Source organism: Carcharodon carcharias, chromosome 11 (assembly GCF_017639515.1).
Source record: "Carcharodon carcharias isolate sCarCar2 chromosome 11, sCarCar2.pri, whole genome shotgun sequence".
In the NCBI taxonomy this organism is placed as follows: domain Eukaryota; kingdom Metazoa; phylum Chordata; class Chondrichthyes; order Lamniformes; family Lamnidae; genus Carcharodon; species Carcharodon carcharias.
In genome coordinates, this window is record NC_054477.1 from 60,279,201 (window position 1) to 60,423,379 (window position 144,179).

General features: G+C 42.7%; 1 protein-coding gene across 3 annotated transcripts; it reads right to left on the bottom strand.

Moving 5' to 3' along the window:
• Nucleotides 1–1,173: 1,173 nt before the first annotated feature.
• On the bottom strand, nt 1,174–76,400 carry LOC121284417 (probable ribonuclease ZC3H12C). 3 transcript variants are annotated; one of them, XM_041199865.1, is made up of 7 exons: nt 75,869–76,400; nt 47,445–47,569; nt 31,966–32,720; nt 19,107–19,246; nt 8,112–8,346; nt 7,822–7,928; nt 1,174–6,207 (listed from the first exon to the last, which is right to left on the bottom strand). In XM_041199865.1, exons 2-7 carry the CDS (start codon nt 47,484–47,486, stop codon nt 4,829–4,831), a joined length of 2,658 nt encoding a protein of 885 aa, XP_041055799.1. In that variant the 5' UTR covers nt 47,487–47,569; nt 75,869–76,400; the 3' UTR covers nt 1,174–4,828. The 3 variants fall into 3 exon arrangements, with proteins under 3 accessions (XP_041055799.1, XP_041055798.1, XP_041055800.1); XM_041199864.1 differs by lacking the exon at nt 47,445–47,569; XM_041199866.1 differs by lacking the exon at nt 47,445–47,569 and having other exon boundaries at nt 75,843–75,946.
• Nucleotides 76,401–144,179: the final 67,779 nt, after the last annotated feature.

The window sequence follows — 144,179 nt, forward strand, 5'->3', positions numbered from 1 at the left end:
CAAATACTATGGAAGGAAAGGATAAGTGAATAGCAAAATTCCCTTGGAAGCAAACACCTGTAAGACTTCAGAAGTTGCAGAAATCAAGGCACTAATAAATTGGGCATTATTTTTACTTCCCAGAAACTTGCTTGTAACTTTCTAATATAGAAGTAAACTGTTTCTTCAAACAAAGTTTCTCTTTATGCCAAGCTCAGAAGTTCACCCATTAAAATAAATGAAAATACTATATATGCAGACATCTAAAACTGATGCAGTACTATATATACAAAGCTGGATCAGAATATCACAATAACTTAAGACAGACAAAGGAAATTTCCATCAGGTGATAGCTCGAGCTAAAGTTTTGACAGTGCCCATAAAATGACAATTTACATGCTTTTAGCCCAATCCTACACAATTAGGTCTGATGATAAATATTTAAAAGCAGATGCTTGAGAAGCAAGATCAATAAATACGTGAACAATGGAGTGTACATCACACTTAAACATTCCTTAGAAAACCACAATCATTTAGCAATAGTTAAACAGTTAAGATAAAAAAGGGTTTACAAATGTAGACTGGTTTCATTATTGCATAAATCACCTTAGATCTTTAATATAACCCCTTTTAAAGTTACACTATCAATTTACTACAAAATCATCAGCTGCGGCTGATAAAGATTTACCTGACTATTTTAATCTAACCCCATTTTACATACATTGTGCAATGATCTACCATGCCATTTAAAATGTATACACATATAATTATTAGAAGTTATAAATATGCTTGTACGATACCACCAGTGCAAGTGCCAAGGAAAATGTCAATTTGTATTAGGAATTTTAATATGCATACCTCCCTCCCCCTTAAAAAGTGTTGACACAGTGACTCATCATAAAGTAACAAAGTGAACAAGATGTTAGTTTTGGTAGATTTAAGTACAATAAATTGTCACATGAATTTTATCAATTGCCAGCAAGCATGCTTCATGTTTCATATGGATTTCCTGTTTCTGCTTACAAGCAATAACAAAGATTTTAATAATTGGAGCAAGAAATTCTTATTATCTTTGAAACCCAATGTCAAGCAATTATGGATAATATTTTGAAATGCAAGAGAAATGCTGACTAAAGGTTAAACATTTCATAGAATAACTAACCTCAATGCTGTCTTATATTAAAATATTGAGGTAATCATAAAAGTAGTTTGAGGCTGGATATTCACACAAACAGTTCAAAACTATAATTTACCATGAGCAGATCTATTATTGTAGAGTTAAAGCTGAAGTACAATATACTGGCTGTGCATGAAAATAATATTCTAGCTGCTTGTACCAAAAGTCATGTGCATTAATGTCAGCTGCATTATATTGAAGCTCTTCACAACCCCAATATGCTTAATTCTAAAAAGCAGATATCACAAACGTTTGAAAATATTTGTTCATATTTTACTGTTGAATTTATAATAAAAACAAATCATTAAGTTTCAAAATATTGATTAATTACTTTGAAATTGTAGAATATAAAATGATACAATTAAAGTACTGTTGCATCTGAAAACAACTTGATAAATTAACCATTTGGCACCAGAAGACATGGCACCTGAGTGGGGGGAAAGGGGAAAAGGAGTTAATTATTCATGAATATCATTTCAAAATTCCAATCTTGACTTAAATGTATGAAAACTATCTGTAACTTTTCAGCAGACTTACTAGATTTTATAGTACCAATACAAACAGAGCTTTATAATGGTACTGTAGAATGTGTGCAATTCAAAAATCAATAACATTGTACTGTAAATGAAGGAAACACTAATGATTACTATTATTGTATACAACAATTTGTTATGGATATGTGCTGAACATGGTTCAGAGTATCAGTTATGGCTATAAGCACAATGCCCTGTTAAAAAAGCATTCATACCCAAAGTCTACTTAGTGTGACACATAGTGTCACGCAAGTAGTGAAAAGGTTATTCTATTAGGTGTGTTTGGACATGGTTTTAGGAACCATTTTACCATGTTCCTTGAAATTTGTTATTTTTTTCCTGCTTGATTTAGTTATGATATACACACAGTACATGGAAACATCCATTCAAATATGCAAGATTCATTGGCTTTTTCTCAGGCTGCAAGATGGAATGCTGCATGGAATCCACACATTCCACCTTAAGGGGAATTGAAGAAAAAAAATGGCCAGCTGTCCAATAACGGAATAGCATTGACAAGTCTAAAAAGTATTGATTGAAATCTGGAGTTTGTAATTGTATGGCTTAAAGGAGGAAAAAAAATGTTGGATATGCTGTAACTATCCAACCTGTAACAATACTGACTAGCTTTTTCAAGTGTGCTGACGATACAAAGTTAGGTGAGAATGTAAGCTGTGAGGAAGATACAGAGGTTGCAAAAGTTAACAGTGGATAAGAACATGGCAGATGAAATATGTGCGGATGTCTGAAGTTATGCATGTTAAAGGAGAAATGGCAAGAGACTGGGACATATTGGTATAAAAACAGGAAACACCAGAAGTACCCAGTTGGTCAGGTTGCATCTGTGGAAAGAGAAACAGGGTTAATGTTTCAGGTTCTTTTTTTTTCAAATTTCCAGCATTTGCAGTATCTTGCTTCCTTATTGGGAAATGTTTGGTGTTTAGAGGGACCCGGATGTCTACATACATAAATTATAAAAACTTAATATGCAAGTATTGCAAGCAATTAGGAAAGCAAATGATATGTTCACTTTTATTACAAAGAGATTGGAATATAATAGCGAAGATGACTTATGCAATTGTATAAGGCCTTGGTGAGATCACACCTGGAGTACTGCACAGGAGTACTGCCTTAGAGGAAGCACAAAGGTTCACTGCTAATTCTTGGGATGAGGGGATTGCCCTATTAGAGGAAATTGAGTGGTCTAGGCCCATATTCCTTGGAGAATGAGAGGTGATCTCATTGAACCATTTAAAATTCATAAGGGACTTGAACAGGGTAAACGCAGGGAGAATGTTTTCCCCAGCTGGAAAGTCCAGAACTAGGGGCCACAGTCTCAAAATGAGGAGATGGGCATTTAGGACTGAGATGAGGAAAACTTCTTCACTCAATGTTGACTTCTGGAATCCTCTACCCCAGAGAGCTGTGGATGCTGTTACCATTGAGTATATTCAAGATGGAGAGCGACTAATTTTTGGTTAAGGAAATTAAAAAAATATGGGAATGATGCAGCAAGATGGAATTGAGATAGAACATCAGCTATGATTTTAATGAATGTTCGAATAGATTCTTGGGGATGAATGGCCTGCTCCAGTTTCTTACATTTCATTTTCAAATGCATGTGTATATTATTAAAGGAGCACCAATATCATGGTAGAGTTTTGTTAGGTTTTCAATTTTATTTTTTTCAATATTTTTGTTTACGATTCATTTTCTTCAAATCAAGCTCACCCTATCACCTTAAGTTGAAATCAGGGTTCAATTTCTCCACAGTTTACAACCATACCTTTAGCCAACAGCTAATCCACTTGTTGCAGAGGGTAAAAACAACAACAGCTATACAGACATTTCAAAATTCAGTTAACAATCCTCTGCAGGATGGCATCCCACCTTGCAGCCAAGCCATGAAGAGAAGAGAGAAATTACAAGATCAACTGGTGGATTGGTCAGTCAGTGCTAAAACTCAAAGTTGTAACTTACACAGAACCAGTGAAAAGTAAAAATGAACTGCTTTTACAATTGTTTGTTATACTTGAGAGAGAGAGAGAGAGAGAGAGAGAAAGACAGGCATTTTGCTGCCCAGGAGGCAGTGTGTCCAAACTTGATGTTTTCCAGCAAATGAAAAACAAAAATGCAAAAATTCTGCAAACTGATGCTTAATTTCAAGGATCTGGTAAAATGTTGCCCAAATGGTCCCTAATCACATTTACACAAGTTTGTGTATTTACAGTATTACTAAATATAAATTTAAAACTGTATTGTAGATTTTATTTTAAAGATACAATTTGTATCAACAATGAAAGGTCATTTCTGGCCATTTAGAACTTTGCTTAAGGCTGCAATGCACTCAACAGCTAAACAGAATGAATAGCTAAAAAGATTCCTTGTAGGATGAATATGACACTGCAGCTGGCAAAGTCTATTAAAAATACCAGAAACAACTCATTGAAACTAAACAATCTGTTTGTTTCTACTTTTTAAAAAAAATGTGGCAAGATAAATCAGGCCTGCTCATAATAGCATAGCCCGAGTGCATTATTAAAAATCAGTATACAATATATTTTAAAATGCTTAAACTAAATTAATTTAAAGGTTGTTTTTTTATTGCAACCTCAAAACTTAGCACAGTACCATATATATTCTCAAATAATAACTGTCACTTCTGCTCAGCTAGTAATGGCCATTAGTTAAAGGTCAGCTGCATTTTGGATCATACTATTCAATTAGTGGTAGGCTGAAATCTGTATTTACATACCTTTACCACCAATATGTTCTCAAATGTAAAGGAAAAGTGCCATAAGCCACTAAATGTATTGTTTTGAGAAAAACGTCAGACTTCCTGCTTATAATCTTCAGGTTAAAGCTGCAATATATCATGGAGACAGTAGATCATATCACCAGTATTTAAATTTTAAAAAGGTGCTTTAGCATATACATTTTATGTTTCCTATAGCAAACTGCAGCCTTAAATAACACAATTCTAAAAGTTATTGATAGAAACACACAAAAAATCCCTTTTGCAGAGGGTACTTCTTTACACTGTATACTCTATTTTATCTCCTTGTCTGAAGAATCTCAAATGCAAGCTACCTCAGCATTTGGGCTGAGAAATAAGAACACCAAGATGATGCATTTCAAGTCAATAACCCAGTTTTGACTTTTCTGCTAGAATAGCTGCAGCAAGTTGCTGGGCATCAATTATATGAGGATTCCTTTTCATCACCATCTGCACAAGGTCAGCAGGAAATATGTTGCACAGATTTATGAAGATCTTGTCACGGGCATCCTGTAATCTTTGTGAATTTGGAGGCTCAGGAGGTAGCCCGCTCCATGGCATCCTCCAGGTCTGCTCCCTTTTTTCAGGTAGGCTTTGGAATGTAAACTGATCATAACATGGCTGAGTTGGATTGTTCGGTAACGAATACCCTTGTGCGTAACCATAACTATCCATACCATAGCCAAGCCTGTTCCAATTGGCAAATGTTTCTTGACCTATATAAGGTTTTCTTTGCCTCACTGGTAGGTTTTCATATAAACGCGAGTCTGAAAAGCTTTCTATCCTTGTAGTTCCTAGTGCTCTTCCCATGTGCATGCTCTGTGGATGCTGGGCATTGTGAGGTACAGGGCGATATTCACCAGGACAACTAGAGCGGGCTCCAATTACTGGGTGCTGCAAATGTGATGCCATACAAGATACTGAAGTTTTATGCAATGGCTTTTGCTCTTCTTGACCATAACTTTGTACTCTTGTTAGAGTATCATGATAACCATGAAGAAAGGGCTGATGTCGATTGTGATACTGGTGACATTTAAGGTTTTCCTCAAGCACAGTAACTGGGGAACTTAGATAGGCTCGTTCATTATACCCAATATATGAATCACTGCTACCACAGCTAATACTACCTTCGCTGCTACAATCAGATCCTACATGGTTTAGTCCATATTCTTTATCTACAGAAAACTGGTCAGGGCTGTGTGTACCAGATACACCAAGGTTATGATATGGATTCATCATGGAATAATATCCTCCATCAACAGGAGAATCACATTTTGGATGCTGGTTATAGGATTTGTGTGTTCCACGGCTATTATTCACCAGAATCGGGGAGTACTGTGCTGGCACCCCTTGTTCTTGTGTCAAAAGGTGCATTCCAGAACCTGATACTGCACTACCTTGGACTTTTGCAGCTGAAGGATTTGATGCACCAATAAGTGAGGGCACAGACCTAGTTTCCAATCTGGTTTTGTTGCTGAGTTTCTCTTCAACCTCATTATAAAGAGGTGTTTGTATACTTGGGTCAGACTGCCTTTTAGGACCTGTACATTTGACATCAAACATACCCTCAGTTTTGGTATTAGTTGGAACACTGTTGCTCTTCACCAAGGCTCCTTCATTAGTGGTTTTCATTATTGAATTCTTTGCACTAGCACGGAGTTCATCAGCCACAGAACGTTGAGGTTGTGTGCCTCGTTCTGGATGGTAGTACTTACATTTGTGTCCATAAGTGCACTTTTTTCCTGTTGAAAACATAAGTGAGTTTTAAATGAATACTGTTGAACAAATGTGCCATATAGTTATTCAAATCCAAATATTAAAAAAAATGCTATTCAATAAACATATTACAAAATACCATACTTGTATAAAAGGAACTTACTACAGGTGCAACCAAAGAAAAATTGGATGTACTTGGTGGTTAATCAATTACAAATAAGTCAGGTCAACTAAAACTTAATTATGTGACAACATGACAGTGAAGCATCAGTTTGTGCCAGTTATTTGATTGAGGATTAAATTAACATCTGGTTAATTGCTCCTCCACAGGGTTCAATTTATTGCCTATTTTGGTTTTATCAAATCTTTTTGACAGCATTCATCAGGGCAGACCCTAATTAGCAAAGCAATCCATGTCATGAGTGTAGAAGGACACATTACCAAAATTGAAACAGGCATCATTGCTACAGGTATTAATTATTCTACAGTTCAGTACTGGAAAATTTGGTGTCCGGTGTACATTCAAGTCATTTCTCTACAGTGATAAATATACTGTGTTTCAGCAAAAAACAAACATGAGTGCTGAGTCAGCTGATCACTTTCTGGAAGTGGTAGGGCTGCTGTAAATGGCATCAGTATCCCTCACCAAAGGAGGAAACATCATTGGAAATGCTGGCCTGGATTTTCATTCCCGATCACCATACAGTGACCCTCCTGAAAAGACAGGCAGGTTTGTACTTACATAGCAATTAATAGCTACTTAAGGACCTCATCCCGCTGCCACTGGTATTTATGGGAGGGGGAAGTTGCCATGTGGGTAACCCAAAAGGCAAATCTGGGCCTCCAGGGGGAAGGGTCTCCTTCAAAGGTGCTCAGTCTGATCAATGGGCTTGACATTGGGAATGCGGTGGGGGGGGGGGGGTGTTGGGCAGCACTGACAGCCACCCACTTTGCCCTTTTTTTCCAACTGGCCCTCAAGCCAGGGACCCCCTCCCGTGACATTTGTTCTGAGCTCACTCACCTGTGGCCTAGTCCTTCAGTGATCCTAGGCCTCCGATGGGTACACAGCCAGCAGCTGCCACTGCTGGCAACCAACAGAGAGCTGCTGGCTTGTGGTGGCTGGCAGTTCTCAGCAGGACTTCCGCTCCTGAGGTCCTAAATCCTGGGGAAGGCCCGCTGTTGGTCAGTTAACTGCCTAATGGGCAATTAACCCCGTGGACCTTCCCCAAAGGTGACATGGGATTCTAACCTGCTCTCTAGCCAGTGGGTGAGATCCCCATCACCTGAGTTAAATTCCACCTCATGTGGGATACATATAGAGAAGTCTAAACTGCAATTTGGCTGCAATTTATTTTTTTCACTTGTGAGCTATGTGAAATGTTATGACAGCATGCACGTATACTGTATGTTGTATTTCAGATGAGCATAAAGGCAAGATTGAACTGATAAATATCCCGTGCTTCAGTGATTGGTGGTAGTGCTTACACCTTACGTAAAAAGATTTAGTTTTCCTTACAGCCAAGGCTCTTCACATGAAAGTGGTGGTGTCGCCTCGACTTTGGAGAATACTACTCAAATGTCTTAGTGCAACTGAAATTCAAAAGTAGCATAAAAAGTTATCATATTTGAATATCAGTTACCATATGGACACGGCTGCTTCTTATGTTCTGGTACGACAGGCCGTTTCCTCAGAAAGTTATCCAAGCTAGGCCCATGGCGACCCAGAGGATCATCAGGTGGCATGAATCTGAAATTAAACAAAATACATGAGTATGATATACACAACACAATCAAGTGATATTACTTTATTACCAGGCACTTAGTAATGATTTGGATGACCACTAATATAATAACTTCTAGATTGAATTTGACTGTAAAACAAAGTCTGATTACTCACTTATCGTTAACAAAAGAAAGTCTGATTACTCACTTGTCGTTAACAAAAGAATACATAAGTAATCTTTCATCTATGAATTTTTTCCATTCCGGCTTTTCATTCTGCAAATCTCTGTAGTTATCATTTGACACAATGATGCCATCTGATTCATAAGCCAATTTCACGATGAAGCGATCATCATAGCAAACCACTCTTCGCCCTTGCACGCGCCGGGATGGTGTGAACACTAGGATTTTATCCTTTTCCAACTTGCGCAGGATTTCTTGATCTGTGAAAATAAATTTGTTTTGCATTTAGTAAATTGCTACATTGCTACTTGGATTTCTGAAGTACAATTTCTAGCTTCAAGGCATAATTTACGATTTTGATAGCCATGAACTTTTGACATCCTTTAGTTTCCCAGGTTTATAGTAGAAAACTTAAACCAATATTCATTTGAGTTATTAAAATCACTTTGACGTCTGCTCAGGTATAAGTATGAACCAGTAATTATTTTGCAGGGGAAAGGAAAAGAGACAGGAAATTAAGTCAAAATTACTTACCCTTAAAAGAATAAAAACTCTTTTGGGAAAAGTGTTTCAATCATGGCAAAAAAGGAAGTTACAGACAATATTGAATGGAGAGGCGACAGAGATAATGGATGCATTGGTTTTGATCTTCCAGAATTCCTTGGATTAGTTGCCAGGGATTGGGAAGGTAGCAAACATATTTTATTATTAGGTTTTCACAGGACGTGAGTGTCGCTGACTAGGCCAGCATTTTTGTTGCCCATCCCTAGTTGCCCTTGAGAAGGTAGTAATAATCCTGCTATTCAAGAAAGGAGGGAGAAAACAAAACTATAAGCCAACTTAGCCTGACATCAGTAGTAGGAAAAGTGTTAGAATCTATTGTTGGGGACATGGCAACTGGGCACTTGAAATATATGGTTAGGTGGAGTCAACATTTATTTATGAACGAGAAGGTGCTTGCAAATCTATTAGAGGTCTTTATGGCTGAAACTAGTAGGGTAGATGGGGGGAAAAGAGGTGGATGCAGTATATTTGGATTTTTGAAAAAAAATTGATTAGATACCACACAAAAGGTTATTGTACAAAATTAGAGCTCATGAAATTGGGGATACTATATTAGCATGGATTGAGGATTGGTTAAGTACCAGAAAACAGAAGGAATAAAAGGTGTCATTTTTGTGGTTGGCTGATTGTAACTAATGCAGTACTGCAAGGATCAGCCTTTGGGCCTCAGCTACAATCTATATCAATAACTTAGATGAAGGAACTGAGTGATAAGTGTTCAAGTTCATGGATAATAGAAAGCTAGATGGGAAAATGAGCTGAGGAGATTCAAAGAGGCAGTAAAAGGATTTCGACAAGTGAGTGGAAAAAACATGGCAGATGAAATATAATGTAGGGAAGTGTAAAGTTATCCACATAGGAGGAAAAATAGAAAAGCATAACTTTTTAAAACAGAGACTGGAAAATATTGGTATTCCGATGAACTTGGACGTCATTGTACATGAATCACAGTAAGTTAACAGGTAGATATGGCAAGAAATTAGGGAAGCAAATATTAGATTAGCCTTTACTATTACACTCCAATCCCTTTGTCATAAAGAGCTCTTACTGCAAGAGTTGGAAGTGTGCCGGCAATTACAGGTGGGCGCACAGCTTTGTGAATCCTGTGGAACATGGTCTCAGGAGGAGACTAAACCATCAGGAGGTGAGCCATCATTGAGGCAGTTTGAGTCGGATCGGCTCTTAAGGGAATTCAGAGTCTAGATTTTCGAAAGTAAGAAGTTGAAATCCCTCGTGAAAGAGACAGAATTATAATGAGAATTTGAGACTCTCAGTGGTCACTGATGTCTAAGGAGGTTGCTGAGAAATCTGTGGGATTGGACTTGGTTGCTCCTGCCATTTAATATGCACTGTGGTGCGTTTGACCGCATTTTGCCTGTTAATTCATATTTAGCTCATGTTAATTCTGAATGTTAGAATATGATAGATATTGTAAATTGTTTTACTTTACTGACTTTGAATAGAAAAGTTTATTTTGTATGTTTAAAACCATGTAAGTTTGTGGCTTTATTCTCCTTGTGGGTAACTGGGATTTCAAACTTTGTCTATTTTAAACAAAAGGTTATTGGTCCCGAAATGGATCGTAACAATACAGAAAGAAAACTTGCATTTACATAGTGCTTTTCATGACCACGAGATGTCTCAAAGCACTTTACAGTCAATGAAGTGTTTTCCTGAAGAGTAGTCACTATTGTAATGTAGAAGCGGCAGCCAATTTGCGCACAGCAAACTGCCACAAAAATCAACGTGCTAATCACCAGATAATCTGCTTTGTGACACCGATTGAGGGATAAATATTGGCCAGGACACCAAGGTACACCCAGCAAATGGGGCCTCTGCTTGAAGTCTCATCCAAAAGACAGCCCCTCCAACAGTGCATCACAACTGGACCAGGGTCAAATAAGGTGGTGAGATCATCCCCACCTTGTTCACCTGACCGTCATCGTCCACCTCATCTAAGATGACCTACCACCTGGTGTCAGCATTCAGTATTGTCTGGATGGGAAGCTCTTCAACCTTGGTCACTTCTGGGCAAAAACAAAACTCATCACCATGGACATCCACGACCTTCAGTTTGCAGATGGCTGCTGCATAATGGCTCACTCTGTACAGGACATGCAAAGGATGCTTGACCTCTTTCAATACCTCATATAAGAGGCTTGGCCTGTCCTTAAATATCGCCAAGATGAAGGTCCTTCACCAGCCTTCCCCAGACCAGACGAGCATCCCCCGTGCCATTCAGGTAGATAGGGTGGCTCTGGAGTATGTGCAGCACTTCCCTTATCTCGGCAGCCACCTGTCCCAAGGGACTACCATCGATGAGCAAGTCCAACACTGAGTCAACTGTGCCAACGTTGCCTTCTTCAACCTGCATCAATGTGTTTTTGACAACAGGGACCTTTGCAAGTCAACAAAGGTTCTGGTTTATAAGGCCATGGTGTTGACCCCCTCCTCTATTGCAGCCAAATGTGGATTGTCTACCGATGCCATATTAAAATCCTTGAGAACTTCCATCAGCCTGAGGATCAAATGGGAGGACCGCCAGATTAATGCGAGCATCCTCCATGAAGCTGCATTTAGCAACATTGAAGCCCTGCTCCTGCAGAACCAACTCCAATGGAGAGGCCATTGCGTCAGATGTGGCCAAATGAAAAAGGTATAAGAATACGCTCAAGGTTGCCCTAAAGCACAGAGGCATTAACACCACTGGCTGGGAGGAAATTACTTGGCATGGCACCACGTAGTCCATCAAGGCGCAAGCCATTTCGAGGCTCAGCAACTCGACAGTGAGAAGAACAGCGGGGCCAGAAGGAGAAGGAAGCTAATCCAGGGCTGCGATTTCCACTCGCCTGCGCAACGATATGCCCTGACTTGGAGGAACACATGGATCCAGAATTGGGCCCCACAGTCATCTGAAGTCTCACCAAGCCTGACGCACGTCATCCTTAATTCCGAGGGACCGCTGCCGACAACTCCCTCAAGTACCATATAGGTATTCAGCCTTGATTTTTGTGCTCAAGCCCTGAACTGAGTCTTGAACCTGGAACCTTTTGATATAAAGGCGAGAGAGCTACCAACTGGACCATGGTCAACATCAAGACAGAGATTAATGGATTTTTTGATACCAAGGGAATTAAGGGATATGGGGACATTTTGGGAAAGTGGAGTCATAAAAAGATCAGCATACTCCTGCTCTCATTTCCTAGGTTCGTAAAGAAAAGATTTATAAGCCACATTTCATTTTGAAAAGAGGAAATGCTGGAAAAACTCAGAAGCTCTGGTAGCATCTGTGGAGAGAGAAACAGACTTTGAGTCTAATATGACTTCTTCAGAACTCTGGGTGCAGGCAAATTTACAGGCCCTGAATCCAAGGAATTGCTCTGAATGGGACAACAGCCTGACATGACAATAGGATGTACATACCTGTTTTGTTAGGAACAAAGGCATGGAAAGAAAATTGGGCTGCAGGCAGTTATAGTCGTGCGCTCTGAACAGGCTCATCCAACCAGCGGACTGAGGGCCAGGTTGTGGCCCCCAAAGCCGGTTTACATGTGTGTGAGAGAGAGTCATGGAATCTTTACAGTTCGGGAGACCATTCGGCCATTCTTGAAAGAGCATTCTACCTAGTCCCACTCCCCTGCCTTATCCCTGTAACCTTGGACAGTATTTTTCAGATGGCAATCCAATTTCCTTTTGAATACCTCAATCGAACCTGCCTCCAACACCCTCTAAAGATGCTCATTCCGGACTCTAACCACCAAGGTGAAAACATTTTCCTCAAATCATTACTACTCCTTTTGCAAAATTATTTTGAATCTGTGCCCTCTAGTTCGATGCTCTTGAATGGGAACAGTTTCTCACTGGGTGACCGCTTTGCAGAACACCTGTGGTCTGTCCGCAAGAATGACCCAAACCTCCCTGTCACTTGCCATTTTAACACTCCACCCTGCTCTCTTGCCCACATTGTCTGTCCTTGGCTTGCTGCATTGTTCCATTGAAGCCCAACGCAAACTGGAGGAACAGCACCTCATCTTCCGACTAGGCACTTTACAGCCTTCCGGACTGAATATTGAATTCAACAACTTTAGATCTTGAACTCTCCACCCCCTTTCCGTTTCTTTCCCCTTCCTTTTGTTTTTTCCAATAATTTATATAGATTTTTCTTTTCCCACCTATTTCCATTATTTTTAAATCTTTTATGCCCTGCTAGCCTTTCCATTCCACCCCCACTAGAGCTGTACCTTGAGTGCCCTACCATCCATTCTTAATTAGAACATTCGTTTAGATAATATCACTACCTTCAACACCTCTGTGTTCTTTTGTTTGTGACACCTTTTGATTATCTGCGCCTATCACTGCTTGCTTGTCCCTACAACCACACCACCCCCCTCCACTTCTCTCCCTCCACCCAACACCCCCACCTCAAACCAGCTTATATTTCACCCCTCTCCTTGGATTCACCTAGTTCTGTTGAAGGGTCATGAGGACTCAAAACGTCGACTCTTTTCTTCTCCGCCAATGCCGCCAGACCTGCTGAGTTTTTCCAGGTAATTCTGTTTTTGTTTTGGATTTCCAGCATCCGCAGTTTTTGTTTTTATCTCTTTGTTTAATTGACTGCCACTCCTCTTCAAGAAATGCCTTCCTTGAAGAAGTTTTGTTCCTCTCTGCGACAAGATTTCCGTATCTCTCTGTTGCCTTGTTCACCTTCATTGCTTTCCATTTCTCTCCTGGTGTTTGACAAGGTGTTTACTAAAACCCGCTTTCACAGCCATATCTCCTTTCTCAGTGACTGTCTCCGTCTGCGACTTACCCCACATGGATTTCAACTGAAATTTCATCCCTCTTGTTTCGAACCCACCCAGGATTACAGGTATCTCCGGGACATAAAACGTTTCTCGGACTGCTGTTCCTGTCACGTTCTGAGATCCACACTCAGTGCCATGCGCCGCCATATGAACACACCTGACCTCTCCCTCCAGCAACACCGCCGCACCCTTTTTCAAAGCTGCGCGTGCCCCCAGTTTCATTTCATTCTTCGTCTCATCCAACGCCTCAAAGAGAAACTTTTTCTCTTTCTCTCAAGTGCTAAGGAACGCAAGCTCCAACAACTCATCGACACCAACACCCATCCAGGACCCTCCACCCCATCTTCCAATCCCAGCCCCAGCTGTGTATTCACTATACCCCCTGACCTTCCCCTCTCCGACGCTGAACGTTCAGTGCTCAGCAAAGGACTTAGTTTCATACCTTTACGCCCTCATCTCAATGAACTTCGGGCTCGGCACGATGCTGAACTCTTCTTCTGACGTCTTCGTCTCCGGGCTCACTTCTTTGGGCAGGAGTCCTCTCCCCATTCAACGGATCCTTTTACCCACCTCCAATATTCTCCCTCCACCTGGACCCCTCCATCTGGATTCTTACCTTCTCTTGATCTTTTCATTGAGAACTGTCGGCACGACATTAATCGTCTCAATTTTTCTGCTCCTCTCACCCATTCTCATCTGTCTCTCTCTGAACTTACTGCACTCCGTTCTCTCAGGTCCAACCATAAGATTGTCATCAAACCCGCTGGCAAGGGTGGTGCTGTTGTTGTCTGGCGCACTGACCTCTACCTCGCGGAGGCTGAGCGTCAACTCGCAGACACTTCCTCCTACCTCTCCCTGGACCATGACCCCACCACTGAACATCAAGCCATTGTTTACAGTACTGTCATTGACCTCATCTCCTCTGGAGATCTTCCTCCCACAGCTTCCAACCGGATAGTCGCCCAACCTCGGACGGTCCGCTTCTACCTCCTACCCAAAATCCACAAACAGAACTGGCCCGGTAGACCGATCGTGTCAACTTTCTCCTGCCCCACGGAACTCATTTCTTGTTATCTTGACTCCCTTCTCTCTCCCCTTGTCCAGTCCCTTCCCACCTACATCCGTGATTCCTCTGACACCTTACGTCACATCAACAATTTCCAGTTCCCTGGCCGCAACCGCTTCCTCTTCACCATGGACGTCCAATCCCTCTACACCTCCATCCCCCACCAGGATGGTCTGAGGGCCCTTAGCTTCTTCCTCGAACAGAGGCCCGAACAATCCCCATCCACCACTACTCTCCTCCGTCTGGCTGAACTTGTTCTCACACTGAACAATTTCTCCTTCTACTCCTCTCACTTCCTCCAAATAAAAGGTGTGGCTATGGGTACCCGCATGGGCCCCGGCTATGCCTGTCTCTTTATGGGGTATGTGGAACATCCCTTGTTCCAGTCCTACTCTGGCCCCCTTCCACAACTCTTTCTCCGATACATCGATGATTACTTCGGTGCTGCTTCATGCTCTCGTCGGGACTTGAAAAAATTTATTAATTTTGCTTCCAATCTCCACCCCTCCATCATTTTCACGTGGTCCATCTCTGACACTTCCCTTCCCTTCCTTGACCTCTCTGTCTCAATCTCTGGTGATAGACTGTCCACCAACATCCATTACAAGCCTATCGACTCCCACAGCTACCTCGACTACAGCTCCTCACACCCCGCTTCCTGTAAGGACTCCATCCCATTCTCTCAGCTCCTTCGCCTCCATCACATCTGTTCTGATGATGCTACCATCAAAAACAGTTCCTCTGACATGTCCTCCTTCTTCCTTAACTGAGGTTTTCCACCCATGGTCGTTGACAGGGCCCTCAACCGTGTCCGGCCCATCTCCCGCGCATCCGCCCTCACGCCTTCTCCTCCCTCCCAGAAACATGATAGGGTCCCCCTTGTCCTCACTTAGCACCCCACCAGCCTCCTCATTCAAAGGATCATCCTCCGCCATTTCCGCCAACTCCAGCATGATGCCACCAACAAACACATCTTCCCTTCACCCAGCCGGCGGCATTCCGTAGGGATCGTTCGCTCCGGGACACCCTGGTCCAGTCCTCCATCACTCCCTACTCCTCAACCCCCACCTATGGCACCTCCCCATGCCTACGCAAAAGATGCAACACCTGCCCCTTCACTTCCTCTCTCCTCATCGTCCAAGGGCCCAAACACTCCTTTCAAGTGAAGCAGCATTTCACTTGCATTTCCCCCAACTTAGTCTACTGCATTGTTGCTCCCAATGAAGTCTCCTCTACATTGGAGAGACCAAATGTAAACTGGGTTTACATTTCTGCTTTGCAGAACACCTGTGGTCTGTCCGCAAGAATGACCCAAACCTCCCTGTCGCTTGCCATTTTAACACTCCACCCTGCTCTCTTGCCCACATTGTCTGTCCTTGGCTTGCTGCCTTGTTCCAGTGAAGCCCAACGCAAACTGGAGGAATAGCACCTCATCTTCTGACTAGGCACTTTACAGCCTTCTGGACTGAATATTGAATTCACCAACTTTAGATCTTGAACTCTCCACCCCCTTGCCGTTTCTTCCCCCTTACTTTTGTTTTTTCCAATAATTTATACAGATTTTTCTTTTCCCACCTATTTCCATTATTTTTAAATCTTTTATGCCCTGCTAGCCTTTCCACCCCAACCCCACTAGAGCTGTACCTTGAGTGCCCTACCATCCATTCTTAATTAGCACATTCGTTTAGATAATATCACCAACTTCAACACCTCTGTGTTCTTTTGTCTGTGACATCTTTTGATTATCTGCTATCACTGCTTGCTTGTCCCTACAACCACACCACCCCCCTCCACTTCTCTCCCTCCACCCAACACCCCCACCTCCCCCCACCTTAAACCAGCTTATATTTCACCCCTCTCCTTGGATTCACCTAGTTCTGTTGAAGGGTCATGAGGACTCGAAACATCAACTCTTTTCTTCTCCGCCGATGCTGCCAGACCTGCTGAGTTTTTCCAGGTAATTCTGTTTTTGTTTACACTTTCTCACTATTTACCCTGTCCGGTCCCCTCAAGATCTTGAATATCTCTATCAATTTTCCTCTCAGCCTTACTTCCTTCAATCTATCCACATGGTTACAGTTCTCCATCCTTAGAATCATTCTTGTGAATCTCCTCTGTACTCTCTCCAATTCCTTCACATCCTTCCTCAAGTATGATGCCCAGGAGTTGGATGCAGTACTCCAGATGAGGTTTAACGAGTGTCTTATACAAATTTAATATGACCTCCTTACTCTTGTACTCAATGCCCCTATTAATAAGGTGCTATATGCTTTATTAACTGCTCTCTCAACATGCCCTGCCATCTTCAATGACTTATGTAGATATACACTTATACAGGCTTTTTTTTAAAACTTTCCCCCTTACTCTGATCCTATTTAATGACTATTCCCTACTCTAATACTATCAAACTCTCCAAGTATTTTATTTACCTTGATACTACCCTCTGATATATAATCCTTATCAGCTAATACTTCCCTACTTCCCACTGCCAGCTTTTCTCCTCTCCACTCCGAATTTCAGTCAGGTTCACATCTCCCTGCCAATCTAGTTTAAATCCTCCCCAACAGCACTAGCAAACCTCCACTCGAGGACATTCGTCCCAGTCTTGTTAAGGTGCAATCTTTCCTTCTTGTACAGGTCCCATCTGCCTCAAAACCAGTCCCATCCCTCAGAAATCTCAAGCCCTCTCTTCTACTCCATATCGCCAGCCATGTGTTGAACAGCTCAATCTTCCTATTCTTATGCTCGCTAGCACAAGGCACTGGGAGCAATCCTGAGATTACTGTTCTTGAGGTGCTGCTTTTTACTTCCCTTCCTAACACCCTAAAATCGACCTTCAGGACCAACTTATACCATTAGTCCCAACGTGGACTATGACCTCTGGCTGCTCACTTTTCCCTCAAAAGAATGTCTTGAGCTGCTCTGTGACATCCTTGACCCTGGCACCAGGGAGGCAATATACCATCCTAGAGTCAAGTCTTCAGCCATAGAAACGCGTGTCCACTCCCCTAACTATGGAATCCCCTACTACTATAGCTCTACTACTCTTCCTACTCCACTCCGGTGCAACAGCCACCCATGGTGCCACAAACCTGGCTCTTGCTGTAGTCCTCTGAGGAACCATCTCATTCACCAGTATCCAAAATGAAAAAGCAGTTAAGAGAATGAGGTAGCCTGATGGGATTCCTGTTGCTCTTAGATACTCCAGCGGTCACCCATTCCCTCTCTGCCTGTGTACCTCTTGGCTGCGATTTGACCACCTCTCAAATGTGCTATACCCAAAATCCTCAGCCTTGCAGATGCACAACAGTAACTCCAGCTACCACTTGAGTTCCACAAACTGGAGCTCAAGTTTCTGAAGCTGGTGACATCTCCTGCAGATGTAGTCATCGAGGGCATTTTGTGCCTGCACGACTTCCCACATCCTGCAGGATGCACATTTCACATGGCTGAGCTGCATTGACATACCTTAATCTTGGTATAATATAATAACTCACCTATCATCTCCTGTGTCAAGTAGGGAAAGGCCTATACTTACCAACCAATTATCTTACGGGACTCCTGTAACATAAAACCTTTACATTTTTTCTCTCCTTTCACGCTGTTTTCAATCTGGGGAGGGAGTGAGGGGGAGAGAGAGAGAAAGAGAAAGAAAGAAAGAAAGAAAGAAAGAAAGAAAGGAAGAAAGGAAGAAAGGAAGAAAGGAGAGAGAGAGACTGCCTTACTCCCAGTCTTAGGTTTCTCACTTGCTCTCACCACCACACACCAACCCTTACTAACCCTCACCCATTGTGAGTGAGCCTCTTGAGACTGGGAGTGAGCCTGGCACACACACATTACCCCTCTCTCACTCTGGTCATTTTTATTAATTACTTTTTATTAATTTAATTTATTTCTATGACACTGCCTTATTTTTGCTCAGCAATTGTTTTTTTTCTTAATACCTCAACTTTTTTTTTCAAAATTCAGTTTAATGTTGTGCCAAGCCTTATCTTTCCAAAATTTGCTCAGTGGCCTCTCAAGTGAGAAAAAAAAAATTGGAAACACGGCCCCACTCTCCCAAGCAAGAAGGTTGGACAGGCCCGATTTAGAAGATGAATGAAAAACAATTTGCAGCCCAACTAACCCAATTTATAGCAGGGTAGAAGAGTTACTTTATGGGTAGAGTTTTAATAGATAAGGCTCCTAGTCTACCAATAGCACCTTGAGGAGCACAAACTATTTTGCAATCTTCTGGAAAGCTGCACATGTGTAGATTGCATCAACAGTGTTATTTATTCTGTGCAATAGTCAAAGGAAAAAGATTCACAATTCATTTAACAAATTGAGTGCATTACTTTTTATAGCAAGATCACTAATGTGCTTATAACAGTGCAAAAACATTAATCTGAATTTTTTTTTTTAAAAGGACTCTGTCCCACCACAAAATACTAAAGCCCAAAAAATTTCAATTCATATAAGAGAATTATTTAGACTTCAAGTCTAAAATAAATGAAACTGGGGTCTATGCCAGTCTATCAACAGCAACATTACTGGCAATATTTATTTACCAATTCAAACCCAGTGAGTAATTGCTACAGGTTACCCGTGATGAGGGCATCAGGCCTTGACTGTTCCTTCCTCCAGGCGGGCACAAACACAGTAATATCTTTATGGCTCCTTTCCAAAAACCAGTCCACTGCTAACTTAATTCCTCGACAGGAGAACACTTCCTTATTGCCATGACTGCAAAAAATAAAAATGCATCTTAAACCCATATATTCAATAAAATTATTTTTTCCAGTTAACACTATCATCAGCAAATAGGGGCAATACCAGAAAAATTGAATTATTAAAATATAGTCATAAAGCATCCTTGTATCCTGCTCAGGACAAAAGTGAAAATAAATTACAGCATAGAGAGTTGCCATTTGATTCACGGCTTGCTCTTCAAATCAACAAGCCTAATCCCATCTCTCTACCTTTTTATTCTTATATACCAATTTTCTTAATATCTGTCTCAGTAGCTATAGCAAAACATGTTCCAATAACACTAAAAATATTTCTAACATTGCCCATTATTTTTCTAGTGATAATTCAGTCCACATCCTTAGTTACTGATTCAACAAACAGCCAAACAATCATTCACTATTTATCCTCTCAAGACTTTTCATAATCTTTGCTATTCAATCTTTCAGTTCGTGGGAAAAAAACTCAATTTCTCTGAATATCCCTTTGAATATTAAAGGCTGTAACACAGTTTGATAAGGCTGTAAAGGCGTTAAGTGAATTCTAGGTTTTATCATAAGTGGTATTGAACATAAAGGTCAAGAGGTAATGATGAACTTATTGGACTTAAATTAAGGCTGTGTGCAATATTGAGGCATGTAATGGTGGTGCAACACAGATTACACCAAAATGCTGGCTGCAATGAAGTAAAAATATAAAAGCTTCAAAAAGAATAATGTAGATTATGGGCCAATATAGTAGAAGTGCTTACAATTATGAAAGGATGGGACAGGGTTAATAGAAGGGGACAATTCAGTAATTAATGGAGATTTAAGACAGAGCACAGAAAACATCTTTATGCAAAACTGTAAGGCTGTGCAATTCACTTCCAGGGTTTGTGGGTTAGACAGACTGTTGTCAACATTCAATATTAGATTTGATGGATGAATGATGGATGAAGAGACATAGTAAGAGGTGGGCAAATGTGATAAGGACAATGTGCGTGCAGAGAGTAAACACCATGCAGAATTGTTTCTATGTACTGAATACTCCTCTATCATTTGATTCTTTTTAAATCAAATTTTATTCATGAATCATATTCTTTTCCTCCTAGTAGAATATATTTAACCTCTACTTTATTCATCTCATATTTAAATATCCACCACAGGTAATCAGCTGCTTCAACTGCTAACCAATTAAATTACAACTAATAGGACTGAAGACTTTGGCTCCGGGACTAGCTCCGTCCTTAGCTAAGCTGTTCCAGTACAGGTACAACACTGGCACCTACTGGCAATGTGGAAAATTGCCCAGGTATGTCCTGTCCACAAAAAACAGGACAAATCTAACCCAGACAACTACCACTGCATCAGTTTACTCTTGATCATCAGCAAAGTGATGGAAAGTGTTGTCAACACTGCTATCAAGCGGCACTTACACAGCAATAACCTGCTCAATGATGCTCAGTTTGGGTTGTCAGGGTCACTCAGCTCCTGACTCATTACAGCTTTGGTCCAAATATGGACAAAAGAGCTGAAGACAAGAGGTGAGGTGAGAGTGACTGCCCTTGACTCCAAGGCCGCATTTGACCGAGTGTGACATCAAAGGCTAATAAAGCTGAAGTCAACGGGAGTCGGGGGAAATCTCTCCACTGGTGCAGTCATATCTAGCACAAAGGGAGACGGTTGTGATTGTTGGAGGTCAGTCATCTCAGTCCCAGGACATCACTGCAAGAGTTCCTTCAGGTAGTGTTCTAGGCCCAATCATCTTCAGCTGTTTCATCAATGATCTTCCCTCCATCATAAGGTCAGAAGTGGGGATGTTTGCTGATGATCAGCACCATTTGTGACTCCTTAGATACTGAAGCAGTTTGTGTCCATGTGTAGCAAGTCCTGGACAATATTCAGGCTTTGGGTTGTTAAGTGGCAAGAAACATTCACACCATCCAAGTGCCAGGCAATGACTGTCTCCAACAGGAGAGATTTAACCATCTTCCCTTGACATTCAATGGCATTACTATCGCCGAATCCCCCACTATCAATATCCTTGGGGCGGGGGGCGGGGGGGGTTAACCATTGACCAGAAACTGAACTGGACCAGCCATATAAATACTGTGGCAACAACAGTAGGCAGTAGGTCAGAGGCTGGGAATTCTGCAGTGAATAACTCACCTCCTGACTCCCATAGCCTGTCCACCAGCTACAAGGCACAAGTCAGGAGTGTGTTGGCAAGTCACCACTTGCCTAGGTGAGTGCAGTTCCAACAACAATCGAGAAGCTTGACATTATCCAGAACAAAGCAGCCTGCTTGATTGGCACCCCATCCACCACTTTCAACACTCACTCCCTCCACCAACGATGCACAGCAGCAGCAGTGCGTACCATCTACAAGATGTGCCGCAGCAACTCACCAAGGCTCCTTTGACAGCACCTTCCAAACACGCAACCTCTACTACCTGGAAGGACAAGGGCGGCAGATGCATGGGAACACCACCAACTGCAAGTTCCCCTCCAAGTCACACACCAGCCAGACTTGGAAATATATCACCATTATTTAACTGTCACAGGGTCAAAATCTTGCAACATCCTCCCTAACACAACTGTGGGCGTTCCTACAACACATGGACTGCAGCTGTTCAAAGCGGCAGCTCACCACCACCTTCTCAAGGCCAATTAGTGATGGGCAATAAATGCTGGTCCAGCCAGCAATGCCCACATCCCATGAACAAATAATAAAAGATAAAATCCCCCTTTCATCTTACTGAAACTACCTGACTTGCAAGTCCAACACACTTACCTTGCATTCCTCTTTGTCTCCATTTTCAAGGTGAACCTAATTAGGCTATAGCCAGTATTTCTCAACCGTTCTCACACATGAAGCAGGGCTGCTCAGCAACTTTCATTATCCAAATTCTATTTAGTGCTTCTTCGTTGCACATGCAACAAACTGCATTCTATTGATGATTCTCAGGTAGAGTACAGAATTAATAGTCTTGGATGTATTTGAATCTCAAACTCTCTTCTTATTCCGGTCTACCTCAAGGTAGTTAACTTACAACTGTTTCTACTGTCAATCGCTCTAAATTAATGACAAATCTCATACTCTATTTCTTTGTCACTGTTAAGTAGCTAATAACCATCATAAAAATGGTTGTAACCATACAGAATTAGTAAGAGCACTCCTCCTCCTTTAGTATTTTCCACCTTTCCTAAAAATTTTATAGTCGGCATATTTATTTTCCAATCTCACCCCAGCTAAAGCCTAATTTCCAAAGTTACATCATACGTTTCCAAATCTGTACCTTTACCTCCTTGTCTATTTATAATACTTCCACAATCATAAAACATTGCAACCCTGATTCCTTTTTATTCCTAATATATGCCCTTCACTATTCATAATCTTTCCTATCTGCCCTATAATTGTAGGCATTTCCCACCACCCTCACCCTTTTCATACCTATTCTTCATCTCATTTTCCCCAAACACTCAATCCTTTATTCCTGCTCTATTTAACCCCTGTGATCACATTGTTTCATTGGTTCAGAAGCCCAAACTGTATGTAGAAAGTCCCTGCCCCCAAAATAAAAACAAAAATGCTGAGAATACTCAACAGGTCAGACAATATTTATGGAGAGAAAAACAGAGTTAACATTTCAGGTCTGTGTCCTTTCATCAGAACTGAGGAAAGTTAGAAATATAATAGATGAGCAAGTGAAGGGGAAGAGGGGGTAGAGAAGAACAAAAGGGAAGGTCTGTGATAGGGTGGAAGGCAGGAGAAATTACATGTCAAAAAGTTACATGGTTCAAAAGCCAAAGGGATTGGTAATGGGTAAAGAAAAGAAACAAAAGATGTGTATGAAATATTCCCTTCACAGGTAGGCCTTGGTCTGGAGCAGGTGTATGATCCTTATCTCAAATGCCCTACTCCCAACTCGTGGCATGTCCCATTCACCTATGACCCCCATGCTCACGACTTACATTGCTGAACCTGGAGTCAACAATTCAATTTAAAAAACATTCTCATCCTAGTTTTCAAATTTCCACCCCTACCCCTCCATGCCTCTCCAGTTCTATGTCCCTCTGCATTTCTGCATTCTAATTTTGCATCTTGCGCATCTCAATTTTCATCACTCCAGCATTAGCAGCTGTGTCTTCAACTGTTTTGGCCCAAGCTCTGAAATTCCTTCAATAACCATCTCCACCTTTCTCCTCCTTTGGGGATGCTCCTTAAAACCTACCGCTTGAACCCAAATTTTGGTCACCTGTATTAATATCTTTGTGGGTCAGTGTGAAATTGTGATTGATTAAATTTCTGCGAAGCACCTTGGGGCATTTCACTACATCAAGAAGCAAGTTGTCATTGTTTAACTACCAAGGTGGTGCCATGTTAAAACTGGTCAGTCCTTTGTGAGGAAGGATTCTACTTGGGGCTCTGCCTTTTCTCCCCCAATGTCTCTATAATGAGGATCAAATTCTGTTGTCCATTTTTCTGAAAACCACAAATGAATGATTCTTATTTCAATGTTACTTTATTAGGTATTTAATTTTTCTCCCAGAATACTTAGGAAGATAGACAACATGTTATGAAGCAGTATATATGGGCTTTAGGTTTATTGGTCTTGAGTAACATTGAGACAGGGAATACAAGTAAACATGAAGACAGCGGCTTATTACTGAGTGCAGCTAGCCAGAGTGAACTTGGGAATTTGGTGCAGTGAGCGGAGAGGGAAGCAGGTAAGTGATTGGCTGGTGAGTATTTTGCTCATTTATCTTTCAAAATCAGGTGATTTATTGTAATTAAGGTTTTATCAGTATTGGTAAGGTTTATTAGCAGTAGAGCTCATTAGGAGTAGCAGGGTTTATCATAAATTAAGAAAATAACAATAAATTAATTAAAGCATAATAAAGTTGGCAGGGCAGGTGATGTGTTCAGGCTGCAAAATGTGGGAATTCCTGGCCACCAGTGTGATTCAGGGCAACCATGTCTGTAGTAAATCTCAGCAGCTTGAGGAGTCATTGAGCTGGAGGCTGAGTTGCAGACAATGCGATGCATCAGGAAGGAGGAAAGTTACCTGGACACTTTGTTCCAAGAGGCAATCACACCCCTTAGTTTGGGGTCTTCTGGTTTGGTCAGCGGTCAGGGTATCACTGCAAGTGAGGCAGGTAAGAGGATTCGGAAGGAAAGTGTGGAAGAGCCTCAGCCCTTGCAATTGTCCAACAGGTTCGAGGTTCCTACAGCTTGTGGGAATGAAAGTTAGGGCTGCAGGGTGGATGAGCAAAAGGACCATCAGACCATGGCATAGGAAGCCCTCAAGTGGCAGGAGTTAAAAAGAATGTTGTTGTTGTAGTAGTAGACATAGTAGACGATAGTATAGACGGGGGGGTTGACACAGTTGTCTGCAGTCGAGAGCGTGAGTCCAGACGCTGTGTTGCTAGGGTTTGGGACATCTGCTTGGGGCTGAAGAGGAACTTGTAGTGGGAGGGGGAGATCCAGTTGTTGTTGTCCAAGCTGATACCAATGACATGGATAGAACTAGGAAAGAGGTTCTGCTTGGGGATCATGAGCAGCTTTGGGCCAAAAAAAAAAAGCAAAACCTCAAAGATAGTTTCTCTGGAGTATTACCGGAGCCACGAGCAAATTTGCATAAGGTGAATATGATAGAGATACGAATGCGTGGCTCAAAGACTGGTGTGGGAAAATGGGTTTCAATTCATGGGGGCACTTGCACCAGTAAAGTGGGAGCAGTACCGCTGGGATGGACTTCACCTGAACCATGCAGGGCCCAGTGTTCCAGTCAGTCACATAATTAGGGCGGTAGAGAGGGTGGAGGTGGGATCATGTGAGAGGAGGTGTAATGAATCAAAGGCTAATAAAGAGGTACTACAGCAGGGTAGCAATTTGGGTAAAGATAAGCAGAGTGTGGCAGGAAGGGACAGAGAGTACAAACCTACATGTGCACCAGCAACAAAGGCCAAGGATTCCAAAAATGATAAAAAGACAAAGTTAAAAGCTCTGTATCTAAATGTGCGCAGCATTCTAACAAAACAAATGAATTGTTAGCACAGACAGAAATAACTTGTATGACCTGATAGCTATGTCAGGGAGATATAATAATTCTCAATGTTATCGGAATTTATTGTAAAGTACAGTAATTGTTTGTGTGTGTGTGTGTGAGAGAGAGTGTGAGAGAGAGAGAGAGAGAGAGAGAGAGAGAGAGAGAGAGAGAGAGAGAGTGAGCGTCTTAATTGAAATAAAGGCAGCTGGTCTGAAGGCTTTGATGTATTAGAAGATAAGCTAGGTTTGAAATGTTAAGTAGGTAGACATAGGTGTAAAGGGAACATTTGCATTTTTAAATAAGCCAGACTAGCTTGAATTCAAAAGACGGTGTGACATGTTTCACCTAGCCAAGAGAAGTTCAGAAACAATGTGTTTATTTCTCCCCCAAAGATTATTGGTAAAATTGGTACTGAGAGAAATTTTTATTATCAGAGAGGTAAAGTCCAAAGACAGTGAAACAACAGGAATTGGCATTCAAAGGGGAAAATATGTATAAAGGAGCGAAGGTTGTGTATAAGGGAAGGAATTCTAAGGTCTAACAAGTGTGAAAACCTCCAACATCTAAGCCTCAAGCTGCTGTCTACAAAGAACTGAAGTTAAGAAAACTCACTTTGAATTGGATTGTTCAGGGTGTCATGTTTCTTTGCCTGGGTCAATGTGTGTGTCTTACTGTTACCTTAACAAAAGTGTAAATGGGGGTTTAGATTAATTAGGATATTTAAACGTTATCATAGTAATTTGTAGATTTATGTATGTACTTGACATCATTTCTTCCATTAATAAAGGTTGAATTCAGTTTTGTAAGAAACCTATAAGACTTGGTGGTCTTATTACTACTGAATTCAAGGCATGCATCTCAAATTTATACAAATTGCAAAACAGTTGTGGCAGTTGTTTCAAGTTTCCCCCTGGGATTTGAACAGCTCAGCATTTACCATCAGCTGTGGCATAACAAAGGTGGGGTATCTTTGCAGGATATATTTGAAATTCCTTGATTGGTTTGGAGTTGGTGAATCTTAACATTACAAGTACGACCATAAAACGTAGGAGCAGAATTAGGCCATTCGGCCCATCGAGTCTGCTCTGCCATTCAATGAGATCATGGCTGATCTGATTATCCTCAACTCCATTTTCTTGCCTTTTCCCCAAAGCCCTCGATTCCCTTACTGATTAAAAATCTATCTCAACCTTCAATATACTTAACAACCCAGCCTCTACAGCCCTCTGAGGTAAAGAATTCCACAGATTGACTATCCTCAGAAAAGAAATTCCTCCTCATCTGTCTTAAATGGGTGACCCCTTACTCTGAGATTTTGCCCTCTGGCCCTAGACTCTCCCACAATGGGAAACAACCTCTCAGCATCTATCCTGTCAAGCCCCCTAAGAATCTTATATGTTTCAATAAGGTCGCCTCTCATTCTTCTAAGCTCCAATGTGTATAGACCGAACCTACTCAACCTCTCCTCATAAGAAAATCCCTCCATACCTGGGATCAACCTAGTGAACCTTCTCTGGACTGCCTCCAATGCCAGTTATATCTTTCCTTATATAAGGGGAATAAAACTGTTCACAATATTCTAGGTGTGATCTAACTAGCGTTTTCTATAGTTTTAGCAAACTTCTCTATTTTTATACTCCATTCCCTTTGAAATAAAGGCCAACATTCTATTTGCCTTCCCTATTACCTGCTGAACTTGTATGCTAGCTTTTTGTGATTCATGCATGAGGACCCCCAAATCCCTCTGTGCAGAAGCTTTCTGCAGTCTTTCTCCATTTAAATAATATTCACCTCCTCTATTCTTTCTGCCAAAGTGCATAACCTCACATTTTCCCACATTATATTCCATTTGCCAAGTTTAACCTGTCTATATCCCTCTGTAGACTCTGTGTCATCCTCACCACTTGCCTTCCTACCTATTTTTGTGTCATCCGCAAAGTTTGTGATAGTACATTTACTTCCTTCATCCAAGTCATTAATATATATTGTAAATAATTGTGGCCCCAGTACTGATCCCTGTGGCACTCCACTTATTACAGGCTGCCATTGTGAAAATGCCCCCCCCCCCCACCTTATCTCAACTCTCTGTCTTCTATTAGTTAGCTAATCCTCTATCCCTGCTAATATACTACTCCCAGCACCATGGGCTCTTATCTTTTTAAGTAGCCTTATGTATGGTACCTTATCAAATGCCTTTTGGAAATCCAAATATATTACATTTACTTGTTTCCCTTTATCTATCCTGCTTGTTACCTCAGAAGAATTCTAGTACATTTGTCAGGCATGATTTCCCCTTCTTGAAGCCATGCTGACTCTGCTTGATTATATCATGCAATTCTAAATGCTCTGCTATTACATCCTTTATAATAGACTCCAACATTTTCCCAATGACAGATGTTAAGCTAACTGGCCTGTAGTTAACCTGTTTTTTGTCTCCCTCCCTTTTTGAATATGGGCGTTACATTGGCAGTTTTCCAATCCTCTGGGACTTTTCCAGAATCTAAGGATTCTTGGAAGATTACCACCTGTGCATCCACTAGCTACTTCCTTTAATATCCTAGGATGCAACTCATCAGGTCCAGGAGACTTATTGGCCTTTAGCTCCATCAGTTTCCCTAATGCTTTTTCTCTAGTGATAGTTATTGTATTTATTTCCTCCCTGCCTTTTGTCCCTTAGTTATTTAGTATTTTTGGAATGCTATTAGTGTCCTCTACTGTGATGACTGATGCAAAATATTTATTAAACTTCTCTGCCATTTCCTGGTTCCCCATTATTACTTCCACAGCCTCATTCTCTAAGGGTCCTTTGCCTTCAAGAAGCACTTTGAATTCAGGAGTTGATAAGAAGTGTTTTTTTCAAAGTGGTGAGACTGCAATGTGGCTTGGGCGGTTGCTAAGCCTTGTCTGGGGGGTTGAAGTTATAACTTTGGCTGGTTTACAAAAGGTAAATAAAGTTGTTAAGGGAATTGATGGATCAATTACAACTGGGATTACCTGTAGGGGCAAATGAGTCAGACACAATTGAAGGCATTGCACACCATTTGAAATTAGAAGGAATGTCCGAGAGACCGAGGTCTCCAAGGGGTGGGTCTTTGGAATGGGCTGAAATTCAGTTGCAAATGAAAAAATTAGAACTAGATGTAGCATAAAAAGAAAAAGAGCATTTCAAAGGGATCAGACAAAGGCAGGAGAGAGAAAGAAAACAAGGAAAGGAATTAGAAATTCTGAGGTTAGAAAAGGAGGAAAGAGAAAAAGAGAGGGGCAGAGAATTCCAGCTTAAAATGCAGGCAGTTAAAAAAAGATACACCAGTAGGTGAGGAAGGACTTATTTCCAGATCAGACCCTATTGGGGAGATGTTTTGATTTGTACAAGCTCTTCCAAAGTTTGAAGAAAGAGATGTTGAAGCATTCTTTATTTATTTTTGAATATGCATTCAAAGGGGAAAATATGTAGAAAGGAGTGAAGGTTTTGTGTCAGGGCAAGCATTCTAAGTGTGAAAACTCCAGCATCTAAGCCTCACATTGCTGTCTATAAAGAGGTAAAAGGAAGGGAGGAAATCAAAACAATCACAATCACTAGGGAAAAGGTGCTGGGAAGACTATTAGACTCAAGGCTGATAAGTCCCCAGGACCAGATGGCCTGCATCCTAGGGTCTTAAAATAAGTGGCTGCAAAGATAGTAGGTACATTGGTTATAATATTCCAAAATTCCTTAGATTCTATAACGGTCTCAGTGGATTGGAAAATAGCTAACATAACACCTTTATTCAAATAAGGAGGGAGACAAAACAGGAAATTATAGATCAGTCAGCCTTACATCTGCCATTGGGAAATTGCTAGAATACATTATTAAAAAGGTTACAGCAGGACACTTAGAAAATAATCATGATAATAATGATCAGGCAGAGTCAGCACGGCTTTGTGAAAAGGAAATAGTATTTAACTAATTTAGAGGTTTTTTTGAGAATGTAACAAGCAAGGTGGGTAAAGGGGAACCTGTAGATGTGGTATATTTGGATTTCCAAAAGCCATTTGATAAGGTGCCACATTAAAGGTGACTGCGCAAAATAAGAGCTCACGGTGTAGGGAGTAATATATCAACATGGATAGACAATTGGTTAGCTGACAGGAAGCAAAGAGTAGGGATAAATGGGTCTTTTTTGGGTTGGCGACGTAACTAATGGAGTGCCACAGTGATCAGTGTTTGGGCCTCAACTATTTACAATCTACATCAATGATTTGGATGAAGGGACTGAATATGTGCAGCTAAATATGCCAATGACATCAAGATGGGTAGGAAAGTAAGTTTTCAAAGAGGAGATAGAATGTCTATAAAGGGATATAGATAGGTTAAGTGAGTGGGCAAAAAAATTGGCAGATGGAGTATAATGTGGGAAAATATGAACTTATCCACTTTGGCAGGAAGAGTGGGAAAGTAGTATACTATTTAAATGGAGAGAGATTGCAGAACTCAGTGGTACAGAGGGATCTGGGTGACCTGTGACACAAGTGACAAAAAGTTAATATGCAGGTGCAGCAAGTGATTAGGAAGGTAAATGGAATATTGATGGTTTATTGCAAGGGGAATGGGATATAAAAGTAGGGAAGCTTTACTGCAGCCAAACAAGGCATTGATAAGACCTCATCCGAAATACTGTGTACAGTTTTGGTCATCTTATTTAAAAAAAATATATAATTGCATTAGAAGCAGTACAGAGAAGGCTCAGTCTAGTCATTCCTGGGGTGAAGAGCTTATCATATGAAGAAAGGGTGAATAGGTTGGGCCTTATACCCAGTGTAATTTAGAAAAATGAGAGGTAATCATTTTGAAACACAAGATCCTGAGGGGACTTGACAGGGTAGCTACCAGGGGGATGTTTCCACTTACGAGGAAGATTAGAACTAGGGACACATTTAAGAATAACAGGTTTCCCTATTAAGACCAAGATGAGGAGATTTTTATTTCTCTCTGAGGGTTGTTAGTATGTGGAATTCTCTTCCCCAGAGAGGAGTGAAGGCTGGATCATTGAATTTATTCAAGACAGAGTTAGACAAATTTTTGACAGATGGGGAGTCAAGGATTATGGTGGGGGCAGGCAGGAAAGTGGATCTGAAACCATAATCAGAGGAATAAATGAAAAAAAGTGCTTGAAATTAACCTGAAAACATAATTTTAAAAATAAAAATTTGAATTTTTCCAGGTGATACTGCCCCCAGACTTCCCCAAGAAATACATCAATAATTTTATGATTTCAGCATTCATACTTCTCCCTTTGTGTTATCGTGTACTTGCTTTTATTCCTGAAAACAAAACAATTTTATAGTATATCTAGAGTTTGATATTAAGCTCATGTAACTAGTTATTTTCTCATGTCATAACCTTAAATACACTCTGTAGTCTATTTTTTAAGTCTGACTGTTGACAGCAGGGTCAGACTTTTTTTTGGAAGCTACTGGTCAGGTGTAGGTAGTTATATAGATTTGCATGCATGTAAAATGCTAAATTAATTGTTGTTGCTTCAAGGTTTTTGCATTTAAACAGGATCACTGCTGTGCATCAATTGCAGAATGAAGCTTGTTTGATGAATTTCAGTTTTCATTGCTGCAGTCAATCACTATTTTTCACTACCAAGTCAATAAAACGTTTAAACTTTTATTGAAATGTTTTCCTCCCTTCAAAATCTAAAATAGAAAAATCAATCCTTGGAGACCTGTAAAAACATTTACAACACATAGAAAATTCAGTAATACAGCCTAAATACTAATTTAGAAATAAAACCACAAAGTCAAGCAACTCATTACTGAGATAAGGAGAACACCAATTTTAAAATATTAATTTTACTAACATGGTTAACTCTGTGGTCTTTAAAAAAAATTGCCAACCTAAATCTTTTCTTGTCCATACCATGTATCCATATCATAATTAATTTAAAATTATTGAATTATCTTCTTTCCCTAGCTCCTCCTTTCCTTGGCTCCCACTGTCCATTTGGTAAGTAACTGTGGGAAGAGTTGGAAGAGCTTTGATAAATAGAAACATCCTTGAAGCTAAAATTTAAAAGAGTGCCAGTCAAACATCCTGGTCACCTCACAAATGCAACCCATTCAATCTACAATGATTTTTTAAAAAACATGAAGGGCTGCTAATGAATACATATAATTTACTGGCAGCCCACACAGAAAAAAAAAAGCATGTCTGAACAAAGTGTGCCCTCAGTGACATTAAGAGCAAAACTCAGATGACCGCAAGGCACTGTAAAAAATTTTGTTAAAGCTAAACGTGAGCTGATTCAAAAATCATCCATTTGTAAAACTAATAACAGGTTCCATATGTGGCAGATGGAGATAATAATACAGGTGTAATTAGTCAGTGCCAGGAGTCCAATAATAATTTGCCTATATCTTCTAAGCTTTAATTTAACAATTAGAAGCCTATCTTGGTTAAAGGAACTTCAGTTACCATTATTCATATCAGCCACTTGTGGAATGACTTCAAACAGGCTTTTGTTGGTAGCTGAACGCTCTTTTTCCCTCTTCCACCTCACCATCACCCCTCACAAAAAAACACATTTAGTATTAAACCAATGTGGGTAGGAAAACTCAAGGTTCTGGTTGGCAGCCCAATGTCCTATAGCTATCAAAGTAGAGAGGGATAAGGGAAGCATGCAAATTTCCCACTTACCTCATTGCCACATTACTACCATCAATGACCACAGGCTTTAGATTATCACCATCATCCACCAATTCTTCTACAGGCGAATCAGATCTTTGAGAATCTGTTGAAGTTGTATCGCGCGGAGTCATAGTTCCAGGGTTACTTGTGCCACAGGAAGCATCAGAATCAAGTTTATTCCCCAGCTTAACAAGCTCACCTAGTATATCATTAGGGAGGGCATCTGTTCCTAATTTTGTCAGGACAAGCTGTACTTGTTCTTCTGAATATCCTAACTTCAGTGCAAACTCCATTTTGGTTTGGTAGTCTTTGTCTTCATCAGTGAGTTTTAAATCTTCCTTTGGTTTTGTTTCAGCATCTATTTTAAAATCCTGTAGAACCTCATTGCATTTTAGTAGATTTGATTCCAAACCAGGTGACCTACAAAGCTGTCGATGAGCTTTACTTAAAGGACCAGTCTCTAACATGGCAATTCCCAAATGCTCCAATTCACTGTCTGAATCCGAGTTGTCTGTGTCTTGCACTAACCACTCCCCAACATTCTCTGTACTAGAGTACCCTTTCTCCATTGCTGGTTTTTCCACCATTGACCAAGATGTTATCACGTTTAGCGGTTTGTCAGTGCTTTCCACATTGAGATGTAGTAGTCCCAGAACAATGCTGTTCTCATGCACAGAGTGATTATTCAAGCCCATGAATTTGTTGCATGTATGTGGAGTCAATCCTGGAGTTTTGCGTGTTTGGATACACAACAGGCTGTGTTTCTAGATGGTGGAAAGCAAAAAGAATTTCAAAATGGTTGTTCATTACCTCAAAAAAGTAGAGCTAACCAAATAATTCAAGTAAAACAAATTAAGAAAGTTTTCTGGAACAGCTATTTGATTTTTTCCATTGCACTTCCTGCATCAGGGTAGGGAGTGAAATGCCACTCATATGGACCAGCAGTGCAGAATAGAAAATCAGGATCTTTGCTTTTGCACCTGCCCTGGGCTTTTCAATGGAGATGCACTTAATAATCAGGAGGCTTGCGCTGCACCATAGTGCACACCCAATTTTAGGGACATTACCTTGCCACCCAGGAATTCAGATGCATTTCCCCATTGGAAACCAATGTTGTGCATCTTTAAAGGCTGGAGTGAATCAGATGCTTAAAGGAGCACAGCAACTAGACATAGCTTTAAAACTTGATGAATTGGCCTTTTGTTGCGATTAATCAGTTTTTTGTTGCTGTTTTTGGTGTCATCATCACACCACTGTTCATTTTGATTGCACCCACTATTCCTTGCCTGCAAAGCAGTCTCTTACTTCATCTCAGCACTACGTAAAAGAACAAGTCTAATTTCAATTTGATAAAAGCAAAATACTGCGGATGCTGGAAATCTGAAACAAAAACAAAAATAGCTGGAAAAACTCAGCAGGTCTCACAGCATCTGCAGAGAGGAATACAGTTAACGTTGAGTCCATATGACTCTTCATCAGTCTAATTTCAAACTTGCCACCAATTGGACATTCAGATACTGTTTTGCATTAAGAAGCACTTGTTTATTCTTGGCCCTGCCATTACTTTCGAATTTCACTCCTGCATTTTCTATACTCCTCTACAGCATTGAGTTTTTGGTACTTGAATTTTTTTTTTGCCATCTTACTCTGTCAGCCCTTTGACATCTGGTTGGAAGGTTGGGGTGGGGGCAGAAAAAAATTTAGCAGTCCCAACTTTTTTATGACAGCATATCTGTTCTGAACCCTCTGTTCTCCTTGAGTGCCTCCCCCTGCTCTGACACCGACTTACCTTCAAGCAGATGTTTCCAGTCCATTTTTGCTAAATCACATCACAGCTTAGCATGACCTTTCCCCCATTTAAAATTTTTACCCTTGGTATATCTTTATCCTTTTCCATAGCCACGCTAATCTGAATTATAATTACCACCATTGAAATAGTCTCCCACTGATCCGTTCCAACTGCTCAGATTCATTCTCCAAAACTAAGTCTTGAACTGTCCTTTTTTTCTGTTGGTACGGGCTATAAAGGTTCTTCCGAATGCATTTTAAGCATTCAGCACCCTCTATTATTTTGATACTAAATTTATCCCAAATTATATTAGGATAACATTAGAGAAATCTCATATTAACTGCCATATTACTTCTGCACTTCCCAGCAATTTGCCTACATATTTGCTCTTCCAGCTCCCTCTGACTGTTTGGAAGTCTCTATCTACCACTGCGATTGTTCCTTTTTTGGCTTCTCACTTCAAGCCACATGGCCTCATTTGATGATCCTCCTAGCACATCATCCCTTCCCTCTCAGGTATGATTGTTTCTTTAAGCAATATTGCAACTCTGTTCTTTTTTAAATTTCCCTCTAGCCCATTTGAAAATTCTGTAATCAGTCTGAACTGCCTTCCTTTAAGCCACTTTTCTGTTATAGTTATCATACGTCTATCAGTTCACACTCAAACTTGACATAATCATGACCTTAAAATTTTCAAGAATCATACAAACATATCTGGAATTTGAAGCAGACGTAGGCCACTCGGCCCCTTGAGCCTGCTCTGCCATTTAATAAGATCATGGCTAATTTGATTGTAACCTCAAGTCCACATTCGCACCTAACCCCATAACTTTCAACCCCTTGCTTATCAAGAATCTATCTACCTCTGTCTTATAAATATTCAAAGACTCTACTTCCAGCACACTTTGAGGAAGAGAGTTCCAAAGACACACAACCCTCAGAAAAAAATTCTCATCATTTCTTAAATGGGTGACCCTTATTTTTAAAGTGACACCTAGTTCTAGATTCTCCCACAAGAGGAAAACATCATCTTCATATCCACCTTATCAAGGCCCCTCAGGATCTTATATGTTTCAATCAAGTCACCTCTTACTCTTCTAAACTCCAACGGATACAAATCTAGCCTGTCTAACCTTTCTCCATAAGACAACTTGCCCTTTCCAAGTATTAGTCTAGTAAACCTTCAATGAACTTCCAACGGATTGACATCCTTCATTAAATAAGGAGACCAATACTGTAGACAGTACTGGGATGTAATCTCATCAATGCCCTATATAACTGAAGCATAACCTGCCTACTTTTGTATTCAATTCCCCTTGCAATAAACTATATGCACTATTAGCTTTCATAATTACTTGCCATAACTGCATACTAGCCTTTTGTGATTCATGCATGAGGGCACCTAGATCCCCCTGCATTTCAGAGCTCTGAAAAATCTCACCACTTAGATAATATGCTTTTTTATTTTTCCTGCCAATACAGACAATTTCACTTTTCCCACATTATACTCCATTTTGCCAGATATTTGCCCACTCATTTAACCTACCTATATCCCTTTATAACCTCATGTCCCCTTCACATCTTACTTTCCTACCTATCTTTGTGTCATCAGCAAATTTAGCAACCATACCTTTGGTCCCTTCATCCAAGTCATTTATATCAATTGTAAAAAGTTGAGGCTCCAGCACTGATCCCTGTGGCACATAACTCATTACATCTTGCCAACCAGAAAAAGGGCCTTTTATGCTTACCCTCTGTTTCCAGTTGGCTATTCTGCGTATCCTGAAATATCACTTTAAATATTTGCCACTGGACCTATCCCTTAACCAGTTTACCAGTTCACTTTAGCATGCTCTGCTTTCATGCCCTCATAATTGCCCTATTTTAGCTTAAAATACTAGTCTTAGACTCACTGTTCTCTCCTTCAAACTGAATGTAAAAGTCAATCATATTATGATCGCTACTACCTAAGGGCGCCTTCACTATGAGGTCATTAATTAATCCCTTCTCATTGCACAATACCAGGTCTAGTAAAGTATACTCTCTGGTTGGCACCAGAATGTATTGTTCTAAGAAACTACCCTGAAAACATTCTATGAATTCCACATCTAGGCTACCTTTGCCCATCTGATTTTTCCAGTCTATACATAAATTAAAATCCCCCATAATTAATACCGTATCTTTCTGACAAGTTCCCATTACTTCCTCCTTTATACCCTGTCCTACCACATGGTTACTGTTAGGGGGACTGTACAGTACTCCCACAACTGATTTCTTATCTTTATCATTTTTTATCTCTACCCAAACTGCTTCTACATCCTAGTTTCCTGAACTTACATCATCCCACTCTATTGGGCTAATAGCATCCTTAATTAAGACAACCACCCCTCCACATTTTCCCAGCTTCCTGTCCTTCCTAAATGTCATGCGCCCCTGAATATTCAAGTCTATGTCATCCTGTAGCCATGCCTCTGTAATGATTATCAGATTGTACTAATTCATTTCTATTAGTGCCATCAGTTCACCTGTTTTGTTTCAAATGCTACGTGCAGTCCGATACAGAGCCTTTACAGTTGTCCTCTCATTACTTTTGTAACCTCTAGCCTTACCTGCTGATTTACTCTTAGATTTGTACTCTCTTCCCTTCGTCACGGACTCTATCATTTCCCACGTTAATAACTTTCTCCTTTGACTTGTCTCTACTCTTTGATTTAACACATCTTCCCAAATTTGATCAGTCAGCTCATCCACCTACCAGTGCTCTCTCTCATGCAAACAAGCTGAGAGAACCTCAAACCTATTGGATAATTGCATAGGCTGAGGTACCTGCACTCCTTCCCCCTGGGTCCCTTTACCTGCCTCACTTGCAGTCACACCCTCCTGTCCCTGATCAAATCAGAAGACCCTATCTTAAGGGGCATGGCTGCCTCCTGGTGCAAAGCATCCAGGTAACCTTCCCCCCTCCCTGATGTGTCTCAGTATCTGCAGCTCATCCTCCAGCTCAATGACTCTATGCCAAAGCTCCTTGAACCGCAAAGACATACTGGTGTGTTTACTCTGGATCACACTGGCATCCAGGAGCTCCCAGATGCTGCAGCCATGACACATCACCTGTCCTGCCATCCTTAATACGCTTTAATTAACTATTTAATTGTATTATTCAATTATTTTTATTTTTTTAATATATTTTATTAAACTTACCACCAGCTCCTGTACTATTTTAAATTTTAGGAATAGAATAGACCTTAACCACTTAGCAGATACTCACCCAACAGGTAGCTTCTTTACATCCGAACATTCGAATTAGGAGCAGTAGGTCACTCGGCCCCTCGAGCCTGCTCCACCATTCAATAAGACCATGGCTGATCTGAAAGTAACCTCAACTCCACATTCCTGTCTATCCTGATAACCTTTCACCCCCTGTTAATTAAGAACCTACCTAGCTCTGCCTTAAAAATATTCAAAGACTCTGCTTCCACTGCCATTTGAGGAAGAGTGTTCTAAAAACTCTCAACCCTCAAGAGAAAAAATTTCTCCTCATCTCTGTCTTAAATGAGCGACCCCTTATTTTTAAAGTGACCCCTAGTCCTAGATTCTCCCACAAGATAAATCTCCACATCCACCCTGTCAAGATCCTTCAAGATCTTAAAAGTTTCAATTAAGTTGCCTCTTACTCTTCTAAATTCCAGCGGATACAAGTCTAACCTGTCCAGTCTTTCCTCATAAGACAACCCACCCATTCCTGGTATTAGTCTAGTTAACCTTCTCTGAACTGCTTCTCTTTCCTTGTAGTAGAGAGTAAGAACCAATTCGTACAGGGTGAAAAAGTTAGAAAAACCAAAAGCAAAAGGAAAGGAACACCACCAAACTGCCAAGGATACACTCAGTTGCAAACTGCATTTGTTTGCAAGGCTACACTAAAGACCTGAATTTATACTAAATTGAACTGCAGTTACAGAAACCAGATTAAACCAGTAAGCTAATTAACTACTCAGTACAGTGTGCTTTCTCCGCCTAAGACTGGCAAAAACTTACTCTACTTACTTACAAAGTACTTTCCAGTTACTGCAATTACAGACAAGACTAGATTTTCGAGAACAAGATTAACAATTTAGACTCCCCATTTGCCAAACTCCCAAGTACACACTCAATTCCAAACAGCACAATTGGGAGGTGGCATATGACCTGTTATTGACCTGTTTATTTTATTGAACCTTGCATTAAAAATTAATATATTTAAGAGTAGTAACCTAATTCAATTTTTTTAATAGTTGAAAATTAGTTTATCAGAAAAGGAGCATTGTTAATAGGAGTACTCGATTTTAAAATAACTGGAATTGACTTTAAAGAAGTGCTTTGTACGCTCATATAAAAGTTCAGTTCTTGAGACCAATTTTTTAGTCAAAAGGAGGTTGACTTATACAAGAGTAATATTGGAGGTGCTGAAATCTTCTCGCACTGGATTGGCACAGCTGCTCTGCTGCTCGTGCATAGTGAGAGTGTGGGGGAGAAAGTGGGAAGTGACAGAGCATAAGAGAGAGCACGTGCAAGAGGATGCTAAGTAAAAAGAGTTTGGATCTTCTGGTCAAAATTCTGGAATCAACTTTTACACAAGGTTGACTTTTCCTTGAATATATATGATAAACTGAACCACTTATTAGTTCCATTGGTGTACAATAGTCAGTGGAAAATTAAATAAATATTTGGAAACTTTTAAATAAGTACCTACTACTGGATTTGTCTCTTAGAAAAAAAAACTTAATTTTAAGAGCAATTGTAATTGCATGTAAATTCTAGACCATGGTTTTAAAGGAGTGTTTAATAGAGGAAAGGGAGGTGGGCGACTGAGGAATTTAGCAAGGTCATTCCAAAGCATTAGGACTAAACAATGGAAACCATGGCTCCCATGGTGAAGCAAGGTGATTTCAGGATGCAGGGTTGGCAAAACAGAGTTCTCCCCCAATGGTTGCATGGCAGAGTTGTTGGCATCCTTCCATCTATGTAAGATGGTGGCTTAATAGATTATGGATATTAAAGAGTAAGGCCATATACGGACTTAAACACAAGGCTAAAAATCCATCACAAACTTCATATTTCTATCTGGCTCTTTAAATTTTTTTTTCAAACTTAGGCCTGAAAGCAGGCTCAAGATTCTGTTTATTGTTCTTTTCCTTTCCTCTTCAAAGGCAATGGACACTGGATTTTGGCTGTGGGTGCTGGTGCTTCACCCACTCTGTGTCTGAACCTGGACAGCGGGCATTGGGGAACAGGAGAAGTCACAGCCCAAAATATTCTTCACATACATCCATGTGTGCAATTTCCAGGGTTATTGATATATAATCACCAAAATCAATCAAGCAATAATTTATATCTCCAGCTATCAAAGTCAATTAAATATGTAAATAAGACATCCTAAAGAACATAGATAAATTCATATTTACATTTTATGAAGCGCTAATTAATCTTGCATAAACTTCACCCAAGTCATAGATAATGCAGATCTAGCATTGAGATTACTCTTTAAATTAAACCTGCAAAAAGGAAAACTACAGTAATGCATTTCACTTTTGCTGCAATTACTCATCTTAATTAACATATCATTAGCACCAGTTTGCGAACTAAAATGTGGTGTTTGCCATTTCATCTCTTGAAGTGATGTGCCTTTCAGGACTCTTCTGGAAAACTTTACTTCCCTTTTTGTTGAGCATGGAGGAGCAGGAGCACTCCTCCCAACTCTACACTGCTTGCTTGACCCTACAACCTTCCCCCCCCCCTTAAACCAGCTTATATTTCACCCCTCTCCTATTTTTACTTAGTTCTGCTGAAGGGTCATGAGGACTCGAAACATCAACTTTGTTCTTCTCTTTGGATTTCCAGCATCCGCAGTTTTTTTTGTTTTTAAAAGCTTCTTAAAGCTTGTAAGCACAGAGAACAAGTGAATTATTTCTACATAAATGAAGTCTACTATCTACTGTCTGTGCCTGCCAGAGACCTCAACATTCTACAGCCTGTCCTAGTGATTTGCTGGAATTAATGATGACATTGTAAATTGACTACAGGAATCTTTAATGAGCCTATCAACTTATAATTCATACCAATTTTTAAATAATTAGACATGAACTTCATGGGAGCATCTCCAGTTGTAACCTAAAGTTAGCTGAGGAGTTGACAATGAACTGAAAGTGGACTTGTGTAAGTTAGTAGAATCATCCACTCTAGATGGTATTGAAGTGTACTGGATCAATTGTAATTTTTTTTTTTAAATGAGTATTCTTCAGGGATTTTCCACTGGGAGCTGACAAGAATATTGTGCGTGTTCCATTACAGGAAGGATATTAAAAGGGAAAAAAAAGCTTGCATTTCTAGAATGCGGGGGCCATGGTTTAGAAATAAGGGGTCATTCAGTTAAGGCAGAGATGAGGAGAAATTTTTTCTCTGAGGTCGAGAATCTTTGGAACGCTTTTCCTCAAAGGTAGTGAAAGCAGTGTCTTTGAATATTTTTAAGGCAGAGCTAGATAGATTCTTGATCAACAAGGAGGTGAAAGGTTATCAGGGGTAGGCAGGAGGTTACAATCAGATCAGCCACAATCTTACTGAATGGCAGAGTAGGCTTGAAGGGCCAAGTGGCCTACTCCTGCTCCTAGTTCGATGTTTGTACTATCACTGGACAGATAAAAGCACTGCTAATGAATTACTCTTTGAAGTGTAGTCACTGTTGCAATGAAGGCAACATGGCAGCCAATTTGCACACAGCAACTCCCACAAACAGCAATTTGATAATGACCAGATAATGTGTTTTTGTGATGTTGATTGAGGGATAAATATTAGCCAGGACACCAGGGAAAACTCCCCTACTGTTCTTCAAAATTGGGCAATGGAATCTATTACATCAATCTGACAGGGCAGATAGGGCCCTGGTTTAACATCCCATTCGAAAGACAGCAGCTCTGACAGCGCAACACTTCCTCAGTACTGCACTGGCAGTCAGCCTAGATTGTTGTCCTCAGGTCCAGGAGTGGGACTTGAATCCATAAACTTCTGAGTCATTGACAAGACTGCTACAAAAGGTCAGTCATGGCTCAGTTGATATTATATGGCTGACAGCCAAAGGATTGAAGCAAGGCTCATTAGAATGTTACTAAGAACCAGCAGTTAAAGCTATGAAGATTGGGGTTTACTGTGGTTTAAGTGACTGGAACAAGAGAAGGTTAAGGGCATGAATCTGATACAAGTTATAAAGTTATCAATGCTGTTTCCACCAGTAACAGGTGGTCAAACTCTGGATTACAGGAGGAATGAGGATATCAGTTGAAGACATTTTTTCTGAGAATTACAACATGCGACAGTTTATCACAAGTATCTACTGAAGAAGTGATTGTAACAATTTAAAGGGAATTTGATACTGTCACAATCCCTGTGGGAGAATCACAAACCAAAATAACCATATTTAATGAATGACCCCCAAAATGAAGAAATTACCAACAAGGTTCTATTTTTTGCAGCTTTTACTTTAATGCAAATCAGAACCCATGCAAATTACACTTTAACAGGCAAATAACACTTCAAATAACAAGTTAAATTTCACTTTAAATAATCGATACAAAGATATGTTTTACTCAACCACAAGCACCCTGCGCAAATGTGGCACCACATGCAATTTCACAGTCTTTCCAACACGCCCTCTGGTAAGTTGAATCTCTCATTTTCCCATTCAATTGATTTGGCCCTCGAGTTGTGTTCGCTGGCAGCTGTATTCCAAACTGAGGTCCTCAAGTACCGTTAACACTGACAAGCCACACATCTACAAAGTCAGTCTCACTCGGGTCATGTCAGTCCTGATGGTGTAGCTTTTCTACGACCAACCAACAATATCCAGTTCACAATCTGGTCCTCTGATACAAACTCTTGAGCTCTTTGCACTGCTTTTAAGATTCAGTCCTTTTTAGTTTGGTTGAACATCGCTTTCCCAAGAGCTTCTGGAATTCTAATTGTCTTTTTACTGCCAAACAAAAAACTGGCCTTTTTTTTGTAGAGAGTTCAGCTTGTTCCTAAACACCCCAGGAGTTTGATAACTTGTGTGTTGCTGCTGCACTTGTGTCTACATGTGATTGCCTTCTGCCTCCACCTCTCCCTTGTGTTTGCTAGCCACATGGCTTCTAGTCTTAACTTCCTTCCTGTTGGCACTGCTTCCAGGTCAAGGGTTGCCAGCCAGTGTCCAAGAAAATTACACCAGATCCCTTTACAACTGATGCAAACCAAAGTCCCTTTCAAACATTCTAAAAAACAATTATAGATTCCACAGACATTTTAAAGAAATTGCAAATTTTCTTTACTGTACTGCTTCTGGGTCAAAGGTCATGACAACATTAATTTAAAAAGGAAGACGACAAGAAGAGGAAAGAACAGAGTAATGGAATTAGAGTTTTTAAAAAATGACAATTCTGACAGTTGTTGATTTTGATAGAGCAATGAAAATAATCTCAAATAGCCTGTTCTCTCCACATAAACAAGAAAATGCTTGGTTCAAATATTTTTCTACTTTTTCCCTCCATAAAAGATGCAATGGTCTCCGCCACTCCCTGCTGCAAAGCAATCCAAAATATTCCAAAATGAATTCAATTAATTCATCTCTTCTAACCTCGCTCTTCTTCACTGTCAGTTTTAAATTGATGGCCCATTTACCACCTTCACAGTCAGAATTAGACTTTATCAAAATCTTCAAAATTAAAAACGTCACTGAAAACACCTAAGATTTCTCAAGTCAAATGGAAATAGCTCCAGTTTCTCAAAACTCTTCTCATAATTATGGATTCCCACTCCTGGCGTCATCCTAAGGAAACTATGCTGTAGATTCTCAATGACTTAAATATCCTCCTATAATGGGTGCCTAAATTACAGAAAGTACACTTAGGAGGCTAAATTTATTATTTATTTATTACTGCATTCTATGCCCTTAAATTGTTTGCATTTTTGAAAAGGGTCTTATCTACCTAGTTATAGTTTTACCCTCTTATTCTGGGTTCCTCCATCAAAGAGAAAGTTTTCCTGTATCCACCCAAATGAATCTCTCTATTTCACCTTATGTAAATATTTCTATACAGCATTACAGCACTTCAAAAAAAAGTATAATGGCTGTAATAAGATAAAAGCAAAATACTGCGGATGCTGAAAATCTGAATCAAAATTAGAAAATGCTGGAAAAACTCAGCAGTCTGACAGCATCTGTGGAGAGAGAAAAACAAAGTTAATATTTCGAGCCCATATGACCTTTGAAGAAGGGTCATATGGACTTGAAATGTTAACTTTGTTTTTCTCTCTCCACAGGTGCTGTCAGACCTGCTGAGTTTTTCCAGCATTTTCTGTTTTTGGTACAATGGCTGTGAAGTGTTTTGGGACATCACAAGTTCATGAAAAGTATTATATAATTGCAAGTCTGTCTTCCTTAAAAAAAAATCCAATTTGTTTTTTTCAGATCCAAAGCATGACCACAATTTTCCAGTGTACTTTATCTGCCTTTGTTTACCCACTCACCTTGCCTTTGTCCCTTTGTAACTTTCTGCTCCCCTTAATTTATGTGCCTAACCTAGTTTTATTTGCAAATTTGGATGTACAACTCTATTTCTTTATCCAAATCACTTTTTTTTTCTAATTTGTTCACGGGACGTGGCCATCACTGACAAGGCCAGCATTTAATTCCCATCATTAATTGTCCTCGAGGTGGTGGCGGTGAGCTGGCTTCTTGAACCGCTGCAGTCCTTATGGTATAGGTATACTCATTATGCTGTTAGGGAGGGAGTTCCAGGACTTTGACCCAATAACAGCGAAGGAATGGCAATATATTTCCAAGTCAAGATGGTATGTGACTTGGAGGGGAATTTGCAGGTGGTGGTGATGCCATGCACCTGTTTCTCTTGTTTTTCTAGCTAGAGGTCACAGCTTTGGAAAGTGTTGTCAAAGAAGCTTTGGCAGGTTGCTGCAGTACACTGTGCCGCAGTGGAGGGAGCAAATAGCAGTGGAAGGAATGAATATTTAAGGTGGTGGACAGAGTAGCAATCAAGTAGGCAGCTTTGTCTCAGTTGGTGTTGAAGCTCGATTTGGAACGGCACCCATCCTTGCAAGTGAAGATTATTCCATCACGCTCTTGACTTGTAACACCACTTATCACATCTCTACTCTCTCTCCTCTCTCTCACTTCCCGGCCAATTACTGTCTAATGCCCCAAAGTTACCACCAATTCAGCATTCATTTTATCTCTGTTTTGATTGCATTAGTCAAGGGATAAAATGTTTACCAGGCCACCAGCATAGTAAGTGCCATAGGATTGTTTATGGCCATCTTGGTTAACTTCCCATTCAAAAAAATCCTTTATGGAAATGATTCGTATTTACATTCAATATCAATAATAAATTAAACCTTACATCTGTACAAACTTCCCACTCAGTCAATGGAATAATGGAAACTGCCAATGTAATCTTATCACACTAATTGCATCCTCCCATCAGTGGGGCTGCTGAAAATATTTAAAACACAATGTGTTACTTCTACTCCCTCATATTCTAGCCCTCTAGATATACAGGCCAGAATTCGAATAGCCTTTTTGGTTATTTTCTGTACCTGCTCATGACATTTTAATCATTTATGTACCAGGACCCAAAGTATCTTTCAATCTTCACTGTTTCTAGTACTTCGCCAATTAGAAAATACTCAGTTCTATCCATTTTAGGTCCAAACTGAATGACCTCATATTTGGCTACATTAAAGTCTATTTGCTACAGTTTTGCCCATTCATTTAACATTACAAAAAGAGATATTAATATGTTATGCTTCCATCCACACTGCTTACATTTCCCTCTCCCACCTTTCTTAAAAAAACAGAGACATGCATAATTTTCCCAATCTAAAGTATTTGAGCGACACCTTTGAAAAATTATATCTAGGGCAATGGCAATGGTTTCACCTATTTCCTTCAAAACCCTGAATGATAGAATCAGAGTCACTACAGCACAGAAGCAGGCCATCAGGATTTAATGCCATTGCTTTTTTTTTTATTATTGTTGTTTTACTTATATTAACTTTGATGTGTCCTTATCTCGGATTCAATATAGGTTTACTTGGGATGTCCAACATTTTGGCCTCTTCTTCATTGTAAACACTAAAACTGCAAAGTAATTATTCAACATGTCCACCATTCTCTTATTTTCAATGATAATCCAAATTATTTTTCTTTTGTATACGAATAAAAACTTAAATAGCTGCTAACATAATTGCACAGAACAGTAGAATGCTTGAACTGCTAGGGCAAGATAAATAATTTTCTGATTTTCAACTCCATGCTATTAATATGATACTACAGATCATGCAACCAATTTAACTTGCAACCTCACTAGCAAAATGTTAACACAAGCCTCTGAAAAACTCTCAAAGTGAGAAAATCTTGCCATAAAAAGAGGAGTTCTGCATGGAAATCCTCCCAGATAACAAAAAAAAACTGTTGTACATATGGCATATATATTATTCCTAAAAATACAAGTTGATAATCATTTAAAATATTACTATAAAGATTTACATTCATTGACCCATTTAGAGCAATTTAAAGAATACCACAAATGGCTTAGTGCTTCCTGTTTACTACCAGGCAAACTTTCAGTTCAGCATCTAGTTCACACCTACCAGCAATGAATTATCATTTTTGTCAAAGGTTGCAAAACTTACTATTCAACGTAGAACATTTTCTGCTAAAGTTGAAGAACTAAATTAGCTCTTTCAAACAATATATAAAAACCTCAAGATGACTGTACTGCACATCTGAAATGCTCATCATTTGGTCTGATCCCACACGTCAATGTCACTGTAACAAATCATGTAACCACTACACTACTGTAGCTGCTACCAGCAACACTTACCAAGCTGCCTAATATTAAGACATTAGTTTCAACTGATCTTCCAATAACAAACCTTTAGGTAAGTTTGAAGCATTAAAACCCTTGCTTAGCATTGGTATGCATACTATACAGCAACATTTTAGCAAACCGCTGAAGTTCTCATTTAAGTTTAATCAAACTCATTTTACACTAAATTTAAAGCTGGAATATTAGGACACTTTTATGTCCTTCTATGTCACCTATGTGTGCCAAGATATAAACCTACAAATATGATTCCCCATGTGACAAACTTAAAATCTCGATCTGCTAGCAATTTTCTCTCTCTCAAATAAGTTGACTTGATAATTTACTCATGGCTTGTAGTTAACAGTATAAAAAGGATTCAAGTCGGAAACAATATATAAAGACTCCTGCTATATCATATTGGAAACAAATGAGTTCGGATTGAGCTATTCACCAAGAGGCAATTCATATGCTATATTCAGGGAAGTGACAGTCTAGAACAAGGGTTACCAAATTGTAGGCTGCGACTCTGGAATGAGCAACCGAGGTCACTGGATCAGCTCCAAATTGCATGTGCGTGCCTGATTCTTTTTTTTCTGGCCGCGATTCAGTGGGAAGGGAGAGGAGTATACCTTCAAGTGACCCCACGCAATCAACGGAACTCCAATTGGAAGGCTGGTGAGTGGAGGAGGAGGTCACACTGTAATTGGAGGATTAGGGTGAGGGTGCAGCTAGGAAGGAGCCCCTGTTCAGAAAGTTCCAGAACTCTTGATCCGCCTGGTGCTTCTTTGATTTGCAGCTCAACAGCTTGAGCTATAATTACGAGCAACTTGATTCTAGTACCATGTACAAATTTTTATGCAGATTTTCTACCTCTAGCAGTAAACCTCCTAACTCTGTTGCAAATGAAAAACATGTTCATAAAATGATGGAGTTTTTCTTGAATTTAAGTTCACAAGTGTTTTTGCAGTCTAAAGAAAAGTCAAAAAACTTTTGTCTCCAGGTGCTGTCTAGCAAAAGCATGAAACCAAATAAGCTTAAGTGACACCTGGAGGCTGTTCACAATGAATATTTTGGGAAACCATGATAGCTTTTTCAACATCAAAAAGAGGAGCTTTTGCAGCAACATGTTCAGTTTAAGAGGGCATTAACTGTCTCCAAGCAAGCTCAAAGAGCATCTTTTGAGGTGAACTATCTAATTACACAGGAAAAGAAGCCTCACATGATTGCAGAAATTTTGAATTCACCTGATGCAATCAATATGGCTAAAATAATGTTTGGGGAGGCATAGGCAAATAGACTTGTAGCTGTGTCCCTCTCAAAAAAACCATGAACTGAAGGATTGAGGTAATTGCAGCTGATCAGGAAACCATGCTGGTGGAGTACCTGAAAAGCACACCTGCTTTTGCTCTTCAAACTGATGTGAGCATGGAGGAGTGTGGTGCACACATATTGGCTTTTGTGCACTACATGTGGGAGAATAGTATTTTTGAAGACATTCTGTTGTTTCCCACTTCCTGACCAAAAAATGGTCTAGGGAATATTCAGTGTATTACAGGGGTACATGGAGGACAACTATATTCTCTGGGATCACATGGTTGGATTCTGTACTGATGATGCTTCAGCTATGGCAGGCCACAAGATAGGCCTGCATGCCTTGATGAAGAGAGTTGCTGTCTGCTGTTTGGCCTCACTGTATGATTTAGAGGGAACAACTAGCAACTAAAGAACTGAGCACAGAGCTAGGTGAAGTATTGCAGTGGGTCACATCAATTGTGAACTACATTAAACCTCAGCCACTTCTATTTGCCAACCTGAGAGAAGTCATGGGGTCTGATCATGATGCGTTGTTTCATACTGAGGTCCGTGGCTGTCAAGAAGAAAGGTACTGCAAATGTTTTTTTGAACTGATGGATCAGCTGCTTGCATTTGCAATGCACTGCAAAAGAAAACAGATTTTATTGGTTTTCTGTAACCTAAACCAAATTTTCCTCCTTATGTCACAGATTATTTGGGAAACTAAATGAAGTAAATGCAAACACGCAAGAAAAGAACACAAACAAACATTCTTCAACTGGTTGATTTCACAAACGCTGTGATTCAGAAAATTGCATTTTGGAAGAATAAAATGGTGTCGAACAATGACTTGCCGCCCACCCTCCCCCCAACTTCCCAAGTTTCCGCCTGACAATGAAATTGAACAGAGTCCCACTCATGTGATGATCGACCAACTCAGCAGCCCAGAGGAACACTTTGCATCCTTTTTCCCAAATATGGATGTGACAAAGTTTGATTGGGTCCAAACCCTTTTCAATGTCAGCCTGAAGGCCTGGATTTCCCACAGATGAAATTGAACAGCTTACTGAAATTTAATATGATTGATTTTTACAAAAATCAATTTCCAGAGTTTCTCTGACAGAATTCTGGTTCAGTGTGAAGATAAATTATTCTGACATCACAGTAAACGCACTGAAAATGGTGATTCTTTTTGCCAGCATGTATTTGTGTGAAGCTGGATTTAGTGCACTTGGTTGCATCAAATCTCAATATCGATCAATCCTGGAATTCACATCGGAAATTAATGTGCCAGATTTTGACAGACTGTGTTGCAACATGTATCTCATTAGGCCCAGTGAATACGTAAAATAACATCTTCACAAAATAATTTAAAAACAGATTTTCATATATGATGTATTTTATTTATCTTTAATGCACAAACTTTAATAATTAAATATGGCATATGTCACTATATTGCTGATTTGTTTTTGGTGGTGTCTGGGGTGATGCCAATTTTCAAGCATTAAAATGGGGTCACACTGAAAAAGAGTTTGGGAAGGGTTGGTGTAGAACAAAGGAATGCTTATACTCGAGTTGGGAAGGAACACCCCCACTCCTTCCCTCCTGTTGCACTAGAGTCAAAAATAGCATCAGAAATAAGACCAGTGCCCCAGCGTTAAGTACGCCAAAGTTACTGACAAATCAGAGAGAGAGCGCATGCAAGAAAGAGAGAGGAATTCGGACCCTCTTCTAACCAATGAATAATATGCCAGGCTTTACACTCAAGGGGAGAACTAGGGCAACAATAAAATACATCAATAGCACAGGTCATCAGGATGGATTCCAGACTCTGAATGTGGATTTTAAAAACTAGAGATCAACTCCGTCCCAAGGTAAACAGATTGAAACGAAAGCAACAGAGGTGCGCTTAAGCCGATACTTAGGATAGCAACAATCAGCCAGATCCAAAATTCCAATGGGCTAACAAAAACTTCCCTGCTCCTGAACCTGATAAACTCAGTTACCACAATTTCTGAAAGCACTAAATATATTAAACTGAATAAAGAGAATCAACACCAAGGGCAAACACAAGCTTCTTGCAACATAGGAAACAGAATAAAAATAAATGGCAATAAAAAGACTAAAAGGAAGTGTGTGTGGCTTCACACAAAATGGTACGAATGTCTTTTGGTCAAAATGGATCCATATTGTACATGACATAAGAAATAGGAAGTGGACCATATGGCCAGTTGATCATTTACGATCATGGCTGGCCTTGTGCCTCAACCCCACTTTCCTGCCCACTCTCCATATCTCGATCCGTGAGAGATCAAAAATCAGTGTATCCCAGCCTTGAACGTACTTGGCAATGAGAGCATCTACAATCCCCTGGGGTACAGAATTCCAAAGATTCAAAAGCTTTAAGTGAAGAAATTTCTCTTCATCTCAGTTCTAAACGATCAGCCCCTTATCCTGAGGCTTTGCCTGCTTCCGATTTCCCTACGGGAAACCACCTCTCCGTGTCTACACTGTTAAGTCCCTTCGGAATCTTATACATTTTCCATGATATTACTTCTCGTTCTGCTCAATTCCAAAAAAAGAGTATCAGCCTAATTTACTCAGCCTCTCATCCCAGGAACCAATCTAGTGGACATTCGCTGTACCATGGCAAATATATCCTGATGAAAAAACACAGACCTGAAATGTTAACTGTTTCTCTCTCCACAGGTGCTGTCAGACTCGCTGAGTATTTCAAGCATTTTGCTTTTACTTCAAGTATAACTCTCTTTAAGCAATGGGACTAAAACTGCACAAAGTACTCCAGGGTGGTGTGGTCTCAGCAAGGCCCTATTCAATTACGAACATACAAACAAGGAGCAGAAGTAGGACATTCAGCCCCTCGAGCCTGCTCCACCATTTAATAAGATCATGGCTGATCTGATAATAACCTCAAATCTGCAAGCCCACCTACCCCCGATGACCTATCACCCCAGCAAGGCTTCCTTGTTCTTGTAGTACTCCTGCAATAAAGGCCAAGATGCCATTTGCCATCCTAATTGCTGTAATTGCATGCTAACTCGTATTCACCCAGGTCTCTCCGAACAACATGTAAAACTTTCATGCCTTTTAAAAAAATATTTTGCTCATCTATTTTTACTACCAAAGTGAATAACCGCACACTTCCCCATATTATACTCCATCTGTCACGTTGTTGCCCATTTACTTAATCTCCGTCTCCTCCTTACAATCCCACCTGACTTTGTATCAGCACCAAACTCAGGCACACAGCTTTCAGTCTCTTTGCCTAAGTCATTAATATAGATTGTAAATAACTGAGGCCCCAGCACTGATCGTTGTGGCACTCCACTAGTTACAGTCTTAAAAATGCCTCCTTTATCCTACTCTCTATTTCCTGTCTGTTAATCAATCCACCAGCCATGCTATTACCCCAACTCCTTATCTTGTGTACTAACCTTTTAAGTGGGCACCTTATCGAATCCCTTTTGGGCATCTAAGTATACTACATCTATGGACTCCCCTTTATTTACCCTACTAGATAGATTCTCAATAAATTTGCCAATAAATCGCATAAAATACGATTCCCTTTTTATAAAACCATGTTGCCTCTGTCTGATCATACTATGATTTTCTAAGTGCATTATTAAGGCAGGCTCTTATAAAACTGAAAGTGCCCACAAGGTGTGTTTTTGCTTCCACAGAAGACAGGAAACCTTATTCATACATGGAGATTGAATGAATGAGGACTAATCTGGATACTCTTTTTTTTTACAACAGCAAAGCAAAGAACTTGATATAGGTGCACAAGATTGTCTAATTAATGATTAGTGCATACTTCTTTAAATTTAACATTTAAACAGAGAGAAATCATCCAACTGGAAAAAAAACAATTCTATTCCCTATGCACCCAGTACAAAACTGCAGCAAAAGGATGAATCTATTTCAAAAACGTGATGCTAAGCAACTACTCTTAGTTGCTAGGATGCGATGCTTCAGCATACCATCATGAATGCACCAATACTGAATGAACAATTTTGAATGAACAAAGGCCAAAGAGTGCAGGGGCTTGAGTGTGTCTGGCTTGCCCTTTTAGAACAATACAACTGCCAAACAAATCATGGAACACCGACATCATTGTCTTATAGAATGCATTCTATCACAAATAGAGAAGTTATTCAATAGGTAATATTCATCTCTTTATTGGTGATGTTATATACACTGTACCAACTCATGACTAGAAAGTCGTCTGAGGTCTATTTTTGTTAGAGTTTGTCTTCCAAGGTTGATCATAAAGAAAAATATGAATATCAATAAGAAACACAAAGTAGAACTATAAAGGTTTTCAATATTCTGCACCTCCCCCAACTACCGACCCAAAAACTTACTTGATGATCACATTTAAGCAATATGTTCAATCCCACAGTTGCAATGTAATTTTAAGGGGTACATTCCAATTGGAAATTTTTTTTAAAAAACAAATCAATTTTTAGAGCCTGGCTCATTTATCCCATAATGACCAGCTGCTGAACCTTTTGGAGTACTCCAACACTTCACAATGGAACAAGTTGCTGTTAGCTAGATTATATAGAAGTTAAAGGTCTTGGAAATCAACCAAGAAACATACACACCAATTATTTAAATAACAGTGATGAGAATCAATATATGGCACATATGCTCGACTTGCACAAATCACATGTACCATAGTTACACAAGAAATGAGTGGGCCTAATAGATGTTGTGAAAAGAAAAATCATCACAATTTCTCTTGATCACATCTTGTGCACCTTCAAATATGTTGTAATTCTGCAACATTTACTCAATTTGTAATGTGCATGTTCAAAAGATACTACAGATGTACAATCCATGACATGAGTGAATCCTTTTTACCAAGTGGATATTGCTGTTTAGATCAAAGCAATATATGTGTTAAATAACTAGATGCCATGAATGCTACTGGAGGCTAACATAGTACAAGCAAATGAACAAAAACTGCACATCAATACTAAATGTATCTTTAAAAAGATATCCAGTGTTAACTCATTCACCAGTGAAAAAAGTGGAAGTATACATACCAGTTTAAGGGTTATTACTCAAATGCCGAACTGTTCAATACTACACCGTGAGTTTCTTTGGTTAATATTTTCCTATCCTGCTCAGAATAGCACAAAAAAGTTGGAAAGGCACAAAAAAGTTATTAAAACAAGTTTCGGCTTGTCTATTGCAACAAGAATGCTATACCATTTTCCACAGCCTTTTGTAGCCTTATGCCAAAAATATTTTGTCATCCCATGGTTGCAATGTAATTTTAAGGGGTACATTCCAATTGGAAATTTTAAAAAAAAAAAATCGATTTTTAGAGCCTGGCTCATTTTTAACAGGATAGCTGGAAAAGTGACTAACCATACCTACTAAATGGGTGAACATAGGAATTAATGCAAATGTCAGTAACAATTAAGAAATTATTTGCTACATAAATTAGTGATGCTACCACGATGGCTGCTCAGTTCCAAGTTTTCTAATGCACTTCTTTGTCTACTGAAGCTGAAAGGCTTCATAGAACAGAAGTGGCACACTCCAAATAGTAGCACATATCATACTCAGTGTTGTAGCTGCCATCAAATTACTATATTAAGTTGATGACACTACAAATCCCTTGCTAGGTTTAAAAGCGAACAAATTAATGTTAGTTTTGAAATAAGAATCTGAAAAAGGATAAGGTTTTTGCATAAAACTAACTGGTTAATGCAAAAGGACCACCAGATGTCCACGAAGGGTGCTGAAGGCAAGCAACTGGTGGTCTTCTCACTGAAAAGTTTGCATTAATTGCTGCATGTATGGATACAATAGCAATGTATTTTAACCCCTGCCTAGTCACAAGCTATACTGTATGTCCAAAGTATACTGCATTATGGAAAATCAAGTTTTGCATCTTAAATTTTACAAATGAACATAGATAACAAACGAAAACATATTGCTGCAACAAAGCTTCCAAATACAGACCGATATACACAAGAAAAATCCTGTAGGTAACTTAGCATCCCTTTGTTTTATACAAATGAAACAGTACAAAAACTGGGAAAAAAAAAGCAGCAAATGCTGGAAATATAGACCAGATTGGTTAGTATATGTAGAAAAAAAAACACATTTTTAAAGGGTATCCACAAAAAACTAAACGTTCCTTTCTCTTTCCAGAAGCTGACTGACCAGCCTCTCTTGTTTTTGTTTACTTTTGAAATATAAAGCAGTTATTTCTCAATTTAACTTCCTGGACAAAAACATTAAGCCTTCAAATATTTTTGGCTAAATCTTTCACTAAGGTTGCTGAACTGTAGATTTTCGGTAGCATGTTTTATTGACACAAATGCCAGAGACAATGAAAATGCTTTCTAATTGTTTCTTCTCAACAATTTTGTTCCATCAAAATAATTTACAGCTTTTATAAAAATCTGAGTTTAACTAAAATGGTGGATTATATTGCAACTATAAAACTATGCACTATTCTGACACCAAATTTTCCAAATACAAGATAGGCTGCAATTCAAAATGACTAAGAGGAAGTCATCTACGTCATCATGATACACTTAAATTCTGGACTTATTTAGCTACATAATCTCTACTTGCTATATTCACAAGAAAGTGCAACTATCATTTTTTAAAAGTTATTTCTAGCACTTACATTAGCTGAAAAGCAGACAGACATTTGATTCTATGTTGCAGTTAACAAAAAAATCCGAATACACTTTAAGCTGCAGACATCCAGGCAGTCAGTGAGAACAATGAATAGCTGAACAGATGGACCAACAATGTCTATGCCTTCCCTTATTACCAAAGCATGTTTCTAGCCAATAAGAGATCATCCAGTTCACAATTAGTTTCTGAGGCAGATGCAAACCAACTTCTATCCCACGTCAGGTCTTGGGGCCTCTTAAGACAAGTACACTGATGTCAACCGAGGTCTGCCCTGGGCATCATGTGTATTAACAAGGGGTGTGCAGCAACAATGCCAACAACAAAGGGAACTAGCAGGCAGCTGCTGAATGAGGGCATGAGTCATTAGGCAGCAGGCTGTCAGCAAAAACACCTGGCTAGTTGTGGACCTCACCAAAACCCTGTTACTATTGTAGTGAGACAAGACACATTGAAAGGCAATATCTGCTTTATATTTAAATATGCAGGTTTTACTTTATTACTGTCATTATGCAAGTTCAACAAAAAGTTACAGTATTAAACTATACTGCCACATTAAAAATAAATGCCCTTCTGTACTCAGCTTCTGAAGCTTGAATTCACAGGACTAGAGGTAGGAACAGATTCTATTTTTAAAGTAATCATATCCAATGTGAAAACATGCTGCATTCAGAGACAACATTGATGAAAGGGTTAAAAGGTGCTTAATTTAAAAAAACTGATTTTACTATTCCCAGAATTCAAGCAACAAAGGTATTCAGATATCAAGGGTATAGTCCATTTCCCAAAGGATTACACTATAACTAGAATTTATATCAATCAACGAGGAAGAAAAGCAACTGCTTCTGATCATTCAATGCATCAGACAAGAAATGAACTTAATGGTTACTAACATTCACTAGTATGAAATTGGACTAAACAAGCAAAAAGGTTATAACCCTTAACCAAATGCAGATAATTTGGAAAGCACCCAAAGACAAAATATAACTATTGGATGGCCTACCAGAGTTATTACAAATATTACCCCAAGTGAGGGGGGAACAGTTAGGTATTTCAGGACTCTGGATTCATGGTAAAATAAAGGGGAACAAAGACTGCTAATAATCAAACAATCTTGCCCTTTTTTTGGTTGATTTTACCCCACCTTCTCTACCTTACTGTGGTGAACTGGTGGTCAAAAGTCTGCAAGTCTAAATTTAAGTTTGCACAGTTTTATTAAATCCAATGGAAAACTGCACAAACCACCTCAAAGAATTTTAACATTTCCCGCTAAATGGGGTGAACATTCTTGTAATTTTTCATTCTTGTCTGCTTTATCCATTTAGATTATTGGGTAGATTTTACCCCTTAATTAATCCTGATGACTTGTGTAAATTTTCAGCTACTCAAAAATGAGGAAAAATTACATTGTAAACCTTGATTTTTAAAAAACCAAATGTAAAATTTCTTAATCACACATTGTCATATTTGTCCTCAATATTTTACACCCTTTCAAAAAAGTTACTATTTCCCCCTCTGAACTTATCCATTTTTCATTCTTTTTTTCAACTTTAATAACAAGTTTAATATCCATTGCTTACCCTCTTCTTCCATCCGACCCTCATTATCTATTACATGATAGCTAGAGCAGCTTTCAAAATACTGGATTTTTAGTAGTAGAAACAAAGTGTCTTTAAAAATCTTTTCCAACTAGTCAAAAACATATTCATACAAGAGGCTGTGGGCATGAGTATAGTTGTCAGTGTCTCCTGCCCTGTCAAACATTTAAACAAAATAAACTCATCCTTAGCACTAAAACGGCTTAAACAAATCAAGGTATGAGCTAAAAAGTACAAAATTAGTTTACAGAAAAAATGTATATTTTTAAATGTTGAACTTTGTCAACGATCTGAAAATAAAGAGTTGTAAAGAATTTAGTTATCACCAACATTCATTTATATTTTGAGTTTAAAATAAAAAATGAAGGAGAATTCATTAGCTGGGTGTTAGGAATTTCACAGGATAAAGGAACTGAATTAACATTAATAATCATCTGTCAAATGTTTTAATAAACCCAATAGATTCCTCACCCTATAGGAATCTTGCCTGAGAGACAACATTCAAGATGTCTACAGAAGTTAAGAGAGGGGGAAGAAAATTTAAAAAAAAACTTAAATAATGCTTGCACTGAAAGCTTTACACTTCAGGCTGTCTGGTCTAGCTACTTATAACTTTCAGCTCAGATATGCACTTGAAACCAATGGTATTACTTAGATCAGAAATATTGATGTTTGGTGGCGTAGTATGAAACCAACACCAAGGCTGTTGGGCCCATTCTCCAACATGCTCCATTCTCTATCTTAGGACTTTAAATTTCATTTTTATCCCATTTCTAATTTATAGCACCTAGCTACTTTTTTCTGAAAGTTAATACTTCTTGTTGCACATTCAAGTATCCATTTGGGAAATACAGCATCAATTGAAAAATCTTGACTTCAAGGACCCATTTTTCAACCAGACAAAGCAATGTCATACTTGTTTTGACATGTCAAGCATTCCATCTGATCTTGTTCCTGGCACCTACAATCTAGTTGTGCCAGGTAAATAATTGTGTCAACAGTTCCTTGATGATAGAATTCCTTGTAGTGATTCTACCATCAGTACTACTCAAAATTAGTGGCAGTGGCTCCCCCTGGATGAGAGGACGTTGTCTACTCAGGGTCGTGAGTTTGTCATGGGTCTTCATGTGATGGAGCAGGGAGATTCTAGAACCACAGATCTTTGGGCACGAGACAGGATGTCCTCTGAGGTAGTGGAATCCCGAGTGCAGCATTTTCTTCCTTCTCTACCACTGCTCTGCCTCATTATTAAAGGTGTTGTGGCTCAAAGCAAGTTGCAGCTTGACGGACAAATTGTTGCCACTCCGAACAACTGGTGACATGCCCCTCCCAGTCAGTCCTTAATGTCAATGTCACTGCACTTCAAGGACAGCTTTAGAATGTCTTTGAAGCATTTTCTTTGTCCTTCCCTGGAATGTTGGCCTCAAGAGTTGAGAAAACAGGACCTGGTGGGGCAGGTGATTCTTGGCATCCAGGCACAATAGTCAGTTCATCGAACTTGATTTTGCTGGATAAATCATACTGTGGAAACTATCATGGTATTTCCTTTTTGTCCATAGTAGGGACAATGCTGACACGCATTCTCCTGAATCGCCCAATTGTTGTGGCTGAGGACGTGCCCGAAGCGACAGGATTTAGACCTTCCATAGGAACCTCTGACATGGTCTCTGTTGTCAGACAAACCCAAGAAAAATGTTGAGAATATCAGGAACTCTTCACTGCATTCGACTTTAACCAAAGCATTTGATTCAATTAATTAAAATACTTTACTGTAAAATCTCTTGGAGATTAAGCAGCAAATATGTAGTTACAGCAAACAGTTATCCTGTAGTTTGGGAGTCTTGTGTCAGGCATAGGGCCTATGTGGCTTGCCCAATGTAGTTGATTAGCCATAACCAGTACCTCTATACTGGAAATATTGGCCTGAGAGAGGACACTGATATTGGAGTGCTTATCCTGCCATTGAATTTGCAGAGGCATCGCTGGTGATATTTCTCCAGGGATCTACAATACCTGCTGTGTGTTGTCCATGTCCCTGACACATAAAGAAGGGCAGGTAGCATTGCAGCCCTGTAAATCATGAGCTTGGTGCCAGGTTTCAGGTCTTTGTCATCAAACATTCAGTCGGCCAACAGCACATGGGAGACCATAAGACATAGGAGCAGAAATTAGGCCATTCGGCCCATCGAGTCTGCTCTGCCATTCAATCATGGCTGATAAGTTTCTCAAACCCATTCTCCCTGTAACCTTTGATCCCCTTAGCAATCAAGAACCTATCTATCTCGGTCTTAAATACACTCAAGGCCTCCACAGCCTTCTATGGCAATGAATTCCATAGATTCACCACTCTCTGGCTAAAGATGTTTCTCCTCATCTCTGTTCTAAAAGGTCTTCCCTTTACTCTGAGGCTGTGCCCTCGGATCCTAGTCTCTCCTACTAATGGAAACATCTTCCCCAAGTGCACTCTATCCAGGCCTTTCAGTATTCTGTAAGTTTCAATCAGATCCCCCCTCATCCTTCTAAACTCCATCGAGTATAGACCCAGAGTCCTCAAACGTTCCTCATATGTTAAGCCTTTCATTCCTGGGATCATTCTCGTGAACCTCCTCTGGACCCTCTCCAGGGCCAGCACATCCTTCCTGAGATACAAGGCCCAAAATTGCTCACAATATTCTAAATATGCCTTATAAAGCCTCAGCAGCACATCCCTGCTTTTATATTCTAGTCCTCTCGAAATAAATGCCAACATTGCATTTACCTTCCTAACTACCGACTCAACCTGCAAGTTAACCTTAAGAGAATCCTGGACTAGGATTCCCAAGTCCCTTTGCACCCCAGATTTCTGAATTCTCTCCCCATTTAGAAAATAGTCCATGCCTCTATTCTTCCTACCAAATTGCATGACCTCACACTTCCCCACATCGTATTCCATCTGCCACTTCTTTGCCCATTCTCCTAACTTGTCCAAATCCTTCTGCAGCCTACCCGCCTCCTCAATACTACCTGTCCCTCCACCTATCTTTGTATCATCTGCAAACTTAGCCAGGATGCCCTCAGTTCCTTCACCTAGATCATTAACGAATAAAGTGAAACGCTGTGGTCCCAACACTGACCCCTGCGGAACTCCACTAGTCACTGGCCGCTATCCTGAGAAGGACCCCCTTATCCCCACTTTCTGCCTCCTGCCAGACAGCTAATCTTCTATCCATGCTAATACCTTGCTTCTAACACCATGGGCTCTGATCTTACTGAGCAGCCTCCTGTGCGGCACCTTGTCAAAGACCTTCTGGAAGTCCAAGTAGATAACATCTATTGGCTCTCCTTTGTCTAACCTACTCATTACCTCCTCAAAGAATTCTAACAGATTTGTCAGGTATGACCTCCCCTTGATGAAACCATGCTGACTTTGTCCTATTTTACCATGCACTTCCAAGTATCCTGAAATTTCATCCTTAATAATGGACTCTAAAATCTTACCAACGACCGAGGTCAGGCTAATCGGCCTGTAATTTCCCGTCTTTTGCCTCACTCCCTTCTTAAACACGGGGGTTACATTAGTGATTTTCCAGTCCTCTGGGACCCTCCCTGACTCCAGTGATTCCTGAAAGATCACCACTAACGCCTCCACTATCTCTTCAGCTACCTCCTTCAGAACTCTGGGGTGTAATCCATCTAGTCCAGGTGATTTATCCACCTTCAGACCTTTCAGTTTTCCTAGCACCTTCTCCTTGGTAATGGCCACCATACTCACCTCTGCCACCCGACTCTCTTGAACTTTGGGGATGTCACTCGTGTCTTCCACTGTGAAGACTGACATAAGTACCTATTCAGTTCCTCCGCCATTTCTTTGTTCCCCACTACTACTTCTCCAGCGTCATTTTCCAGCGGCCCAATGTCCACTTTTGCCTCTCTCTTACCCTTTATATATCTAAAAAACTCTTGCAATCTTCTTTTATATTACTGGCTAGTTTACCCTCATATTTAATCTTCTCCCTCCTTATTTCTTTTTTAGTTGTCCTCTGTTGGTCTTTGTAGGCTTCCCAATCCCCTGGTTTCCCACTGTTCTTCACCGATGTTGAGTTTCATCATTGATTTCTGTCCTCGCTGAGTGGAAGCTCCCACAGTATGAAAATGATCCATGTTGCCCAATGGTTTGCTGTGGATCTTGATAGTCAGGGGCAAAATTGCACAGCAGGAGCAGGCTGGTACAGGGCCTTCACCTTCCAGATGTTTTGCCTAAGACCCATTCTTTCATATGCCTCTGTGAACATGTGGGCAGTAGTTTGGAACGCAGCCTGTGTGTGCATACACAAGCACCATCAGCATACTGCAGCTCGATGGCAGGGGTTGGGGTGATCTTGGTTCTGGACTGGAGGCAGCATAGGTCGAATAGTTTTCCACTCACCCTGTAGAGCAGTTCCACTATAGCAGGGAGCTTCCTGAAGATGGGGGGCGGGGGGGGGGGTGTCGCAGTTATGAAGATGGAAAAGAGCATTGCTTGACCCTAGTTTGCACTCGAATTGGGTCTGTAGCAGATCTGTTGGTAAGGATTGTGCATGCCCGACACAAGTCTCCCAAAACAAGCTCTCTATTCCAAGCTTCATTATGGCAAGCAGTTACCAGGAGGGCAGAAGAAACATTTCAGGTGTGCCCTCAAAGCCTCCCTGAAAAAATGCAACATCCTCACAGATATGTGGGACTCCCTTGCTGCAGATCGCCCAACTGGAGCAGCAATGTACACGAAGGTGCTAACCATTTTGAATGCCTCCAATAGGCCCAGGTGGAGGCCAAGCGCAAATCAAAGAAGGAGCATACCAAAATCTGAGCATCCCACTCACTTGCTTCATCAAACACTACCTGCCCCACCTGTGGCAGAGTATGCAGATCCAGCATTGGGCTTTTTAGTCACCTCAGGACCCACAACCCCAGAATAAAAGAAAGTCATCGTCGGTCCTGAGAGACTGCCCAAGAAGGAAGATCCTTTGGCGCCAAATACCTCTGCTTAACCTGCCCCCATATCCCTCTATTCCCACCTCCCTAGCATTTACATCCCCTTAAAAACATTAAGGCTATCTGCTTCAGCCATTCCACATGGCATTAGAGTTCCATATTCACAACATTCACTGTGCGAAGGAGAGTCTAATTATCGTTCAGTTGTTCCAAGATGATGGTGGGAGCTCCTTCAGATCTGCCATGAAAATATCTGATTTGTGAAATGTAGGCCTACGTCATAGATCATACTTTCCCTTCCTTCCTCTCCCTATACACTTTTCGCACATTCAAATCTTAAGGACTGAAATCTGCATCTTAATCCTTAGCATTTCCTTAGCAAAAGTGTGAGGTGATACACTTTGGAAGGATTAATCTGACAAGGAAGTATTCAATGAACAGCATGACACTAGGAAGTTCTGAGGAACAAAGGGACCTTGGCGTGTGTGTCCATAGATCTCTGAAGGCAGAGGGGCATGTTAGTGCTGTGGTGAAAAAGGCATATTTATCAATCGAGGCATAGATTACAAAAATAGGGAGGTCATGTTGGAGTTGTACAGAACCTTGGTGAGGCCACATCTGGAGTACTGTGTTCAGTTCTGGTCATCACATTATAGGAAGGATGTGATTGCACTGGAGGGGGTGCAGAGGAGATTCACCAGGATGTTGCCTGGGATGAAACATTTAAGTTATGAACAGAGGTTGGATAGACTTGGGTTGTTTTTGTTGAAGCAGAGAAGACTGAGGGGTGACCTGATCGAGGTGTACAAGATTATGAGGGACATGGACAGGGTGGATAGGGAGCAGCTGTTCCCCGTAGTTGAAGGGTCAGTCACGAGGGGACATAAGTTCAAGGTGAGGGGCAGGGGGTTTGTGGGGGGGGTGGAATTTGAGGAAAAACTTTTTTACCCAGAGGTGGTGACGGTCTGGAATGCGCTGTCTGGGAGGGTGGTGGAGGCGGGTTGCCTCACATCCTTTAAAAAGTGCCTGGATGAGCACTTGGCACGTCATAACATTCAAGGCTATCAGCCAAGTGCTGGTAAATGGGATTAGGTAGGTAGATCAAGTGTTTCTCACATGTTGGTGCAGACTTGATGGGCCGAAGGGCCTCTTCTGCGATTTCCAAGGCTTACCAATTAAACCAAAATCATAGCAGTTAACTTAAAATTATTGTAGAATGTCCACCATCCTCGCTCATGCAGGCTAGATCTACTTGCTTATCCAGATTTATAGTGAAAGATGAGCACAGAATAACCAAAAGAATGGGCATCTGAGAAGTGGACAGAGCAGGTCATGTTTCTAGAAGTGGGGGTGGAGCAAGTGGACCAAGTCATTCAGAAGGAAGCCATATCTGCAGAGGGTCTTCAGGAAACAATTCTCTTTCTTCAATTTCAGCAGTGACAAGTGCACGGTCAGTGCACTTCAGTTCACAGGAGGTTGAGAGTGAAATCTGTCAATTGCTACAGCCACAACCACAGCCCAAAAGCAGGGTAAGGACAATGTTGTGGCTCTTAATTTTTATGCCCCGTTCCTTTCAAGCTGCTGATGGACACATATGCACATCTCGCAGTTTGCAGTGTGCTACTGCATTAGGGAGATCATTGAGACTCTCTATACATTTAGAAACACATTCATCTCATTTACTTTTGCCAAAGACAAGGAGGAGGAGCGAGCAAGCACAAGGATTTGAAATCAGAACAAGGTATAAAAACCTGTGCACGCACGTGGGGGGTGTTGATGAAAGGAATCACACCACAACAAGCCATACCTTACATATATGGTGAACAAAAAAGCACCAATTTTAAAAAAAATTACAATTCCAAGCCTCATTGTTGTGCATTTATTTAATCTGGGTCAGACCAGATCGCATACTGATGTTTCTGTGGCAAAAAACAGAAACACAGTGGGCCTAGCTACATAGCTACAGCCTCATTTCTAATGTCAAGTTGCTGTCTATTCTCTTTGACGATGCCATCACTCCTGCCTCCTCACCCAAGTGCTGAATTCTCCGATAAATTCCTCCAGTAAAACATAGAAACATAGAAAATAGGAGTAGGTAATTGTCAGAAGAATAAAAAGGCGACTTATTTTTAAATCTCTTATGCCCTGCTAGCCTTTCCACCCCACCCCCACTAGAGCTGCACCTTGAGTGCCCTACCATCCATTCTTAATTAGCACATTCGTTTAGATAATATCACCCCCTTCAACGCTTCTGTGTTCTTTTGTCTGTGACATCTTTTGATTATCTGCTCCTACCACTGTTTGCTTGTCTCTACAACCACACCACTCCCCACCCCACTTCTCTCCCCCCCTCACCTTAAACCAGCTTATATTTCACCCCTTTCCTAAGATTCACTCAGTTCTGTTGAAGGGTCATGAGGACTCGAAACGTCAACTCTTTTCTTCTCCACCGATGCTGCCAGACCTGCCGAGTTTTTCAGGTAATTCTGTTTTTGTTTCGGATTTTCAGCATCCACAGTTTTTTGTTTTTATCGACTTATTATTTAAATGGAGAGAAACTTCAGAATGCTTTAGTGCGGAGGGATCTGGGTGTCCTCGTGTATGAATCGCTGAAAGCTAGTATGCAGGTACAGCAGGTAATAAGGAAAGCAAATGGAATTTTGGCATTTATTGCGAAAGGAATAGGGTGTAAAAATAGGGAAATGTTGCAACTGTACAAGGCATTGGTGAGACTGCACCTGAATTACTGTGCAGTTTTGGTCCCCTTACTTGAGGAACGATGTAGTTGCATTGGAGGTGGTTCAGAGGACGTTCACTAGATTGATTCCAGAGATGCAGGGCTTGTCTTATAAGGAGAGATTGAGTAGTTTAGGCCTATGCTCGCTAGAGTTTAGAAGGATGAGAAGAAATCTAATTAAGGTATACAAGACGTTAAAGGGGATAGACAAAGTAGGCGTAGAGCGGATGTTTCTCCTTGTGGGGTATTCTAGAATGAGGTGCCATAGTTTTAGGCTAAGTAGATTTAAATCAGCGATGAGGAGGAATTACTTTTCTCAAAGGGTTGTGAATTCACTACCTCAGAGTGCAGTGGACGCCGGGACGCTGAATAAATTTAAGGAGGAGATAGACAGATTTTTAATTAGTAACAGGTTGAAAGGTTATGGGGAGAGGGCAGGAAACTGGAGTTGAGGCCAAAATGAGATCAGCTATGATTGTATTGAATGGTGGGGCAGGCTCGAGGGGCTGAATTGTCTACTGCTGCTCCTAGTCCTTACGTTTTTATTCAGCCCTTTGAGCCTGCTCCACCATTCAATATGATCATGACTGAGCCTTTATCTCAACGCCACACTCCCGCTCTCTCCCCATACCCCTTGACACCTTTAGGAGTCTAGAAATCTATTTCCTTCTTAAATAAATTCAGTGACTTGGCCTCCACAGCCTTCTGTGGTAGAGAATTCCATAGGTTCACCACCCTCTGAGTGAAGAACTTTCTCCTCATCTCAGTCCTAAGTGGCCTACCCTGTATCCTGAGATTCCGATCCCTTGTTTTAGACTCCCCAGCCAGAGAAAACATCATCCCTGCATCCTTCTGTCCAGCCCAATCAGGGTTTCATACCTTTCAATGAGATCCCCTCTCATTCTTCTAAACTCCAGTGAATACAGGCCTAGTCGACCTAATCTCTCCTCATACGACAATCCTGCAGACAGGAATCAGTCTGGTAAACCTTTGCTGCACTCCATCTATGGCAAATATATCCTTTCTTAAGGAGATCAAAACTGCACAGAATACTCCAGGTGTAGTCTCACCAAGGCCCTGTATAGCTGCAGTAGGACATCTGTGCTCCTGTACTCAAGTTCTCTCGCAATGAAGGCCAACATACCATTTGCCTTCTTAACTGCTTGCTGCACCTGCATGCTTGCTTTCAGTGATTGGTGTACAATGACACCCAGGTCTCTTTGTACATCAACATTTCCCAATCTATCACCATTTAAATAATACTCTGCCATTCTGTTTTTCCCACCAAAGTGGATAACTTCACACTTATCCACACTTCCACTTTCCTTGAAATCTCCAACGACATTGTCACCACAATGTCCATTCTCAATCTCTGTGAAGTATTCACGAAGGTTGATCACACTACCCCCCTCCAATGCCTCTCTTCTGCTATTCAACTAAATGGGAATGCCTTTGCATCATTCCATTTCTATATAGCTCTGCACAGTCAATGCATTTTGTTACAAATATGAAGTTTATAAGATTATGTTTTGGGACTGGCTCTTTAATTTCAGGTAAAATGGGGTTGTGAAGGGGATAATGTGACATCTCTGAATAGTACCCGACAAAAAGCTGGGTGGCTTGGGTGCTATGGGGACAAGGGGGGGCCAAAGTTGACAAGGAAGATGGTGCAGGATGTGCACACCGGTAAACAATAGCAAGGGCAGTTATGCTGACTGTGAGTTGCCTGTTAGTCGCAAAGTCTCACAGGACGGTATTAGGAATGTCAGGCTTTATAAATGGCTATACTTTTAACTGTTTGTTTAATTCCAAGATAAAATGAAATGGAGGGCGGGGGAGGAGGGGGTGGTGATGTCTAGAGGACAGCTAATTAGCATTTTTACCTGGATACAAGGCCCATGTGATTTACACTACCATGTGGATGGGCTTTGGAAAAGGAAAAGTCAGTAGTAAGCCACTGTGATATCAGGTTGCGGTTTTTCTAGTTGTATCATAAGCTCTCAGACACAAGTCAGTATGTGTGTGTGTGAGAGAGAGAGAAAATAGTGAGTGAACTGAATAGTGTTTAGACAATCGAAATGCAGAAAATCTGAAATTAAAAAAATGTTGGAAATAGGTTATGGCACCATCTGTGGAGGGAAACAGAGTAACATTTCAAGTCTGTGTCACCTTTTATCGATTCTGCAACACTTCGCCAATCACAACCTGGCAACTTGAAAATACTTAATTTATCCCTACCTCCTCCTTGCTGTCCTTAATCAATCATCCATCCATGTTAATACATTACCCCCAACTCCATGAGCCCTTGTGTTGCATGGCGCCTTATCAAATGCCTTTTGGACATCCAAGTATACTGCATTTACTAGCTCCACTTTACCTCCACTAAAATAATTACATCCTAAGAAACCCCTCAAATAAAATTTTCAAACAGGATTTCCCTTTTATTAAACTATGTTGACTTGATCTAATTGTAATAGGCTTCTCTAGGTGCATTGTTAAGACTTCATAAATAAATTCCAGCACTTTCCTGATGACTGATGTCAGGCTAACTGGCCTGCAAGTTCCCCGTTTTCTCTCTTCCTCCTTTCTTGAATAGCGGTGTTACATTTGCTAACTTCCAAACTGGCTGAGACCATTCCAGAATCTAGGGAATTTTGGAAAATCAAAACCAGCACACCCATTATCTCTGCAGCTCTCTTTGGAATTTTAAGATGTAGGCCATCAGGTCCTGGGAATTTGTTGAGGTTTTAGTCCCGAGTTTCTCCAGTACTTTTTCTTCTCCTGATAATCTTAAGTTCCTCCTTCTTATTAGCGACAAGGTTACCCTCTATTCTCGGTATGTAATTTGTGTTTTCTATTGTGAAGACAAAGTATTTGTTCAATGTCTCTGCCATTTCCTCATTCTGCATGATAATTCCTCCCGTCTCTGCCTCTTAAGGAACCAACATTTATTTTAGCTACGCGCTTCCTTTTTAGATACTTATAAAAGCTCTTGCAATCTATTTTTATTTTGCTGGATATTTTACTCTCTCATTATATTTTTTTCCCCTTCTAAATCAACTTTTTGATGGCCCTCTGGTTTATAAAACACTCCCTATCTTCAGACTTGTTGCTATTCTTTGCAATATTATAAGCCTCTTCTTTCAATCCACTACTATCCTTAACCTCCATTGTAAGCATGGAATTACCTTTCTCAGAGTTCTTATTTTTCAATGGAATGTATTTTGGTTGAACATTTTGAATTGTTTCTTCAAATGTATATTTACTACCATAAATTTTAGTCCATTTACTCAATCAATCAATCTTAGACAGTTCACCCCTCAAACTTAAAGCCAATTATGTAGGTATAAGATTGTTTGTGATTGGATTGGATATGCTGTTTTCAAAGTTAATGTGGAATTCAGTTATATTAATGATCACTATTTCCCTAGTGAATTTTTTACTATGACATTACTAATTAACCTTGCCTCATTGTACAAGATTATGAGGGTCATGGACAGGGTGGATAGGGAGCAGCTGTTCCCCTTAGTTGAAGGGTCAGTCACAAGGGGACAGAAAGTTTAGGGGGGAATGCGAGGAAAGATCTTTTTACCCAGAGGGTGGTGACGGTCTGGAATGCGCTCCCTGGGAGGGTGGTGGAGACCGGTTGCCTCACATCCTTTAAAAAGTACCTGGATGAGCATTTGGCATGTCATAACATTCAAGTGCTGGTAAATGGAATTAGGTAGGGATGTCAGGTGTTTCTCATGTGTTGGTGCAGACTCGATGGGCTGAAGGGCCTCTTCTGCACTGTGCGATTCTGTGATTGCACAATATTAGATTTAAAAAAGCTTTATTTCTAATTGGTACTGCAACATATTGTAAACTCTCATTACAAGCATTTACAAATTCCTCTTCCAGATCACCTTTGCCCATTTGATTAATACAATCTACATGAAGGTTAAAGCCTCCCACACTCTTCCATTGCCTTTGGAGCTTGTATGAATAACTTATTTAATGCTCTGTTCAATGGTATAACCAAAGTTAAGAGGCCTATAAACTATTCCCACCAGCATTTTCTGACCCTTGCTATTCCTAATCTCCATTCATACTGTCTATATCCTCTCTCACAATTGTCCTTTTATTTAAAATCTTTCACAGGATGTAAGCATCATTGGCTAGGCTAGCCTATGTTGCCTATCCCTAACTGCTCTCGAGAAGATGGTGCTGAGCTGCCTACTTCAACCATTGTATTTCATCTGTTGTAGGGTGACCCACAGCACTGTAGGGGAGGAAGTTCCAGGCTTTGACACAGCGACAGCGAAGGAATGGAGACATATAATAGCTCCAAGTCAGGACGGTGTGCGGCTTGGGGGTAAACTTGAAGGTTGTGGTGTTCCCATGTATTTGTCCTTCTAGGTGGTAGAGGTCGCATGTTTGGAAGGTGCTGTCGAGGGAGGCTTGGTGAGTTGTTGCAGTGTATCTCGTAGGTGGTGCACACTGCAGCCACTGTCCATTGGTGGGGGGAGTGAATGTATAAGGTGGTGGATGGGATGCCAATGAAGAGGGCTGCTTTGTCCCAGATGGTGTTGAGCTTCAAGTATTGTTGAAGTTGCACTCATTCAGGCAAGTGAATACACTCCTGACTTGTGCCTTAAAAGATGGTGGACAGGCCTTATGAGGTCAGGAGGTGAGTTACTCCCTCAGAATTCCCAACCTTTGACCTGCTGTTGTAGCCACAGTATTTATAGGGCTGGTCCAGCTCAGTTTCTGGGCAATCATAACTCCCAGGATGTTGATAGTGGGGATTCAGCATTGATAATGCCATTGAATGTCAAGGGGACACGGTTAGATTCTCTCTAGTTGGAGATGGTCAGTGCCTGGCACTTGTGTGGCACAAATGTTACTTGCCATTTATCAGCTCAAGTCTGGACGTTGTCCAGCCTTCTGTATATGTACATGGCCTGCTTCAGTATGCAAGGAGTCACAAATGGTACAGAATACTGTGCAATCATCAGCGAATATCCCCACGTCTGACCTATCGATGAACGAAAGAACATTGTTGAAGCAGTTGAAGATGGTGGAGCCTAGGACACCACCCTGAGGAGCTCTTGCAGTGATGTCCTGGGGCTGAGATGATTAACCTCGGACAACCACAACCAGCTTCCTTTATGCTAGGTATGACTCCAATCTATGGAGAATTTTCCACGATTCCTACTGACTCCAGTTTTGCTAGGCTCCTTGATACCGTACTCAGCCAAATGCTGCCTTGATGTCAAGGGCAGTCACTCTCACCTCACCTCTTGAGTTCAGCTCATTTGTCCTTGCTTGGACCAGGGTTGCAATGGGGCCAGGAGCTACATGGCGCTGGCAGAACCCAAAACGAGCATCAGTGAGCAGCTTATTGCTGTATAACTGCTGCTTGACAGCAGTATCAAGCACACCTTCCATCACTCTGCTGATGATCGAGGGGAGACTCTTGAGGCAGTAACTGACTGGGTTCAACCAGGTCCTCATGCCATCCTTTATCATCAGTTTTATTACCTATCCTTTTCCTATTTTGCCTGTCTTTTTGAAATGTTGTGTACCCTGCAATATCTATTTCCCAACTTTGCCCTCCTTGTACTATGAGCTGGATTTTATGGGGTGCCGTATTTCCTGCCTTCTAACTAAAAGGTTGATAGGGAACCCGACCACCAAAAAGCTGGATGCCCCATAGCCATTCTTACGCTGGAAGCAGCATTAAATTGCCTAAGGTCAAGACTTCCGCCCCTATTTGGAGAGGGAGTCCAGCCTTAAGAGAACTGCCAGCAAAACCAATTAGCCAGCAGCTCTGTAATCCCAGCAGCACAGGTTCAATTGGTGGCCACAGGCAGTCTCTGAACAAGAGGTTATGGAGCTGGACTTCAAGGTAAGTCTGGGGTATTGGTGGAGCTTGGCTAGCAGACCACAGTGAGGGGGATAAGGAACCAAGGCTGGGGCGGGCGGGGGCTTTTATCAGACACGGACCCATGAAGAAGGTCCCCTAACTTGCCTAACACTAGCCCCTGCCGTAAAAACTGCTAGACTACAAATCTGGTGTGGGCCTTCCTCTGCCATGGGTAAAATAGGGCAGAGGCAGAATGAGGAACTTACTGGACCTCAACTGGCCCAATGGTAGACTGACTGTCTGATACCTCCCCCACCCACTGTAAAATGGGAGACAGGTCAGAGGTGGGCGAGAAGGTAGTAGGAGGGCGGCACGCTGTATTTTATGAGTTCCCCCCGCACCCCCCAACCCCACCAACCCACCTTCAAACAAACTGGTGTCATGGTGTGAAGTCTAGCCGTGTCTCAGTAATGACAATTAAATCTAAACCATTTCTCTCTATTTGTGCCACTAGTTCATCTACCTTATTGCCAATCCCACATGCTACAGCTGCAACACATCAGTTACCCTGCCATCTTTATTGTATTTAACTAATTAGGTTCCAAGTTCAGAAATACCACTCAACTGTTATCTGTATTATATAGTGCTGTCTCTCAAATCTGGCGGTCCAAAAACTGGAGTTGTCCGAAAACTAGACATTTTTAGAAGGTGCCATGCATCATTTTTAACTGAGTAAAATAAAAAAAACTTACCTGGACAATTCGATTAGATGCTGTATTGGCACAGTGTGGCGCCTGACTAGTTAACCCCTTCGCTGATTAAGCGCTGGTCTATTCCCAAGCTCCGAACAACCCTTGACATCACCTGACCCAGCTTGACATGAACCACTCATGGTCTGAGCCGTCTGATCCGAAACATGGCAGGATCTGAAATCTGGCATGGCCTTGGTCCCGAGGTTGCCGGTTTTGAGATACTATACCTGTACTAAGTAGTTTGGCTTGTGTCCCATTTAACGGGATAGAATCTTAAATTCACCAATCACTTATCTGCTCACCTAATTAATGCCATTGAACCCTCACCCTACTGAAGGCTGGAAAAAAGGTATAAAAAGTACCACCCCTTTCCCCCTTTGCTCTGAATTCCCAAATTAGCACTCATTCCTCATCATCTCCACTCTGTGCTCCCATCACCTGGCTTGGTCTGCTCCACTTGCAAGTGGGGTCCATGTACTGGCAGTTTAACATTTGCTGCTAGAGTATGAGCAATTCTGGACTCATTTCATCGATCCAACGGTGAAAGACAAAAAGCTAATATTGGTCTCTTCTGTCAGAAATATACAAGGTGGCCGACAGAGAGGCCTGAATTGGGGCAAAAACAGAAACAGAAATACCTGGAAAAACTCAGCAGGTCTGGCAGCATCGGCGGAGAAGAGCATGGTTGATGTTTCGAGTCCTCATGACCCTTCAACAGAACTAAGTAAAAATAGGAAAGGGGTGAAATATAAGATTGGTTTAAAGTGGGGGGTTTGTTGGGACAAGCAGCCAGTGATAGGAGGAGATAACCCCCTGAAACTAAGTCCTTTGCTGAGCACTGAACGTTCAGCGTAGGAGAGGGGAAGGTCAGGGATATAGTGAATAAATGGCCGGAGCTGGGATTGGAAGATGGGGTGGGGACATCCACCACTACTCTCCTCCGTCTGGCTGAACTTGTTCTCACACTGAACAATTTCTCCTTCAACTCCTCTCACTTCCTCCAAATAAAAGGTGTGGCTATGGGTACCTGCATGGGCCCCAGCTATGCCTGTCTCTTTATGGGGTATGTGGAACATTCCTTGTTCCAGTCCTACTCTGGCCCCCTTCCACAACTCTTTCTCCGGTACATCGATGATTACTTCGGTGCTGCTTCATGCTCTCGTCGGGACTTGAAAAAATTTATTAATTTTGCTTCCAATCTCCACCCCTCCATCATTTTCACATGGTCCATCTCTGACACTTCCCTTCCTTGACCTCTCTGTCTCAATTTCTGGTGATAGACTGTCCTCCAATATCCATTAAAAGCCTACCAACTCCCACAGCTACCTCGACTACAGCTCCTCACACCCCGCTTCCTGTAAGGACTCCATCCCATTCTCTCAGTTCCTTCGCCTCTGTCGCACCTGTTCTGGTGATGCTACCTTCAAAAACATCCTCTGTCATGTCTTCCTTCTTCCTTAACCAAGGTTTTCCACCCATGGTAGTAGACAGGGCCCTCAACCGAGTCCAGTCCATCTCCCGCGTATCCGCCCTCACGCCTTTTCCTCCCTCCCAGAAACATGATAGGGTCGCCCTTGTCCTCACTTAGCACCCCACCAGCCTCCGCATTCTAAGGATCATCCTGCGCCATTTCTGCCAACTCCAGCATGATGCCACCACCAAACACATCTTCCCTTCACCCCCCGGCGGCATTCCATAGGGATCATTCCCTCTGGGACACCCCGGTCCACTCCTCCATCACCCCCTACTCCTCAACCCCCTCCTACGGCACGTCCCATGCAAATGCAGAATAGGCAACACCTGCCCCTTCACTTCCTCTCTCCTCACTGTCCAAGGGCCCAAACACTCCTTTCAAATGAAGCAGCATTTCACTTGCACTTCCCTCAATTTAGTCTACTGCATTCGTTGCTCCCAATGCGGTTTCCTCTACATCGGAGAGACCAAATGCAGACTGGGTGACCGCTTTGCAGAACATCTTCGGTCTGTCCGCAAGCATTACCCAGACCTCCCTGTTGCTTGCCATTTTAACACTCCACCCTGCTCCCTTGCCCACATGTCTGTCCTTGGCTTGCTGCATTGTTCCAGTGAAGCTCAACGCAAACTGGAGGAACAACAGCTCATCTGCCGACTAGGCACTTTACAGCCTTTCGGACTGAATATTGAGTTCGACAACTTTAGATCTTGAACTCCCTCCCCCATCCCCACCCCCTTTCCATTTCTTCCCCCTCCTTTTTGTTTTTTCCAATAATTTATATAGATTTTTCTTTTGCCACCTATTTCCATTATTTTTAAAAGTATTTCCACCCATCGTTTATATATACCTTTTATGCCCTTTTAGTCTTATTTCACCCCAACCCCACTAGAGCTATCTGTACCTTGCTTGTCTTGCTCTCCACTCTTAATTAGCACATTCCTTTAGATAATATCACCACCTTCAACACCTCTTTGTTCTGTTGTCTGTGACATCATCTGGTTATCTCCACCTGTCACTGGCTGCTTGTCCCAACAACACCCCCCCTCTCTCCCCCCAAACCAGCTTATATTTCACCCCTTTTCTATTTTTACTTAGCTCTGTTGAAGGGTCATAAGTACTCGAAACGTCAACTGTGCTCTTCTCCGCCGTTGCTGCCAGACCTGCTGAGTTTTTCCAGGTATTTCTGTTTCTGTTTTTGTTTTGGATTTCCAGCGTCTGCAGCTTTTGTTTTTATCCCTGAATTGGGTCAGTTGGAGAAAGGAGGTGCTCGACCCGAGTCCTGCCTTAGTCAAGTTCTCCAGAATCTGGGCCTGCAGAAGATGCACAAATGAAGGGACTGCTGGAGGACCTACAGCTCGTCAGGTCCCTGGACACAAATGCAAGGGCATGGACCCAGCTCCTCTGGTAACGAGACCACAACTCCCCCTTCTACTTGCTAGAAAAAAAAGATAGAGGACCCATAAACAGCTCTTGGGACTGCTGGCTGCTGAAGGATCCCTGGTCTTGGATCTATAGGGCAACAGTGCCAAAACCCATGCCTAATACTAGGTTCTGTTCTCGCCTGATCCAATGACACAGGCAGAGATTTGTGGGAGGACCTGCTGACAAAGGTTTGCCCAGAGTGCACCGAGCTGATCAACGCTCCACTTAGCTTTGCGCAACTGATAACATAATGCTTGAGGGGCAAGTCTCCATGGCTGGATGGGGATGGCCCTGGAACTCACAGAATATCTGGGGCTCAACAGGGTGGGCGTGGGGATGCCCCTTTCAGCACACGCCAGTCACTGCCAAAGAGGGGCAATTTTCATCTGCTTATGAAGTGTTATCCAGTCTCCCTCCTTATAATCTGAGCTAAGATCTTTGCCAGGGCAATGTCAGCTTTCCCATGTTGTCAGCAAGGAACAACTGGGAGAAATGTTCTGGACTCCAAATGGGTATGTTGTAGGCAGACTCTCTGCTGGAGGAACTCAAACCTGCTCTACCTTGGGGTCTATGTTGGCCCTACCAAGGAAGTTTCAACAGCATTCTGGCAAGAGCTGGAGGCCAAAGTCACTGTTTGCCTAGGGTGCTGGACAAAACTGCTCTGAATGCTGTCCTAAAGGGTTGAAACGCTGATCATAAATCTGTATGCTGTGATAACAGTTGGTCACTCTTGGGAAAAACATGACTCCCTGCAGGACCTGCCCGTTCTTTGCAAAGAACTGAACAGGCTCTAAAACACGATCATCTCTAGCCAAGTTTTCTCCCTAACTGGAGCAGTAGCTAACCTGTGAAAGCCAATAAGGAATTCACTGATCACAAACAGTTTCAGGTGGCTGGTGGAGGAGAGGGCCCTGCTAGCAAGGTGACCAGGGTCAGGGATGTGCTAGATGGTAGTGGAGTGACTGGATGTCACCAGAGGAACTGGCACAGTGCACATCTTGGTGCAGTATCTCACAGCCAAAGCCACCATGATGCCAAAAGAAATATTTGGTCCTAATTCCACTAGGCATATCGAGGAGGCTGAAATATGTGGAGCAATTCTCTCTGAACTGACCTTCATTTGGTTGGAATTTCTCATGTGCCAGACCATGAAGCCTCTCTTGCACAGAAGAGTTTCCTATATGGGGGTTGCTCCTGCACACACTCCACTTCATCAGCTTCTGCCTTCTGGATCCAGTGGAATATTTTTTAAAAGGCGTAAAACTTTTAAATGTTGATTTTCAGAGACACTCGTGTTTATTCATGCAAAATGAACATGCAGGTACATAGTGAATAGCTTCACACTTCCACACAAAACACTCCATCTGCAAATCTACTTGTTGCCCATTCATATTACTTTGTCTACTTCACTTTGCGTTCTCACCTAGTTTTGCATCATCAGCAAACTTGGGATACATTATTCTCACTCTCTTCACTGAAATCATTAACATAGATAGTAAATAGTTGAGCGCCAGCATTGACCTTTACGGCACTTCAATTACAGCCAGTCGACGTGCAAGTACCTCATTTAACCCTACTCTCCGCTGCCTATTCATTAATCAATCATCCATCCATGCTTTATATTACCCCTAAATCTATGAGCTCTTGTCTTCTTGACGCCTTATCAAATGCCCTTTGGAAATGCAAGTATACATCTATTAGCTCTGCTTTATCTACCCTACTAGTTACATGCTCAAAAAATTCTAATAAATTTGTCAAATGCAATTTCCCTTTCATAGGACCATGCTGAGTTTGTCAGATCATACCATGGCCTGTAAGTTTCCCGTTTTTTTCCTCCCTTCTTTCTTGAATAGAGATGTTACACTTGCCAATTTTCAATCTATCTAGAACCTAGGGAATTTTGGAAATCATAACCAGGACATTAACTATCTCTGCCGTTACCTTTTTTAGAACACTAAATGTAAACCATCAGGTCTTCAGGAATTGTTGGCTTTTAGTCCCTCAACTTTCTCCATTCTTATTCTGGGTAAACGAATGATGGCTATAACAATAGGCATAATGAATACCAAGGGCATTGCAGAGGAAGCCCATAAGCTCACTTAAGAGGCCTTCGAGCTTGGGGATACCACTAATGAAATAGTTGAGTGGAAAAGGAGTGAGGGAGGCATGATGCTGCAGAAGGGAGAGAAAAAAAATGCAGTTTGGGAAGTAGAGGGAAGAACAGAACAGGACCCAGAAATGAATGGAAAGACAAAAGGAGCACCCAAAATGGAGTACATGAATGAGGATAGAAGATCTTTACTGAGGAGCGGTCTTAAACTAGGGGTTGATACCAAAAAGGAAAAGCATCCATCTTTGCCTTTTTTGAGGGCAGAAGCCTTTGGCAGGAGGCAGTGGTAGAATGTGGACTAGTTCAGGGTTTACCAGCAGTACAAAGGCTCATTGTGGAGTCAGTGCCAGAAGAGTTAGAGTGGCAGACAATGAGTCAAGGTTCAGTTCAGCAGCCAGCAAGGAATAATCAAAAAGCAGAGCATGAACCAGGAGCCAGTAGAGTAGCAGATGTGGAAAATCAGAGAAGCTGTGGAGTTTGATTGGGAAAAGACTGAGTTAAGTAGACAGCGCAAGATGGTAGAGGGCAAGATTCAAATTGGCAACCATACTTATGCTGTTATGGTTGTGCTGTACTTGGAGTAGATTCACACTATTTTAGGTATTGAGAAAAGTACAAGATCCTCTTGGAGCAGTAGCAAAAGGGAGTCATACATGCCCTACTGTGGGTAACATAAAAGGAAGATCTTAATGGGTGGATCAGACAGAATACAAACATCTCTGGCTCAATCAGGAGCAAAGGAAGAGAAATGGAGATGCTAGGGCTTGGCGGATTCATACGTTAATAAATGCATATTCCACCTCACTGTTAGTAATAAAGATGGTATTTTCAAATCCGATAAGAAAGAACTCTTTTAAAAAGTGTAACATATATCACATAGCTTTGTTAAGATCAGGGTGCAGATACAGCCTTACCAAAGCACACCTGCTACACAAACATTCGCCAAAACACGAAAACTTTTAAAGCAAGAGCAATATTCTCTGTGGCTAAACATCCGAAAAGGTGAACCTTCATTAAAAGTGGTCTGGCCCAAAACGCCAACTGATTCGAGTCAAAACTTACCAGTATGTGGAAATACTAAAATATAAACTCATGATGAGTAGATGGGGTTTATGACTATAATTCTTACAAAGAAGTAAAGCGCTGGCCAACCGCCTCGAGATAGATGAAGCTTGGTTTGTTTCCTACATGAATGTCCACAAATAGCTTGGGAGCGAAGGGCCAGCGAGCCCCCTGCTCCTACCAGAGGCCTAGTGTTAGAGTGAGCGGAATTTCAGCCCCATTTCTCACAGTAACGCCCTGGGACGGAGAAACACACGGCGGACACACCATACTCACAGGACCGGCTGAGAGCACACACCAACCTCACTCTCCGTCCAATCCCTGCCGGGCCTGGCCCGGCCCGGATTACTTCTCCGCTCCGGTCGCTGACTCACGCTGATGGCCCCGAACCAGAGGCCGAGTGCGGACATTGACGTTGGGGCTTCCAACGGACGGACCCTGAAGCAGCTTCCTCTTCCTCCATCTCTTCCCCGCAGCCGTCCCCGGTGTGTAATGCACCTGCCACCGCCGCTCTGGCCCAGTCTGGTCCGGTCCGGTCCGGTCCGCTCCTGCCTGATCCCGAGCTCGCGCTTAAACGGTTCTTTATTTGAAGAATCCTCTGCTGGTCCCGCGCTGTTCCGCGGCTGCTGCCATCTGCAGCCGCAATAGGAGCAGTGTTCAGCCCCTCTTTTCAGTTACTCAGTATAGCTTGTCATTTATTTGTGCTAAATTCATGTCTTTATTTTTTTTGCCATTTTTAGCAAAACAATCTCCTGTGGAACTAATTGTTAACCTTCAAGCTCAATCGTGGCAGTAGTCCATGAAGGACCGTAAGCTGTCCATTTAGAAAGAGACACACACAATTGGTTATATAGCCTGAGGGGTACCACCCCACATCAAGCATGGAGCAAGGCAAGAAGGCAGGTCTCAATGAACTACCACACAGCAGGTATGGGGATTGAACCTGTGTTGTTGGCCTTTTCTGCACGACGCTAGCCATTTATCCCTAAGCTAATGATCCCCACCGTATTAATATTACTGTTGCCCACTCCTACCCTCCCTCAATTTTTCGTGTTGTTCAATTCTAACCAAAATTAGAAAAGAACGAAGTTCAATTTTTGTTAATAACTAGTGAAAACATACAAAATTCAATTTATTTCAGTGGCTGTAATGCAACAATCATTCCCAACATTTCTACCTCATATCTAATTGTTAGACAATTTAAACAAAAATGCTGGAAATGCACAGCAGCTACTAAGATTTGGGTGAGTTTTCAGTTCGGGTGAGTTTTCAGTTCTGATGAAGGTTACATCCCAAACATTAACTTGCCCTTTGCCTTAATACCTGACAAATCTGTTTATTTTCAGTATATTCTGTTTCAGTATGAAAGTAAACTGCTAACAGTGAACCAGAAATAGTTCAGATGGGATGAAGCAAAAGATTTGGGATGATATGTTAAATTTAATGTGATATAGTACATGGAACCAGTATAGGTCAATGTAGAATAGGATGCAGGCAGGAGTTTTGGAAGAATTGAAACCTATGAAGTGTGGAGAATCCAGGTTGATTTTCCTCTCCTCCCCCCACATGTGTGCAATTCAACAGGAAATGCCCAAAATACATACTGCCAGACCTATCCAAAAACAATAGCAGTAGGCCTCTAGATCTGATGCCATCCTGGCAACACTGTTAGAAGGAACTTATCTTTTTGCTGTATTCATGGTTTGCTTCTTAGAGCCTCCAATCCATTGAGGCTGGGCACAAGCATTAAGGTCCATTTACTGTGACTACCTTTATATTGGGCTTCTGCCCAGGGTAGGCCAAAGACAATGAGGCAGGAGGCATGGTGATTCACAGCCACCTCATTATCTTGCACCCCAGAGGTAATGTTGCATCGCCAAGGAATGAAGACTACTCATCACAGGTCGCCACCCCTTTTTGTTCTGTTTTGCTCCCGAGAAATAAGTGTAACTTGGGTATAAAGCCAAAAAAACTCTATTCAATCAAGCTCAGAGGTGACAACATCATCGATAAAGGTTTCAGCAATTGTAGGATGAAGTATGGGTGGAGGTGAGTGCAAGCATAGAAGTAAGCGGTCTTTACGATGGATTTTTTTTTAACCTCACCCACCTCTGAATTTCTCTAAAATATATTGTATACTGTATATATGAGTCACTGAAATATTGAAAAATGGGCTTCCCCCTTGCAACCAAATTGCCAATTAATTTTTTTGTAGTCCATTCTTTCTAGATCTAAATTCTATGATTTTTAAATGGATTGGTGCTGGTACTGACTTATGTTTCTAGGGGCCATTTTAACTATTCCATTCAATCCAGTGGTAGATTTTGCTGCAAAATAAGTATTGGTTTCACATACCGGAAGATTGCATTGAGAAGGAAAAATCCAGATAATGGCATATTTATAGACAGAAGTTTAGTCGCTCGCTACTTTCTACAATACAGTTTACATTATCGGAAACTTAATTTCTATACGCAATATATACACCATGCCCTATTGAACTGAAATATTTGCCTCCTCCTCGGACTGCTGTTCTCATCTCATTCTGAGATCCACACACAGTGCCATGCGCCGCCATATGAACACACTTGACATCTCCCTTCAGCAGCACCGCCGCACCATATTTCTAAGCTGCACGTGCCCCCAGTTTCATTTCATTCTTCATCTCATCCGACGCCTCAACAAGAAACTTTGTCTCTTTCTTTCAGGAGCAAAGGAACGCAAACTCCCACAACTCATCGACACCAACACCCATCCAGGACCCTCCGCCCCTGCCTGTCCCTCTGTCCCCATCCCGTCTTCCAATCCCAGCCCCGGCCGTGTATTCACCATACCCCCTGACCTTCCCCTCTCCAATGCTGAATGTTCAGTGCTCAGCAAAGGACTTAGTTTCATACCCTTGCGCCCTCATTTCAATGAATTTCGGGCTCGGCACAATGCTGAACTCTTCTTCCGCCCCCTTTGTCTCCGTGCTCACTTCTTTGGGCAGAAGTCCTCTCCCCATTCAACGGATCCTTTTACCCGACTCCAATATTCTCCCTCCACCTGGACCCCTCCCTCTGGATTCTTACCTTCTCTTGATCTTTTCATTGAGAACTGTTGGTATGACATTATTCGTCTCAATTTCTCTGCTCTTCTCACCCACTCTAACCTGTCTCTCTCTGAACATGCTGCATTCCGTTCTCTTAGGTCCAACCCTGACATTGTCATCAAACCTGCTGACAAGGGTGGTGCTGTTGTTGTCTGGCGCACTGACCTCTACCTCGCAGAGGCTGCGAATCAACTCGCAGACACTTCCTCCTACCTCCCCCTGGACCTTGACCCCACCACTGAACATCAAGCCATTGTTTCCAGGACTGTTACTGACCTCATCTCCTCTGGAGATCTTCCTTCCACAGCTTCCAACCTCATAGTCTCCCAACTCGGACGGCCCGCTTCTACCTCCTAACCAAAATCCATAAACAGGACTGTCCCGGCAGACCAATCATGTCAGCCTATTCCTGCCCCACGGAACTCATTTCTTGCTATCTTGACTCCATTGTCTCTCCCCTTGTCCAGTCCCTTCCTACCTACATCCATGATTCCTCTGACACCCTACATCATATCAACAATTTCCAGTTCCCTGGCCCCAACTGCCTCCTCTTCACAATGGTCATCCAATCCCTCTACACCGGGATGGTCTGATGGCTCTCCGCTTCTTCCTCGAACAGAGGCCCGAACAATCCCCATCCACCACTACTCTCCTCCGTCTGGCTGAACTTGTTCTCACACTGAACAATTTCTCCTTCAACTCCTCTTGCTTCCTCCAAATAAAAGGTGTGGCTATGGGTACCCACATGGGCCCCAGTTATGCCTGTCTCTTTATGGGGTATGTGGAACATTCCTTGTTGCAGTCCTACTCTGGCCCCCTCCCACAACTCTTTCTCCGATACATCGATGATTGCTTCGATGCTGCTTCATGCTCTCATCTAGACCTGGAAAAATTTATTAATTTTGCTTCCATTTTCCACCCCTCCATCATTTTCACATGCTCCATCTCTGACACTTCCCTTCTCTACCTTGACCTCTCTGTCTCAATTTCTGGTGATAGACTGTCCACCAATATTCATTACAAGCCTACCGACTCCCACAGCTACCTTGACTACAATTCCTCACACCACGCTTCCTGTAAGGACTCCATCCCATTCTCTCAGTTCCTTCACCTCTGTTGCATCTGTTCTGATGATGCCACTTTCAAAAGCTGTTCCTCCGACATGTCTTCCTTCTTCCTTAACCGAGGTTTTCCACCCACGGTGGTTGACAGGGCCCTCAACCGTGTTTGGCCCATCTCTCGCGCATCTGCCCTCACACCTTCCTCTCCCTCCCAGAACTATGATAGGGTCCCTTTTGTCCTCACTTATCACCCCACCAGCCTCTGCATTCAAAGGATCATCCTCCGCCATTTCCTCCAACTCCAGCATGATGCCACCACCAAACACATCTTCCCTTCACCCCCACAGCTGCATTCCACAGGGATCATTCCCTCCAGGACACCCTGGTCCACTCCTCCATCACCCCCTACACCTCAACCTCCTCCCATGCAACTGCAGAAGGTGCAACACCTGCTCCTTTACTTCTCCTCTCCTCACCGTCCAAGGGCCCAAACACTCCTTTCAAGTGAAGCAACATTTCACTTGCACTTCCCTCAATTTAGTCTACTGCATTTGTTGCTCCCAATGTGGTTTCCTCTACATTGGAGAGACCAAACACAGACTGGGTGACCGCTTTGCGGAACACCCTTGATCTGTCCGCAAGCATGACCCAGACCTCCCTGTCACTTGCCATTTCAACACTCCACCCTGCTCTCATGCCCACATGTCCATCCTTGGCCTGCTGCATTGTTCCAGTGAAGCTCAACGCAAACTGGAGGAACAGCACCTCATCTTCCGGCTAGGCACTTTACAGCATTCCGGACTGAATATTGAATTCAACAATTTTAGATAATGAACTCTCTCCTCCATCCCCACCCCCTTTCCAATCCCCCTTTTTTCCAATAATTTATATAGAATTTTCTCCCCACCTATTTCCATTATTTTTAAATGTATTTCCATCCATTGTTTTATCTCTACCTTTTAGCCTATTTTGATCCCTTCCCTTCACCCAACCCCACTAGGGCTATACTTTGCTTGTCCTGCTTTCTACCCTTAATTAGCACATTCCTTAGATAATATCACCACCTTCAACACCTCTTTGTCTTTTTGTCTATGATATCTTGTGGCTATCTCCACCTATCACTGGCTCTCTATCCAGCTCTACTTGTCCCACCCCCCACCCCCCTTAAACCAGCTTATATTTCACCTCTTTTCTATTTTTACTTAGTTCTGTTGAAGAGTCATACGGACTCGAAACGTTAACTGTGTTCCTCTCCGCAGATGCTGCCAGACCTGCTGAGTTTTTCCAGGTATTTTTATTTTTGTTTTGAAATATTTGCAAATTTTCTTGCAGGAGAAATTCACATAATGTTTCAAAATACAAATATATGCACTAGCAATAAATCTTCTAAACTGTTCTGGTATTTTTGTAGCACAAACATTTGTCATAATTAAAGTCACTTAGTTCATCGCACTCATTTTGGAATCATAACCTACAATTTAACATGTAAAGGGGGCTCAATCCACAGTGAAACACCATAGTTGGAAAACAGCAATTGATTCTGGCTGGACTAGATTGTAGTATCTCCTGACATTATAGATGTATTCATAATCCCCATATGTATAAATGCTGGGTAATAATTCAACATGTGTAAATTAACTTACTCCATACAGATTGCATTTGTATCAGCTGCTGTACGGAGAATGTAAGGGACAAATAATTCCTCCAATGAATGACGTGTATAACAAGAATGAGCTATTTGGCATCATCATTAGTGAATAAATTGCTTACTTAAGCATTGTTTTCCAGTCCAACCTGCATGGAGGAAGAGGCAATTAGAACAACATCATGAAATTCTGTCTCTTCAGGTATATTCCCTGGAAGCGTGTTGGCCACCATGGACTTCTGCATTATTCTATGGTTATGCTTGGCAAGATACTGCAGTGGTTTGCTGTTGCCTTCTGTAGATGGCTGATGAGGAAACTCTCGTGCTCTTACTGCCTGCCATAGGCATTTTAGAAGGACTTACAGGTTGATAATCGACCTGTTTGACTACATTATTAATGCACTTTCCATTGCCATCAAGTACCGGAGTGAGACTCAAACCCAAAGCTTCTGGCTCAGAGGCAGGGCCGCCACCCACTGCGCCACAAGACCTCCAATCATAAAATTACTTTGCATTAATGTCTGGGCGATTTGAATAATGTAGCTGAATCAACAACATACTATAATCACAAGTATGCAAGTCTGACAAATTGCAGTCATCACTGGTACTATCTTGGCTTTCTTGGTCAAATTTTGAGGAAAGCCCTTCCCCTTTATTTGAATAGCTGCCTGTACACAAGAAATCTGGCTTGTGAGCTGGTTGACTTCAAGTAACAAAATCAGGTGATCCAACAGCTCGTAACATGGAGTTGCCTGCAATTGTTTCGCCTGAAGCTGAAATGAGGCACAATTGACACTGCCCACATTACACATACAAAGATTCCCTGGTTCAGTAATAAATCATTGGTGGTATTTCAATAGGATGTACTGAACAGCTTTCTCTCACAAATGCTATGTTGCCATTGACACCTTGGCTACACAATACAAGAGCTTGTTGGTGTTGAGTTGACAAACTGAGTGATTACTTGGAAAGAACAACGAAAGCAGACTTAATTACATGGTACAGACTGGTTTCAGGCAAATTAGTGGGATGCATCCCAGGAGAAGGGCTGGATAAAGCTACTTCCTCTCAAAATGACCATAAATCAGTCTACTACCATTGCAGAGTTAGCGGGAACTAGCAACTATTAGATGTACAACTGTTAGATGTACCTCCCATTGTTGCAAGGACATTTTATAGCTCTGTACTCCAAGGATCAAGGCTACCACCAAACCAACAAATTGGCCTAACCCAACTCTAGGCAGGTGGGTAGGCGACAGGGAGGCCACCCACTGGCTTTTATGCCTTCAAACCCACCGGCAGGGTAGTGTGAAATCCAGCCCAATGTGTGGGTTTCAGTAGAGAGGGCAGAATTTTATGGTCCCTACTGGTGAGTTTGAATGTGGGGGTCATGTAAAATACAGTGTGTGGCCTGGCAATCGTCTACCCACCTGCCCCTCACCTGTCTCCCATCTTAAAGGGACAGTGGAGATGTCAGACCTGCTCTTCGGCCTACTGGGGCCCTTCAATGCCCAATTAAGTGCCTCATCCTGCTCCTGCCACTATTTTATCCATGACAGGGAGAGGTCCACACAAGGTGGGTAGCCTGGCAGCTTCTACTGGGTTAGCTGGTGTTGGCAAAGGGCGGTGTCCCCTGTGCCCATTGGAGGCATCCCCTCTCCATGTTTATTCACCCCTTTTAACCTTCCCTGCTGGCCTCTTAAACCCAGTCCACCGCTCTAGCCCCCTTAACCCCCATCAGCTGCCAGCCATGCCTGCCGATACCTTGGACCTACCTTCCACCCGGCCTCTATTTACCCCTCTTCTTCAGGAACTGGCTATAATTCCAGCAGTGGCCGCCGTTCAAACCTGGCACTTCTGGGACTACAAAGCTTCCAGCTATTCGATTTGCCAGCAGTTCTGAAAGACCAGACTTCCTCCCTAGGTGGGGATAGAAGTCTCGCCCTGAGCCAGTTAATGCCCCGCTGAGCATTAAGTAGCTGTGGAGCAGGTGGAATTGGCAAGGATATGTTCCTCACCAACTCTTTGGATGGCAGAACAGGAATTCCCACGATCCAAAAGATCCTGTCCAGAATCTTAGTTGGTCAATGGCAAGATGTGCCCATTACTAGAAGTTGTCTCCAATCAACTTGCTTTGTAAGAATGGACCCCAGATTGGTTTATCTGCCATATGTGCCTGCAGTGGCCTGAAAAGCTGCAGTTGCAGTGAAGCTTAATGCAAATGTGATCTTCATAGCATTGGGATGAGTCATTGCCCATTTGTCTAAAGCTGGTGGCATAACTCTCTCAATACCTCTAAAGTAAAATGGAGATGGTGAGGACCTAGATTGGCATGCCACTGACATTACCTATAAACATATGTCCTTAGTTATGGATAGGAGTGCACAAGTTACCTAAAGTGTCTTTGCAGGTGAAAATATTGGCCTCGCAAGAATTTGTTTTCTTCCCGTATTTCATGCAGCACACAAAGAGGGCCCCATCTTCCCAATTTTGTTGATTGAAACTTTCAGTGCTGCTAAAATGTGTTGCCTAGGAACCCGAAGGACTTAGAACAATAATCCAATGTAGAAGAAAAAAAATGTTGGATGTTAAATGCAAAACAACAACTGGTATCTAGACAACTAGATATCTAGAGGTAAGATTGGGTAGGTTGTTCTCCTTGGAAAAGAGAAGGCTGAGGGGAGATATGATTGGGATGTACAAAATTGTGAGCGGCCTGGATAGAGTGGATAGGAAGGGCCTATTTACTTTAGCAGAGAGATCAGTGGCCAGGGTGCATAGGTTTAAAGTGATTGGTAGAAAGATTAAAGGGGAGATGAGGGAACATGTGAACCCAGAGGATTGTGAGAGTTGAACTCACTGCCTGAAAGGGTAGTAGAGACAGAAGCCCTCAGCTCATTTAAAAGGTGTCTGGATATGCACGTCAAGTGCCGTAACCTGCAGGGCTACAGACCAAATGTCAGAAAGTGGGGTTAGGCTGGGTGGCTCCTTTCTTGGCAGGCACAGACGCGATGGGCTAAGTGGCTTCTTTCTGTGCTGTAAATTTTCTATGATTCTATGATAATGCTTTAAAGTAAAATAAAATCCCAAGGTACTTCACCAAAGCCTTACACAGCAAAATTTGACACAACATTTTTGTCCATGTTTGGACCAAGGCTGTAATGAGGTCTGGAGCTGAGTGGATCTCACGGTTCTTGCTTTTGTGGAAAGCTGGGGAAATTTTCCATGGCGCCTGGTAGATGCAACATGTCAGTGTTGTAGCTATACTGGAACGGCTTGGCAAGGAGAGCGGCTAGTTCTGGAGCACAGGTCATCCGTACTACAGCCGCGATGTTGTCAGGGCCCATAACATTTGCCCTGTCCAGTGCCTTCAACTGTTTCTTGATATCATGTGAAATGAATAAAGTGACTGAAGACTGACATTTGTGATGCTGGGGTCCTCAGGAGGAGGCCAAGGTGGATCATTCACTCAGCACTTCTGGCTGAAGATGCAAATGTTTCAGCCTTGGTTTGCACGGCTGTGCTGGGCTCTCCATTCATTGAGGATGGGGATGTTTTTGGAATCTCCTCCTCTGGTTAGTTGTTTAATTGTCCACAACCATTCATGACTAGATGTACAGGACTGCAGAACTTAGATCTGATCCATTGGTTGTGGGATCACTTTGCTCTGTCTAATACATGCTGCTTCCATTGTTTAGCATGTATGTAGCCCAATGTTGTAGCTTCACCAGGTTGACACTTAGGCCTAAATTTTCCAGTCCCGCCCACTGCGAGAATCATTGTGGGCAGGATGGAAAATTTGATGGACTATCAAAAGGCCCATTGACTTCGGGCTGAAATTCCTTTTCCCGCCAGCTGCAGGAACGGAAATTCCCACCCTTAATTTTAAGTTTGCCTGGTATTGCTCCTAGCCTGCTCTCCTATGCTTCTTATTGAAACAGCATTGATCTCTTGCCTTGATGGTAATGGCAGAGTAAGAGATATGGTGGGCCATGAGATTACAGACTGTAGTTGATTACAATTCTGCTGGTGATTGCCCACTGTGCCTCATGGATGCCTAGTTTTGAGCCGCTAGACCTGTTCTTAATCCATGTCATTTAGCATAGTGCTAGTGCCACATAACATAATAGAGGCTATCCTCAGTGTGCGGACAGGACTTTGTCTCCACAAGGAATATATAATGGTTAATCCTACCAACACTGCCATAGATAGATCTTCCTCTTATTGTTCTTTGTATCTGTCTTCATGGTGGGAGACACAAAAAGCATTCTGGAAATAGCGAGAATTAGGAACTTAAAACAATTATCATTAGTTAAGAAATAGTATTAGAGAAATTAATGAGACTAATCCACTGAACCTGATGGTCTACATCCTAGGGTTTTAACAGAGGTGCCAAAGAGGTGTTGGGTGCAGTGGTTTTGATCCTCCAGAACTCCTTAAATTCTGGAACAATCCCATTGGATTGAAAGATAGCATAAAGGGAAAGAGGGAAAACAAGGAAATATAGGCCAGTTAGCCTGAAGTCAGTAGTAGGGTAAATGCTAGAATCTATTACTTAGGACATGGTAACAGAGCACTGAGAAAATCATATTGTGATTACACAGATGAACACAAATTTATGAAAAGGAAATTTTGTTTGACAAATCTGCTAGAGATTTTGAGTTTGTTACTAGCAGGATAGTTAACAGGAAACTAGTGAATGTAATGTATTTGGATTCTCAAAAAGCATTTGAATAGGTGCCGCACAAGAGGTTATTACACATAATTAGGGCTTATGGGATTCGGGGTAAGTTGATGACAGAAAATAAAAAGCAGGAATGAACAGGTCATTTTTGAGTTTGCAGGCTGTAACAATTGAAGTGCCATAAGGATCAGTGCTATTTACAACCTATTTCAATGATTTGGATGAAGGGTCCACGTATAAAGTACTCAAGTGTGCTGACGATGCAAAATTAGGTGGGACTGTAAGCCGTGAGGAGGATGGCAAGAGCTGAAAAGGGATATAGACAGGTTAGGTATGTGAATAAGAATGGGGTAGATGGAATATCTTGTGAAGAAATGCGAAGTTATCCACTTTGGCAGCAACTGTAGAAAAGCAGGCAAATTTTTAAAATGAGAGACTGGGAAATTTTGGTATTCAGAAGGATTGGATATCCTTGTACTCAAAAGGTAATATGTAAGCAATAGGAAAGTAAGCGGTATGTTAGGCTTGATTACCAACGTAATGCAAAGTAAGAATGCAGATTTGTCAAACAGAATTTCCTTTTCATAAATTTGTGTTAATCAGTGTAATCACAAGATCACCTTACCACTGATTTCAGGCTAACTGGCCTATATTGATTACCAAAGGTTTGGAATATACCAGTGAAGAAGTTTCCTGGAAGGATATACGTGTCTTAGTGGGAGTGCATTAAAGGTTCACTAGACTGGTTTCTGGGTTGAGGGGATAGTCCTATGAGGAGAGGTTGAGTAATCCAGGTCTATATTCCCTAGAATTCAGAAGAATGGGAGGTGATCTCATTGAACATATAATTCTTAAAAAGTTTGATAGGGGTGATGATGGTTGAATGTATCCCTGGCTGGGGAGTCTAGAGCTCAGGGTCACAGACTCAGAATAAAGTGTCGACCATTTAGGACTGAGATGAAGAGAAATTCCTTCACTCAAAGGGTTTTGGATATTTGGAATTCTCCATCCCAGAGAGTAGTGAATGCTCTATGGTTGAGTATTCTCAAGCCAGAGATTGATAGCTTTTTGGATACTAAGGGAATTTAGGGATATAGGGATAGTGTGGGAAGGTGGCACTAAGGTAGAAAACCAACCATTATCTCAAGTTATTGTTTTTTTGGTGGTGGGGGGTGGGGGGGGAGCTATTATAGGAGGATTGAATGGCAGTAGAAGGCTTGAAGGGCGGAATGGTCTACGCCTGCTCTGATTTTTCACGTTCTTAGGGTCATATTAGTAAAAGCATTGGAATAATAGATCAGTGAAGGACTTGAGGGTCTAAAACCTACCCATGAAAATAGCCTAAAATACAGAAGCTTAAGGATAGGAAGATTTTAGTATGGCAGTGTAGTGGTTGTGACACTGTACGAGAAACCCAGAGACTTTGAGTTCAATCTTACTATGAAGTTGTGAAATTAAGTTAAATAACCTGGTGATTTGTGTATCATCACTAGTGTGAAAATGACCATGAAAGCTGCTGCCTTGCCAAGTAATGCACTTGGTTCAATAATATCTCCCATACCTGATCTAGCCTATATGTGTGACTCCCATGCTTTGTTGCTGTTATTGTATCATGTTGGGAGCACAGGTTTTGTGGCATATATACTGTGGGCATAGACTTTGCTTGATTTATTAAATTGTGGGCTGTCTTAACTTTGCACTTTGTATTAGCCCTGAGAAATTCTTAATCATCTGCTGCCATGTAGATGAGCGGCCTTTTGTTCTTTTTGTGGTGGCGAGGAGGTTTTTCTTCAACCACGGTCCTTCTCTGCTGCCCTTTTCCTGGCAGGCCATTCAAAGGCTCAACAATGACAGGGAAAATTCTACCCAAATATGCTTGCCAGCCTTCCATATGTTGACATCAAGACAGGTGAAACAAACAGGAATGTTAAAATGGAACATCAAAGCTCCTGCTTTTATGATTCACTCATCTTATGATTCCCCTTCCATTCTCTATGCTCCCCATTCTTGTGGAAAATGTGCAGCATCCAAAATATATAATGAGCTAATGTTGCTGAATCTGCAAGGTCAGCTCTCCAATCTACTTTCATGAAGGATCATGGCTGCATTTTTGCAGGATTGCTAAATTAATTTATGTAAATTTAAGGAGCACAGGAATCTAAAGCATGGGAAAATATCTTTTTGCTTGGTCTGGCTGTTCTTAGAGCTCAGAAATAGAATAAAGTTCACTACCCATTTTTCTCAATTGATTTTCTCAGCAAATCCTTGATTTCTTAAAATCACAATTGTTAAGACCTTAATTATCACACTTGGCAAACATTCACCGCTGTCTTTGTTAAATAATTACATCTGATCAGTTAATTCATCTTCCCAGTTCTGAGTTTCATTTGTAATCCCTTCGGACCTTGTTAAACCATTTCTTGCTGCAAATGGTATTTTGGCCTTCATTGCAAAAGGATTTGAATATAGGTGTAAAGATATCTTGCTGCAATTATATAGAGCTTTCTGAGACCGCACCTGGAGTATTGTGTACAGTTTTGGTCTCCTTACCTAAGGAAGGATATTCTTGCCATAGAGCGAGTGCAATGGAGGGTCACCAGACTGATCCTGGGGATGACAGGATTGCCTTATGAGGAAAGACTAAGGAATTCCCTAGAGTTTCAAAGAATGGGAGGTGATCTCATTGAAACTTACAATATTCTTACAGGGTGTGACAGGGTAGGTGTAGATAGGATGTTTCCCCTGGCTGGTGAGTCTAGAACCAGGGGACATAGTCTCAGAATCAGGGGCAAGCCATTTAAGACTGAGGTGAGGAGGAATTTTTCATTCTGGAGGTGGTGAATCTTTGAAATTCCCTACCCCGGAGGGTTGTAGAAGCTCAATTATTGAGCATGTTTAAACCAGAAATCGATAGATAGATGGGGATAGTGGGGAAAAATGGCGTGACATGATCAGCCGTGATCTGTTTGAATGGTGGAGCAGGCTCCACAGGCCGAATGGCCTACTCCTGCTCCTATGTTCCTATGTTCAACTTGTCAGTTCTCGTAAGGATCTTGAACACCTTATTCTTCTCTAGATTAAGCAAACTCAACTTCTGCAGGCTCACCTTTTTATTTCAGGTGACTGATGCCAAATACCAGTTGGATAGTCCTTTGCTGCAATTTCTACAGTACAATGTTGTCCTTCCTTCAATATGGTGACCAGAACAGTATCCAGATGGAATAAACCAATGCCCTGTAGAGGTTCTGTATGACATTCTGTGATTTGTGTTCTATTACATGCACTGTATAATCCAAAATATTGTTTTTACTCTTTCAAATACTTCAATGAAATTCCAGTTTTGAGTTAGTGCTGCACCCTTTATATTGGCGAACCACCTGGAGAGAAACCATAAATTTTAGCCTACAGACAAAAACAGCAATACCAGAGTAAACCAGAAGGAGTAAATTCTACCAGAAACTTCTGTATGCCATAGTTAACATTTTATAACTCCGACAGTAAATTCTGGGCTTTAGTATAATATTTAATTTTGGTTGTCATGTCTACATTTGGCAATCAACAAATATAATTCAAAAATTTGATCAATGTCGTCTGAAGATAAACTGTAGGAATAAGCTAACAACAGCAAAATGAGTCAGCAGTGACATGATTCAGTATTTTGCCAGATGAAAAAAATGTAAAAACTAATAGATCCTTAACTTGGTTAGGACTGAGGCCATACTTACAAAATTAGGATTTTAATTTTTAACATTCTTAAGGTTGTTTAATGGTGAAATTTAATTCTTGACTATAGTGCAATAGATACTTAGGCTTCAATGTTAGCACCCCAACCCAATCCTCATGGGGCAGGAGAGCGTTGTGGGCGATTAAAGTATCTGGATCAAGCAACCCAACCTCATTACCACCCATATAAAATTTAACAAAAATAATTCAGGCCATTAACAAGGCTCCCCAAAAAGTGGTGGTGGTTTAATTAACATTCAAAAGTCCAGATAAAATTGCATCATTTTGCTGTGACTTAAATTTAACTGTGAGTGAGGAGGAGTCTGATGCTGTGGGATTCCCAGCAGCAGGTCCAAAGCATAAAGTGCCAATTGGCCAAGGTATGTGCAAAAGATCAGCTTGTTATAGCACTCCTTGTGGCTAGGAGGAGCAGGAGAGCTCCTCCCAGCTTTCACCTTTTGGCCTCCCCAAGTCCAGATCACAATGCCAGTGTTCCCCCACGCTGGCCTGATTGTGGCCCCATTGTCTCTCTCCCTCTCCCTACCACAATTGCAGCCCTGTTGCCTCTTTCTCTGTACCTTTCCCTCTGGGGGCCCAGAGCTACCATCTTGTGCTCGCTGTTCACGGGAGTCCAGTTGCAAGATCCCATCATGTCCTGTCTGCCAGCAAGGCTGTCAATTTGTCCAGCTGTTGGGCAGGAGTTGCAGTGGATCATTTAAATGAGGCCTTATCATTAACATTGACAGTGTCCCCACATTCCTGATGTTGCCTGGTGTTCCCTGTGCAATTATGTTCCCTGCTACATCCCCTTTAATATTGATGCTTAAGTATGCAGGAGCCTTTCAAAAGTAATAAGCTAAAACTTCTGTTATAAAAGGGCAAGTATAAACTTAATTCCTCATCCCTGTAACCATTCTGGTAAATTACCCATTCAAGTAAGTCCTATACACTCTCTAAAACCCTCACATCCTTGTTAAATTGCTGAGCCCAGAATTGGACACTATACATTATCTGGGACCAAACTAGTGTCTTATAAAGGTTTAGCATAACTTCTTGGCTTTTGTACTCCACATCTCTATTGTAAAGTTTAGGATTCCGTATGTTTTATTAACTTCTTTGTCAACCTGTCCTACCTTCTTCAAAGATTTGTGCAAAAGCACACCCAGTATATGATAGTGATCAATGTGATAGGGATCTCAAACAATGAAGTCTGTTTGGTTGCACAAATACAGTAAACCAAGGCTTAGAGGACAAAATAGACTTTAGCTTTCACTTAGTATCTTAAAAAAATGAATGCTTTCAGTCTGAATTATGCAGCATTGCATATTGGTACCTTTGTATTCAGTAATTATATTGGAAAGTGTCAGATATATAATAAGGCTACAAATGTTAAATGCTTGTTCAAGAAAAGGGAAAGGATAAACCTGGCAATTACATGCCTACCAGTTCAATGTCAGCGTGGGGAAGTTTTTAGAAACAATAATCTGGGAAAAAATAAATAGCCACACGGAGAAGCATGGACTAATAAAGGAGAGTCAACACAGGTTTGTTCAGGGCAAATGATGTTTGACTAACTTGATTGAGCTTTTTGACAAGGTACCAGAGTGGGTGGATTTGGGCAGTGCTTTTGTATATATGGACTTGCAAAACGCATTTGATAAAGTACCACATGTTAGGCTTGTAGGCAAAGTTGAAGCATTTGGGATAAAGGAGGCAATAACAGTATGGATACAAAATTGGCTAAGGTGAAGCAAACAGATTTATGGTGAATGACCGAATTTCAGACTGGAGAGAAGTATAAAGCAGAGTTCCCTAAGGTTTAGTACTAGAATCATTGGTGCTTTTGATTTAGATTGATGACTTGGACTTGGGATTACAGGGCACAAGTTCAAAATTTGCAGATGACACAAAACCTGGGAGTGTAGAAAACACTAAAGGAGATAGTAATGGACCACAGGAGGATATAGACAGGCTGGTGGAATGGGTGGGCACATGGCAAATGGAATTTAATGCAACCAAGTGTGAGATGATATATTTTGGTAGGAATAATGAGGAGAGACAATCGTACAAGCTAACCATTCAATGTTAAAGGGAATGGAAGAAACAAAGGACTTGAGATGCTTCTGCACAAATCTTTGAAGGTGGCAGGACAGGTTAACATAGAAGTTAATAAAGCATTTGGGTTCCTAACCTTTATATTAGAGGCATGGAGTACAAAAACCAAGAAGTTATGCTAAACCTACATAAGATGCTTGGTCCCAGCTGGTATAATGTGTCAAATTCTGGGCACAGCAATTTTAGGAAGAATGTGAAGGCTTTGGAAAGAGTATGGAAGAGATTTACTAGAATGGTTTCAGGGATGAGGGATTATAGTATGTGGCTAGACTGGAGAAGCTGGGATTGTTCTCCTAAAAGCAGAAAAGGCTAACAGGCGATTTGATAAAGGTGGAAATCATGAAGGGTTTAGATACAGTAAATGTTTCATTTTTACAGTAAAAATTCATTCATGTTTACAGTAAAAAAAATGTTTCCATGGCTGAGGGTCAATAACTAAAGATTTATGGTGATTGCCAAAAGAACCAGAGGGGACATAAGGAAAATCTTTTTATGCAATGAGTAGTTAGGATTTGGTCCACAATGCCCAATAGACTGGTGGAAATGGATTCATTAGTAGCCTTTAAAAGGGAATTGGATACATACTGCAGCAGGTGGTGAGGGAACCAACAAGAAGGAAAAACATACATGTCCTCATCCTCACCAACCTGCCTGCCGCAGATGCATCTGTCCATGTCAGTATCGGTAGGAGTTATCACCGCATAGTCATTGTGGCGATGGAGTCCCGCCTTCACATTGAGCATACACTCCATCATATTGTGTGGTACTACCACTGTGCTAAATGGGATAGATTTCGAACAGATCTAGCAACTCAAGACTGGGCCTTTATGAGGCGCTGTGGGCCATCAGCAGCAGCAGAATTGTACTCGAACACAATCTGTAACCTCTGGGCCCGGCATATCCCCCACTCTACAATTACTTTCAAGCCAGGGGATCAACCCTGGTTCAATGAAGAGTGCAGGAGGGCATGCCAGGAGCAGCACCAGGCATACCTAAAAATGAGGTGCCAACCTGTTGAAGCTATAACACAAGACTACTTGCATGCCAAACAGTATAAGCAGCAAGTGATAGGCAGGGCTAAGCAATTCCATAACCAGCGGATCAGATCTAAGCTCTGCAGTCCTACTACATCCAGACGTGAAAGGTGCTGGACAATTAAACAACTCACTGGAGAGAAGGCTCCACAAATATCCCCATCATCAATGATGGAGAAGCCTAGCACATCAGTGCAAAAGATAAGGCTGAAGCATTTGTTGTAATCTTCAGCCAGAAGTACCTAGTGGATGATCCATCTCGGCCTTCTCTGGAGGTCCACAGCATCACAGATGCCAGTCTTCAGCCATTTCGATTCACTCCACGCGATATCAAGAAACAGCTGAAGACACTGGATACTGCAAAGGCTATGGGCCCTGACAAATTCTGGCAACGTTACTGAAGACTTGTGCTCCACAACTTGCCGTGCCCCTAGCCAAGCTGTTCCACTGCAGCTACAACACTGGCATCTGCCCGGCAATGTGGAAAATTTCAGGACAAATCCAACCTGGCCAATTACCACCCCATCAGTCTACTCTTGATCATCAGTAAAGTAATGGAAGGGGTCATCAATGGTGCTATCAAGTGGCACCTGCTTAGCAATAATCTTCTCACTGATGCCCAGTTTGAGTTCCACCAGGGCCACTCAGTTCCTGACCCATCAGTCTTGGTTCAAACATGGACAAAAGAGCTGATCTCCCGAGGTGAGATGAGAGTGACTGCCCTTGACATCAAGGCCACATTTGACGGAGTGTGACATCAAGGAATCCTAGCAAAACTGGAGTCGATGGGAATCCGGGGGAAAACTCTCTATTGGTTGGAGTATAACCTAGTACAAAGGAAGATGGTTGTGTTTGTTGGAGGTTAGTCATCTCAGCTCCAGGACATCACTGCAGGAGTTCCTCAGGGTAGTGTCCTCAGCCCAATCATCTTCAGCTGCTTCATCAATGACCTTCCTTCCATCATAAAGTCAGAAGTGGAGATGTTCGCTGATAGTTGCACAATGTTCAGCATCATTCGCGACTCCTCAGATGCTGAAGCAGTCTATGTCCAAACGTAGCAAGACCTGGACAATATCCAGGCTTGGGCAGACAAGTGGCAAGTGACATTCACACCACACAAGTGTCAGGCAATAACCATCTCCAGCATGAGAGAATCCAACCATCGCCCCTTGATATTCAATGGCATTACCATCACTGAATCCCCCACTATCAATATCTTGGGGGTTATCATTGACAAGAAACTGAACTGGACTAGCCATATAAATACTGTGGCTACAAGAGCAGGTCAGAGGCTAGGAATAGTGCGACGAGTAACCCACCTCCTGACTCCCCAAAGCCTGTCCACCATTTACAAGGCACAAGTCAGGAGTGCTATGGAATACTTCCCACTTACCTGGATGAGTACAGCTCCCACCACACTCAAGAAGCTTGACACCATCCAAGACAAAGCAGCCCACTTGATTGGCACCACATCCACAAACATTGACTCCCTCCACTACCGATGAACAGTGGCAGCAGTGTGTACCATCTACATGATGCACTTCAGGAATTCACCAAGGCTCCTTTGACAGCACCTTCCAAACCCACGACCACTTCCATCTAGAAGGACATGGGCAGCAGATAGCTGGGAACACCACCATCTGGAAGTTCCCCTCTAAGTCACTCACCATTCTGACTTGGAAATATATCGCCGTTCATCACTATCGCTGGGTCAAAATCCTGGAACTCTCTTCCTAACAGCACTGTGGGTGTACCCACACTATGTGGACTGCAATGGTTCAAGAAGGCAGCTCACCACCACCTTCTCAAGGGCAACTAGGGATGGGAAATAAATGCTGGCCCAGCCAGCGAAGCCCACATCCCATGAATGAATTTTAAAAAAACTTGAAGGAGAAAAAAATTGTGGGGGTTTGGGGATAGTAGAAGGGGACTATCTGGAGCAGGTGCAGAACTGATAGGCCAAATGATTCTATGATAATAACTAAAAGCAAAATACTGTGGATGCTGGAAATCTGAAATAAAAACAGAAAATGCTAGAAAAACTCAGGAGATCTGGCAGCATCTATGGAGAGAGAAATAGAGTTAACATTTCAAGTCCGATAAGTTGAAAAGAAGAACAAAATAAAAAGGGAATTAACAGAAGTATTAAAAATGGTGAAGGAATATAACTAATTGTTCTGAATATAAAACTCCCATGCTAGTTAGCAAAGAACTCCAAAGTAATGGAGATGTGAGAGGAAATAAAATGAAACATTTATCAGATGGTATCCCTTTCTTAATTTTTGTCACATTAACTATATTTGGCAAAACAATTTATAGTTACAATTATTTAGTGATTCTTTATATATTTTGGCATTATTCCTATTCTATTAATTTCCCACTCTTTTATATTTATTTAGCTATGGTTCACTGGGGGTGATACTTGTTTTCAGCAGCAGCACAAAGTGAGCAATGGTGAATCAGTGGTCCTGTTTAACACTCCGTATGCAAACAAAATCGAGTGGAATGTGTAAGGGACAACCAATTTGCTAACAGGCTTTGTGCTACTGCCCTCATTGAGTTTTATATGACCAATGCTGGTCTTTTTGGTAATGTCTGCTCTCAATTTCCCTTGCATCTTGGTCCGTTTAGACATGCACCATCTCCAGCTAAAAGGGCAAGTAAAGGACCTCCTCTGGCATTTTTTGTAATGCTGCTCTATAAACAGGTACCAAGAAGTGAGTGCAGGTCTGCAATAAACTCTGTTCAGATTTCTTTTATCCTCTCCTGTTTGAATTTGCCAAACCCGTGCTTTATACCTTCCCTAGACATGTTCCTCACCGCGCAAAGTTATCATTGCAAGTTCAAATCTTTAGCACTCAATGGCACAATTTATTTGACATCTGTATATTGTTGCATCTCATTGTTTTGGTGACCAGTAAATATCATGTAGTGGGATATAAGGTTGAATTTTCCTAGCCCTATGGAGACAGGGCTGGGGTGGAGATGAGGGGGGTGCAGGAAAATGGGGAGAATCATGTCATGCATTGCTGCCATTAGGAGGCTCCAGGGGTGGATTGGGAACTGGGTCAGCTGCCCGCTCCAAAGAGATGGCCAGCCGATTAGTCCAATTAAAGCCCACCTAGGAGCCAGTTTGCATCAACGCTGGTATTTTACTGATGTCAGAGGCCACCAGCTCAATCAAGGCAGCTTCTCAGTGGCAGTCCAGGAGGCCATTGGAGGCAGAGCCCCTTTGCATTGCCTGTTTGCCATCACAGAGTCCACCTTTCATGGTGGGGCAGCTGCCATGACATCTGTGGACCCTGTGATGTTGCCTGTAGCATCAGGAGCTGGCCTGCTGTCCTTAATAAGACGGTGAGTGTAGAGACAACCTATTAGGAGGATGGTGATCATGGAGGCAGCCAATTAGGAGACTGCCTGTCAGAAGGTTGTGCCAGAAGGTGCGCTGATGGCATGTGCAAGATACAAACTTTATTCTGAAGTTGACTTTTTTTTTAGATGACATCAGCCACACAGAGAAGCATGGATTAATAAAGGACTAATAAAGGAGAGTCAACACAGGCTGGCAGATGAAATTCAATGCGACCAAGTGTGAGGTGATATATTTTGGTAGGAGTAATGAGGAGAGACAATTGTACAAGCTAAACTTACAATGTTAAAGGGACTGTAAGAAGCAAGGGACCTGTGGTGCTTTTGCACAAATCTTTGAAGGTGGCAAGACAGGTTAACATAGAAGTGCTCACCCATTCCACCAGCCTGTCTATGTCCTCCAGTGGTCCATTACTATCTTCCTTAGTATTTACTGCACTTACAAGTTTTGTGTTATCTGCAAATTTTGAACTTGTGCCCTGTAATGCCAAGTTCAAGTTATTATCCTGACATTAGGGACCCGACACACGCCAGAAAATCCACCGGTATTTTCAGGTACCCAAATCACTTCCGTCAACATGGAATGTGCAATTGAAGGCTAGAAAATCAGGTGGAGAAGCCCTTTTGATCTCTTTTAATTAACACAGAGTGCAAAATCTGGCTAGCCTTTCAGGCTGACCTAAAGTGCTCTTGTACCAAATGTGCCAGCTTCATTAAAATGAAATGCTAATTCATATTAGATTTTCTTATAGAGAATAAGCTACATATTCAGCAAATTCATATAAAGCAGACAATGAAAATCAGTATGTTATTTGTCTTTAGCAAATGTGTTTTTTTCACAAGAAGACTTTTGATTGTGAACTTTAATTTTGGAACTTTTGAGAACTGGGTTAATGATTGTTAGTTTGTATTTTGTTTGTTTATTTCTCTGGTAGCAAGATTTTTAATTGCCACAATTAAAGAACTGAATATGGGAATTCCTTTGACTAATTCTCTATTTTGTGTGTTACACACAGGGTGAGAGAGAACTGCTAAAATCTCTATTCCATTCTCAACTGTCTGTAATCAGTAAGCTTTTGAGAGGAAAATATATGTGTGTGTTTGTGTTTGTGTGTGTGTATTTTAACCCGAGTATGTGGACGATTTGAATAACTAGTAGCAAGGCTTTTTGTGGGTTTAAATAAAAAAAGATGATTGTTTATTTAAGCACTCACTCCGAAATCTAACACTACAGCACCCACTCACGCAAACACACTCACGGAAAGCACAGTTGAAGAGAGTAGAGGATGTTTTTGCATTCAGAGCTGACCTTTATTCTGCTATTAACACCTACTCTGGACCAATGCTTTGTTTCTATACTACTACCATTACCACTCCCTTTGCCTTTTGTTCCATGACATCTTTGGTATTTAATCTCCCACCCCCTCTAACCTATCAAAGCATAAAACCCATCACATGTCTACCTTTCTTTACTTCTGAAGAAGAGTTATGTTGGACTTGAAACATTAACTTTGTTTCTCTCGCACCAGATGCTGCCAGAACTGTTAATTTTTTCCAGCACTTTCTGTTTTTATTTCAGATCTTTGGCATCTGCTGTATTTTGATTTTATGATAATGATGGTGGTCTTAGGTTGATGAGCCACATCCTAGTTTATTGTTTTAAGACATTCATCCTGAGGGGGTTAACCACCTTCTTTTGTTTCAATAAAGACCCATTCAATTCAGGTATGTCTTCTTATGGTCTCAGGATACATGCAGTTGACACGTTTTTGCCTGGGCTGTGCCCTTTCGTCTCTGTCAGACAGTCGCCATCTTTGCAGTAGTACATTGTTCAGGTAAAAAAGAAAAGGTTTATTTCAGAGTACACATTGAATAACGTTTGTATCTTAAAAGTTATGAATATGACATGCCTTCACAGGGCATGACATACCATTTAGGGGAGAAACAAGAGAATGAAAGGATGCACACAGGTTTACTTATGCAGTAGCAAAACTGCTAATACATGCCCTTTTTCCACATAGTTGGACCCAGGCACATCAAACTAAGAATGTCAGTGGAAAAGTACCTCTGTTTAGTCTGCTTCACTATGGAGGCAGTGACAGAATTATGCATCTGCTTAAATCTGACCTACAAACCACTTCCAACACAGGGTGATTCTGTCAGTGGCAGTCAAGGTCTGTACAATCTTGAACTTTTCTACCTCAGGTTTATTTCAAACTTCCACAGGGGACATCAATAACTTAAACTGTGCAGTGTATGGAGATGCAACTAGGAGGTCAGTGATTCATTGTTCACAGGGATCATTGCTGGGGCCTCACCTTTATATGATCTATGTTAATGATTTGGATGAAGCGATAGACTGTATTGTAGTTGAATTTGCAGATGATAAAAAGATAGGCAAGAAAATGAATTGTGAGGAGGATGCAAAGGGTCTATAAAGGAATATAGGTAAGCTAAATAAGTGAGAAAAAATTGGCAGATGTGGGAAAATGTGAGGTTGTCCACTTTGGCAAGAAGAATAGAAAAGCAGAATATCATTTAAATGGAGAGAGACTACAGAATGCTGCAGTATAGAGACTTCTCAGCCTTTTGGCTAAGATCATTTGTAGTCGTGAAGCGATGGCTATACCCAGTCGAGCCCCATACAATGGGGTACCTAACACCGCCCGGCTGACGGTGAAGGACAGCGAAGGACAGCGAAGGAGGAGCACCCATGGATTGGGCATTCTTCATCAAGCGGATCCTGTTGAAGGTGTATGGATTTGAAGCGGAGGAGATCTACTCCCTGCAAGACTTCCCCAGCGCTGGATGTTTCGACATGACTTTCAAGCGTGTGGCAGCTTGCGTCAAGTTCCTGAAGGTGTTCGAGGAGAAGAGAGACCAGCCAGAGATGAAGATCCTGATGGTGGAGCAGCTCTTTGCTCTGCCGTTGCCACGGGACCGTGTGGTGACGGTGCATCTCTACAACCCCCACGTCCCTGCTGCCAACGTGTTCATCTTCCTCGCCAGGTACGTCGACAAGGTTGGGAGCTGCACCGAGGTTAGAGACACCTTTGGGGTTTGGCCATGCAAACGCCAGATTAAGATCACGCTCAAGACCGATGGTAAGGGAGCCATCTTCCACCCTCCTTCCAGCTTCGCTATCGGGGGAAGCCGTGGCTACCTTGTCTATGCTGGGCAGCCCAAACTTTGTTGCTCATGCGGCAAGTCTGGTCATGTGGCGGCCAACTGCAGCGCCACCCTCTGCAAGAACTGCAAACAGGAAGGGCACCAGACAAAGGACAGCAAACAGACTAAGTGCTGCAACCTGTGTGGCGAGGCAGGTCACCTCTACAGGACCTGCCCCAAACGCTGCGTCACTTATGCACAGGCAGCCAAAGCCAACGAGGGGGAAGCAGAAGAAATGCTTCATGTCAGTACTACCAAGGACACTTGCAACACTCCAACCACCATGGCCCCCAGTGAGAACAATGGGACAAAGGAGGACACAGAGAGAGACAAGGTGGAGGAAAAGATTGAGGCAGCAGAGAGCCAATCAACAGCACTGCCCCCTGAACCTCCCACTCCTCAGGAGAGCGAATCAATGGAGGAGGAGGAAGCAGTGGAAAATCAGCAGGAGGAGTGGCAGCTGGTGAAGAGAGCCAAAAGGAAGAAGGAGCTAAGAAGGGACCAAGCCACTTCCCAGACAAGTGGCAAGAGGCGTCTCCCATCCAACACGGATGACAAGGGCAGCTGCTCTTCGGACGAAGAAAAAGCGGCAAAGCTCTAGGGACTTGGAGGATGAGATACCCGAAATCCAGAACATTGGAGACAATGAGGAGACCAGCGCACCCCAGCTTTGCCCACAACCCAAAGAGGCCAGCGCACCCCAGCCCCAGGAATCTGGGAGCAGTGAAGCGCTCAGCGCACCCCAGCCCCAGGAATCTGGGAGCAGTGAGGTGCTCAGCGCACCCCAGCTCCGGGAAGCCAGGAGCAGTAACACCCCAGAGGGGGAGAGGATTGGAGAAGCTTCTCCAACAGAGGACATTTCAAATCCCGTTCTCTGCATGAACCCCCAGATGCCACCTGAGCGGAACATCTCCAATGGGGAGGTTCAGGACAGTTTCCTCAGCCCATCCAAGGTGAGGCAATTTGTGAACACTATGGGTATGCAAGAGCAGACCACAGGTCTGGGACTCTCAGAGACAACACATTTGGTAAGAGACTAAATGCTTTAAAATGGGTGTAAAGATTATATCCATAAATGTGCATAGCATTAAATCTACTACTTGATGTGTTGCGACCTTGGACTACCTTGCCAAGGTCAAAGCTGACCTGTTGTTTCTGCAGGAGTGTGCGATACCGCACCTCAGCTCCTACAGGCAGTGGTCACGATGGTGGTCCCATGGGCCATCGATCTGATCGGGAGGAAACGACTCTCGTTCCTCCAGCCTGGGTATTCTGCTGCGGGGAGGCAACTTCACCATCTCCGAGGTTCAGGAGGTGGTGGGCAGGCGCCTCCTTGTAGCAGACGTAATGTACAAGAATGCTCCACTCCGGTTAATTAATGTGTACACCCTGGCACAAAAGGCCGAGCGGCTGGCGGTTTTTCAGCAGCTCCCACTGCTGCTGGTGACCTCCAGGCCGGTTATTCTGGGTGATGACTTCAACTGCATCATCGATGCAGCTGGACGATCTGGCAGGGCCGACTGCAGATTGAACGCTACGTCCAGATCCCTGATGGAAACAGCAAGGGATGCCAAGCTGTGCGACGTCTTCAGCAACCCTGCAGATGGAGCACAGCATAGATACACCTGGTCATGGCCAGACAGGTCCATCCGTTTCAGGATAAACTTCCTGTGTGTGTCCCGTGCGTTTGCAGTCAGATCTACCGACGTCAAGCCGGTGTTCTTCTCTGACCACTGCCTCCTACTGGCTGACTGTCACTTAGAGGAAGACCAGAGGGTGGGCAGGGGGGCACGGAAGCTAAATGTGCAACTGCTGACCCCAGAGAACATTGAGGAGCTCAAAAGGGATTACAAAGGTTGGAGAACCGTGAAACCCCTCTTTGAGTCCCTGATACACTGATGGGAAGCGATCAAGGGAAACATCAGGAGGTTTTTCATCCTGAAAGGCACCCAGAAAGCTAGAAAGGAACAGAAGGAAATGTCCCGACTCCAGAAAAATATGCAGAACCTGCTGTGGCTGCAGTCGATGGGGGTCGATGTCAAGGAGGAACTCCAAGAGGTGAAGAGCCAGCAAGCCTCGCTCTTTGCCTCGGAGGCCTCCAAGATCATCTTCCGTTCCAGAGTCTGCTCCGTGGAGCAGGATGAGACGTGATCACATTTCTTCTTCCACAAGGTACACAGAGAGAGCTCTGTGATCAGCAGCCTGAAGGAAGAAGACGGCTCAGGAAAGTCATCGTAGTCCAACATTTTGAGGATCAGCAAATCCTTTTATGCCGGATTGTATGACGTGAAGCTCACAGACAGTGCGGCCTCCCAGTCCTTCCTGTCCTCTATCACGGGTGTCTCAGACAACAGTACACGGGAGAGCCTGGACAAACCACTAACTCCTGACGAACTGACTGAGGCCCTTGAGTCCTTCGAGGAGAGTAAAACTCCCAGAAGTGATGGCTTGCCGGTGGAGTTCTATTCAGCTCTGTGGGACTGGATGGGCCCAGACCTGCTAGAAGTGTACGAGAGTATGCTCCTGGCCGGCAGTATGTCAGAATCATCACCCTCATCAACAAGCACAAGGGGGAAAGGGAGGAAATTAGAAATTGGCGACCCATTTCATTATTGAATGTGGACTATAAGATTCTGGCCAAGGTCATCGCCAGTCGGGTCAAGTCCGCTCTGGAATTGGTGATCCACCCTGACCAGACCTGCACTGTGCCGGGTAGGAAGATCTCTGACAGCCTTGCGCTGCTCAGGGATACGATTGCCTATGTGCAGGACAGATGTGTGGACACCTGCCTCATCAGCCTGGATCAGGAGAAGGCCTTTGACAGAATATCACACACCTACATGGTGGATGTGCTCTCCAAAATGGGGTTTGGTGAGGGAATTCACAATTGGAAACAACTGCTCTACACTAACATCAGTAGCGCAGTCTCAATCAATGGGTGGGAATCAGATAGCTTTCCTATTAATTCTGGAGTCAGGCAGGGCTGCCCTCTCTCCCCTGTCCTGTTTGTGTGTTGCATAGAACCCTTTGCTGGGTCCATCAGGAAGGATGCGGGCATAAGAGGAGTGACAATCCCAGGCAGTGGAGGCACACAGGTCAAAGCCTCCCTGTACATGGACGATGTCGCTGTCTTCTGCTCGAATCCGCTGTCGGTATGCAGACTGATCCACATCTGCGACCAGTTTGAACTGGCCTCGGGAGCCAAGGTAAATCATGGGAAGGGCGAGGCCATGTTATTTGGGAACTGGGCTGACCGATCCTTTGTCCCCTTCACCGTCAGGGCTGACGGCCTGAAGGTGCTGGGAATATGGTTCAGAGGGACCAGGGCATGTGTTAGAACCTGGAAGGAGCGAATGTCTATGGTGAAAAGAAAACTGGGCATGTGGGAGCGATGCTCCCTCTCAATTACGGATAAGAACCTGGTCATCAGGTGTGAGGCACTCTCGTTGTTTGCTGTACGTGGCGCAGGTCTGGCCCATTCCAGACTCCTGCGCGATGGCGATCACCTGAGCCATCCTTCGCTTTATCTGGAGGTCGAAAATGGATCATGTCCACAGGGACGCGATGTACAAGCCTCTAGATAAAGTGGGAAAAAACTTGCCCAACATACTGATGGCCACCTTTGTGCGCGGCTGCATCAAGCTGTGCGTAGACCCGCGGTACGCAAACACCAAGTGTCACTACCTGCTGAGGTTCTACCTGTCCCCAGTGTTGCGAAGGATGGGCCTGGCCACGCTGCCGCGGAACGCTCCAAGTAGTTGGACTGTGCCGTACCACCTGTCCCTTGTGGAAAAATTTATGCAGAGAAGCACCTTTGACCACAAGACCATCAGGCAGTGGTCAGCACATAACGTCTTAGAGGCCCTGAGGGAAAAGGAGAGGGTGGATCCTGTGGGATGGTTCCCCGAGCAGATTGTCAAAGTCATTTGGCAGAATGCCTCATCGCCAGAATTTTCCAACAAGCACCAAGACATAGCTTGGCTGGTGGTGAGAAAGGCCCTCCCCGTCAGATCCTTCCAACATGCCAGGAGTCTCACCCCCTCTGCACGTTGCCCTCGAGGTGGCTGTGGTGGGGACAAGACCATTGTTCACCTCCTTGTGGATTGTGCCTTTGCAAAGAAGGTCTGGAGAGAGATGCAGTGGTTTCTGTCGAGGTTCATCCCGAGCAGTTCTGTGACACAGGACTCTGTGCTCTATGGGCTGTTCCCAGGGACACACACCGAGACAAACATCAACTGCAGCTGGAGGAAAGATGCTCTTTGGTCTGCCTGAAACTTGTTGGTCTTCCAGCACAATGAGTTGTCCCTGATCGAGTGTTGCAGATTGGTACATTCCAAAGTCCAGGACTACGTGCTGAGGGACGCGCTAAAGTTTGGGGCAGCCGCCGCAAAGGGTTAATGGGAAAGGTCGCTGTCTAAGACCTTTCTGCCACAGTGCACCAAGGGGTTGGGAACTGTTGAGAGCACCTCGGGCTGCACAGCTCAAAATGAATGTCTGCATTGAATACCAATTGCATTATAATTGTATTGAAGCACCTCAGAGTGCAACATGATGTATGTTGATAACTCCAATCCCATTGTCTGATTGTCTGCATTGACCAGATTGAAATGATTATAACATTCATTGATTGTATTAATACACCTTGTGATACATGTGTAAAAGTTGAATCTGATTGTACTTTTGTGATGGTGATTTTGAAATGGTTTGGAATGTTCTTCCAGATATTTTATGAATAAAGTATATTTTCAAAAAAAAAATGATGCAGTATAGAGGGACTTAGGTGTTCTAGTACATGAATGTCAAAAAGTTAAATGCAGGTCCAGCAAGTAATTAGGAAGGCAAATGGAATTTTGGCCTTTATTACAAGGGGATGAAGCATAAAAGAGAGATTTTGCTCCAACTGTACAGGGTATTGGTGAGATCTCACCTAGAGTACTGTGTACAGTTTTAGTCTCCTTACTTTAGGGAAGTATATACTTGCATTGGAAGTAGTTCTGAGGAGGTTCACTAGGTTGATTCCAGGAATGGCGGGGTTGTCTTAACAGGAACAGTTGAGCAGATTGGGCCTATACACATTGGTGATCTTATTGAAACAAAAAGATTCTAAGAGGTTTGACAGAGTGGATGCTGGGAGGATGTTTCCCCTTGTGGGGGAATCTAGAACTAGGGGGCACAGTTTAAAAATAAGGGATCTCCTATTTAAGGCAGAGATGAGAAAGAATTTCTTCTCTTGGAGAGTCATTAGTCTTTGGGATTCTCTTCCACAGAGAGCAATGGAATTTGGGTCATTGAATATATTCAAGACTGAGTTAGACAGATTTTTGATTGAAAAGGAAGTCAGGGTTATGGAGGCAGGCAGGAAATTGGAATTAAGGCCACAATCAGATCAGCCATGATCTTATTGAATGGCAGAGCAGGCTTAAGGGGCCAAATGGCCTACTCCTGCTCCTATTTCTTATGATGTTGTGAAGTCTGAATGCTGCCTTAGAAACTCAGGTTGAAGTCATGCAAGTTCTGCTTGCTGCCATGAAAACTCAGACTGCTGCCATCATGTCTGTGGATCGTGCGCTGTGCAATTAGGTTTGCAGGGTTCAGAGCAATCCAGAAATCTGTCCTTCAACAGATTACTAAGATTACTGATGCTCCACCCTGGGAGAGCGTTGGTAGCTCCATGGAGCATGAACTTGCTGGCTTCCCAGGTAGCATTTACCCTCCCATCCCTACATTCTACCAGTGCCCTCTGTCAGTCTGTCAGCCCAGGGTGCTGCTATCCATGCTGAGATAGTGCAGTCTGTGGCCGAATTTTCAAAGAGGAGTGGGAACTGAGAGAGAGTGGAGTGGGATAAAAGATACAGCAGCAGAGCAGGCTTGTGACCAGGAGCACAGGCACATATCGAAAGAATGACATCAGAGTGATGTCAGAGTCAGTGTAGAGAGAAAGGTAGCAGAACCCGAGGGAACAAAGATCACTATCGAGGGTAAGTATTGAGATAAGGATCTAAATTCTGAGATTATGAACCACAATAATTAAATCGGGTTTTAAATCTAAAGCTTATTTTTAAATTTTAAGTTTTATTTCTGACAAATGTAGTTAGTAGTCCAGTAAATAGAGACATGTCAGGGCACATCATTCCCCGTTCAATGCACATCCTGTTCCACATGGGAACTCCAGGACACTTGGCATGTCCTGGAAAACCACTTGTGCAGGATGTATTGTCAGTTGAAGAAGCTGAAGTTCCAGGTTACAGAGCTTAAGTGGCATCTGGAATCACAGGGATACATCTGCAAGGCTGAGAATTTTGTGGATAGCATGTCTCTAGACGTGGTCACCTGCAGTTTAAGGGTATGCAGACATAGAGTGAATGCGTGACCGCCAGGCAGCTCAGAAGGATCAGGAAGGAGGTGCAGGAGTCCCCTGAGTGCAGCTCACTCTCCAACCAACTTTCACTCTTGAATACTGGTGATAGTGATAGTTCCTCTGGGGAGTGTGCAGCCAAAATCAAGTCCATGGCCTCATGGATAGCTTAGCTGTACTGTAGAGCAGGAAGATGATTGGGAAAGCAAAAGTGATAGCGGATTCTATAGTTAGAGGAACAGACAGGTGCTTGTGCGGTTGCAGGATTGGGTGTTGCCTCCCTAGTTCCAGGATCAAGGATGCCACTGTAGAGCAATCAGAGAGGAGAGGGTGAACAGCCAGCGGTCATGATCTATATTGGTTATAATAAAGGTTATTGGGCCAATTAGGGACTAAAAAATGAATTTATGTATGGAGGTAGAGGGCATGGCTGAGGTACTAAATGTGTACTGTTATGATCCCAGCTGATTTTATTACTGGACAAGTCAGATCCCAGAGTGAAGCCTGGCTTGATAGATACTATTCTATTAGAAATTGGAGGAAGGATACTGAACAAATTCACAGAAGTCTGCTGAGGAACTTTTAACACCAAGAAAAATATATTTATTAAACAAGAAAAATGAATTATATTACACCAGACAAAAAGGTTGGAAAGACCTCAATATAAATACAAGGGGCAGAATTAAACGTCCGGCGACATGCGATGATGTCAGGCAAGCATCCCAACATCGTCGCACACTCACACGTTATTCCGCTTGGCGGGTGCATGTGGGTGCCAGAGCCGTGTCCGCCATTAATTAACAGGCCACTTAAGGCCATTAACAGTCCAATTGACGGCGATTTTTCATTGCCCGTGCACTCGTCGCACGAGCAAAACAGGCAGGCAGCCAGCCGATATTTTCAAAAACCTCATTCAAGGGAGGGATAAAAGGATCAGTAGCATTGCCAGTGTGAGTAGTGAGGAGTTTGGTAGATAGTTTGCTGCTGGTGACTTATTGGTACTTGGCAGCATTTCCAGGCTTCATTCCAGGACTCATTGGTATCTTCAAGGCCCTCGGAGGATTCAGACTGTGGACCATACCAGGTATCAGACAGCCTTCCATTACTCTGGTAATGGGGGTTGTGGTCTCCGCTGGTGACAGCTCCTCCTCTGAGGAAGAGAGGAGCAGAAGGGAGAGGAGGCCAGGTGTCCCAATACAGCTTCCAGGGGAGACACCTATGGGAGGAGAGGCACAGGCACAAGGGGCGCAGGGCCAGCAGGAAGTCCAAGGCGGAAGGGGCCACAGAAGACACCACTATCCTGCTGCCAGAGTTTACAGGCAATGATACAGCTACCTCAATACGTTCGAGGTGCAATGCCGAAAGAGGCTCCGCCTCTCGAGGGAGACCACGACCTCCACTTGTCAGATGATTGGGCCTGAGATCAGCTCCGACTTTGTGGGTGGACATCCCATGCCAATGGTTCTGAAGGTACAGCAGCCATCAACGTCTATGCCTCCAGCTCTTTCCAGGGGACAGTGGGGGATCTGTGTGGAATGTCCCAATCAGCTGTCCACAGTTGCGTCAAGCTGGTGACAGAAGCTCTATTCAGTTGGGAACTGACCTTTATTCTTTACCATACGGACCAGGCCAGCCCGGCTGAGTGAGCCAGAGGCTTTGCAATGATTGCTGGGTTCCTCCACATCCAGGGTGCCATTGACTGCACACATGTGGCCATCAAGGCACCAGCAGGTCAGCCGGGTGCCTTCATCAACAGGAAGGGCTTCCACTCCATGAACGTGCAGATTGTGTGTAACCACAGGATGCAGATTCTGTAAGTCTGTGCAGGGTACCTTTGCAGCTCCCATGATGCTTATATCCTGAGACACTCCCAGGTTCCAAGGCTCTTCAGCGTTTCAGCCCAACTGGATGGATGGCTGGTGGGTGACAAGGGCTATCCATTGAAGAGGTGGCTCATGACGCCTCTCCACCACCCAAGAACAGAGACAGAGAAGCGTTACAATATGAGTCATTCCTCCATAATGGCAGTGATAGAGAGGACCATAGGTCTTCTCACGACGCACTTCTGATACCTGGACTGTTCAGGGGGAGTACTACAATACCCCCCAGAGCAGGTGTCACTGATAGTGGTTGCATGCTGTGCTCTTCACAATCTGGCACTGACAAGGGGGACCCCACTGGAGGAAGAGGATCTTGACACAGCTGCACAGGCCATGGATGATGAATCTAGTAGTGAGTCAGAAGAGGAGCACGGTGAGGAAAACGCTGAGGGCATGGAGGCAGACCTCGGTAATTTCCAGGGAGGCAGGGACACCAGGGATGCCTTGATACAGCGCTCCTTCAGCTAGGCTACCAAAGATCAGCTTCAACTGCATGCCAGGGCTGCCGCCTCCATCCCAGATGTCTGAAAGGACCCTTTCATTTGAACCCAAAAAAAACTGTGGAATAAAGTTTGGAGCCACTCACATCCAGCGTTACATACTGGCATTCCCTGCACCAATAAAATAAAAGGGTGAAGCATACTCAGGCCATGACGACAGAAACAAAATTTATCTCATTTAGACAATTCCAAACTATTTACATAAAATTCTCTGGTCTTCATTCCCAAACCAGTACAGATAAAGTAAACATAAATGAAAATAAAATCACCTGTGACCTGTCCCTCTTGTGCTCATGGTGCCTTTAACTTACACTTACAAGAGCTACGTATTGGTGCCTCCCCTCCTCGCTGGCACCGGATTGGAGACAGCCTGCTGACACTGCTGTCTTGTTGGCCTTGATAACCTTAGCGGTCGTTATCTGGCCAGTGGAGTCTGTGCTGGACCTACTGGGAGGGAGCGGCCAGTGCCACGGCTGGCATCTCCCCAGTCAGTGCAGCCTCATCAGATATGACGGTTACTGCAGAGGGGCGGAGGAGCTGCTGCCGTCATCCAGAGCGCCCTGAGAGGAGCCCACAGAGACGACAAGCAGCTCGTGCACCAACGTGAGGCCGCTCTGGACCTCCCTCCGCACCACTGATGGACGGGCATGTAGCTGAGATACTGGGTGCATCATCCATCTCCCACACTGGCACTGACCACCTGAGGTCAGTTCCTGTGTGAGGGCTTGCAGGTCTGAGCGCAACCCCCGAAACCCCTGATTCTGTTCCTGGAGCTGCCTCTCCATGAGAGTCACCACTCTCTCAATGGAGGAGGCAGTGCGCTCAGCCATGAAGGTCAACGCAGTGCTGATGCTCCACATGGACTCCTCTATAACAGAGACCATGGCATGCATACCCACATGGATCTCCGCCAGATCCTCCCACGCATCCCGCTGAACATCCAGCATCTGCTGCCTAATGGACGACTGCAGAGGCTCATCATCTGCCTTTGACTGAGCATCGTCCTGGTGACCAGCCGTTCTCCGACTGCCGGTGCCCAGAGCACTCTCTGCCTGCACCTCAAGCGAGTGTGAAGTGACCTCACCAATGTACACCAAGATATTAGCCGCCAAACTAATGCCCACCGAGGTGCTGGTATCCACGCTGGTGCCTACTTCAGAGAGTGGGTGCAGGTGCAACAGAAGCTCAGTGGTCCTCCAGGGTCAGGGTTGGCCTTTCGGAGTCTGAAGAGCGAACACCTGCTGGTGGATCTAAAAAGGAGAACAAGGACATATCATTAGTTAAAGTCATGACACAGTCACTGTGCACACCAGGCATCCTGGTGAGACAATGGAGATCTGAATCACAGTGCCATTGTCTTCCAATGATCAATGGGGACTCCATGTTCGAGGCTCACATCAGTGAAGACACTACGCTAGAATGGTTGCACAATCTGAAACTCTCACCTCTGTGCACTGCACTCTTACCTTCATCTGGCACCCTGCCCCTCCACATCCAGTTGCACGGGGAGCGTGTCAGCTCTAGGGCTCCAGGGTGCCTTGCTCGAACCTGCTGAGCAGCAGGAGGTTGGGCTGCCCTCCACTTGTACGTGTCCTGGTTATGACTTGACTTCTCCTGAAAGGTCAGAGGAGCATTGATTAGTCCACTCTCTACCCGCAGCACCATTGCAGCCTGGCCAATCCCAACTGAGGAACACCTCCTAGGGCATATCCGTGTCATAGCCCTCGAGCCGCAAGGCACTCAGCCCAAGCAGCCAGGGCTCACCTACTTGACCAGCTCCAGCATTATTGACATTTGGCACTCAGACTCCAGCACCCCTGAGGTCCGCAGTGGGGACGGCCACACCTTAACATTTCTGTACACTGACCCATGCTGACATGGTACTCACCCTTCCTGAGCACAGCATGTCATTGAATTGCTTCTGACACTGCACCCATGTGCGCCGCACCACGTCATGGTTGTTGACCAGCGCTGCCACCTCCTCCATGTCTTCTTGGTGGCCTCCTCCTCCCATCTCTAGGGAAAAGGGTGTCCCTCTTGGCAGCCACCTCCTCCAGGAGGACGGCGAGGCAGTCACTGGAAAAGCAGGGGACCGAGTGCCCATTTGACCTGCACTCGAATCCATTGAGAATGCTGAACAGACGTCCTTCCATGGCAGCCTTCCAGGGACTGCCTGCGCCACTTTTAAACTGGCCGCTGGGTCCAATGACGACCTGGCGGCCGACAGGCCCCTGCCCCTGCCTGTCCCATCCTGTCCAATGCGGAGCCATGTTTCACGCTGGGCAGGCCTTAATTGGCCCGCTAGCGTGAAATCGCGGTCAGGGGCCAATCGCGGGCAGTGGCCCGTTTCTTGGCTGCTCCCGGGCCAACCAGCCGCGCTCGCCCAACAACCTCAAAATCCTGCCCAAGAAGATGATTCAATTTCCCAATATTTCTTTACCCAGCAATATCTTTAGAGGCACATAAACCAGTGAAGAGTTACCACTAGCTTGACACAAAGGCACCTTGCTTGGCACTGGCACATTTGCAAACAATTTTCTTCCAGTGAATTCTTGAACATTCACTTGATGCTTCTCACCCAACTTGTATCTCTCCCCAAGACACTCAAAACCGTACTCTAAACTCACTAATGCTACAACCACAGAGCAAACACAAGTTCCCTAAATCAGTCTCCCAGTAGCCTTGTAGTATTTCTTTTCTCAGAGAGCTGAAAATCCCTGTCTTCACTCTCTAACACACACTGAACTCTCCCTTGTCTTTCTTTGTGTCTCTCTGTCATTTGACTACAGTCGCTAGGCATTGGCCCAGTTTTTTCTACTTTGTATTTTTTTTCCAAAATCACTGAACTTCTAACCCATTTTTAACCTATCTTTTTAAATTCAGGGGTTGTAAAACCTTATTAAAAATATATAAATATAAGCCCAAAATACTGACCTTTCAGCCACAGGTTCACTCAGATTTCTAGGCACCAAAGCTCATACCAAACCTACATGAAATGGAAACCCTTTTTTACACACAAATATATATATTTCCAACTTAAAAATTATATATTGTTCCTAACACCTCCCTGCAGAAAAAAATGTAAACACATCTTTAAGAAGAGTTTTCATTTTCTATTAAACAATCCCCTCTTGTTAATCTCTATATTAATTATAGAAAGCTTACTCTAACAGTAACAGGGTATTGACATCAAATATACAATGATACTTGGCTATTCAATAATAATTATATTTCACACAAGCCCACTCTGATCACGACATTCATTTTTTTCACATTTAAACTCTTGAAAAGGCATCAGCCAAGATATTGTATTTTCCTGCTACATGAATAATTTTCAAATTATATGGTTGTAGCATTAAACTCCAATGAAACAGTCACAGATTCGTGGTATGAAATTTTGCTAGAAGTATGGTCCATATAAATAATAGTCTCTGCAGAGTTGTTAAGGGATGTAGATTTCAAAATGTTGTAGAACCAAACCAAACTCAAAGTCTCTTTTTCCACTGTTGAGTACTTTTATCGCAAGAATTCAACTTCCAAGAAAAGTAACTAACTGACTGTTCAATCCCCATTTCATCCTTCTGTAATAACACCACACCAACACCCACATTGCTGGCGGCCAGTTTAAACAACTTAGCATAATTCGGCACTGCCAAAACCAGTGTGGTAGTCAGCACAGCTTTCAAGCTGTCAACGGCACTTTAACACTCCTTTGTCCACTCAAATTTCTTGCCTTTATTTAACAATCTTGTCAGGGGAGCCACTACAGTGCTGCAATTTGGAGCAAAGTTCCGATAGAATCCACTCATGCCCATATAACGCAAAACCTCTTGTTTTGTCTTCAGCACTGGAAAATCCAAAATCGCCCTTACTTTTGCTTCTCCAGGTGCTACTTGGCCTTGTCCCACATTGTAGCCCAAGTAAGTTACTTTCGCTTTGGCAAATTCACTTTTTGCCAAGTTTATGACCAAATTGACTCTTGGTAACTGATCAGACAATTCGTTCAAATGTTGTAAATGTTTCTCCCAGGTCTGGCTGAAATCATCAATATATACCACACAGTGGTACAGTCCTTCAATGACCTTGTTGGTTAATCTTTGCAAAGTTGCTGCATGGTGCTTTTTTCATTCCGAAAGGCATGACTTTGCATTGATAAAGTCCATCCGGGTTTACAAAAGCCAATCTTTCTTTGACTGGATCAGTTAATGGAACTTGCCAAAATCCCTTCAATAAATCAATTTTTGTAATGAACATTGCTTGTCCAACCTTCTCAATACAGTTTTCTAACAGTGGAACTGGATAAGAATTCTCCTTTGCTACTGCATTAACTTTGTGATAATCTATACATAATCTCTGTGACCCATCTAGTTTTGGTACCATTACAATAGATGAACTCCAGTTCCTGTGACTCGATTCAATAATGTCATTTTCCATCCTGAACTTGATCTCTTCCCTTACTTGGGCTAACTTCTCTGGATTAACCTGTAAGGATGTTACTTTATAGGTGACGCATCCCCTACATTAACATAATCTATGGTCAAAGATGTTTCCCCTGGCCTATTCACACAAAATGATCAGGGGTTTATAACAGCTTTCGTAAGTCACCTCGACAGTTTTCTGGAAGATAGCTTAATATTGCTTAATATCTAAATTTTCAAACACCTCTGTATTATCCAATCTGATTACTGGGGCATCAACTTTAGAATTTTCGACTTCTGATTCATTCTTGAGTTGCTCTTGGGCTGCTTCATCAATGACCTTCCTTTCATTATGAGGTCAGAAGTGGGGATGTTCGCTGATGAATGCACAATGTTCAGCATGATTTGCGACTCCTCAGATACTGAAGTAGTCCGTGCCCAAATGCAGCAGGACCTGGACAATATCCAGCCTTGGGCTAACAAGTTGCAAGTAACATTCGCACCACACAAGTGACAGGCAATGACCATCCCCAACAAGAGAGAATCCAATCATCGACATTGAGTGGAATTACCATTGCAGAATCCTGCGTTATCAACGTCCTGAGGGTTACCATTGACCAGAAACTGAACTGGGCCAGCCATGTAAATACTGTAGCTACAAGAACAGGTCAAAGACTAAGAATCCTGTGGCACATAGCTCACCTCCTCACTCCCCAAAGCCAAGGTATTGGAGAGGGCATAGAGAAAATTTATGAGAATGATTCCAGGGATGAGCGACTTCAGTCATGTGGATAGTTTAGAGAAGCTGGGGTGGTTCTCCTGAAACAAGAGAAGGTTGAGAGGAGATTTGATAGATGTGTTCAAATCACCAGAGATCTAGCCAGTATAGATAGGGAGAAGCTGTTCCCATTGTTGAACCAGAGGACACTGATTTAAGCCAATTGGTAAAAGAACCACAGCAACACGAGGCAAAATGTTTTACACAATGAATAGCTAGGAACTGAATGCATTGCCTGAGAGTTTTAAAAAATTCATTCATGGGATGTGGGCGTTGTTGGCTAGGCCAGCATTTATTGCTCATCCTTATTTGCCCTTGAGGTGGTGGTGAGCTGCCTTCTTGAACTTCTGCAGTCTATGTAGTGTAGATACACCCACATTGCTGTTAGAGAAGAAGTTCCAGGATTTTTACCAAGCAACAGCGGGTGTGATGAAGGCAGATTCAATTGTGGCTTTCAAAAGGGAATTGAATACACACCTGAAGGGAAAAGGTTTGCAGGAATATGGGGAAAAGTGAGGGATGTTTATTTTGTGGTAGCTCTTATTTTTGCACTGTGACTATCTGGATGCTGTGATGGTCTGTGGCAGGGGAAAGGCAAGGAGTGAGAATTGGTTGTGGGTACTCAGATGAGTTCTTCGTGAACAACATGACCTCCTTTTTTTCTCTTCCTCCTTTTCCTTCTCATGCTCTTGATCCTCCTCCTCTTCCTTCTCCACTTCATGCTCTATCCTGCTTGATCTTTAGCTGATGGCAAGGGCAGTCCCCTCATGATGGTGAGATTGTACAGCATGCATCAGACTGCCATGAGTCTTGATAGTCTCACTTCTGAGAACTGCAGGCCTCTTCCAGAATGGTTCAGGCAGTGGGAACTTTGTTTTAGCATGCCAATGATCTGCTTTATCACATTTTGTGCAGCAGCCTGGCTTTCACTGTATGCGTGCTGCGCACAGGGTCATGGGTAGTACACCAAGATCATTAGCCATGTGCTCAGGAGATAGCGCTTTTCACCCAGTAACCACCACTTGCTTTTCCAGGGTGACTCAGATGCAGCTGGCATAATGGACTGCTACAGAAGGAATGCATCATGCCTGCTGTCAGGATACTGGGCATTGATTTGCATGATCTTCTGCCTATGGTCACACACCAACTGGATGTTGATTGAGTGGCATTCTTTTCAGTCCTGGTATAGGGCAGAGTTGACATGCAGCACCTGGAAAGTGATGAGTATGCGGTCAATGGCACCCTGTGCCACTGGGAAGCCTGCAACCCTACAAAGCCATGTGCTCAATCCACCTGCTTCTGACCAGCAAGAAACAATGAAATGTAATTAGCTCTTGATGAATAGAGAACGTCAGTAACCTCTGTCATGCAATGGTGGATTGCAAACTTGAGATGTTGCTAATAATCATTCACATGAAACGTTCATTGCTATGGTCACCTTCAGAGCCACATGCAATGAATCCTCACCCTGCTCTAAGGTTCCAGTTATGTCTATAGTGGGTGGTCACAGAGGATGTACTTTCTGAAGTGCAGATGTCAGACATATTGTTCTGCGCTGAGGTTCAGGTTGGAAAATTGCTTCCTCAATGCCCTGCAGGGTGAATATGGCCTTTTGCTGAGAGCCTTTCTCTCCCTCCCTCTCCCTCTCCCCCAGCAGCTTGTCCTGCTCTTCTGTTCATTCTCAGAATCATTGTGTATTCCAAGGGAATGGCTACTGGTGCACCCATGTCTGGCAGCAACTTGTGCAGAAGCCTTGAAGATAGCAAAAAGTTCTTCATCACTTGCCAAGCTGTCACCTGTCGAATTTTGCAATTTATTATTATAGAATCACCAAATATTTGAAGCAACAGCTAGAAGGAATCAAGTAACAACTAACGTGTAAGTAGTTAATGGTCTCCTTAAATCAAGCTGTTGGGGCCTTTGTGCTGCTGAATGTGTGTTTAGCTCTACAAGGTTAAGAGAGGTCATTGGCTAGAGGATTGAGCTTCCAAATGGCAGCACTGGCATCAACTAACATTGCACTCTGATTGGCATGATTTGCCTGCTCTGTATATTTTCAGCAGCCTCACTGCATTAATTCTAACACTTTCACCAATGTGGCATCCAGTGCAACTCATCCCAAAGATTTGTGCATGTGCACTGTGGCTGCCGTTTTGGACACCAAATGGCGCCAGTAGTGTTACTGATGCCAGTCTCATGCCTTATATTTCCCAATATGTGCTGCTGACTTGCTCTAAAAAATTGTAAAATTGATCCTCTAGTCTTATCTGAATTCAGTTACATTTACAGCATGATGTACTGTACTCATTTAGAAAATAACACTAATGAGCAGATTGCAGACTGCCTTTTGAAGCTAATATAATAAATGTAATTTTCAGGAAGAGGCATGTTTCCATGGATACATGTTTTACTTATTTAGCATTCCAATTGCATTATTCTGTGTCAAATGAAGCTTATTAAGTGAGCTATAGATTATCGCAATGTGTTTTATTTCATGTTACAGGTTGGAAAAAATGCTAAGGTGATACAGTTCCTTATATTGTTTATTCAAATAGCAATGCTCTGAACTTGTATTAAAGGTACAAGTGACTACCTGAATGTTTGCAATATGCAAACAAGGAGATCTAATGGATTTGACAAACATTATGTTCAGGCAGATTTTTTTTCAGGGAGGGAGCAGGGAGGCAGTTTTATGGTAGGTAAATCCAGAATAATGGGTTTTCCTCAAATCCCGCTGAATTTAATGGCAGGACCTTAGTACTTTTTTTGGGCTCCTTTTCCTGGCTACAGCCAGCTGGATTGAGAGGGTGACTGGCTGTCGAGTGGGCAGGACTGTGGCAGCAGACCGCAGCAGGGGAGTGGAGAAGAGGGAGGGAAAGATCAGAACTTGGGGCAGCGTTGATGGGGGGGGGCGCTTAGAGAGATCAGGTATCAGGAAGGATATTGATGGAAGGCCTGGAGAGATTGGGGTTGAGGGGAGAAGATGGTGGAAGGGGTCGAGGAGATTGCAGGAGGATGGGAAAATGTCACAACGGCTTGTAGAGGATGTAAGGTGAAGCTAGGATGAGATCAGGGGAGGCAGCTCTTTAAGGTCTTTAAGGATACTGGGAGGGCATTGATTTGCAGTGTGGATTTTCCGATTGCTCAGGAGGTTAATGGGTTTTCTTAGTGGGCTGGGAGGAAGCACTCCTGCTTCTCCTGTCCCACAAGCAGTGCTATAAAGGCACTTGACTATTCCGTGCTTCTCTCTTTAGTTGCCGGGAAACCCGGTCAGCCGGTGTTAAAGCTGGAACAGAGAATATATCTGAGGGGCCCAACTGGGAATGGGTTTGGTTGCCTGCCACTGTTACGCTTCTGTTAAAATTGAAAACTGGCAGGTTCGAGCCAGGTTTGGTTTGATTTTGAGATTTTTTACATTTTTACTTTTCACCAGACCCAAACCCACCCATTTTGGGAGATTAAAAATTCCCCCATTCACATAATTATAGTTTTAATATTAGAGGACAGATATGTGTGTAGTTCAATGTCACTTGAATGCACTGTGCTACTGAATTCTAAAATAATAATAACTGCATTTATAAAGTTCACACAATAAATCTCCTTTGAAATGTTGGGCAACAGGTTGTGGATTTGCACCTCCAATTTCTCAAAGGAAGAGTTTCAATTTTTGTCACACTATTGGAGTGAGACAGAAAGGATGTTGACAATCAACTTCACAAATGGCATAACAAGATCCCAACACCTCTCAGACTTCCTAACAGCTGGATCAAGAGACCCTGGTAAGGTGCTTGAATATCTAAAAGGGGATAGGAAGCACAATATTATTTTGTCAACATCTTTATTTGGAGACTGGTTATGTTTGGGAAAGTATTGGGGTCTATAATATTTGCAGCTACAGCAGATTCTGAAATTTGGGGAAATCTGGGCAAAAATGACAGAATATTTTTCTTACTGCAGAGGGCATAAAGGATGTCTTGATGTTGCACACATAGGAAAAATAGATGGGGAGGATCACATGAATGTAGCAGAGCTTTATAATCACAGATAATTACATAGAATATACAGCACAGAAATAGACCAATTGACTCAGTTGGTCTGTGCAGGTGTTTATAGTACACACGAGTCTCCTTCCACTACAATTACTCATTCCCAAACTGTCCCCAAAACACTCAGCAATAATTCTTCACTTAACATTGTAGCTGCGTTCTTGAAAAGTTCAACTTTAAATGAGAAAACGTCAAGCGAATAAGGCTTTCCCATTTTAACCAGTGTAAAATTAGGTTTTGCAGGAGTTTTCTTATCAGAAAAAAACATTAAAACTTTATACTCTAAGTTGAAATGCTGTACATTCCTAAATGAAATAACTTTTAAAGTAAATTTAAAAATATAAAGAAAATATGCAAATCCTTGCTACTTACATCCTGCTTGCCACCATCCTGCTCGCCGCTTCCCTCCCCAACCTTCCCACTCACAGACACTCCTGCTCCCCGCTGCCCACCATGACTCTCCCACTCACCGAGCACTCCACTCACTGCTTCCCTCCCCGACTCTCCTGCTGCTTCCCTCCCTAATCCTCCCACTTTCCGCTTCCCTCCCTGACTCTCCCGCACCCCAACTCTCCAGTTCGCCACTTCCCTCCCCGACCGCCATACTCCCTGGATCTTCTGCTCACTCTTTCCCTCCCTGACTCTCCCCCTTGCTGAACTTTTCACTCGCAGCTTTCTTCCCAGACACTTCCGCTTGCTGCTTCCCTCCCCGACCCTCCTGCTTGCTACTTTCCCCCAACCACCCTGCTCACTGCTTCACTCCTTGAAGCTCCCTTGCCCTGACTGTCCAGCTCACTAAGATAAAAGCAAAATACTGTGGATGCTGGAAATCTGAAACAAAAACAAAAATTGCTAGAAAAACTCAGCAGGTCTGACAGCATCTGTAGAGGTAAAGACAAAGTTAACGTTCCAAGTCCATGTGACTCTTCTTCAGAACTAAAGAGAGGTAAAAATGCGGTGAAACATATGCTGTTTAAGGGGGGTGGGACAGGTGAAGCTGGATAGAAGGCCAGTGATAGGTGGAGGCAAAGGAGAGATTGCCAAAGATGTCATAAACAAAAGGTTGAAGGGGTGTTGACGGTGGTGATAGTGGCAAAAGGAGGTGCTAATGGCAACATTAAGAGTAGCAAGTGACAGATGGCCCTAGTGGAGGGGTGCGGTGGGGGGGGAGGGGATGGTGTGGGGAAAATAGATTGAAATAGGCTAAAAGGTGGGGATAAAACAATGAATATAAATGAATATATGAAAATAAATTTAAAAAATAATGATAATAATAAAATTAGGTGGGAATAAATATATATATATATAAAATTTAAAAAATAAATATTTGAAAAAAAGGGATCAAAAAGGGATGAGGATAGAGGAAAGAGTTCATGATCTGAAGTTGTTGAACACAATGTTAGGTCCAGAAGGCTGTAAAGTGCCTAATTGGAAGATGAGGTGTTGTTCCTCCAGTTTGTCACTGTTGATTCGAATGCGAGGAGTGGCATCTCCTCACACTTGCTCCAAAATGGTGCTGATCAGGTCATGCGATGCTATGGGCGGAATTGTCCCACAATTGTACTAAGTGCAGTAGTGGCTGTGAGAAACGACGTTTTATCCCCCAGCTGCCGTGGTGGGTTTTTGCGCCATATGGTCTGCTTCCCTGCATGTCCCACCTTATTAATAACACATTCATGGAAAACACATCGGATCAATGGCGGATGGGCTCGGATTTGCCCGTCACGCCATGACCTCAGTGCTTCCTCGCTCCGGGCGCCATATTTAAAGTGCACCAGAGCGCAGCCTACTTCATGTCTACAGACCAGGACTGCTCCAGGTCGACAGTCGGCCCCGAAAGCAAAAGTGACTTCAGCCTTCAAATTTAGTGATGCCTCTCTGGGACAGCCGCTGGACACAGTGGAAGGCTGCCGTGAACTCCTCTACCCCCACTCTGGCCACAGGAGGTCCACCAGAGTCACCACCTGGCCTGGGAGGCGGTAGCAGCAGCGTTCAGCGCCGACAGGGCACAGGGGAAGTCAGCCATCCAGTGCACGAAGAGGCTGAATGATCTCATCTGTTCCACCAGTGTAAGTGAATCAACTCATCACTCTTAACACACACTCCTAAACCCATCACACCTCCAAAGGGATCTCACACCTGAAGGGACAACACCACCAACTCTCTCACACACACACCCTCACATTTCCATCAGGCTTATATCCTCTGGAACTCACGTCCTCATCCAGCCCATGGCTTCGCTCACCAAACATTCCACGCAACCTTATCTGCTGTGGCATGCCTCCTGCTCACACTCTTTCCATCTGTTTTCATGCAGAAGCTGGCTCACAACAGGAAGGAGAGGTCCCAGACCAGGGGTGAAGTGGCCAACATTAGGCCCCTTACTCACTTTGAGGAGAGTGCCATTGCGCTGATTGGTGAGGACGTGGACCATGATTGTGGCGATGGTGAGGTCAGTGGTGAACACCCACATGAGGATCCTGCACCAGTTCATCCCTGTCTCAATGCAACTGTGTGTGCTCTCTCCTGCTTTTGACTTTGCTGCCATGCACTAATTATCTCTGCAGGGAGCTCTGCCTCCAGCGCAGAGGACAACTCCTCCATTGAAGAGCTGGAAATAAGCAGCCTGGAATACCTGTCACAGCGCTTACTCACACCCTCCACAAGCACAGGGATACATACCTCAGTGGGACCTAGATCTAGAGCAAGCTCGGATTCACAATCTGGTGGTCACCATAAGCACACATGTCCGCAGCAGGAGGAGGCAGGTTCAGCCGAACTTCCTGGCACTCGGAGGACTGCTGGGGAAGAGGCATCTGAAAGGCCCAAGTCAGATGAAGAGCCTCTGCATTCGGCCTTCCAACTCATTGTGGAGAGTCAGCAGAAAGCAGCGGAACATCACGCAGAGCTGTTGAAAGCACTCAAGAGAGTGGCACAAGAGTTGGAGGAATGCATCTGCCTGCTCTCTGATGAAGTGGTGCCCACATGTGCGTACATGGAGGTCTCCATGGGAAGGATGTCGGACACTATGGAGACCCTGGTCCTCCAGTCCATCGTGGTAGCCATCAGTGAGTTCCTGCAGTGGAAAAGCAAGGGGGAAGTGGGGCACCTCAACATCCCTCCAAGTGCTCTTTCCCCTCAAGGATTCAGGCTGGAGCCCTCAGGCACCCAAAGGGAGGAGTGGCAGCTGGACACCTCTGGGTCATCTGCTCAGGAATCTCAGAGGCTGTCTGCTCCCTCCGAGTCCCCTTTGCCTGTGATCCCCTCAATCCCGTCCTCTGTCACCACAGGGGGAGCAGTTGGCTCGCAGGAGGGCAGCCAAAGCAAACCAGATCCTCAAGGCCTCAGCTCTCCAGAGAACACATGCCAAAGTCATCAGAGGCAACAGGGCCAACCATTACACAGGTTGTCTCCACCCCTGCTGCAGATGTCAGGGCAGCACCTAGAAGAAGTGGTAGGCCTAGAAAAGTTGAGAAATTATGATCACACGTCATTGCATGGGTGAATACGTCTTGTCGCTTTATAATCTGAAAATATATTCACTTTACTGAATAATGTGTAATGTTGTCTTTCAGCTTCATTTACAGGCTTCACGAGTCCTCCCCCTGCATCCCCTCCGCCAACTAACAGTTCAACTGCATGCAGCTGGACCATGAGTCAATCTGGAGGGAGAAGTGTGTGTGTGTGTGACAAAGCCTTTCAGAGCCTCGTGTGAGCACTCGCCCATGCACATGGAGCTTTCATCCATCACATTCATCTCACTGTCCCAGGCATTTTCAGTGCTGCCTGCTGGGGTTCACTTTCAGTTGTCCATCTGAGCAGACCTGCATCTCCACCCACCCACTGATCACACTCCCATGCAGCAACTGTGCCCGGCCAACATGAGGCTTTGCTCACTTTCCATTTGCACAGCATACTAGTCATTAAGTTAGCTCCCCTTAGCTTCCCATCCTTTCCCCTCACCTAGTCACCCATGTCTTTTCCCCCAACACAGTCCATCCCCTGGCATCACCTTCGACCTCCCCACTGTTACCCTACAGCCCAAACCCTTTTCCTTCGCAAATGTCCAGATTAACATGCACGTTCCTTACCTTCATGATAATCTCACCCCCATCCACACTGACCTCCCCGACCTCCTCCTTCCCATCCCCAAGGTCCATTTTTGCCTCCATGACCCCACCAACCACGCACCCTACTGGCTCCCTCTGCCCCCTCTCACACACACCATTCCCTCTTACCACACCCACCCTGAGTACCCACCCCAGGAGGCAGTCATTGACCCCACAGACACCCCCCCTTGCATGTTCACTGGACACTCCACAACCCCCCTCCACCCTTATTCCTTCTTCCATCCTTACTCGTTCCTCCCCCGGACACTTTCCCCCCCTCAGATCTCCCTCCTTCCCCTGCACAGGTTTCCCCCTTTTAACTCCCTCCCTCACATCTTTCTCCACCCCCCCCCTTACACCCACCTCCCCGGTTGCACCATTTTCCACAGTACTTCCTTCTCCCCCAGTATTCCCTCCTCTCCAGTACACCTTCCCCCTTCCAACCTCACCGTCCCAACATCTTCACCTCTCCCCCCAACCTCACGCCCCCGACACCTTCACCACACCCGCAACTTCATCCCTCCACTGACACTTTTGCACCCACCCCCCCGAACCACAAACCTCCCGCTATTCTGACTTCTCTCACTCACACCTAGACCTTCCTCTACCCCACTTTGCCGATCATCTGTACCAGCCCATGGCGAAGTCCGTGAAGTTCCGAAGCAGGATCGAAGCATCAACAGAGACCATGGAAGATGGTGTGAGCCCATGGCGAAGTCTGTGAAATTCCAAAGCCTTAGTGAAGTCGGAGTGGTGACCTCCCACCTTCATGCGCTGCTTCATGGCGGAGCCATGTGCATGAGGATCCACCAAGCATGAGATACACGTGTTCCTCCAGGGTCTTGGAGCTGTAGGCCTCCAGCATATTCTTTGCGATCTGAGCAAGGCCCTAAAGATAAGTTCCGACTGTCCAGATGTGTTCTGGGTTGGTGTGTTTTCCTCCCGGTGTAATGGTAAATCCGGTGTGGGGGAACCATTCCGGTCTGGCCTTACTTTGCATCCAATTAGCGGGATGCAAATTGGGTTCACTCCAGCCTTCAGCGGGATTCGGGATCCACCATGGTGGACATCATTGGATGATCCTGCTGTGATTTCACGCCAGCATGAAACCAATTTTAGCCCCTCCCACTGAATTCCAGCCCCGCCACCTGCCATGACACCCACCGCCAAAGCGGACGATTCCAACCTATGTAGGCCCCGGGGTGAAACAATGCTAAAGAGGAAGTCCTGATGCTAAGTGTGCATTCCAGCCACATTATATCTGTGATGTTCAAATGGAACGATGCTGAATGATGTATCTTTAAACAGGGACTTACTGTATTCCATTTTCCTCGTGTATGCATCATGCCTTCCCATTAACACATCAATGTTATTTGATTTAACCACTCCATGTGGTTTTATTAGATCTGTTAATACCTACCTTATTCTGAAAAGAGCAGTTGGCATCTCAAATTGTACCAGTTTACCAATTGCTGAAGGCCATGAGACAAATAGTTATAATGTAGAAATAATGACAGAAAAATGGCAATATTAATTGAAAAATAGAGACTGATGAAAATGTGTTGGGTGGGCCATGTTGTTACGTCAAGGGGTGTGGGTCTGTATCATTTGGCACTGATGAAGGACAGTCTGGTGGAACATTGAATAAATACAAGCCTAACGTTCACCCTTCTTAAAAGATCACCAGCAATGTTTCACTCTCTAATAGCTGAACACCTTATTTTTATCACTTAGTATTATTTGCATAATTACATTCCAGTGAAGTACACTGAATCAGGATTTTGTCTTCATGCCCTTGGGATATTGATAAGCCTGTAATTAATTAAATTTTGAGACTTTGTTCTGCCAGAGTGCCTTCTATCAGTGCCAATTAATATAGACCCACTGTCTAAGCAGCTTTCTGGATTGCTGTTTGCATTTTGCCAGATGGATCGTAGGTAGGTACTTCTCCACAGGGAGAGAGAGCTGAACTGGTGCAGAACATTTTGTAGGGGTAAGGGGAAACACCAGAAATCATGGTCCATTTTGGAACCAATGACCTAGGAAAGAGTTGAAGTTCTACCGAATTTCAGGAGCTAGGAAGTTAAAAAGCAGTACCTTCAGAGTAGTAATCTCTTGATTAAAACCATTCCCGCGTGCTACTGAATATAGGAGCAATAAAACAGATTAATGTGTGGCTGAAGAAATGGTGTTGGAGGGAGGGCTTTAGATACCTGGGGCATTGTGACCACCTCTGGGGCAGGAGGGACCGGTTGCACTTGACAGGGTTAGGACCAATGTCTTTGCAGGGCAGCTAACTAGTGCACTGGGAGAAGGTTTACACTAATTTGACAGGGAGAAGTACCACGATGTAGCATTGGCGAGGGGTTATTAGGAGCACAGAGAAATGCACAGAGAAACACCATTACTGTATAATAACGAGTACTTCTGAAATTGGAGGAATCAGACAGGGAGAAGATGAAGCAGGCTAAGATAGATTTAGAGTGCGTGTGTGTAAATGCCAAAAGCATGGTAACAGAAACATAGAAAATAAGAGCAAGAGTAGGTCATTCGGTCCTTCGAGCCGGCTCCACTATTCAATGTGATCAAAGCCACATTCCAGCTCTCTCCATACCTCTTGATGCCTTTATAGTATAGAAATCTATCTATTTCCTTCTTAAATATATTCAGTGATTTGGCCTCCACAACCCTCTGAAGTAGAGAATTCTATTGGTTCACCAACCCTCTGAGTGAAGAAGCTTCTCCTCATCTTAGTCCTAAATGCCTTACTCCATATCCTGAGATTGTGACCCCTTATTCTAGACCCACCAGCCAGAGGACACATCATCCCTGCACCCAGTCTATCCAGCCCTGCCAGAATTTTATACGTTTCAATGAGATCCCCTCTCATTTTTCTAAACTCCAGTGAATTCAGGCCAAGTCATCCCAATCTCTCCTCATATGACAATCCTGCCATCCCAGGAATCAGTCTGGTGAACTTTCGCTGCATTTCCTCCATGGTAGGTATATCCTTTCGTAGGTAGGGAGATCAAAACTGCACACAATACTCCAGGTGTGGTCTCACCAAGGCCCTGTGCAGCTTCAGTAAGACATCCTTGCTCCTGTACTCAAGTCCTCTTGCAATGAAAGCCAACATACCATTTGCCTTCTTAACTGCTTGCTGCACCTACACGCTTGCTTTCAGTGATTGGTATACAAGGACACCCAGTTCCCTTTGTACATCAACATTTCCCAATCTATCACCATTTAAATAATACTCTGTCATTCTGTTTTTCCTAACAAAGTGGATAACTTCACACTTATCCACATTATACTGCATCTGCCATGAATTTGCCCACTCACTCAACTTGTCTAAATTACCTTGAAGCCTCTTAACATCCTCCTCGCCACTCACAGTCCCACCTAGTTTTGTGTTATCAGCAAACTTGGAAATATTACATTTGGTTCTGTCATCCGAATCATTGATATATATAGTGAATAGCTGGGGCCCAAGCACAGGAAGTGAGTTACTCACCGCAGAATTCTGAGCCTGAAACCTTCCTTCTTGCTTTATACCATAGACCAAATCATGAGAAAGACATAGAGGAGCAAATTTGTAAGAAAATTGCAGAAAGGTGCAAGAACTTTAGAGTAATAAAAACAGAAAATGCTGGATATACTCAGCAGTCAGGCAGCATCTCTGAGAAACAAATTTATGTTTCATGTTGATGACCTTTCATCAAAACTCAGAGAAATTAGGAATATAGTAATTTTTAAGCAGGTGCAAGAGAGGGCGGTGGGAAAAAGAACAAAGGGAATGTTTGTGATAGGGTGAAAGACAGGAGAAATTAAATGATAAAAGAGTTGATGGTGCAAGGCCAAAGGAAATGGCAAAGGGATGAGTAGCAAAACAAAAGGTATGTCCAGAGGTGGTATAAATGGCAGAATGATGAACAGCTGCTATCCAAAAGCCAAGGAAAAGAGAAAAAGAGACAAAAACCAAAACCTGCAAGGAAAATGAAATAAAATCGGGACAGATGTTTCAGTCTGAAATTGTTAAACTCAATGTTGAATCCAGAAGGCTGTAAATTGCCTAATCAAAAAATGAGGTGCTATTCCTCAAGTTTACATTGACCTTCTTTGGAACACTGCAGGAGGCAAAGGTTAGTGTGAGAGCAAGGTGGAGAATTAAAATGGCAAGCCAACAGAAGTTCTGGGTCACCATTGCGACTGAATAGAGGTGTTCACTCACAACACACCCTCCCCTTTCCATGGCACCTTACAATGCAAGTTCAGAAGATGTAACACCTGCCCTTTCATCTCCTCTCTCCTCACCGTCCAAAGCCCAAATACTCCTTCCAGCTGAAACAGTGATTTACTTGTACTTCTTTCAATTTAGTCTGCTGTATTTGCTGCACACAGTGTGGGCCGCTGTACACTGGGGAGACCAAATGCAAATTGGGCGAACACCTCATTGATGTTTCAGTGGGACAGCATTTGGGAAATAGTGAGCTGAATATCATTAGGTTTAAAATGGTTAGGCAAAAAGGACATACAAAAAATCAACTGTGAAAATACTGGATGGCTGATTTCAATGAGTTGGAAAGTGAACTGGCCCAAATAAATTGGAATCAAAGATTGGCAGTTAAAACATTAAATGAGCAATGGGAGTCCTTCAAAGAGGAGAGAGTTTGGGGACAGACATGACACGCACAGACTGGAGGGAAAGGAACAGAATCCAAAGCTAGATCTCTCTCAATGACTAAAGATGTAGAGATAAAAATGAAATAGAAAAAGGAAATGTTATGATAAAGATCACGTTTATAATTCAAAAGAGAACCAAGCTGAAGACAAAAAGCACATGGAGAACAGAGAAAAGAAATAAGAAGGTGTCTGAAAGTAGATTAGTGGGTAAATAGTAAAAGAGTAATCAAAGGAAGGGTGGGCTGACTAAGAACTAAAAAGGATATCTTATGAGGCACCACAAAAAGGTTTGTTAGAAAAACTGAAGCCCATGGAATAAAAGAGACAGTTGGTGTGTGGAAACACAACTGGCTACAGGACAAAAAAAACAGAGAGTAGTACTGACTGTTCAAAGTTCATACTTGAGATCTGGAAATGTCATAAAGAGTGAGGAGGATAGTAACAGATTTCAGAAGGATAAAATCAGTCTGGTAAAATGGACAGAGACTTGCTAGATTAAATTTAAAGCAGAGAAGTGTGAAGTGATTCATTTAGGTAGGAAGAAAGAGCAGAGGCAATGTAATCTAAATTGTACAATTTTAAAAGGGGTTCAGGGACAGTGAGACCTGGGGATGTACGTGCACGTCATTGAAGATGGTAGGACAAATTGAAGTGGTTGTAAAGGCATACAGGATCCTTGCACTGAATTTTATGGAGGCAGCAGAGGTCCCGCTACTGGGGTTGAAAGTGGGAAACCCTGCTTTGGTGGGACCCAGGATCACATTTTGCCAGTGGCAACCAAATAAATGATTGCCTCGTAGGTTAGCAACCCACCCTCGAGAGCTGATGGTCCAGTCAGAGGACTGGCAGCTCAACAGCCTCAGCAGTGCCACCACAACAGTGGCCACTGCTGGGGCTGCATGTGGAAGATGAGGAGGCATCAACGGCTGTTGCCCTTGAAGACAGGTAAGTGAGGTCTAGAGGCACCAGGGGTAGGTAGGCAGGGCCCAGCAAGGTTGGGGGTGGTGGGTGGTGGGGGGTCTCCTTAAACACAGGTGGTGCCATTGACAATAGGGTGACCATTGCTGCTAGGCCCCATATGCCCCAAGAGTGCCTGAAAAGGAGGAATACAAAAACAAGGAAGCTATGCTAAACTTTAATAAAATACTGATAGTTTGGATTATCGTGCACCACACTTTAACAAGGATGTCAAAGCCTTGGAGAGAGTATTGGAGAGATTTACTATAATGGTACCAGGGATGAAAGACTTCATGAGGGGCAAATTTTTGATACTTGGATGAAATATTCATGGCACATTTAGTGGCATAAGTGATCAGCCAGATGATGCTGACTCTTCCCATCTTGGATATAAGTATACAATGCTCCTGTGCCCTATGTGTATTTGAAAAGTTTTGTAGCCTCCTCTTCAATGGTGCAGGCCATTGTGCCCGTCCAGAAAATACCACTGCCTCCCCCTCCAAAAGGGGGACCCAACTTCTATTGCAAATCAAGGAGATATACACTGTAAGAACATTGGGTTTAGTACCTTGTGAGAACAATTGATCAAGGAACATCTTTGACTTCTTCATTGTAATGCATCATCAAAGGATTATCCAAAAATTCACTGTTTTGATGCCTAAGTTTTCCCACCAAAATGTCTTATATCAACATATTTGGATTATATTAACATTCATGTTCCAATCCTCTATTAACATACTTTAAGACATTGATTGAATTAATTAGCTCCTTCTTCCAAATCATCGAAGGAGCAGCCAAAACTTTAATTAACATTTGTTTATTGATAACTCATAATTACAATTAGTAGCTTTAATTCATAAACATTAAATATGCACATTGTTTGGTAAATAATTTGTTGGATTTAATAATGGATGTTACAAAGGCAGTTAAGCTATGTTACAGTAATTCAGTATTAAACAGTTTCCTTATTATAAGTTGATAGACAAGGCTAAAGCATTTGCAACCATCTTCAGCCAGAAGAGCTAAATGAATGATCCATCTCGGCCTCCACCTGAGGCCCCAGCATCACAGATGTCAGAGTTCAGTCAATTAGATTCACTCCATGTGATATCAAGAAATGGCTGAAAGCACTGAATACTGCAAAGGCTGTGGGCCCTGACAACATCCTGGTAATAGGACTGAAGACTTGTGCTCCAGGGCTTGCTGCGCCTTTAACCAAGATGTTCCAGTAAATCTACAACATTGCAATCTACCCAGCAATGTGGAGAATTGCCTAGGTGTGTTGTCCACAAAAAGCAGGAAAAATCCAACCTGGCCAATTACCACCCCATCAGTCTACTCTCGATCTTCAGCAAAGGGGTGTAAGTAAGTGCCATCAAGTGGCATTTACTCAGCAATAACCTGCTCACTGACACTCCGTTTGGATTCCACCAGGGCCACTCAGCTCCTGATCTCACTACAGCCTTGGTTCAAACATGGACAAAGGAACTGAACTCAATAGGTGAGGTGAGAGTGACTGCCTTTGACATCAAGGCAGCATTTGAACGAGTGTGGCATCAAGGAGCCCTAGCAAAACTGGAGTCAATGGGAATAAGTGGGGAAACTCTCCACTTGTTGGAATCATATCTAGCACAAAGGAAGATGGTTGTGATTGTTGGAGGTCAATTATCTCAGTCCCAGGATATCACTGCAGGAGTTCCTCAGGGTTGTATCCTAGGCCCAACCATCTTCAGCTGCTTCATCAATGACCTTCCCTCCATCATAAGGTCAGAAGCGGGGATGTTCTCTGATGATTGCACAACATTCAGTACCATTCAGTACCTCAGGTGCTGAAGTAGTCCGCAAGACCTGGTCAACCTTCAGGCTCGGGCTGATAAGTGGCAAGTAACATTCGCTCCATGCAAGTGCCAGGCAATGACCATCTCCAATAAAAGAGACTCTAACCATCTTCACTTGACATTCAATGGCATTACCATCGCTGAATCCCTCACTATCAACATTCTGAACTGGATCAGCCATATCTGTGGCTACAAGAGCAGGTCAGCAGCTGGGAATTCTGCAGCGAATAACTCACCTCCTGACTCCCCAACGCCTGTCCACCACCTGCAAGAAACAAGTCAGGAATGTGATGGAATACTCTCCACTTGCCTTGATGATTGCAGCTTCAACAATACTCAAGAAGCTCCACACCATACAGGTTAAAGCAGCCCACTTGATTGACACCCCCTCCACCACTGATGCACAGTGGCAGCAGTGTGTGCTATCTACAAGATGCACTGCAGCAACTCACCAAGGCTCCTTTGACAGCACCTTCTAAACTCATGACCTCTCCCACCTAGAAGGACAAGGCAACAGATGCATGGAACATGGCCACCTGCAGGTACCCCTCCAAGCCATACCACCATTCTGACTTGGAACTATGTCACCGCTCCTCCATTGTCGCTGGGTCAAAATCCTGGAACTCCCTTCCTAACAGCACTATGGGAGTTCCTACCCCACATGGACTGCAGCGATTCAAGAAGGTGACTCACCACTACCTTCTCAAGGGCAATTAGGGATGGGTAATAAATGCTTGTCCAGCTATGCCCATATCCCATGAAAGAATAAAAAAAGTTAGAGTCAATGTTTGAGACAGAGATAAATTGGTGAGCTAAGTTTATGTTTAGACTCATATAGCTAATATGTTAACAGCATTTGATAGCATCTATAGAATATATTAAAGTCTAATGAGCTCATTTTATTACCCACAGCTATAGCAATGATTCCAAGAACTTATGCGACTTTGACTTTCTGATTTAGCATTGTCACCTCGACTTCCTCTGGGACAGCTTCTTGAGAGTCTTGAATCTTCTTGTATATAGTGGGGGGAGGGTAGAAATTGGTGAAAGTAAAACAGGCTCAACGAAAACTATTTTCAGGGACTAATGTCCTGGACCCAAGAATGTCTGCTCTGACCCAATATTGGATCAAGCCAATTTTCAGGCATCTGGGTGCTGCTGCCTGAAACAGGTGTTAGGCATGTTGCATATATTAATAAGGGGCATAAGTTTAAGGGCCTTTCTGGGAAACTGGGCTGTTCTGAGTGGTGGAGGTGTTGGGCTTGTTTTTTTCAGGTTTGGCTGGCATGAATTTAGCCTAGTGAATTGCTGCACCGAAATGGTGAGTGAGCTGCTAGCTTACAGTCTCTTCCCCCTCCAGTTTTCCTTTCCCCCAGCACTTACCTAAGGGCTACTGCTGGCAAGGCAGGTGCCCAAAATAGAATCGCTTGACATGGGCAAGCTACATGTAGAAGGGTCACACTAAAATATTAAAAATAGTCTTTTAGGAGCTGCTGTCTATTCATTCTTGCTTAATTTCAGTCATACTGTTCCCTATGCTCACGTGCAAGATGTGCAAGGAACGTAGTAATTATTTGCATTAATTGTTCTTGCTTAATCTGCTGTTCCCAATTAGCCATTCCACATGTGTGATCCCCCCCCCACCCGCACACACAGTAATTTCAATGCAATTATTTAAGGGATAGCTGATTTGGCATTCACATTTTAACCTGTGAAAATTGTAATATTGTTTGTTGTTAGGTTAAAGGCTGGTTTGTTCTCAGAAAATGTAGAAAGTGGTTTCTAAAATGATGTTTTATTACATATCAAGATGCAGTATTAATTGAAAAGGAGACAATCCAATACATTATTTGTAACTAGCTTCATTTTATTAAATAAACAAACATACAATTTTATAACACAGAAAATGTTAATGAAATGTCTGTAAATTGTAAATCAAAGAACAATAGTAGCACCTATTGGTAAAAAAGCAGAACTACATCAGTTTGATTCACCCTTCTACCTAGTACTGTATTATTTTGAAGCATTTGTTGGTATCTGTGTGAAAGTCTTGTGATTTAAAAAAAAATACATTTCCTCATTTTATATCCTTCATAGGATGTGAACGTTACTGGCAAGGCCAGCATCTATTGCCCAACACTAATTGTCTTTGAAAAGGTGGTAATGAGCTGCCTTCTTGAACCGCTGCAGTCCACCTGGTGTTAGTACTCCTACAGTGCTGTTAGGAAGGGAGTTCCAGGATTTTGACCCAATGACTGTGAAGGAATGGCAAGAAAATTCCAAGTCAGGATGATGCGTGACTTAAAGAGGAACTTTCAGGTGGTAGTATTCCCATGTATCTGCTGCCCTCTTCCTTCTAGGTGATAGAGGTCGCAGCACACACCATTCACCATTGAAACAGTGGTATGGGTACATTATTAGTCTTGCATTAATACTACTTTGTATGTGACCTCCTGTCTGTGGTGAGAAGTGGTTAGGGTAACTCCCTTTCTTATTTCTCTCCATCAGTGATAGATTAGAAACCCATAGCAAAATCACAGGGGAATCAGGGTGAAGTCTTTCTGTGGAATGTAGTGCACCAAGTATTTTTGGTAATTGATAAACTATTGGTCTGGACACTTTAATGTTTAATACCATCCTGTGACCTGATCTAATTCTATCATTGTGATTTGTGGATCATCTACCTTGTGCATGTACTGAAGAGCATCAAAAGCTATCAATAAGCTACATAAGGCAATCCTTGTGTTGTGATGAGTTAGCTAGTGTTCTGTTGGCTTCGTTCAGTTTGTAGCACTCATGCTTCCTAGTCAGAAGATTGAGGTTCAAGTCCCAATCCAGATATTTGAAGCCAAGAGTTTGATACATCACTGCATTGTAAGAGGTGGCATCTTTCAGGTGAGATGTTAAACTAAGGCCTTGCCTGCTGTCTTAGATGGATGCAAAAGATCGCATGGCATGACTTTGAAGAAGAACTGGTGTCCTGGCCAATATTTATCCCTCAATCAACGTCTCAAAATTAGATTATCTGGTCATGATTATATTGTGGGAGCTTGCTGAGTGCAAATTGGCTGCTCAATTTCCAACATTACAACAAAAAGCACTTCAGTGACCGTAAAGCTCTTTGGTATGTCCTGAGGTTTTCAAAAGCACTACATAAATGCAAGTCTTTCTTTTTACTCTATTGAGACACTTGGTAAATGGACCCAAATCGTATGGACAAGAGTAGAACAGGGTGGCTCATTTTCACTACAGAATGTGAATGGACAGAGAAACCCAATGGCTCAGATATATAATTCACTGAAAATGCAAGTGCATGTAGATAAATCCATTAAAAATCCAAAAGCTGTTTTTTTTTACATAAGGAAACATCCATTGAGTATAAGCATAAAAAATAAGTGAGGTCGCAATTAGAGTGTTATGTACTGTTTTAGATATCACATTGCAGAAAGGCCATTGAAAGCCTATGCCATAGACTTAGCAGGATCCTGCCAAGGATGAGAAATGATACGTGTAAGCTAAGACTTGAGACATCAGAACTATACACCCAGTGAAGAAGAAAAGGTTAAGAGGAGATGAAATACAGAATTTTAGAATTATGAAGGGTTTAGTTTGAATGAATTGAAAAACACTGAAGTCAATTTTCCTCTGCTTTCTGTGTTAGTTAATGGTTATCATCCTTTAATATCAAATAGGAATTTCAGAAGATACCCAGAGAGTGGTGAGAATGTGGAACTCACTACCACAGGGAGTAGTTGAGGTGAATAGTATAGTGGCATTTAAGGGGAGAATAGATAGGTCTATGTGGGAGAAGGGAAAGATGGTTATGCTGATAGAGTTACATGAGTAAGGAGGCTCAAATGGAGCATGTAAACTAGCATAGACTGATTGGGTCGAATGACCTGTTTTTGAATAGGATATTCTTTATAATTTGACGCAATGCGATAAAGTTTTAAATCCAACTAGAGACAAAGAAGTGCAGAAACAAGGGCATTAAGTTGGGATAGGACAGATTTTAGAAAGGGGAGGAATTAGCCATCTCTGGATTGAGGTAAAGAGGTCATTTGGCACATAGGGATATAGATCAATACTGGAATATTTTTAAAAGTTGGTTGCAAAAGTGCAGAATAAACACCGACCTAAAGAAGGGACTACTTCAAGTATCAGGATATCGTCAATAAAGTGCATTGGCCATCTGCATGCCTCTCTTCAATGGGCTGGTGTCCCATGATATCTGATGATAGCTCCTCCAGACTGCTTAGGGGCTTGAAATTGGATGCAACTACTCCAGTGCCAGCCTTAGACTTCCATTTTCTATCTCCTTTTCCTGCAAATGGAGACTGGTAAAGTACTGAAAGTTTTGTGAGCCAGTTTGCTGTTATGTAATTGGCTATTGTGGCATCGAAACAAAAATGTAAGAAAATGCACCAGGTAAGTGGATGGAGTTGGGGTCTTTATTGTCATTGCACACCACCAGTGAGAAGGTTCCTGAGAATATGAAATGTTGCATATTATTTACAACACAGAAACAGGTTATTTGGCCCAACAGGGCCATGCCAGTACTTATAATCCATCCTGCCCATGTGGCATACATGAAAATGTGTTGCCTTGTGATATCGCTACAGAGATAAAAGGACATCAAAAGATGAAGAAATATTACGTCTGAGTATATAGCTGAATGTGTATGTTAGTCCTATGCATACTAGAACACCACAAAGAGACAACGGTCCTGGAATTACTTGGCTGCCCCCCAGTGGATTCTTGCTTTAACTCCAGTGGGAGTCCAACAGAGTAGCTACAAACTATGGTGGGGACGATATATGCCAGATCCTGGACTGACAGGATTTTCAGTGGTCTTATTTGGGGACAGAGTTTCCACTGTCCTGCAACAAGGCTACAGACATAGAAAGGTTGCTGATGGTGAGGACTTCATACATTGGCTGTTCCTGCTTTTTTGGTTTCAAAAGGGCCCAGTGGAAGTTTGGAGGCTGGTACACCTAGTGAGATGAAACCGACCAGAATTCTGAGGGGAACGATTGGCTCTTGAAGCGAGGTCGTGAAAACATCCTGAATTCCTGCAAAGGATGTAATTAAAAAATATATAAATTATTGGTCCCTTTACAAGGAAGGTTAATGCAGCCACAAAATTGTCCTTTCAGGAGGATTGGCCAGCTCCCCAAAGACTATAGAGTAGCCTGGGTGGTACCTGAGACGTAGCTCAAGGCCCCCTCCTCTGACCCAACCTACTCTAGCAGATCAACACTGGATGGTGTTGGTAGGCATGATACCAATAGAATGGCCTGGCTTGAATGCATGAACAATTTCAGGACCAACAACAACAAATAATCAGCTTGGTAAACTCCTTAAAGATGTTGCACATTTTCTGCTAACGGAAGACATTGGTGTGCTCTGACATCTCTGCCCATACAGCATTGACAGATGGCTTTTGAGGAGGGTGGCCCACACAGCCAAAATTGTAAGGCTTCTTTGCATGATCTGCATTAATATGATTTTCAGGACCCTGAAACAGAAACAATCTTCTTTCCTTCATGTGTATTGAATTCTTCAACATGAAGTAGGAAAAAAAATCAAGTTAAAAAATAATCAAATATCTCCTAATTGGGAAACTTATTTTAGGAGCTATACCTACACTTTTAAATTCTTGCCCATATTTGGCCCCATTAGTACTGGCAGCGCAGCATCACTATAATAATGAATAAAAATGGCACCTTTTGAGTTTTTTTAAGTTATTGAGTATTAACAGGTGAACATAGTAGATTGTCAATACAAGTCCCAACATTCTGTTCCTTTCTTGCATCTGGTAAACATCCAGTTTGATTAGATTTGGATCAGAGGGAAGATGTTCCTAATGATTTGGATATATGATCCACTATGCTACTGACTTATAAATACATGGAAAGCCACAGATTTAATTCCTAGTTATATTCATACTTCAGTTAGTAATGCATGTTTTGTTAGTGTGTGGAAGGGGTAGGGAGCTTTATTCATACAAACAAGTTTCTGTACCTTGGGCAAGAGAGAGGATGAAATATAAGCCACAATTCGTGATAACTGTCCATTACTCTGTTGGGAGGTCGTATTTATGGGCATTGGATGAGGGCAAACTCAGACCTGACTGTAGTTCAGCAGCAGTTCACAATCCTGCTGTCGGTTCATGTGTGAAAATGGTCACTTGACATGGTTCTAGGAAGTTTCCAGTGTCTTTGCAGATGCACCACAGCAGGAGTACTGCCTTTAGGAGGAGGATGAAGGAAATTAGGGAAAAGAGAAGAATTTATGTTTAAATTACAGAAGTGTCATTAAAACCTGAAAGTTCAGGTCTAAAATCTGTAAAATTGTATTTACACAGTAAGCAGGTTTTAGCATAATTCAAGAGCTGCCCATTGACTGAAACATTATTTGTTGTAAAAAGTTTAAATTATCACCTAACATAATATGATGACATCACCCTTGCATAATTGGTCGGCTAGTAACAAGAAATATATTTGTACAAAAAAGTAAATTTCAAAGGCACAAAATAGACATTATTGGCATTTCCAGGGTTAGAGCTGTAAAATTTGTAAAGGATTTTAATTGTGTAATTTTTTATCACTGTACCATAACTTATATGTTAACTAAATAATAAAACTCAAACGCAAAATAAAATTAATGGAATTTTTAATTGCTTCTTTTGTAGGGTAGTCGGTAAATACATTTCAAGTTTTATATTGTATGACTTATTGTTCAATCCATTATACCATAGGTAGGATGGCAGCAGAAGAAAATGATAAATAACTCTCTCTTAATTTAAATTCCTAAGCCATAAAACAATTCATCATTTTTATGTAGATGGCACTTACATTTAAAATAATTCAAACACTCTCTAGAAAGTAATTTTGCACTGCTGGCAGGGTCTTGAGCTGCTGGTATAGCATCGGGCACATGCTGCCATAAATTTTACCCCCATTCACTTGAACCGATGGAAAATTGTAAGCAATTCGTGCCCATATTTCTGATACGTGCTACCAGTGGGCAAGGCTCCCTGCAGAAGTGCACAGTTAGATGACTGACCACTTATAAATACATGCTAGCACTGATCACATCTATAACATATTAAGTTATTTACAGTCGTTGCTTCATTGAAACATATGACGTGAATAATTCCTATGGAAATTCCAATGTTAAAATGTCCATACTTGACACTTGACACTTACCTGTTATAATTATCAGTCATGCCTCTAGGTGATGCTCTATTGGGAATTGTCAGTTCTTACCTGTAGTAATTCAATGCAATTCAATTCAAATTTTATTGTCCAATTGGAAATTTGCTGCAGGTATATTTCTTGGCCATTAAAAATCACATACAAATGAATAACCAACAATGTAAAATTGCATGTCCCCATGATGCAGTGCCATCTTGCAGCCAAAAAGAGAAACAGAAACACAAAGGCCTGAATTTTCACTCCTGAGTTGGGAGTGCAGAGTCAGAAAAATTCCCGAATCTGCAAACTTGATTTAGGAGTAAGTTCCCAGGGTGGTTTAATTTTGGTTGTCAGAGGTAGAGGGGAGGGTGGGTGCTAACTGGAGTGGCTGCCCCCTGAAAGAGTTTGGAGGCAGCCACAGGGGCTGCCGGGTGCGGAGGCGGGCTGCCTGGAAATCTGGCCTTGAGGATTGGGAATTAATCCCAGTTGTAAAAAGAACAGTAAAACAAAAAAACAGCCCTCTACCATGGACAAACTTCAAGACCTGTGCAGATACAAAATAAAGTTCTAGATGTCAATTGCACAGTTGATTTGAAAAAACCACTCACATTCATATAAACCCATTCACTACATTTATATTCCGTCAACTACATTATCCTGTATGAAGCAAGCATTTCATTCAAGTGCTTAATCCTTTATAAAAACAAACATTTCAAATGATTAATCCCTTATAAATACAAGCATTTGTATTCATAGCCCCACATCAAAGAATTTGTAAGCACTTGGAGCTGTCAATCATAATGTGAACTGACAGAAACCCCACTGTGATAATGATAGTTTGTGAAATCAGTCATGCAGTTCAAATCCTATACTGATAACCCTCTGGGTTTATGTCAAGGGACAGAATGAAATAGCAAGCACTGATTTTTTTTAAACTACAGAATGATTTTTCTTAAACATTTAAAGACTAGGAGATTTAAATGCCTTGATAGCTTGACAGTTTCAATCATCTTGCCAGCTCCAAAGAATTTATCCACTTTTTCTGCACACTCATGCCTACTTTTAAGAATCCCAAAGAGAATCTTACTTCTGCCAAAGGGCACCTGGCCACTCCCAGAGGTGGTCAGGAGAGCACCTTACCTCTCCAAAAGGGTACCTTACCTCCAAATAACTCAGGCAGCTTTAGACCTTCTCCTGGAAAGTGTAAAGCCCACATGTCATGTTTTGGACATCCCATAAGTGAAAATTGGATCTGTTTGAAGGCAGCTGCACTCTTGGCATGTGCAGCTGCATCCATGAACCATGGATGTGCAAACAACAACCCAGCTCATTATCCCCCCATGGCAAAAATGGTGGGTTCTGGGTTTGGGGGCAGAACTTCCAAAATTAGATCTCCAGCGCTATTTTGGCTAAGCCTGAGACCCACTCCATCTTTTCGACAATTCAGGCTAAAGAGAGACAGAGTCAGAGAGAGACTGACAGGCAGACAGACAGATAGAGAGAGGAGTCATGGTTCTTCATGCTCCCTCCCCTGCTCGATGAATGGGACCAACATCTCTCCTTGGCATGAGTACATCCGATGGACCAGACCGTCTCCTGTACCAGATGTCAATAGTGTATTTGAGGGAAATGGTAATGGGTGGAAGTGGAATTTTGGGGAGCTTTCTGTGCCCAGGTAGTCACAGTCTGCCTACAGACATCCGACCGTCCTTGATACTCTGCTATTTCTTGTGTCATATTGTCGCATATTTTGATAAAGTGAACGTTCTGCTTCTGCTTTAACTGTGTGGGCATCACAAACTAATATCCGTATTCCACCAACCTGTATATAGGTAGCGCTAGCTAAACCAGGCATGACCTGCTGAAATGGTAGTCCTGATAATGAAAACTTACAAATGGAAATAATTTAAAGATAGGTCTTGAAGATTTCAGGTGTTAGGGGCTGTGACAATTTCCTTTAGCAGCTGGTTACATTATGGGATTGTTATTGGGAAAAAATATTGTTAATACACTCCTAGGAAACAAACAGTCTTTAGAGTTTGTGGGGATGGCTACCTTATGTTTGGTCATTGTTGAAGGACACCAGGTGCTTGTTTCTGTCAATTCTCACCAGCTCATTCCATATTTTATAGAACATGGTCAGACTACTTTCCTCCCTCCTTTGCTGTAGTGATTCCTATTCCAAATCTTTGATCAAGGATATGACACTGGTGTATTTCCATATTGATTTGTGCAGAACCATGCAGCATGTCTTTGGATTACTTCAATTTTATTTATATCCCTCACCATATAAGGATCCCACACACAACTTGAATACTGTAGGATTGGACAAACAAATGTTTGGTAAGCTATAAATCTGATATTTTTGTTTCTTTGGGGAGAATTTTCTCCTCTTTAAGGGTGGGGGTTGGGCAGGAGTGGGCATGGACAGGCGCGCAGCCAATTGCCGCCCACGATTGGCTGCGCGCTGCCATTTTATGTGGGTGGGCCAATTAAGGCCCGCCCAGTGTGATGCGCACCCGGAAGCGCTGAGCGCTCCCTGTGCAGGCAGGGGGGAGTAAGCTGAGTCGGGGCCTGTGCGCGGGGGCATGCGCGCGAAAGAGCACAGAAATCTAAGAGCTGCCTCAGGGAGATTAGTTTGATTTTTAGAAATTTTAATAAAGAAAAAAAAAATTTAAGACATGTCCCCTCATGTGACAGTGCCACATGAGTTGAGACATGTCAATGAATTTTATTAAAATTTTTAATTAAAACTTTAAAAACCTTCATGAAACCTCACCCTGCCCGTGGGTGAGGTTTCATGATAAATGTGAAGGCCGCCTGGGCTCTTGGACTGGGCAGCTCAGTTAATTATTTCAGTTGATACTTAAATGGCCTTAATAGGCCATTGACAGTTCAGCGGGCGCACAGCCAACTCCGGTGTGCGTCCGCTGAACTGAAGATCTGAATGATGCGTGGTGATGTCAGGACGCATGCCTGATGTCACTGCGTGTCATTTTACGCATCGGCGAGTGGGACCTGCCACCGCTCGCTGACCTGAAGATTCTGGCCTTTGTGTTTCTGGGAAGGGAGATCTTGAAAAGGTTTTGCTTCTCTACTTCTGGAAGTCCAGGCCGAGCAGACCGACTGCTTGCACTGGCCCCAACTCACTCTTGGGCAGAGGTGTCCCTGGCCCCAAAGCTCCTTGCTGAGTGGCAGCAGTTTTTCCACAGTGACTCTCGGCACCCAGGCCAGTGCTTCACTCCCTTTGCAACGTGATATTTGGTCCAATGTAGATGGTGCCAAATGGAGCCCCGAGCTGGGGGGGGAAGTGGTTTGGGTGATGACCACTGCACTCAGTACTGCTGAGATGCAGCTGATGTAGCCGATCCTGACCAGACCACTCCTGCTGGTGGCAATGATCGCCGCTATCACTCCTGGTTACCCAATATTAATAAAGCCACTAAATAGAATTGTATTATCTTTCGCCTCCATAAACACTTGCTGAAAAATATTTTGTCCACCATTTTTTATCAAGGATCTCAAATCTGTAATGTCTAAGGGTTCAAAATATTTTTAAAATATCTAAAAAATGTTATTTTTCCCAATAGCATGATGATATGTATCAATGTTGTGCCTTTTAATGCCTTCATTAAAGTTTTCACTTGAAGGCCTCAAGCCTCTCCCAAAGCTTGAGCTCACGTTTGATATTTGTTCTCTCAGCTGCGACTCTGTGAGCTGAATTTGCATTGTGCAATCTGAACATGTGCAGTGTGCTCAATTTTTCCAGAATACATGACACCATTTAGTCAGCTGGAGTGGAATCTTTTTCTTCAGCCTTTTTGCTTTTATTAAAAAAGCTAGGGGGAAAATATTAAAGTCTTTATTCAGATAAAGTCCATATTGCATTTAACAAAAAAAGCAAGGCTGTATGTGTGTGTGTGTGTGTGTGAGAGAGAGAGAGAGAGAGGACATGAAATCCATCTCTGTTCAGCTAAATAAATGGTGCTGATGCATTCTGGAACAATTGTTTGTACAGTAAATGCTTAGATTGCACAATGTAACCTAATCTCTGAATGTCGCTTCCAACACCCGATCTTAGGATGAGGATGAGCTGGGAGCTGAGAAGGGGAATAAAGCAGGAACTTGTTAATTTAATGAGCTATAACTAATGAGAAAGCCCGGCACTGATGACTGTGAGTGCTGCCTGAAGCAAGCCAGGCAAACAAACTTCAAAGTCCTGAACAAAGTGCAGCTCACCAGGTGCATGTCGCTTATGTACAGTTGTGAAACAGGTCGGTGTGCAATCACACCGATGTGCTCGGATGATCCAGCGTGGGAGGATGGTTCCGGTGAGCTGGGCATATAATGATATGCAAATGTATTACAACAAAAGTTACTGGCGTGTGGTGGCAAGAAATGCGGCCTGCCATCAATGGGTGGAGTGAACAATTGCAAACTGGTTTCACAGCGTCACAATACCAATTTCTGTCCTTCCTGCCTGATTGCCTGCTCATATACACCAAGACACCCGACGCCAGTGGGCATGGAAAATTCCGCCCAATCTCTTTCCTCATCCAATTTTGACTTTGCTTTTACAAAATCTTGAGTTTTGAAAGCAAGTAAGGCCTCTTTACAGAACACAATTGAAGGAATTGTAGCCTCTCATGATTGACCATGGGAGAGAGTCAGTCGGAGTGAGTGGGGAATAGATGACTGTTTGCACAACAGTCCATCAAGCACCACGCACTTAATTATTACAGCTGCGCATATGGTTAAATGAAGTTTACTCCCTCTCTCGCTCACAAACAAAGAGCTGGAGACTTCCCCACAACAGGAATTAACAGTCAAGAGCCAAGCCTGATGTGATTAATCAGGTGGGATTAACAGCTGGAATTCACCTATGTGAATACATGAAGCCCGAAGCTGTCACCAATAACTCTCTTTCCTGTGGCCTGTTCACCAACCCTCCCACTTGCCCTTCCCTTCCTGACCCTGCCACTCGCTCCCTCCCTCCCCAACCCTCCCACTCGCCCCTTCCCTTCCTGACCCTGCCACTCGCTCCCTCCCTCCCCAACCCTCCCACTCGCCCCTTCCCTCCCCGACCCTCCCACTCGTCCTTTCCCTCTCCGACCCTCCCACTCGCCCTCTACCCTCCCCGACCCTCCCACTCGCCCTTTCCCTCCCCGACCCTCCCACTCGCCCCCCTCCCTCCCTGCCCCTCCCACTCGCCCCTTCCCTCCCCAACCCTCCCACTCGCCCCTTCCCTCCCCGACCCTCCCACTCACCCCTTCCCTCCTCGACCCTCCCATTCGCCCTTTCCCTCCCCGGCCCTCTCATGCGCCCCTTCCCTTCCCAACTCTCCCACTTACTGCTTCCCTCCCCACCCTTCTTCTCACTGCTTCCCTCCCTAATGCTCCCACTTGCCACTTTCCTACCCAACCCTTCTGCTAGCAGCCCCTCTTGCTCTCTTGTTCTCTTCCTCCCACTCGCTGCCCCTCTCGTGAGCCCTTGTTCACAGTGAGGGTTCAGGTGAGGGAAGTGGCTGATGGGAGGGCTGGGGAGGGAAGGCGAGAGGGAGATGCAGTGAGTGGGAGGGTTGGGAGGGTGGTAGGGAGTGGGAGAGATGCGGTGAGTAGGAGATGGGAAGTGACAAGCAAGAGATACCTTGAAAGTTATTAACAGTTAGTAAGAGGATTTTTGAGCCAATTAATACCACTGATCTGGTCATTCCACTGCTGCTGGTTTCGTGGCATTGTAAAGGATGATTGATCACGAAGACATTTGGCACATTAAAAACACGAGCATTTCTACGGAGCTTGTGAAAGGTTTTGGATTCCTAGCCCAGATTTCCAATTAATAATGCAAAGGTTCTTGTGAGGTTACCTCATGGGACATTTTAAAACGTGTGTACTTCCGAATACTATCTCTCCACAATTTACTTTTGTATGCATTGCTTACTTTGCTTTAAAAATGGTGAACTGGTTTATTATTTCACAATTCATAGATTTTAATCTAAAAAAGAGTAGATGGAATAAATGCCCCTACTTCCCTGAAATCTACCTCAACAGTCATTCTCCTCCTGGGATTTCAATCTCAATCTTCACCACAATGCTTTCTTCCCCATTTCCTATATGTAGTTTCCCCTTTCAACATCACTTAATTTACAGGGGCACCAGGTAGGACCTTGTTGGAGGCAAGATGGCTGCCAGCTGGAGAGCCATAGAGACACCTGTGCCGCCTCTTTCTAGGAAGGCCACATCTTATTTCACACAGGCACTCGACACGCCTTTAGCAGGCCTTCCAGAGACCAAGGCCCCTGGGAAGTCCTGCCTGCTGAGTGTTGCCGGCCAATCAGAGGCTGGCAGCACTATTGAATGTCAGCGCCACTGGGGAGGAGGTGGTTGCTGCTGGTACAACACCAACCTGAGGCCAAGGATCATTACTGGATTTGGGGAGGGGGTCAGCAGCAAGGGCAGTGGGTTCCCCTCTTCCTGATGCCTTTGAACGAAGGACCCCTCCCAACCCCGGGAGCCAGCAAATAATCCCGCACAGACCGCTTTCGTGCTTTCCATATGATGAGACCCCGCCTGTAACTGGGTTAATAACAGCTGTGGTGGAATGAGACCTTTAAGTGGGCATTAATTGGTGGTGGCCGAGGAAGGCCAACCAAGGGGCTTTTCACCACAGACTTAATCGGGGTGGACATGGAAAGATGGCAGGGTCCTCACCCACCACCCTCCTACCTGATGAAATATCTCCCCACCATCAAACTCATCACAGTTGAGAGGGCACAATATTCTGTCCACTGTGTCTGACTTTCATTCTCCAGTTCACAAGAGCCAATCTCTCTCCAGAGGCACTTTACCTCTGCCTGATTATGTTTGTCGATGTGAAGAAATGACTGAGCTATTTTCCTTACTGTTCATAGCAGTTTTAAATAAAGAAAATGCTCAATAAGCTGAAAAACTGAAAGTTGACTTTTCCACATTTTCTATCAATTTGAAAGGCAAGGCCTCCTTAGATCTTGTTATCTTGAACTTGTCAAATTGAAACAAAAGATCCTTATCTTGACTTGAGCCAGTGCTACCAATTCAACTTCTCTTCTGTCAAATGACTAAAATACAAGCTACAATATAAAAACTAACACATACCTCTCTCATGTTTGGTAGTGCAGTGGTTATGGTAGTGAACTTAAAGACTAAAGGTCATGCAGTCAAATGTCACCCGGGTAATTTAAAATTGAATTTAGTAAATTGGTGATGTGTGGACTAGTGTGCTACCATGTCAGTGGCTGGGGGTGGTATTCTTTCTTCTTCTTCCATACCTATGGTAATTTTAAAAAATATATTTTAGATATAATTTTTTGTTTCTACTGGTTGCACACATCTGCACATTACCTTGATATTGGTGCACGACACAAAATTCATTCTGCACATTAATGGAAAAAATTAGGGGGAACATTGGTGGATGGAGAATTAAGGGTGAGTGGCAGTGGAGGTGCACGGGGCAGACACAGGCTGAGTGAATAATGAAAAGTGGAAAAAGTAGTTGTAGCAATTGGAGTTGGGGCTGATAGGAAGGGCAGTGGACAATGCAAAGTTGAAGATATAGAAAACATGATAAGAACGAAGGGAATGTGGGGAAGAATGAATGATTTTAGGAGTGTATCCTAAGGGAGGTGCTGATGGCTGCAGGCCACATTTTACTTGAAAACCCTAGAAAAAGATGCATCTTGTAATCATTGGTGGCTTTTTTCCCTTACCTGAAAGGAAAGGAAAGAAGAAAAAGATGGATGCACTGCAATTTTGCAGTGGTTCTACTAATCTGCCATCATGGCTTCAGCAAGAAACTCGGACAACCCCAGCAGAATTTCTGGGCAGTGAGAAAAGTAGAAGAGGAGAGACAGAGGGATAGAGAAACAGCAACACAAAAATAACTGACATCCGTGACAGGGATTTTCCATCTTACCTGTGTGGAATGC

Bases quoted from the DNA above. Each gene is read 5' to 3' on its own strand.
- LOC121284417 (XM_041199864.1), bottom strand. From the start codon at position 75,976: ATGTCCGCACTCGGCCTCTGGTTCGGGGCCATCAGCGTGAGTCAGCGA. The intron at 8,347-19,106 runs GTAACCTGTAGC...TTATTTTCACAG, and splicing joins GCCTGATGCCCTCATCACGG to ATCAAGAAATCCTGCGCAAG. The intron at 6,208-7,821 runs GTAACTGATATT...TGTTTTCAACAG, and splicing joins GAAGCAGCCGTGTCCATATG to GAAAAAAGTGCACTTATGGA.